The sequence below is a fragment of the Ceratotherium simum genome, chromosome 7 (assembly GCF_057802395.1).
Source record: "Ceratotherium simum simum isolate JZ-2026a chromosome 7, ASM5780239v1, whole genome shotgun sequence".
Taxonomy (NCBI): Eukaryota; Metazoa; Chordata; class Mammalia; order Perissodactyla; family Rhinocerotidae; genus Ceratotherium; species Ceratotherium simum.
In genome coordinates this window covers 50,705,126-50,849,304 of record NC_141906.1, presented here as the reverse complement: position 1 = coordinate 50,849,304, position 144,179 = coordinate 50,705,126, and positions in this window count along the sequence as shown.

Here is a 144,179-nt window from a genome sequence, read left to right as displayed (position 1 = left end):
AAATGAAGAGTGAGTCATTAGGAAATCAATAGTGTTATATTCAAACAAGGCTATTTAGAACAAAACACATTCCATTTTCTCATTAGCCATGGAGCCAAAGGGGAAAGAGGGGAGGATTTGCATTCATTTAAAATTGCACACAGATGGAACTACTGCTTCCCACTGCCTAGCGAAGGCTCCAAAGTGCACACGATTAAATGTATTTTATTAAAACTAACTTTAAAAATGCATGTTGTTTCCTCCCATTTATTCAATAATTGATTAATTACAGCCTGCTTTACTTCACTCAGTGACATTTTCCAGTTATTTTTCCTTTACATTTTTGAAGTTTGGTTGGCTTTGGGAATTGTATTTTAGCTGCATGTTTAGAAGAGTTGAGGATATTTAATTTCATTTAAAAAAAAAAGATACTACATCAATTTTCTAAAGTCATTAGTTGGGATATATGAACTTATTATTTCTCATTTTTAATGCTCTCCAACACAAAGCAGAGGTCGTATACCTGAAAGGCAAGATGGTTGATTTTATTCCTTCCTGACACCTTAGGAATTTCACACTGTAGTTCAGTGTTATGAAATAGAACTATAATTTTAAATTTTCTACTAAACACATATACAAGAAACAGGTGAAATTAATTTTAGTGCTGTATTGTATTTAACCTACTATATCCAAAATGTTATCATTTCAACATGCAATCAATATAAATATCATTAAAGAGATATTTTACATTCTTTTCTTAGTATTAAGTGTTTGAAATCTGATGTGTATTTCACACTTACAGAACATCTAAATTCACACTAGCCTCACTTCAAGTGTTCACGTGGCTACCATAGTGGACATCACCACCCTACTGGATCAAACTATAGCGCTGCAATAATGAATCCCTTTGGAAGTTGCATCACTGCATCTTGCCATGGTCCAAATTTTAAAATCCCTTGAACATTTCTCTCTCCCACCATCACTACCACCATCAAAACAAATCCTACAAAAAGGAATTATTTATTTTATTTCAAAATGTCTGCACATTGTACAGGATGTAGTAGGTTTATGATTAGTGCTCAGAGAGCAATTAGCATTTGAATTAAGCCACATGAAGATAACAACAGGCGATTACCCATTTTAACAGCTGCTAAGTGGTGTTAATTGCTGGCTGTAGACCACAAGCTGAGCAATTTTCTGTGTATTGTACAAATAGAACAAAACAAAATAGAAGTTAAAAGAAAAAGTATTATCCTCATTATAATAATGTACGGTACTTGGTGATATAATGTATCCTTATAACCTATGCCACTTCTGAAATTCACCATGAACAGGTAATATTTATGGGAGAAATGATATATATGTATGACTGCTCATTTTTATTTTCAAATAATAAATGTTTGAAACATTTGTACATACATATAATTAGAAATGTTATAAACATTTCATAAGTTTATAAAAATGTCAATGGATGGAGTTTTTGATATTTAAATTAATTAGGAAGAGATGTGGTTAACGGTGACAGGAAGCTGGAAAATATAAAGCATGGTTAACCAGTTCTATTAAAAACTGTGCAAAAGAAGTAGAATTTATTAGATCATTAGACTACACTGACTAAGCTAAGTTCTATCAATATTTATTGACATTTCATATTTTAATTTTAGTTCCTGAAATGATGGCTAGAAAAGTGTAATTGGTTTCCATTTTCAATCAATGAGACAGTGAAACAATAAACTGATCACATGGAGAAATTAAAAGTGTTCAGATATTTAAAATGGTAAATATGATCATTATAATTTATTGTTATTAATGTGTATTGTTAAAATGAAGATATTGATTTGATATAGACTATTTCATGGTCTAGTTTACGATATAAATTGATATTCATATTTTGGCAAAAGCTACTCACATACAGACTTCTCTTGATTTCTTATTCTATACAACCATCTGTTGGTCAGTTTAGCTTTAGGACATGAGCTTCACAGCCCTGTAATAAATCACATACATTTTGAAGGGAGCTAAATGGTAGCTACATTTGTCACCTGATGCCTGTTGGAACTTTATCTTTTCTACCACGTCTTTTCTCAACTCTAGCCAGTTTATTAACTATTGATCAAGATGACCTCAACATTCCTCTCAGCTTCACTAAATTTTAGCCATGTGTTTTCTGTACTCTAGGTCGCTTAACACCGCCCCCCCCCCCGCCTTTTCTTAGAGCATTTACTTCAGAAAACTTGCAATTATAAATTATTTCTCTGTCCTTTGGAGATGTAAATCTTGTCCCAACCTCTTGCCAGTTTTACAACCCAGAAATGTCTTTCTCAAAGACTTGGGAGACATTTTTTGAAACATAACATCAAGAAAGATAGAGTTTCTATATACCAGTCTCTGGGAGATGATAGATGATAGCCTAACTTTGATAAGTGCCAATTAGCAAACACAGATGGCTTAATCATACTGACCAACCTCTCCTCTAATGTTCTTCAGGGGACACTAACTCATTTCAGTGCTTCAAAATTCTTCTGCTTTTTGTTTCAGTGGAGTTGGAGTTGAGTTCAATCTCTCTCCCTTACTGTAGTAGTCTTAACTCCTAATACAGTAGTCTTGAATAAAATTTTCCTTCCTGTTTAACTCCATCTGGTGCAACTTTTCTTTGTTACTATCAAAAGCCTCACATCTGGGAATAGAGATGGAGGGCCTTGAAAATTTACCTTATCTAATTAAGTTTTACACTCATGGCATTCCAAAATCATTTGTACTTAATCTAGAACTATATAGCTCACAAGGAAGTTTTTGTATGGAGTTATAGCAGCATGGAGAAATGTATGGAAAGAAGTGCCAACTGGTTGCCTTGGTTACATCAGAGAAATGGAGATGCTGAATGTAATGGGAAGAGAAGGTAGAGCTCAACTCCTCTTATGCCCTTCTTTGTATTCTTTTACATCTTAAAATTTGTATTTGTCAATCTTGTAATTAAAACATATATATACTAAGGTAAAAAACAAAAATCTCTCAAAAGTAAGGAAAAAAATGTAGATTTGCAAACAAATATCTCTGTAGCTGGTGATTTCTTAGAAGAAGTTATTGTTATTTATAAATGATAGATTTTAAAATATATTTAGAAAAAAATTTTGAAGGCATGTATTGCTGATCAAATATAATTAAAAGTAAAATGTCTTCCCAACCCAGACATTTCTACAAAGGTAGAAGAGAGAGAAAGCAATTTTATTATTGAATAAACATTAAATCAGAACTTGATATGCGTCATAGGCAATCTACCAAAAGATTGCAAAGACAGAAAGAAATCTCACACTCATATGAGCAAATACAACCCATTATATATGTGTTCTCAAGATAAACAATAACCAGTCCCCAAGTAAGAGGACTTGACACCACAATTTGTCACACATAATTTATCCTACATTAACTTTATAATTTACTTGACCATCTGTGCTAGTCAGTTGGTTTTATACAAAGGAAAAATAAAGTTCTGATATCTTTATAACAGGAGGTAGTTTTGCAAACTAGAGCCAGAAGCCTGCTGAAGTTAGGTTCCTACTTTCCACAGAAACTGGGAAACAGGGGCACTATCTCCCTTGGATGTTTACATCCCAAATAAATAGCTCCCAGGTACTTGAAAAAGACATTCCTGGCAAAAGGGTTTAGCTTTTAGGAGGATTTACATACATTTCAAAGAGACAGAGAAAGAACTTACAATTACAAGTAAACACTCCAAGAAAAGAGAGAGAAGAAAATTCTTTCCCTTATTTTCAACAAGGAGAATTGTGGCTCTTATTTTCAATTCGTATTTGCTTTACAGTACTACTATTTTTCTTAAATGAAACAAACAAGCAAAAAGAAAATATTTTACAAGAAAGCTCGAGAGTCATCTAATTACAAATTGAAGGCATAGTCAATGGAATGATCCTTACTTAGTTGACTCTTAAGTATATATATGAAGGATCAATGTTATAAACTGAATGTTTGTGTTCTCTCCCAAATTCATATCTTGAAGCCCTAACCCCCAATGTGATGGTAATAGGAGGTGGGGCCTTTGGGAATTAATTAGGTCATGAGGGTGGAGCCTTTATTAATAATGTTTGTAGCACTATAAAGACAGACGCAAGAGAGCTTATTTCCAGTGTTTCTCTCCACCATGTGAGGATGCAATGAGAAGATGGCCATCTGCAAACCAGGAAGAGGGCCCTCACCAGGCACCGGATCTGTTGGTACCTTGGTCTTGGACTTCCCAGTCTCCAGAACTGTGAGGAATAAATGTCTGTTGTTTAAGCCACAGAACCTGTGGTTTTTTTGTTATAGCAACCCAAACTGACTAAGACAATCAAGTTGGAGATTTCCAGTTGCCTAAAACACAGCTCAGGAGACATTCCACTAATCTATGCATTTTTGGTTTCAGTAATAAAATTTTCTTGTTTTCATACTTATTCTACAGTATTTGCTGAGGGATCTTCCAGAAAATAAAACATATCTATAAGGAATAAAATAAAAATAATTTATAATCAAACGTTGTTAGCATTTTTTGGAGTATGTTCCAGTAGTATTTTATATTTATACATTTTAATATACCTGAAATTATAGTGTGTATATATATTCTCTTGTTAGACTTTTAAATGCAATGTTATATATGTTTTAATGTCTGCCGTTAACTTTAAAATTCTTCTGTATAAACAATGTATTATACTGTCTTAGCTATGCTCTAGGGGTTGTTGGTTCCTAAGTCAGTAATTCACACTCCAGGAGTAGTCAACTAGCATTTATCAGAAATAACACACTATAGAGGCTGCTACAATGAGTAATCTAGCTATCTCTATGTCCCATCTGCACCAGCTGCTTTATATAATGTATGTTAGAACTGAATTTTTACTGGTGAAATTAGTTAACTAGCAAAATAAATGTTAGAAATAGTACTGAAGATAAATAGATTATCTAGAATATTGTAAAGACACTTCTCCCTCTTTGCATTAGCATGGTATAAAAATTTAGGAAGCACCTTACCCTGTAATGTTTGGAAGACTCTCTGGGCTTGATCTCTAAATGGTCAATATTCTGATCCTTTTTTCTGAGAATTCCTGGTTACACGACCCTGATAGATGGTTAGATGAAAACTGTAGCAGGAATATGGCACCATTTGCCTCAGATAAACCTTTCATAAGGGATGTTTTGAGAAATCTGAAAAAGGCAAAGAGCTTATAGAACATTTTGTGTCATTTTTTTAATTAAATGCTTGCTTAAAAAAAAAGGTCAGTGGGGGCTGGCCAGGTGGTGCGCTGGTTAAGTTTGCATGCTCCGCTTCTGTGGCCCGGGGTTCACGGGTTCGGATCCCAGGCATAGACCTACACACCACTCATCAAGCCATGCTGTGGTGGCATCCCACATACAAAATAGAGGAAGATTGGCACAGAGTTTAGCTCAGGGACAATCTTCCTCAAGCAAAAAGAGGAAGATTGGCAATAGATGTTAGCTTCAAGGACAATCTTCCTCACCAAAAAGGAAAAAAAGGTCAGCATGTGTGGCAGAAAGGGGTCAGGGACTTGCGTTTGTTATAATTTTTCAGTGGGATAATTCTTGAGGAGCAACCACCCCTCACCCAGGGTAACTGGTAGCTGCTAAAAATGCCATAATAAGTTATAGTTGCCCAGGACTAAATTGGCTTAGGCCACTGTGAAATGTAAATATATCTCTTATTACATTTCTTTATAAACACTCTTTTACTGGCTAAATCATTTGTAAAAATATACCACAATTGGGGGCTGGCCCGGTGGCATAGTGGTTAAGTGCACGTACTCCGCTGCAGCGGCCCAGTGTTCAGATCCCAGGAGCGCACCCACACACTGCTTGTCAAGCCATGCTGTGGCGGCATCCCATATAAAGTGGAGGAAGATGGGCACAAATGTTAGCCCAGGGCCAGTCTTCCTCAGCAAAAAGAGGAGAATTAGCAAAAAGAGGAGATGTTAGCTCAGGGTTAATCTTCCTCACACACACACACACACAAAATATGTCACAATTTATCTAATCAGGATCAATTGAGAGGCATATTGGTGAGAAACAATGTAGCAAAGAACATCTTGGTTCATGAGTCCTTCAATTTCTAATTACTTTGTTGTGATATAATGCCAGAAGTGATATTACTTCTTTAAAACATATGATTCTAGCTTTTTACACAGTGGTTAGTTGTTTTACAGAAAATTTATGCTAGTTTATAATCTCCCTATATCTCTGAAAGTTAGAAAGTTACCACAGTTTTCTCCAAATCATCTTATATTTTGAATGTAATGGGAAAGGGAAAAAAAAGTCAAACCTCCTGACATTTTAGGACAGACTATCTTTACTAATCACGTCTTTCTTCTATTTCTGCTCCCTATGCATACTACACACACGCGGATAAGCAGTAACCATGGGGGAGAAAGGGATTATGAGGTATTGTTTTAATCATTAGTGTGATCAAGGAATAAATTCTGATTCTTTCACTCAAGAAAAACCAAAACAAACATCTAGGATACTTTAGCTGTCTGGAAAGGGTAACAGCTAGAAGAAAATACCAAGGAACTAAATTTGTAGAAGCTAAGTTATCAGTCATCCCTGAAGGAAGGGCTGAATAGCACACACCAAAGAGAAACAGACTACACCAAACAGTGGGTACTTAATCTAAGCTGGAAGATGTGGATACAATATCTACGCATGTTTTATGAACAATATTGCAGATTACTCTCTTTAGGACATTTTAAGACATTAGTCAAGGTAATATTAAGAAAATTTATTTGAGGTCATGGCTGATTGGGGTTAGAGGCAAAAATGAGAGGACTCTCCAGAGAAGTTTGTTTCCGTGTGTGTGTGTGTGTGTGTGTGTGTGTTGTTATTTGTGTTGATTTTGCGTTGGACCTTAGACTGAGGAAAATGCGAATTATAGCAGCATTTGGTCATGCTGTCTCCGGCATGAATATTGTGAATGTATTTCTAAATGGTTAATAGTCAAAGAACTGGATATGGGAGCTGAGTAGAAAGGGTAGATCTTAACTCCTTTTTCGTCCTTTATACTTTTTTACATCTTAAAACTTGTATTTGTTAACCTTGTAATTAAAAAAAACATGTAAACCAGAAAATCTTAAGCCAGAATCTACATAATAATTAAAATAATTATATAAATATATAAAAAGTATAAAAGTAAAGTAATTGAACAAATGAAACTTTTTAATAATAAATTTTTAGCTGAGAGTTTATATTTTTGTGATGAATATCTAATATAGGTATTTAGAATCACCATGGTGATCAAAATAAAATCATACCATAAATGTCCAATAATACAATTGGTGACTTCTGGTGAGTTACAGTTGTGCTATTTCTAGAAAATAGTAACTACCAGTCGAAATAGGTAAAATCTGAACCGGTTAAGAATGGTAAAGGACTGAATTATTATTCAATTAATTTAATTAAAAAGTAAAGGGTCAAATTGAATTTTTCAAACTCCCAGCACATGAGTTAATAATCAGTACATAGAAAATTTATCTGTGTGGTATAAGTACTTGAGGTCTTTCTTATTCTTATGTGCAAAATCAGTTTTTTCCCTTTAATTTCATTTTTCTTCTTAGCAGGTATAGTCGCTGACTCTAAAGAAATTCATGGGAAATAAGTAAATAAGTAGTAACATTGCATCAACATTTCACAAAATGCAATATTGCCAATTCTTTTTATTCTTGAACTTAATGTGGGGTCTGAAAGACTTATTCAAATATGCAAATGTTTGCAGAATGAAGACAATAGAGAGGGACAAGAGGAGGAGCTCATTTATATGTAAATGACTTTGTAAAGAAGTAATAGAACATGTATTTCTCCTTGTTATAAAAAATTTCAATATTCTGAAAAATAGCCTTGTTACAAGAAATTAAGTTAAGGAAGGGAAAATACAGTATCTTAATGGGTGAAGCAATTGTCTGGCTATCTGATATGCATGAAAATTTTTCTGAGAACTAAATGTAACCACTCAGACTAACAAAAAGGAATCTGATCAAAGTCTTATCCTCCACAGAATATTCTAAGCTATCATTTTCCCTTCAAGCAACTATCAAAGTAATGTTAAATGAGTATATTTTAAAAGCCATGGCATATATTATCATTATTTATTAGAAAAATATGTCTTCAATGTGGTATAACTCTTTTGCCTTGAAACAGAGTAAAGATGTTGAAGAAACGTTTTTTGTGTGTGTGTGTGAGGAAGATCAGCCCTGAGCTAACATCCGATGCCAATCCTCCTCTTTTTGCTGAGGAAGACCGGCCCTGGGCTAACATCTGTGCCCATCTTCCTCCACTTTATATGGGATGCCACCACAGCATGACTTGACAAGCAGTGCATTGGTGCGCAAACAGGATCTGAACCCTCGAACCCCGAGCTGCCAAAGCAGAGCACGCGCACTTAACTGCTTCACCACTGGGCTGGCCCCATAAAGAAATTTTTTAAAAAACATTTTTATGTACAATAAATAAGTTCCTTAGTTAGAAGATTAGATTAGTTGTAGACCTTTAAACCTTAAGAGGTTTTAAACCTAATGTTAGATAGGATGAATGGCATATCATATATCTACTGTTGGGGAAGAGGGAGAATCACCTTCCACCCTTTCCCTTAAGGTTCTCATGGTTGGCCAAATAATTAAAAGACAGGTTAGCAGGAGAAAATAATACCAAGTTTAATAACATGTATACATGGGAGAAACCTGGGAAACTGAGTTTCTCAACACAATACCGGTGATTCTCATCTTAAATACCATCTTCAGCTAAAGACAAAGGAGGATGTTGGGGGTGGGGGGACTCAGTTATGGGAGATTACCAGAAAAGCACAGTAAACAAGAGTAAGGTTATTATGCAGATTTAAGGCCTTTCCTTCCATACTGATAAGAGTTTCCAGAAATAAGACTATCCCCTCCTCTTCCCAGTAGAGAGAGGGAGATGCCTTTACAAATGTAAGTGTTTGGTAAACAGAACTTGGATAAGAATGGGCTTAGCAAGGACCCTGCCAGTCTGTCCATACCCAGAGTTAAATTCCTTTAGGCAGTTAGTGAGGGAGGTCAAATGTCCGTCAGAGAAAATAATCAGGGTAAAGAGATATATTTTGGGGTGGCCAAATTTTGATCTCCCACATTACATATCTATATATCTAGTATGTATCTGTGAAAATTTTTAACACTTTGAATCTTTTACCTGATGAAATCACAAAGAAAACCTTGAGATACATTTTGGTCATTGTGCTGAAGAAACTAGGTCAGAGAAAGGTAAAGCAAATGGGTTAGTTACATCTTCAGAGAAAGAATCAGAACTGAGTTTTATTGGGAATCGTAATATATTTTAAATAATATTGCTAAAAAGATGAAAGTTTCAAATGTCAAGTGATAAAATCTAGTTAAAAAATACGACATTATTACTCATTTTCAAAAACAAAAAGTTTAGGTCATTCTGCATTCATGTGCATCTCACACACAGACCACAACAACTTGCATGCCTTTGATGTACTTGTAAATTGGTGATATCTATAGGAAATTATTCCCTAGAAGAACACATCCCGTTCCTTGCAAAGACTTATTACCTGGAGAAATTCACAACTTCAAGCATAAATACCTTAATAGCTTCCAAAGGGACAAACATACAAAACATCAGGATACTTAAAAAGGAACAAGAATCAGACTGGTAGTACTTGTCTTATTAGAATCTCAGATACTAAAACAAATGAATTAGTGTCTTTGCAATTATGATAGAAAAAAAAGTGAACCTGTAATTCGATGTTCAAGTTATTCATGAAGTGTAAAAGCCAAATAAAGATACTCTCAATTTTAATACTTGAGCACCTATTAAATTACTCAAGAATGTTCACCAACCACAAAAGTGTTCACAGAAAACGGGCAAAATTGGATACATTTGACACAAATCTTTGGTAGTTAAGATCAAAAGATGAAAGAAGCCAGAAAGAAATTAAAAGTGGAAGCTTTAGATCTTGATAAGCAAGATTCTCTTTTGAGATACTGATTTTAATAGCATAATATTTTATCTTTTCTATTGGTACTACAGTGAGAACATTTACAGAAGCATATTTAATATTTATGTTATTGGTTTCAGTTTCAGACTGAAATCCCCAAATGTTTCTGGAGATTTAGTATTCCTAAGAACTACCTGGGGAAATACAAGTGCAGATCTGTTACAATCTGCTTAATTAGATTCCTGCAGGTAGACCTAGGAATCTGCATTTCAGTGAGCAGACAGGGGGATTCTGATGCAGGTGACCCACCCACCTTAGGTAGAAATTCTACTAACAAAACAGAGAGGAGATTAATTAGCATTACTGAATAAAATATAAATAGTATAAATCTTGATTATATAAAATATTGAAATAACTAACAAAACTTGGGAGACTAAAAAGCCAGGATGTGTGAAAAGAAGGATAAGTAATGGCTTCATTTTCACAGCAGAATGATCAGATTCACTGTCTGAAGGAGATGAATGAAGAAACAGGAATAAACATGTGACCACCAAAAGAAATGAAAAACGTAGTTAGTTCTAGCGGAGGGGGAAGGGTATTGGTGATAAATGAATAAAAGCTTTATTTTCAGTTCATGCCTTTTTGTTACAGTTTGCTTTTTTTAAAAAATGTACATGTAATTACTTTGATTTAAAATTTTTAATATTTTAACATATTGTGCATTTCCTGCTTTCTTGAATTTTCATGAATACAAGCACATCTCTATTTGCTGTAATAGTTCTATCTTTTCTCTAGCCTTTTGCTGGGAGTTACCACTTAGACTATTACTATCAGTTCCTTTTGTCTCTTTGTAATTTGCTCCTTGGACTGCTTTGTTCTGGAGAAATTAGACAAGTCAAGTGTTTGAGGACTTATAAATCGACAGTTAACAATTTTGAAGAAAATATTAGGGTACTTTTCAATAATAAAGTGCAACAATTTTTGTACATAGGCTTTGTGAAAGATATGTCATTATCCTTCTTGTTGTATTTTTATTCACTTGTTTTCTCCCTAACTACTGATAGTGAGAGCCGTTTAGTCCATCTCTGAGAGGAGTTAGCACATCCTTCTACCATGGCAGGAATCCACTGTAGATCCCTCAGTTTTTATTAAAAAATACTAACCCAATTCTCTTTTTATGAAGACAATTCTACTGTATATACTGATAAAATAATTTTCTCTATAAGAGGTATTGAGCAATGAGTTGCAATCTCAGTTCTTTGCCTCTCAGTGAGCTTGAATTCCATGCAGACTATTCATTCTTCCAAGTCTTTCACTGTCTTTTTCCAGTCAGATCAGAAAGGCTGGTGGTGATAACCTTGCTTTAAGAAATTGCCCTGTTGAATCCATCTCTACTTGCATGCTACAATAATCATTTTCTGTTGTTCATTTATTTATTTGTATTGTTGTTTTAGAATGTGTGCATTACCTGACATAGTGTCCTTTTAAAGTAGATAGCCAAGTGAAATTTCTAATTGTCTCATTTTTAGGGATAACTTTAATTCTGGGATTTTTTTAAATACCATGGAACCTATAAAATACGTAACTGAGCAAAGTTTGTAGGGGTTTATAAAGGGTCTAGTATAATTTGTGGCTACTCAATTGAAAAGAATAAATTTTTTTGGTGTACAATTTAGGTTAACTTATGCCTTCATTTTAAACCTATCCCTTATTTTTCTACCTTCACTGTCCCCTGCTTTTCATTTGTTCTTCTTTGCTTTTGAAAGGAAAAATAGTACTGGCTTTGGCATCAGATCTTTTTAGAGCAAATATTGTCTCTGCCCCTTCTGAGCTATAGGACTGTGGAAAAGCTACTTAACCTACCTGAACATTGGTCTCTTCATCTTTACAAAAGTGTTATTAGTAGTGTCCAGCTCATAAGGTTTTTGAGAGGACTAAATGAAATAATGCAAGTATAGCAAATAGCACATGGTCTGGCATGTAGCAATTATCAGCCATCATTGCTATTATAACCTTCCTTAAACTTTTTCTGAATAAGAAATCAGCCTGGCTCGGAAGGAGAAGAGCGAGACAAGGGGTCAGAGAATCTATTTCAAGAAATAATAGATGAAAACTTCCCTAACCTAAGGAAGGAAACAGACATCCAGGTACAGGAAGCACAGAGAGCCCCAAACAAGATAAACCCAAAGAGGCCCACACCAAGACACATCATAATCAAAATGTCCAGAATTAAAGATAAAGAGAGAATCCTAAAAGCCGCAAGAGAATGTCAAGTTAGGTACAAAGGAAACCCCATAAGGCTATCAGCTGACTTCTCTGCAGAAACCTTACAGGCTAGAAGAGAATGGCACGATATATTTAAAGTGCTAAAAGGAAAAAACTTACAGCCAAGAATACTCTACCCAGCAAGGTTATTCAAAATGGAAGGAGAGATCAAAATTTTCCCAGATAAGCAAAAATTAAAGGAGTTTGTCACCAAGAAACCAGTGCTACAAGAAATGTTAAAGGGACTGATTTAAGGGGAAAAGAAAAGACCACAAATAGGAAAAATTATCTATTTCCAAGATTAGAACGTAATGGATACAAATGCACAACAAAGAGGTTAGATATGATATCAAAAACATGAGGGAGGAGAGGAGTTAAAGAGAACAGCTTTCAGACAGAGGTCAAACTAAAGTGACCATCAATTCTGTATAGAAGAAGAAAGGAACAGAGAAGGACTACTAAAACACTGAGAAAAAAAAAGTTAAAAAATGGCAGTAAGTACATACTTATCAATAGCTACTTTAAACGTCAATGGACTAAATGCTCCAATTAAAAGGCATAGGGTGGCTGACTGGATAAAAAAACAAGACCCATATATATGCTGCATACAAGAGACACACTTCAGACCTAAAGACACTCACAAACTGAAAGTGAAGGGATGGAAAAAGATACTCCACGCAAATGGCAATGAAAAGAAAGCTGGGGTAGCAGTACTCATATCAGACAAAATAGACTTTAAAACAAAAACTGTAAAAAGAGACAAAGAAGGGCATTACATAATGATCAAGGGAACAATCCAACAAGAGGTTATAACACTTGTAAATATCTACGCACCCAATGTAGGTGCACCTAAATATATAAAGCAATTATTAACAAACATAAAAACAGAAATAGACAGTAACACAATAATAGTAGGGGACTTTAACACTCCACTTACACCAACGGATAGATCATCCAAACAGAAGATCAATAAGGAAACATTGGCCTTAAACGACACACTAGAACAGATGGACCTAGTAGATATATACAGAGCATTCCATCCAAAAACCGAAGAATACACGTTCTTTTCAAATGCACATGGAACATTCTCCAGGATTGATCACATATTAGGCCACAAAACAAGTCTCCATAAATTTAAGAAGATTGAAATAATACCAAGCATCTTTTCTGACCACAACGGTATGAAACTAGAAATCAACTATAGGAAGAAAATCAGAAAAGCCACAAATACGTGGAGATTAAACAAAATGCTACTGAACAACGACTGGGTTAACGAAGAAATCAAAGAAGAAATCAAAAAATACCTGGAGACAAATGAAAATGAAAATACGACATGCCAGAATTTATGGGATACAGCAAAAGCAGTTCTAAGAGGGAAGTTTATAGCGATAGAGGCCTATCTCAACAAACAAGAAAAATCTCAAATAAATAATCTAACAATGCACCTAAAGGAACTGGAAAAAGAAGAACAAACAAAGCCCAAAATCAGTAGAAGAAGGGAAATAATAAAAATCAGAGCAGAAATAAATGAAATCGAGACCAAAAAAAAATAGAAAAAATTAATAAAACCAAGAGCTGGTTCTTTGAAAAGATCAACAAAATTGACAAACCTTTAGCTAGACTCACCAAGAAAAAAAGAGAGAAGGCACAAATAAGTAAAATCAGAAATGGAGGAGAGGTTACAACAGACACCTCAGAAATACAAAAGATTATAAGAGAATACTATGAAAAGGTATATGCCAACCAATTCGACAATCTGGAAGAAATGGATAAATTCTTAGAATCATACAACCTTCCAAAACTGGATCAAGAAGAAGTAGAGAATTTGAATAGACCAATCACCAGTAAGGAGATCGAAACAGTAATCACAAACCTCCCCAAAAATAAAAGTCCAGGACCAGACGGCTTCCCTGGTGAATTCTACCAAACATTCAAAGAAGACTTAATACCTATCCTTCTCAAACTCTTCCAAAAAATTGAGGAGGGGGGGAAGCTCCCTAACTCATTCTACGAAGCTGACATTACCCTGATACCAAAACCAGACAAGGACAACACAAAAAGAAAATTACGGGCCAATATCACTGATGAACATCGATGCAAAAATCCTCAATAAAATACTAGCAAATCGCATACAACAATACGTTAAAAGATTATACACCATGATCAAGTGGGATTTATTCCAGGGATGCAGGGATGGTTTAACATTCGCAAATCAATCAACGTAATACACCACATTAATAAAATGAAGAATAAAAATCACATGATCATCTCAATAGATGCAGAGAAAGCATTTGACAAGATCCAGCATCCATTTATGATAAAAACTCTGAATAAAATGGGTATAGAAGGAAAGTACCTCAACATAATAAAGACCATATATGAGAAACCCACAGCTAATACCATCCTCAATGGTGAAAAACTGAAAGCCATCCCTCTAAGAACAGGAACCAGACAAGGATGCCCACTGTCACCACTCCTATTTAACATAGTACTGGAAGTCCTAGCCAGAGCAATCAGGCAAGAGAAAGAAATAAAAGGGATCCAAATTGGAAAGGAAGAAGTGAAACTGTCCCTGTTTGCAGATGACATGATTTTATATATAGAAAACCCTAAAGAATCCACCAGAAAACTTTTAGAAGTAATAAACGAATATGGTAAAGTTGCAGGATACAAAATCAACATACAAAAATCAGTTGCATTTCTGTACACTAACAACGAGGTAGCAGAAAGAGAAATTCAGAATACCATCCCATTTACAATTGCAAAAAAAAGAATAAAATACCTAGGAATAAACTTAACCAAAGAGGTGAAAGATCTGTACACCGAAAACTATAAAACATTTCTGAAAGAAATTGAAGAAGACACAAAGAAATGGAAAGATATTCCGTGCTCTTGGATTGGAAGAATTAACATAGTTAAGATGTCCATACTTCCTAAAGCCATCTATAGATTCAATGCAATCCCTATCAAAGTTCCAACAACATTTTTCACAGAAATAGAACAAAGAATCCTAAAATTTATATGGAACAACAAAAGACCTCGAATAGCTAAAGGAATCCTAAGAAAAAAGAACAAAGCTGGAGGTATCACACTCCCTGATTTCAAAATATACTACAAAGCTGTAGTAACCAAAACAGCATGGTACTGGCACAAAAACAGACACACAGATCAATGGAATAGAATCGAAAGCCCAGAAATAAACCCACACATCTATGGACAGCTAATCTTTGACAAAGGAGCCAAGCACATACAATGGGGAAAAGAAAGTCTCTTCAACAAATGGTGTTGGGAAAACTGGATAGCCATATGCAAAAAAAATGAATGTAGACCCTTACCTTACACCATACACAAAAATTAACTCCAAATGGATTAAAGACTTGAATGTAAGACCTGAAACTGTGAAACTTCTAGAAGAAAACATAGGCAGTACGCTCTTAGACATCAGTCTTAGCAACATCTTCTCAAACGCCACGTCTGACCGGGCAAGAGAAACAATAGTAAAAATAAACAAATGGGACTACATCAAACTGAAAAGCTTCTGCACAGCAAAGGAAACCATCAACAAAACGAAAAGACAACCTTACAATTGGGAGAAGATATTTGCAAACCATACTTCTGATAAGGGCTTAATCTCCAAAATATATAAAGAACTCATGCATCTTACCAACAAAAAAACTACCAACCCAATTAAAAAATGGGCAAAGGACCTGAACAGACATTTCTCCAAAGAAGATATACAGATGGCCAACAGACACATGAAAAGATGTTCAAAATCATTAACTATCAGGGAAATGCAAATCAAAACTACAATGAGATATCACCTCATGCCTGTCAGAATGGCTATAATTAACAAGACAGGAAACAACATGTGTTGGAGAGGCTGTGGAGAGAAGGGAACTCTCATACACTGCTGGTGGGAGTGCAAACTGGTGCAGCCACTGTGGAAAACAGTATGGAGATTCCTCAAAAAATCAAGGATAGAACTACCATATGATCCAGCCATCCCACTGCTGGGTATTTACCCAAAGAACTTGAAAACACCAATTTGTAAAGGTAAATGCACCCATGTGTTCATTGCAGCGTTATTCGCAATAGCCAAGACTTGGAAGCAACCTAAGTGCCCATCAAGGGACGAATGGATAAAGAAGCTGTGGTATATATACACAATGGAATACTACTCAGCCATAAGAAACGATGAAATCCAGCCATTTGTGACAACATGGATGGACATTGAGGGTATAACGCAAAGTGAAATAAGTCAGAGGGAGAAGGTCAAATACCGCATGATTTCCTTCATTAAGTAGTAGATAATAACAACAATAAACAAACACATAGGGACAGAGATTGGATTGGTGATTACCAGAGGGGAAGGGGGGAGGGAGGAGGGTGAAAGGGATAATTCGGTACATGTGTGTGGTGATGGGTTGTATTTAGTATTTTGGTGGTGAACATGATGTAATCTACGCAGAAATAGAAGTACAATGATGTACACCTGAACTTTTTACAATGTTATAAACCAATGTTACTGCAATAAACAAAAAATTAAAAAAAAAAAAGGTAACTGATGACTAAACTGAGAACATTTTCAAACAATTTCTAAAATTGTTTCACTAGAAACATGGTCCTTAAATACACGAATCAAGCATTTTTCCTTGATCCAGAGTCATTTGAGAAGGTATTTTTTAATTTAAAAGATGAAGTATTTTTGCAGTTGAAATTATTAGTTTATATCTTTTGTTGAATTGTAATCAGATAGTGTGGCCAGTGAAATTTCTGCCTTTTGAACTTATTACATTTACCTTATGACCTAAAATGTTTGTTAATTCTGACATAATGTAGTAGTTAGATTCCCAAGAAAATGTGCATTACCAACAATCGTGTTATAAAAATCCAATTGTTCCTGTAAGAAGTGGGTTATAAGCTTGAGACATTCAGACTCAAAATAATATAGCTATTTTTTTCTTGAAGCAATTTCAAAAATAAAGTTTGTATTAATCCACCTATGTTTCAAACCTAAAACTTTTCTCCTGTACATGCCAATCTAGTTTCTAATCTACAACCATGTCATGACCAAAACCAGTCAGTATATTGCAAATAAAATTTCTTAATTAAAAAAAAAAAAAGAAAGAAAAAAAAAAAAAGAAAAAGAAATCAGCCTGGCTATTTATGTAAATGTGTATATATATTTATATACATAATATTCATATATATGCATATACATAAACATATATATGCATATTATTTGAATCACAGGCATTTTGACCGTTGCATATAAATTGTCTCTTTACATTTTTATTTTCTATTTTGTTCCAATAAATCCAACATAGCCAGTTTTAAGCAAGAACCTGATAGCTTGGCATCCAGGAGAGAACATATATTCAGGATAATGCTCACAGCTTGCTATAAATGCATGTCTATGAACACAACCTGCTGCAACCATAAAAAGTATTTTGCCGAGAAATATAGGAAATGGAAAGAATAATGGAAAATATAAGTATATTCTAATCGGCTTCTAGGAAAAAGGAAATGTGTGCATGAAATACTATTAAACTGAAGGCTGATACGCGATATGTCAAAATGCATTCCCTGTTCTCATTCTGAGGTTCAAATGGTATTCTATTCTTAGAAATTCCTTTTATTTAAAGTGTTTCCTCTTCCCTCGCAGTTCAGTGAAATCACTTTTCTTTTGTGAAAATAAGATACACTGTCTTGGAAAGTACATTCATATAATCATTTGTTTTAACCTAGTTGGTACTATTCAAATTAAGATGAAAGTCTGCACCAACCAAACTCCTCTTTCTGTCTTATCACTTTCCCATGCATTTCTTTTCTTCCTAGCTGCTTTATTTTCCTCTCTCTCTTCTCAGCTTCATGCATTTTCTAATGCTTACTAGGGGGATATATGTGTGCACAGCTGTGCCTTTTAAACTACTCTCTAATTTTTTTTTTCTTCTGAATTCCTCCTTTAGTCTTTGGAGAAGAGGTAAATAGGCAAAACAAAGAAGGAGGAAGTTGATTTCCAATGTTATTTCCAATCCTGAAACATATCCAGTTTATCAATTATATACTTTTGACCAATATTTGTACTTCCTTTATCAGGAAGAGAAAGGCAATAAGCAAATTGCTTCATCTGCGAATACACATTCCACAATCAGGGTCTCAAATAAACAGGGTGCTCTGGGCTTCACACTTATCCATCCACCACATACCTCATAGAAGTCATTGCACTCTGCATGATGGAGAGAGAGAATCCATTACCCAGTGAAGATACAGGGTTATTAAAAAGCATCAACTCAATTGTATCTATGATGTATCTCTAATTTCTACAGTCTCCTTCCTCATGCCATCAAGTCAATGGCAAAATTCCTAGATGTTACTTTATATTGTCTAGTCCTAAAATGTTTGAGAGAAGTCTGGCACCAACATACTGGCTTGCAGACAAACAGCCAAGAGATCAAATGTGTTGAGAATTTTTCTTTAAAATGCTGTTTTTTGTGCAGCTATCGTTTAGAACTCTAAGCAAGATGGCAAAAAGGCATCATTCTAAAAATTGCTCTTGAAGGCATTTTCCTTCTGAAAACATATGAGAATTACTTCTGTTAAAATTAAGAAAAGACATAATTGCAAACACTGGCAGCAGAGGATTGAATTTTCCATATATTTGGGATTTTGAGAGTACATTCCAGATATAGAACTTCGATTCTGAATGAGATTGTGCATTAATGTTTAATGATTTGTTTCATAGTCAATGAAAAGATAATTTCCATAACAACTTGAGAAAATGATATCTAAACAAGACATTTATTTAGTTTCTTTTTCATTTGAATTTATTTTCATTTAGTATATACTCTACGGCTACTGCTGTAGAATACCTAAACACTCTTCAAATAAAGGACCTAACTAAATTTCAAAAACCCATTTTAATATTTAGTCTCTAATTCAAACTTCACTGGTATTCTTGAATAAAACCCACACATTAACCTTGACATAAAGATTATTTTAAAGTAGAAGAATGTGTGTCATAATAACATCTCATCTATTCCAAAATCGGCTATCTAGGGATCAACCCTCATTTTGGAACTAGATTGTGATAGATGTCAAGAAGGGGTGTAGACACACTGACAGCTCTGCATTTTAGCTTAATAATCAAAAATTATAGCAGGAGACAAATAAAAACTATAGCCTTTATTACAGAGGATCACATAACCCTGTATATTTAAATCAATCATGATAGAGTTCTTAAGATGTGATATAGAGAATCTCTCTCATTTGAAAAGCATTTGTAAATATTTATTATTTTCTTTATATGTTTTTCAAGCTACCACTGATTAGAAAGTTCATGAAGGCAGAATCAGATCTGTCTTATTCTTTCCTGTGTTCCTAATACCTAGCAGAGGACTTAACGTATCTGATTACCAAATATAATACAGGATGCCTAGTTCCTTTGGGGCATATTTACACTAAACTATTATGTGGAGTTTAACAGAAAATTTAAATTTCATTTGGCATTCTGTATTTTATTTGCTAAATTTCTAATCCTTCCTATGTGTGGAGTAAATGAAGAGATAAATGTTCATTTAAAAATATTTTCTAATGCCCAAAAGATTGCATTGAAGAAAAAGGTCCATATAGTTCATATTAGAATGATTTCCCCTTATAGCAATTAATATATGAAGTAATCTGTGTCTGTAAAAATAAACATTAAGCTACACAGTCAGGTGAACACATTTCTCCAAAGACAGAAGCTTAAGTTTTTCCTATTTTCTAAAATATATCTCCACAAGATTTCTAAATTGTTTGCTTTTTTTTTTTAATAGTATGTGAATAGAAACAAGAGGAACTTGAAAGAAGAGAGAGGAAAGAAGCTTCAATATATCCCACATGCTTGTTCTTTTATAGCTTCTTCCTGATAATTAAATATCTCAGGTTATTAGAGACGTAAATCTCTTTATTGTTTCTGTGAACACTCACTCACAGTGGATGGTTTCTTTTTGTGTTTGGGAAATTTTTAGTATAAGTACCTCTTTGCTTGAACATAATCTGCAGTGTCATGGGGCCTGTGCTGAGGTAGCTTTCTTCCTCAGTAAAAGAATTGCCTTTTCTCCCCCAGCGTGCAGGGAGCACTACTAATCTGGAATTATGCTTCCCTCCAAGTTAAGGTCTTTGCATTAATGTGAGAATTTCAGGTTCAAATCCCCTAACTTGCTTGGTTCTCAAGGCTTAGTATCAAGATCACATGTTCTTTTTTGCAGCCAGGACAAGCAGACTTTTGAGTTTTCTTACTGCTTACATCCACTTGACCAGTTTTCAATCTCCCATTTTTTTTTATGTCCAGAAATGTATTAAAATTATGACTGCTGACTACAGCCAGAAGCGTTAGAAGCATTTGGGAATACCATGGATGTTGTAGACTTTATGTTTCTATGTTTAATCATCTCCCATTGTGAAATAGTCCCAGAAATGAGGATTCCAGTTAATGGATTGCTTTATTGGAATGAAAGAGGCAAGGTTTAGTTAGAACTGGAATTAACTACAACCTATGAAGGAGATTAGTTTTCACCATCTTATTATCCTACATAACTTTGAATCAGAAATGTCGTTGGTATATAGCTAAGAATTCCCTCACAAACTTTTCCCTGTTTTCAACTGAAAGGAAACATTGTCATTTGTTACTCTCACCAAGATAAGATTTGTCCCTCTTTAAATTTTCTAAAGCACTTTGTCTGCAGCACATTTAGGATATTTAGTGTCATTACTTACTTAGCATTGTCCCATAACCCCCCCATAAATTCTAAGCTACAGGAAGGCAAGCAGAGTCTCATTCATCTTTTTAATCTCCTGATCAAATACTTATGACAGGTTCAAGTTTTTTTTAATTGTGGCAAAAAAACTCCTATAGTGTAAAATTTACCATCTTAACCATTTTTAAGTGTACAGTTCAGTCGTGTAAAGTATATTCACATTGTTGTGGAACAGATCTCCAGAACTTTTTCATCTTAAAAATCTGAAAATATGTACCCATTAAAGAACTCTCCTTTTCCCCTTTCTTGACAGAGTCAAGTTTATAAATCAACAACAGCTATATACATATATATTATATATAGCATAGATACACATATAATATAGATATGGCCATATAGACATATGTCTACAGCACAGATAAAGGCATATAGATATATGTGTGTAGCATATATCAAGCTATAGACTGAAAACTCAAGCAAAGGACTCCCATGGGTATAATTTTCACCATTTTTGTAGAGGTTGTCTTTTGATCTCTTTTTCTAGTAAGAACTTTGGCAATTCTAATGCTTATTAGACAAAGGATCAAGTGGTACATATTATTAAATTTTTGTTTTTCTAATCCATGAGTGATTATCTTTTATTTTCTTTAGGTCAGTTATTAGATGGCTATTTGCCAAAGCAAAAAGATTGAAATGTTTGCCTTGGAGAGGTAAAGGTATGAAACACTCAGCTGACATCTCTCCTACCTATTTTGCCTATTAATTAACAATTTCTTGAGAGATTCTTGTCATTATCCTCTTGATACTATAAGAAAAAAAAATCACATGCTTTCTGAAAATAAGAATAAGCTCATCCTCCTAAAATGTATCCACAGCCTTGATATGTCATGGTTTTATATAAATTACAGCTGTTGTTGAGACCTCCAGATGTCAGTAATTCTAAATCGTCATTTTAAACTGTTTGTTTGGAGGATTGCAGTCATGAATAAATTAATCGAGCAAGGCTGAATGTCTGAGGGGCCACAAATTCTTGTAGTACTATTATATTTATAACAAAGAAATTGTATTTTCTTTCTTTTTCTATTTTTCCTTCTTACTTTTCTTCCTTTCTTCTCTTCATTCCACTATTCTTTTCCTTTCTTTCAATCATACATATTTTTCAGAAATGCTTAGGGGAGGAAAAAAACAATATTCCCCAAATCCTGACAAAATCAACTGAGGAAACTTACACTAGCTTAGTGGCAATCTTTTCTTCAATTAAATTTGATATTTTAAATGTTCATTTATTGCTTCTGGAAGTTCCCTAGGGATTTACACAGGGAGAATCGTATGAGAGGCAGGACCATATGATGGGCTCAAGTGTAAAATTTCCTACTGTCCACTAAGTCTCCATGAGACATTGGAAAATGCTCCGTGTTTCATTAGTGATAGTAAGAGAAACTCAATGTCTTATTGGACACTCTGTGCCAAAATCAGTAAAGATGGAGACATGAAGATCACTGAAGCCCGCTCTGCCCTCCAGTAGCTTGACATTAACTCAGAAGATATGGAAAGTGTATAGAACCCAATAAAAATATGTCCTAGAGACTGAAAAAGAGGGTCAAAGAACGTGAAATGTAATGTGACTTGGAGGTAGAAGATGAGAGGGGAACATATTTAATATTAAGCGTTGAAGAAAAGATACAGTATTTCTGGGTGAATACTTAGGTAAAGAAATTTCTAGATGGAATAGCACGGAAAAAAAGTTTTAAAGAAAGTTCCATGATAAGTAAAAGCGGAGTTATTTAAGCAATGTAGTATGTATTTAGTCAAATATTTAACTTATCTTCACTCTCCGCATCTGTAGACTAAATTTTAATAGCATCTACCCAACAGGATTTTATGAGAATTAAGTGAGGTGATGAATGGAAGGAGTGTGGCATTTAATTTCCACATACTTGTGAGTTCCACTTATTTGCCTTTCTATGGCAAAATCACAGACTTATTATTAAATGCCAAAATAGCCATAAAATCAGAACTAATTGTGTAATTGTCATCAGACAAATACTGGTCATTGTTAAGTGTGTAAATAAGCTTTAATATTTAGAAGAATAAGGCTAAATAATTCCGTAAAACTTTACTTGGGGAATGTTGTAGGAATACTAACTTTACCTTAATTTAGTCTCCAAAGACCTTTCAAAATTCATATTTGCTCAAAAACAAATGTTCTTTAAAAGTTGTACTTAATTTATTTTATGGCAATTTCTTTCATACTTTATATTAGAAATTGACATCATTTTCCCCCCTGCTGTCATGCATTAAATGTTGTCCACTTATGGACACAGACCCACATATAGAGGCTATGGAATTCCCAGCATGCTATTGAAAATCATATCCACTTCTCTCCCACTCAATAAATTATATGAAAAGACAAGTAAATATATAGGATTATTTGAAGGAAAACTTTGAGGCCATGACTTCTTTATCTTATCCTTATTTAGCATCTGGCACAAGAAAATTGTCATTTGAAGAACAGTGGAGCTAAATAGAGAACTTTAGTATGGAGAAAAAGATTTAAGGCAGACATGAAATTTTATTTCAATATTTGAAGGACAGATGAGAAGAGAGAGAAAATTTAGTTTTCCTAACTCCACACGGCAGATGTATGACCAATAGGTAGAAATTGCAAAGATATAGTTTCTTCTTATACTAAAGTAAAGTTTAGTAACAATGAGTGGCCTCAAAAGTGGCATAATCACTTTAGAACCTAAAGAATATGAGTCTCTGTCATTTTCTACCTTTGTCTATTTCTTAGTCTCAGAAATTGCTACTCTTATTTCAATAAAAAACAATTACTATACTATAAATTAACTAGGTCTAACAGATATCTATAGAACAGTACACCATGCACTAGCAGAATAAACATTCTTACCAAGTGTACACAGTACATTCATCAGAATAGACCATATAATAGACCATAAAACAAACCTCAATAAATTTTAAAAGAATTGCAATAATGCAAAGTATGTTCTCTGACCATAATGGAATGAAATTAGAAATCAATAACAGAAAGACATTTGTGAAACTCACGAATATGTGGAAATTAAATGATGCTTTCCTAAATAATCGAAGAGTCAAAGAAGAAGTCAAAAGGGAAATTAGTATATATTTTGAGACAAATGAAAATGAAGACACAACATACCAAAACTTATAGGATGTGGGTAAGGCAGTGCTTAGAGGAAAATTTATATCTGGACACATTTATATTTTAAAAAACCTCAAATCAACAAAATCACCTTCTAAAGCATTGGAAAAAGAAGAGCAAACTAAACCTAAAAGAATCAGAAGAAAAGAAATAAAAAAGACTAGAGTATAAATTAATGAAATAAGGAATAGAAAAAATAGAGAAAAACAATGAAACCAAAAGTTGTTTAATCGAAAAAGTCAACAAAATTTGCAAACTTTTATCTAGTCTGACCAAGAAGAAAGGAGAGAAAACTCAAATTATTGAAAACTGGAATGAAAGAGGAAATATCCCTATTGACTTTACAGAAATAAAAAGGATTATAAAAGACTACTATACACAACTGTATGTCAACAGATTACATACAATAGATTAAGTGAATAAATTCCTAGAAAAACATGAACTACCAAAACTGACTCAAGAAAAATTAGAAAGTTTTAATAGACAAAATTTTTACTAGGACAAGTAAATAAATTGAGTTAGTCTTCAAAAAACCTTTCCACAAAGAAATGCTTGGATGCAAATAGCTTTAGTCTGGAATTCTACCAAATATTAAACAAAAAGATTAATGCAAAGTTTTTCACAAATTCTTCCAAAATACAGAAGAGGAGGGAATACTTCTGAATTCATTCTATAAGGCCAGTATTAGCCTAATACCAAAACAAAACAAAGACATCATATGAAAAGAAAAAGAGAGACAAATATCTCTTATGAATACAGTCACAAAAATCCTCAACTAAATACTAGCAAAGCTAATCCAGCAACATATAAAAAAGATACACTCTATCACTAAGTGGAGTTTATTGCTGGAATGTAAGGTCTAAAATATAAAAATTCATTAATATATCAATAGAAGAAAGGACAAAATCACATGGTTTAATGTGAATCATATCATGTTTATATCATTATATCAATCAATAATGTGAATATCATGTTTAATAGAAACAGAGAAAGCATTTAACAAAAGCCAGTACCACTTCATGATAAAAACACACTTCAGACTAGAAACACAAGGAAACTTTCACAATCTGCTAAAGGGCTTGCACAAAACCCCCACAGCTGACTTTACACTTAATGGGTAAAGATTTAACGCTTTTCTCTCAAGATCAGGAAGAAGATGAGGATGTCCTCTCTCACCACTTCTATCCAACACGGAACTGGAAGTTCCAGGCAGAGAAATTATATGAAAACATGAAATAAAATACATCATGTTGAAATGGAAGAATTAAAACTATCTCTTTTTGCAGATAAATAGACTTGCATATAGACTATCCTAAGGAATCCACTAAAAAATGTTAAAACTAATAAAGGAATTCAGGTTGCAGAATCCAAGATCAATATACATTATGCTCTGAAATCTATAAAACATTGTTGACAGAAATTAAAGAAAACCTAAATAAACAGAAAGTTATCCCATATTCACAGATAGGAAAACAATATTGTTAAAGGTGGGGCAACCCTCCTCAAATATTTCTACAGATTCAGTGCCATCTCTTTCAATCCAAGCTGGCTTCTTTGGACAAATTACAAATTGGTGGTAAAATTCATGTGGAATTTCAAGGAACTTAGAATAGCTAAAACTTAAAAAAGAAAAAAATTATGGGAGTCATACTTCTCAATTTCAAAACTTACTACAAATATATGGTAACCAAGACAGAACAGTACTGGAAAAACGATGACATGTATAGATCAGTGGAATAGAACTGAAAGTCCAGAAATAAACCCTCATATTAACAGTGATTTGATTTTTTTAAATTCAATGTATTTAAACTAAAAATACAAAAACAGTTTGCTCATTTCTCCCACACCCCACCCCCTACATCTGGCAACAACCAATGTGTTCTCTGTATCGATCAGCTATACATATGTATGTATTTTAGATTCCACATATAAGAGAGATCATACAGTATTTGTCTTTCTCTCTCTTTTTTTGCTTAGCATAATTCCCTCAATGTCCATTCTTGTCGTGAATGGCAAGATTTCATTCTTTTTTATGGATGGATAATATTCCATTGTATATATACCATAATTTCTTTATCCATTCATTCATTGATGGACACTTAGGTTGTTTCCATATCTTGGCTATTGTAAATAATGCTGCAATAAATATGTGGGTGCATGTATCTTTTTGAGTTAGTGTTTTCATTTTCTTCAGATAAATACGCAGAAGTGGAATTGCTGGATTATATGGTGGTTCTATTTTTAATATTTTGAGGAACCTCCATACTGTTTTCCAAAGATTTAACGCTTTTCTCTCAAGATCAGGAAGAAGATGAGGATGTCCTCATCAAATTGGCTGCACCAATTTGTATTCCCACCAACAGTGCACAGGGTTGCCTTTCTCCACATCCTTGCCAACACTTGTTATTTCTAGTCTTTTTTGATAATAGCCATTTTAACGGGTGTGGGGTAATATCTGACTGTGGTTTTGATTTGCATTTCCCTGATGATTAGTGGTGTAGAGTATCTTTTCATGTACCTGTTGGCCATCTGTATGTCTTCTCTGGAAAAAGGTTTATTCAGATCCTCTGCCAATTTTTTAATTGCGTTGTTTGTTTTTTTGATATTGAGTTGGATGTGTTCTTTATATATTTTGGATATTAGCCCCTTATCAGATACATAATTTGCACATATTTTCCACCATTCAGTAGGTTGCCTTTTTATTTGCTGGATGGTTTCTTTTGCTGTGCAGAGCTTTTTGGTTTGATGTAGTTCCACCTGTTTATTTTTGCTTTCGTTGCTTTTGCTTCTGGTGTCAGATTCAAAAAATCATTATAACACCTATGTCCAGGAGCTTACTGCCTATTTTTTCTTCTAGGACATTTATGGTTTCAAGTCTTGCACTCAAGTCTTTAATCTATTTTGACTTAATTTTTGTGTATAGTGTAAGATATTGGTCCAGCAATTTGATTTTTGATGAAATTGTATCAAGGCAATTTAATGGAGGAGAAAAAATGATCTTTTCAACAAATGATTTTAGCACAACTGGGTATCTACATGTAAAAAGAATGAAGTTGGACCCTTACCTCAGGCTGTACATAAAAATGAACTCAAATGAATCTAAATATAACAGCAAAAATTATAAAAATCATAGAAGAAAATATATGAGAAAAATCCTTGTGACCTTGGGTTAGGCAAAATCTTCTTAAGTATGACGTCAAAACCACAAGTGGCAAAGAAAAAAATAGATAATTTAGGCTTGATAAATTAAAAACTTTTATACTTTTATGGATACCATCAAGAAAGTGAAGAAAAACAGCTCACAGAGTGGGAGAAATTATTTTCAAATCTTATATGTGACAAAGAATTTATACCTAATATATAAAAAAACCTTACAACTCAATAATAAAAAGATTAATAACCCAATTTATAAATGAACAAAATATCTGAATAGATATTTATGTAAAGAAGACATACAAATGACTAGTGAACACATTAAAAGATGCTCAACATCATTAATTAGAGGGGAAATGCAGGTCAAAACCACAATGTGATACTACTTCACACCCACTAGGATAACTACAATAAAAAAATCAAATAACAGGTTTTGACAAGGAGGTGGAGATAGAAAAATTCTTATACATTGCTGTTAGGAATGGAAAAATGGTGCATCCACTTTGGAAAATAGTCTAACAGTTCTTCAAAATGTTAAATATAGTGTCACCAAATGATCCAGCAATCCCACTTCTAGGTGTATCTACAAGAAATTAAAAAAATATGTCCATACAAAACCTTGTATATGGATAGTCATTGCAGCATTATTTATAATAAGCAGAAATGAAAACAGTCCAAATGTCTATCAAGTGATGAATGGCTAACTGCAATACGGTATATTCATACAATGAAATATGATTTGGCAATGAAAAGAAATGAAGTACTCTCATATGCTACAACATGAATTAATCTTGAAAATATTATGCTAAGTAGAAGTAATGAGTCACAAATATCATGCATTGTATGATTCCACTTATATCAAATGACCAAAATAGGCATGTTTATATATAGAGAAAGTAGGTTAGTAATTTCCTAGGGCTATTGCGGGGGCAGGTGGAGAGTGGTTGGAGAGAAATGGGAAGTGGCTGCTAATAGGTACATATTTTCTTTTTGAGATGATGAAGTGGTTCTAAAATTGATCATGGTGATGGCTGCATAAGCCCGTGAATATACTAAATCTATTGAATGTTATACTTTATGTGAATTGTATGATAAGTGAATTATATCTCGATAATGTTATACTAAAAAACAATTACTTCTATCTTTTTCAACATATTTTGCTTTTTTACCTTGCATGTTTTAATGTTTTCTATTCCTTAAACCTATTCATTGATTAATTCAATAAATATTTATTGAATGCATACCATGTGTCAGACATTGATACAGCTATTTTGGCTACAGGAATGAACAACTGAGGCAAAAATTACAACCTTAAAATTACATTTTATGAGACAAATAGACCATAAACAAGATAAGTAATATAAATGTCATGTAAAATAGAGAAATTATCTTAAAAAGAAACAAATTAGAGAAGGGGGAATTGTCCAGGCACAAAATTTTAGATAGTATAGCCAGGGAACTTCTCATTGAGAAGATGGCCTTTGATTGAAGACCAGAAGGAAATGAGAGAGTCCTTGATTTATCAGGGAGAAGGAAAAAATAGAGGAAACATCAAGTGTGAAATCTGTGAATCTTCTAGTAGCTATTAAGAGAACATTGAAACTGTAGCACGGTGATCGAGGGAAAAGAAATAGTCACTGAATTTAGGAAGGAAATCTTGACAAAACCACATAGAGCTTTGTGGATTATGATAAATATTTACACATTTTTTCTGGTTGAAATGAGAAAATATTGGTAGACATTTATTATAAAAATGATTCCATGTGAATTATATTTTTAAAAAATTGATCTTTTTATTTTAAGCATCCTCTGTAGCAGGGTAAAGGAGTAAGCAAAAGACCAGTTATGAAGTTTTTGCAGTAATAGTGGCGAAAGATGATAGTAGCTCAGGTGGAGGTTATGCTAGTGAACACACCACATGGAATATAGTATGAATGGTGCCCCCTGGAATTGTGCCACATGAGGCCCTTGGTTAATGCAGTTGGTGTGATGGAGTCAAATTCAAGATATATTTTGAAGGTAAAACCAGCAAGATTTTTCGATAGATTACCTGTGGAGGGGTTTGCGAGAGAAAGAAAAGCATAAAATATGATTTTAGGTCTTCAGTCAGAGCTCCCACAGGAATGGAGTCATTTCTGAAATAGGGAAGATGGCAGGAGAACTACATGTGTGTGTAGAATATCATGAGCTCAGATCTGTGCAAGCCACGTTTAAGACATCTCTTAGATATCTAAACGGAGCTGTCTTTGCAACTGATAGATGAAGTTGAGGGCAGAAGTCTGATCTGGAGAGAGAAATTTTAGAAATATCAGAGTGATGTTATTTAAAGCCAGGAACTGGAAGAGAACATATTGCCTTTTTTACTTCTCACCCAACTCATTACTTCACCTATTAGACTTTCTCTTAAGTCTCCAAACTGTGTTAGATGCCCCTCCCATACACTTTCTTAGTGAGCAGTGCAGTACATTCCAATGTCATAGTATTTTAATATGCTAAATGTTATGTGTGGTGGGAATCATCACCACAGTCTAATACTTCAGAATAGGTTTTATTTCTGTACTGCTTTTCATAGAGTAAGGTATTTATAAAAATGTATATAACTGATGAATAAAAGAATTTTGAAGTAATATACAAGGGTGGATTAAAAGGGTGACTCTAAGAAATAAGTTTGTAATTAGCATAATGGTTTTCTTTTTGAGATTTTTGAAAATCTCATCACTGAGTGTATCCAAATAAAATGTAAAATATTTAATTTCCATCAAGGATCTTGTGGAGGGAAATTCTGTGCATGATGATCAGGACCTCTGAGAACTCTATCACCTCTAAAATCTTAACTTCTATGAATCAAATGAACTCATTAATGGGGAAAGGAAATAAATTAATACAAATGTAGGAAGATCCATTAAACAAATTGATGATGTTAAGGTGTCACCTGCATATCTAGCTGTCTTTCTACGAAAAGATATCAATAAAATGTTATTACCTTGGAATTTTATCAAATTCCAGGTTCAATTTCTCAGTCAATTCCTCAAGGATTTAAAGATGCTTATTTATGCCAGAAAGTTCACAAAGACTTGATATTGTAATAATTTATAGTGAGAAATAAAAACTGTCAAAGGCACAAGATATTCAAATAAGTCAAACCGTTTTCTATGTAGGCAAGCGTGTGGAGAATGAATTTAGCAAAATGATACTTTGTTGAGTAGGAACAGGAAGTCATCACAAGAGGAGATATAGGTTTATCATTTGAATGTGTCAAGGCTTCTTCAGGCTTGGATGTTCTCATAACCAGTCTTCTTGATAGGACGACCCTTCTCTCAGCACTCTCTTCTGTAGAGTTGTTATAAACTTTGCCTCTTTGGCTGTTGATTTTCTGTCCTCCATTTCTTGCTAACTCTACACTGATTATCTTGTTTTTTTTTAATAGATATATAATAACTTCATTTGAGTCTTGTTCTTCTTATGAAACATTCCTTTTGCAGGGTCTTTATCTGTCTCTTCTTGATAAATGGTGAGCTGACTTGACAGTTTAACTTTCAGGGAGGAATGGGTTAAAGCAGCAGATCTGCTGTCCTCTCACCTTTTTTTTTTTTTTTTCTTTACCAAGAAGACACTTCTGGAAGCAAGAAAACAAGGGAGAGAACCATGTCCAGTCTCTTTTTCCTCTGGAACTCTGCATGAAGAGGAGGGAGAGACATCACCTATGAAATGTCCTCAGCAGCTGTATTAGCTAAAGATACACTATAATAAATAGAGCCTGGGGTCTATGAGTCACAACTGCCTGGAGAATGTCACCAAAGCTATATAACTCTCTGAAATAGAAAATGGAGATGTTTTATAAGTTAAATGTTCCTCATTATGTGAGAATACCTACAAACCTCACCCAGAGTCCTCATCTATCTGGGCCAGAGGTGTCTGCCATACATGGGAATAAACAACCCCCAGAGCCATCCTCAATGTCACAGATATATTTCTGCTTTTATTGAGCTTCTGATTTCCTTTATCCTTGAAATTATTTACTAAAGCTTATAACTGGGTAAGATCTCTGATTTGTGTGAGGCTGATTTGACAATCCAATCCAGCTATCCAAATGATAGAAGAGAAATCTTATTCCTTCATTTGTAAGACCTAGGGGAGAGGAAAAGGGGATCACTTCATTATCACTGTTATGTAACATCTGCAAGAGTCATCTACACGTGTACAGAGTTTTCAAATATATATATATGTAATTCAAATAATGGAATGAGACCATTAATCCTATGACTAATGCAAAGAAGTTCAAATAAATCTAAATAGTCCTACCTGGTAATGTGATGTAGAAAGTATTTTGATGCTTATAGAACTAACCACACTGTTTCCAGTAATATCCATTCTTTGAAATCCTGTATGCTTTGAGTGCAGTTCAATAATATTTATAAGAATATGATCTTATTTATCTATAAGGGAATGCATTACAAAACTATATAGCATTTTAATTTCTTTATGGAACACAAAGTTCATCTTGCTTCCTTAATTTACAGCACAGAAATCAAGACCCTTGCAAGTTATGTACATTACCCAGTATCACACAAGTATTAGCACCAGAGACAGAATTATATCCCAGATTTCTGACTTTTATATTATCTCCACTATACCAAAGTAAGAAGCACTAAATTCATATTTTAAAATCTCATACTTGTAAAAAGTGGGTCTATAAGAAAAAATATAAAATACATAATAGACTTTTCTAGTGTTGTTTATTTTTTCTTTCTTTCTTTCTCTCTCTTTTTTCTTTCCTTTGAGAAAGTGTTTTATTGATGCTCTCACCCCTCTAGATATGTTACTGTGTAATTGGTATCTAGAAACCATAATAAATTTTGTCAGTTTTCTATATCTAAGCAATTTTCTTGAACAGTGTAATTAATTTGTAAGAAGACATTGCCAACTGTGAAGTTTACAATTCAAAATTGCAATTCAGAAACTTGTTAAAATACAAGATTTGCCATAAAAGTAGAAATGATAACAGTGGCAACAAAAGCAATTGAAATCTAACATATAAATAAATTACAGCTATGTTATCAGTAAAATTATAATTAATGTTGTGTCAAGAACTTTCAATGTAAGATCCATTTTTCAGTGTGTTCTTAAGTTAAACATAAAATGATTAATTCTGACATAGATAGTTGTTTATAATAAGAAGACATAGACATTTTCCATGGACATACAAAATAGAATTGTCTCTAAAAAGTAGTTTCTTTTTCCATTAGCAAGAAGGTGGCTTCTTGAATATATACAGTAAACTATTATATATTTAGGAGGTCTAGATATGTTAGTGAATTAAATTTTAACCTAATTTTATATTTATTCTCCCAATTAGCTGCTCATTTCTGTGTTTAATATAAAATATAGGATAATACAAAGTTACATTTGAACAAAACCATACAGTGTAACCTTAGTACACGTACAAGCCTAGCCCATTTTAAAATCTTCATAGACAATATCTATATACCTTTGAAGTAAAAACCACCCCCCCCAAAAAAATCTAACATATATTTGGCAAATTATTTGTATTCAGAAAACAAGCCCTAACATTCCAAAATAAAAAGACAAACAACCCCTTTAAAAATGTGCAAAAGGCTCAAAAATCACCTCACAAAAGAAGATATAGGAAAGGCCAGCACATAAAAACAGTGATCAATGTCATTGGTCACCATAGAAATAAACATTTAAACCACATTTTTTTGTTTGTTTGTTTATTGCAGGAACATTGGTTTATAACATTGTGTAAATTTCAGGTGTACATCATTATACTTCTATTTCTGCATAGATTACATCATGTTCACCACCCAAATACTAATTACAACCCATCACCACACAGGTGCCGAATTATCCCTTTCTGCCTCCTCCCTCCCCTCTTCCCCTCTGGTAACTACCAATCCAATCTCTGTCTCTATGTGTTTGTTTGTTGTTATTATCTACTACTTAATGAGGGAGATCATACTGTATTTGACCTTCTCCCTCTGACTTATTTCACTTTGCATAATACCCTCAATGTCCATCCATGTTGTCACAAATGGCTGGATTTCATCCTATCTTATGGCTGAGTAGTGTTCCATTGTGTATATATACCACATCTTCTTTATCCATTCGTCCCTTGATGGGCACTTAGGTTGCTTGCAAGTCTTGGCTATTGTGAATAATGCTGCAATGAACACAAGGGTGCATGTATCTTTATGCATTCATGTTTTCATGTTCTTTCGATAAATATCCAGCAGTGGAATAGCTGGATCATATGATAGTTCTATTCTTAATTTTTTGAGATATGTCCGTACTGTTTTCCATAGTGGCTGCACCAGTTTGCACTCCCACCAGCAGTGTATGAGAGTTCCCTTCTCTCCACATCCTCTCCAACACATGCTGTTTCCTGTCCTGTTAATTATAGCCATTCTGACGGGCGTGAGGTGATATCTCGTTGTAGTTTTGATTTGCATTTCCCTGATAGTTAATGATTTTGAACATCTTTTCGTGTGTCTGTTGGCCATCTGTATATCTTCTTTGCAGAAATGTCTGTTCAGGTCTTTTGCCCATTTTTAAATTGGGTTGTTAGTTTTTTTGTTGTTGAGATGCATGAGTTCTTTATATATTTTGGAGATTAAGCCCTTATCAGATGTATGATTTGCAAATGTCTTCTCCCAATTGTTGGGTTGTCTTTTCGCTTTGTTGATGGTTTCCTTTGCTGTGTAGAAGCTTTTTAGTTGGATGTAGTCCTATTTGTTTATTTTTTCTATTGTTCCTCTTGCCCTAAACCACATTTTAATACCATTTCAAATCAACTATAATGAATATAATTAGAAAGACTGGCAACATCACACATCAGTGAGGATGTAGAGCACACATTACTGGCAGGAATGTAAATGAAATGCCTATGTCGTAGAACTGTTTTGCAGCTTTCAATAATCCCTAGAGATATTTAGCCAAGAGAAATGAATATAAATATGTCCAGAGAAAGACTTGTATTTCTATTATTTATGAAAAAAATAATCCAAATATCCATTAATGGAAGAACAAATTCTCATTGTGTCATATATTTTATGCTAGTCAACAACAAAAAAATGATTTTATATACACAAAAACATGAGTGAATCTCACAGACATTAAACTAAACAAAAAAAACTGACACAAAAATGTACATACTGTGTAATTCCATTTATACAAAGCTTAGGAATAGGAAAAATTAACCTTTGTGCTAGAAATTAAAAGAGTAGTTGTCTTTTCAGGGAATGAGGGTGAGAATTTGACTAGAAAGTATACAAAGAGGTTTTCTTGGGTAATAGAAACATTATAACTTAATGTTATAATGTATACTTTTGGCAAAACTCGTTGAATTTTACACTTTAGATCTATACTTAATTAGATATAGATTATACTTCACACTTAGGAATACTTGTTCATTTTTTTGTCTTCCAAACTAGATTGTACTTTTATGAAGGTCAGACTTGTACCCCCATTGCCTCGTACAACACCTCATGTATAGTGGTCAAATGGTTGAATCTATGGGTGAAAGAAAAGAAATGGATGAGCCTGATAGACTGAATTTGACGAATGGAGACGGTGAGCAGTTGACAATGACATACACTTTTGGTCTGAAAAAATGGATGGATGTTAGGATCATTCAAATGCATTTGACTTGGGAAATATTGGAAGAAAACCCACTTATTTTGAAGAGATAAATTCAGTTTTGAATATGTTGAGTTTGGGATAATTGTATGGGATTTATAAGATTTTACAAAAAATAAGTAAGTTAATTTTCATTACTCCTTCCATGATAATCCAGGGAGCCAGGAGATATTTTAATCCAGCTCAATCATTCAGAGTTGCATCCTGTTAGCAAAGGTATTTGCTGAGATTTGACATAGGAAGTATATGCCAAACACTAGGCCTAAGTGTAACATTACTTTCCTTACCCCACTGGAATTTGGGCAGAGAATTACTAAAAATATAAACAGGTGAGCCTAGAGTATTATGATGGAGTTGAAAAATGGGTACTAATTAAAAGATTTAAAAGATTTCTCTTTTAAAATAAAAAAAAATGTACAAAATTTGCAATAAGTAAAGTAATTCCTCTAGTATAAGTTCATTAAAAATAATCAACATGAATATTCACTAATCTTTCAATAAATGTTACTTATTGGCTAAATAGTTCACAGAAATGGTACTATGTGCTGAATAATATATAATCCTTGCTTCTAGTGATGGGATTAACTCCATTATCCATTCCACTCAGATAATGGACAGACCTAAAAAAATGAGAAAAGTAAGTCTCATTCAAAGCTTTTGGCAAAGAGAAGCCATTCTCTTTCTGGACGAGAACAAAGAACGCTTTTCCTAAGTTGCTACTGGCAGCTAACTTATGACTCTAAAGGAAATTAATATTATTACAAAGCTAACCTGCCAAAAGGGCCAGAAAAAGAGTACCAGATAGAATACAGCTTTCTGATGCTCCTGCTGATCCACAGAAGCAACCAACTTTTGAGTGTATCTTACCTGTGGAATTGTAATTCTGTGAGGTTGTATTTTCCTTAGTGATTAGCAAACATGTCAGAGTTTATGCTGCATGCAGCCAATAATAGCCTAACTGATCAGTTAATATGTTGTTCATCTTACTAAAAAGAAAATAGGTATTCACTCTTAATGACAATAACATAATGTTACTGTGGGAGAGACCAAGTACCCCTGAGATGTTTGCATCTACTAGGGATCTTGTTGAGATAACCCCTCCTAAGGTGTCAGGGCTCAGTTAGCCTCCTTAAAGACCTTTCCCTCAAAAAGACTCTTGCCTAATCATTAGGCAAAGACACAATCTTAAATTGAAAGACTGAATGTATGCCTGTGACTCCATATCTTCCAGCTAAATTTTCTGAATTTTGACTTCAACTGATTACTCACATCCTCTCTAAGACCAACAGGTAAAATCCAACTTTGATTTAATATCCTAGTTAAACCCAGTCACATCAGAAGTCTAAGCCTCCTTGACCACTCATTTTCACATGGGTGCTTAACCTTATATTACTTTGTACATCTCCCAAATATGACCACATCAACTCCATTCTTGCCCATACCAAACATTTCCTCTGGGTCCTCAGTCAACCACATTTCTCACCAAAAAACTCTATATCTGTATACATTTCTATAAAATTCCCCTCATATTCCTTAATTGGAACGCATTTGTCCCCTTAAAATAAAAACAACAGATATTTCAAATACTAGATCTAGAAATGACCTTAAAGATCATTTATTTTAATATCTAGTGAATTATCGTCCATAGATATTAATATTTTTTAGGCCAAAAGTGGGTTAATGTATTTGCATATTTTTAAATATAAACACACATTTTTTTTTAAACTGTCAATTTAAACAAAGTTAAATGGGTTTCTTTAATCTTATGATTTAATGTTTAATGTCCCCTCAGAAATACCACAATGTAAACACTATGGACAGCGTTTGTCAAAATTATTTGACTGAAGAATTCTTAATTTTCAGAGAACCTCAGAAGAATAGTGTTCCACTGAACAATTGAACATTCATTGGCAGATTCTGATCTAGTCTAATCCCTTCATATAAAAATATGCATGGTGAAGCCCAGAAGGTGAGGTTCCTTGGGGAACTTTTAAGTTACAATATATAAAATGATTAAATAAATGTTAGATCTGATATATCTTTGAATTTGTTTGGTATTTTATAATACACAAAAGAATATTCCATAGTTTCCCATGAAATCTACAGAAAAGTCATAAAATATATTATTATTAGTTCTAAAATCGTTTCAAAAAAGTCAAATGACCTATCCAAAGTGCTAGTTCTAACAAATAGGAAAAGTTCCAGGACTTGAAATGATGCTGTCTAACTCATTCTATTACAATGCACAGTTTTTTCTCAGATACAAAGAGAGACAGAGATTTCTATAAGAAAAAAAAAGATTTCTGTAAACTAAAATGATCTGAGAAGGCTTCATTGCAAAGGTGCGAGTTGGGTTCAATTGGGTGAGTTGCATTTGGACAGGTAGAGAGCAGTGTGTTTTATGCAGAGGGCATGGTACAAACGATGAATGAAAATAAAAACAGAATGGCAAAAGTGGAGGAAAGTGAGGTGGCCAACCCTCCTAGAGTGCAATAGGCTCGATGGCAGATAAGTTTGGATAGACCATGAGGAGCTATGTTAAAAGGTACACAAAATAGTGCTAAAATATTGTTTTCATAAGCACAGAACATATAAGGAGGGTAGCGTCTCTTTTTTTAACATTAATATTGAAAGCAAGGTTAAAAATAACACATTTAAAATTATAAATATAGTAATTAGACTAAAGATTATATTGCAAATTTAATTCCTTAGCAATACTTCATAAATTTTATCCTCACCACTGCTTGTGGGCAGAACTTGGTCTGTGCTCAAAGCCCTCTTATTTCTTTAAAAATACACTAATGCAGGATTCATTCATGTGGTGTTGAATAATGAGAGTGTGAATAGGAAACTTTCCTCCATTTGGAAGAAAAAACACTTAAACTCTTTTTTTCTTTGGTATAATTAAAAAAACAGCTGAAGCTATATAGCTCCAAAGTTGGCAAGATTGCAATTTTTATCGAGGAAGGAAAATTATGCCATATTTGAAGAAAATTGGTTCACTATTTTTGAAATGTGGAGGATTTAAATTATGCATTAGAATATGTATAAGGAAAATTTTCTTATTTGTGTTCAATGGCTACCTCAGCTAGGGCCATTTGAGCCAAGAAGTTATCAGCTCAAAGTTTTTCAGTTAAAATAGTTTTCCTGGAATACGTCCAAACCATGGGGGCTAAAGTAAAAATGGATTCTGAATATGTAAATTTGCAGCATCAAAGGGAGCAATTATCACCTAATGGCCTAGAGATTCTTTTTTTTTTTTTTAGGAAGATCGGCCCTGAGCTAACGTCTGCCAATCCTCCTCTTTTTTGCTGAAGAAGACTGGCCCTGGGCTAACATCCATGCCCATCTTCCTCTACTTTATATGGGACACTGCCACAGTATGGATTGACAAGCGGTGCATCAGTGCGCGCCCGGGATCCAAACCAGCGGACCCCGGGCTGCCGAAGAGGAGCTTGCACACTTAACCGCTTGTGCCACCGGGCCAGCCCCTAGAGATTCTTCTTTTTTTCCTTATAAGTTACCAATGAAATATAATACATTTATGTAGGATATTTCCACTCCAAAACTTTCAGTATGCTTCAACTTCATTGAGATAATATTTACATGATGCTATTGTTTGAAGGAGGGATTTGTGGATGTATAAACGGAATTCGGCTGTTGTTTTCATATGGGACCAGGGTTATCCTTACCAAATATTTCTTTGAGATATTTTTGTGTGATTTATTCTTCAGAAAAGAGATTTCAAAAGCCTCTCATTCATTTAGCCATTCTGAGCTTAGTAATGCTCATATTTATTCAGCACCCTTAAAGCCAGTCACTTTGTGGTTAAAGAATGCAAGGCTTATCGAGCATAAGTAACTAGGTCAAGGTAATGAAAGTAGAAATAAGACCAAGGTGCAAATCCTTTTCTATTTGATCATAAAGTCCAGGCTCTTCTCATGACCACAAACGCACTGCATGAAAAAGAAACGTAATGTGCCTTTGTCATTTTTTAACATTATAATATATTTAGGTGTAAAAAAGGTGTAAAAAGTGAACACTACAAGTTAGAATATATTTAAATACTAAATTGGGTGATACAAATATTAAATGCTATAAATGTCTTAATGAGGAACATAAGTGAGGGCTGTTATATTCTAGCAAGTCTAATGGAGAGGGCGAGACTTGTTCCATTGTATACAATTTGAGTAAAATTTAATAGAGTAGAGGAAATATCATTGCTAACATTTATATTTTTCCCAAGAATGTCCTTGATAGATAATTATCATCTCCCTTCCTTCCTAGATCAACTGCTTAATCTGAACTTATCACATGGCCAAAATTATCCCTTTTAATCTATCCCCCTAACTATGGCCAAAGTGGCCCCATAATAGTAAAGTCTATGCCCTTGTTGTGGCCCTATTGTTCTGAAAGTGACTTTACCACAGCAACTGTATGTTTGTGTATATTTAAGTATGATGCCTCCACAGGACTAAATCTTTTTGAGGACAAAGCCCATATCTTCTTCAGAACACCTCTGTATACTCAAGGACTAGCATAGTTTGTTATACTTAGCCAACAGGAGCCCCAATAAATGTGTGTAATGGGTTAAAAATATATCACTGGAGTTCTGACTTCTGCTCTAAGATGCAGAGAACAGGAAATAGGGTTGCTCCAAAACTTAAGCAAAAAATATCAAGACTAAAATCAACGTTATAATTTATTTGAACCTATCAAAAAATTGAAGTCACATGGCCTTCATCTGGCTCAAAATCTAGAGAGACAGGTGACTGCAACGGGACCAGATCGACAGGTACTCACTTACCTGAAGTAGATACAACCAGATGTAAAAGAATTCAACTAGAATAGTTTACTAGTTGGTGAAGGCCAAGTGCAGGCTGGCAGGGTTATGTGAAGTAATAATCACAACAGGTATGTGAAGACTTCAATGCATTGAGGGCAATCAGAGCAACTCAGTCTTAGCTCAAATCCTAACTAGAGTAATTCATAACTTCTCACTTAAGGCCTAGTAGAAGAGAAAGATTTACCTATTTCCAGACATAAAAACTACATACCTCAGTTTCTATTGACTTGTTTGAATTGTCCATCTTTCAATAAAATATTATGAAATACATGAAAAAGAAAGAAACAACACACTCCCAAGAGATAAGGCAATCATCAGAATGAAACTAAGAGGTGACACAGATGTTGGAATTATCTGATAAAAAATTTAGAATAATGATGATTAATGTGTTAAAGGTCACAGTGAAAAAGATGGCAGCATGTAAGTTCAGATGGGTAATCTCAGCAAAGATATGAACCAAATAAGAAACAATCAAATTGGAATGTTAGAAATTAAAAAAAAACTAAAAACTTAGTAAAAAAGGATTGCAATGGTTCCATCAAAGACTTAACATAGATGATAAAAGAACCAGTGAACATGAGAATATGTAAATATAGATTAGCCAAAATGAAACAAAAAAAGAATAAACAGTGAAATAAACAAAACAGAACATCTAAGAGCAGTAGGATAATATTAAATGGTCTAAAACGTGTATAACTAGAATCCCAGAAGGATAAGAAATAGAGAAAAGAGGTAAAAATAGAAAAAATAATATCTAAGAATTTTCCAAAATTAATGGCTCACACCAAACCGCAAACCCCAAAATCTCTGAGAGCACCAAAAAGGATGAATAAAAAAAATGAAACAAAAGTCTAACTATTGAAAATCAAAGATAAGCAGAAAATTTTGAAGGCAGCTAGGAGAAAAAAAAAGAAACATTATGTTCATAGGATAAAAGATAAGAATTACAATCGACTTCTCATTAGAAACCATGCAAGCCAAAGACAATGGAGCAACATCTTTAAGGTGCTGAGAAAAACAGCAGCAACAACTATTTTCTACCCAGAATTCTATACTCACTTTCATAAGTGAGGGGAGAAAAAAAATTTTCTTATACAAATAAAAACCGAGAGAATCATTACTAGCAGACCTAATCTATAAGAATAGGAATTTAATTCAGTAAATTAGTTACTCAGATAACAAAACTACTGATACGTCAATGAGGGAAGCAGCCCAGAGGTTAGCAATAACACTGCTACCATTTCAGGGCTGAAGAGACAACAGGAGCGGGTCACAGAACAAGAGTAAAGCAGCTCTGCTGTCCAGCAGGAGCTAGAACTCAGGATAGAAAGGTGTCCAGCAGCATCTGGAATCTCAGAGAAGCTGCAACCACCCATGGAGAAGCTTCCTGAAATAGCAACTCCCTCTAGGAACTCAGTTGGCCAAATCAAACTGGAAGAGAGTCAGCTTGGCAAACTAGGGCAAATTAGCCTAAGAAATATGAGCTGCAGTGGCCAGCCTCTCCGAGATACAGAATAAAGAAAAAGTGAGCAATGTATCTGAGAGAAAAAGAGACAAATGATCCGTTCAGTTCACATTTAAAATATTTTTCTGCATCCATTTCACCACTGTACTCTATTTAACTCCCAAACAAAACATCATGTCACTGCCTAATATGATGCAACTACATTTCATAAAACACAACACTCTTCTTGTCTCCCCAAGTCTCATCAGTTATTGCATTCATTTCAATAATCCAGGATCTCCAGGTCATACGAATGCTTCCCCATCAAATCCACATGTAGCTTCTCGTGGTCTTGTGACATATGGACTAAATTGTAAATTTAAACATCACTTATACTCTTCATACAAAATAACAGGACAAAGGGAAGGGAGAGGAATATAATTAGTTACTATACACAGGTTAATGTATACACGTATATATAATCTCTTTCTCTCTCTTTCACACTCATACACACACACACTCACTCACACGCACATGTAAAACTGCTGCATTCCTCATTTCCTCATTTGTATACGTGGCTTCAAGGCTATAGTTATTTATCATTCCTTTTCCTAACGCTCATTACAGGTCTCCTTTGCCCTAAGCCAGCACCTAGATGATCACTGTTTTTTTTTAAACTCAGAGTTAAATTAATTCCTAAAGGTCTACATATTTAGTTGTCCTGGATTTATTGAATAGATGTACTTTTTACTTAATTCTTGCTATTGGACATGACAGTAATCAGGAGAGCCCCAATGAATCCTCTCGGTTACACCTATAGACCCCCAATTGCATTAGAGTAACAGCAACCCAAATTCTCCCTGATAATTGGAATCAATCATCCCAGCCAGCACAGACCTTGTTTTTGGCCTGTTGAACACCAGAGAAGTAGCGTAAAGACCTGAGAAATGAAGGCTTGCAATAAGAATTTATACAATCATTCACACAACAGTAAAAGTTTCCAGCAATATGTGGGAGACCTTTGTTAGAAATACTGTTGCCTAAGTGTGCATAGTGACTCTTACTTTTAGAATATTAACCTTGGTGTTTCCTGACTTTGAATTCCTTGTTATTAAACCTTTAGCGTTGGTCTAGTATATCCTTCATTTTGGAGGCAGTTAAAGCAGATAAAAATTGTGTAAAATAATAAATATTTTTCTTCCAAAAAAAGTGATGAATATCTGTAAAGATTTAGGAGAACTCGGTTAGCTGTGAAAAGCGTGGCTTGTGGAAACCTTAATTCGTCCCTCTTATTGACAGCCGTACTAATTGCGTTAGCTTTAACTGCTGGCATTAGCTTCAATTCTTGTAATTATGTCTGCTTAAAAGTCACAGAGAGGAACATACTGGACTCCATCAGAAACAAGACACTTATAAATAATGACCAAACAAATGTCATGATTCAATACACAGAACCCACCCAAACTGTCAAGGTATGATGATTTTTAATTCCAAAAATGTTAGAAGTTCGTTTAAAAAGAATAAAATTCAGTATGATTGCATTTAGTAAAAATGGCCACTTCTCTTTTTTTTTTTAGTAAAAAGAAAAAAAGCAGAATTTGGGAAAACAAGGATATTGAGATTGATATGCTTCCTATAATTTTTGAGGAAAATGGATTTTTCATTAGGTGAATTAGATTTTAAATGCCTCAGGGTGAGAGAATTACAGTTAAATGCTAAATCAAAGAAAATCTCTGTAATATAAATAACAATTTCTTAATTTTTTGTAAACTTTTTTTGCACGAAGTTTTCTTGAACTGAGAAATACTAGTAATCTATATATTCTAATTGATATGTGATTTATTATTACATGTCAGCCTTCCTGTTGCTTTTCTATTCCTCTTCAATATTCCTATGTGTCTAGTGAACTCAAATGAGACTGAAAGAATGACCTTTAATTAAGAGATAAGAGGGTGCATTTCCTAAAACAAAAGCACGTGGCAGGATTATTGACTCGTTTGCCACCAGCTCAGCACATTGGCTGATGGTATTGATTACAGAGATGCTAACAAATTATGGGGCCACAAAAAAAATTCTATTGTCTCTTGCTATGATAACATTATCAAGAGATGCTAAATACAGACAAGCTGCCTTCAGATCATTTGAAAATTACAACAATCAAATATATTCCATCAGCGATCTATAGTATAGCTAGGTTTTGTTTCTGGGTTTTTTCTTACTTTGTTCTTCAATTTAAAAACATATTTCAAATTAGGATGGTTGCAATTTGTGTGAAACATAAGGCTTTAAGTACCAACTACTTAGAATTTTGCTGCTGCTCCCAGAAAGAATGAAAATATTAATTCGAAATATCACTGCTTGATTTCTTAATGATCTATTGTTCTCTGCTGCTAATTATAGATTCCAGTAGGGGAAAAAGCTATAAAATGCAAACTTCTCCCCACTGCTCTCAGATATTCATGAGTTTCATTTTACTTCATAAATTTTATAAAGTAGATGAGAATGGTGCTGTAAAATTAGATCTTGCAAAACCAACAACATTATACTGAAATGCAAAACAACAACAACAGCAAATTTTGGACTGAGTATGGAGAACATAGACCCATTCCTATACCTATACTTGTCTTATGTGAAGTCTTATTCAGGGACTTAATCTGTCATGCCTCAGCTTTCTCACTGTAAAATGAAACGTGTGACTTTAAAAGACTTCTCAGGAGATTGCATGTTCTAGTCATTAGTGAAAAGAAAATGAACTTTGGATTTAAATAAATGTAGTTGCGAGTCCTCCTCTGTCACTTACCAGCTTTTATTTTCTTCTGTTTAATCTTCAGAAAGTTACATTTTTCTAAGCCTCAGTTTACTGTATCTGTAATAAAGAGATTTAATTATTTTATCTATTTATTATATTAATAAGAAATAAAAGTGCTTTGTACGTTCTAGGCATTCAATTATTATTTTTTCTTGTATGATCCTCCTTCGCCTTTAAAGTTTCTTCTAGATCATCCTATGATATCATCCTATGATTCTAATAAATTCAAGGAGTATTAAATCCTTCTAGTCCACTTTGTTCACTTACTTCAGCAATATTTGCGTGGATATAAGCATCCTATTTGTTCATTTGAGATATTCCAGATAAATACTCTGCAAATTATGCCCTAAAAGTAACCGTCACAGTAAAAAATTCTGTGGTTGAAGGTTTCTAAAATAAGCTGTTTTTTAAAAAAGAACCATATCACAAGTAGTATAATCTTCTCTAACAAAAAGATGTCATTAAATATGTAGAACTTACTGTACTTCCTCAGAGTGCTATAAAATAATTCTTTATTCTAAGGACTGTTAAGGTTACCAATTACACAGCTGCATGCTGACTGTCCACTAAAAAACATTTTTTTTGTGTAGTGAAAAGGTTAGTTTGTTTACTCCCAAGCCTGATTTAAGAAAAGAAAAAAATCACAGCTTCGAGTTTATTTTGTTTGCCCTTCTTGACAGTAAAAAACACAATCCCAAACCCTCACATACCTTCATGTTCTGTGACCAATGAGGCCTGAGGCTTGAGGCTTTGATGATAAAATACTCCGTCTTGGGGAATGAGGTAAAGCTGACTTTTGATCAAGGGGCAGAGTTAAGAAAACAGGCCGAAGGGAGACCAAGAGGCGAGAGTAAGCTCAGAATACCTTCCTTCTATTTTTCAAAATAGATATTTAAAGATTTAATCTACAATGCCCTCAACAATTATTATTGCTTAGGAAACCCTTTTACTTTTTCAAGTGAGTATTTATTCACTGCCTATAAGCTAATCACCATTTCACATCCTATGTATTTTATGACAAATCATTTAAAATGCTACCATTATTTTTATTTTTTCAATAACATAGCAACCTTAATATGTGTGGGCGTGTATAAATGGGTTTAAGATGAAGTAATGCAAGATATTAAAAAATACCACATGTGTATATTTGGGGGGAAATGAACAAATAATGACACCTCAAGTAAACTTAGAAGAAAAAAAAAGGTTTGACAAAATTATAGAATGGCTATCTAGTGTTTCTGTTCAAATATAGATTTTGTTCCTCTTATTGAATGATTGCTACTTAATTTTTCCCAATAAGGGCAGGATTATGTTTATCTTAAGACTTAAGTTAGAGTTTAGGTCAAGGAGAAAAGCAAAGTTTTCCTGGTTCCCTGCAATTCTTGAGGAACTATAAAGTTTCAGTCCACAACAAATGGAGAGACAGTATATTGCAGAGAGTTCTTAGTTCAATCCCAGCTCTGCCTTGGAGAGTTATTTTTGAATCCTAATTTTAAGGGTCCTTATTGCTGAAATTGGGATACTAATAACACTACATTTATCACAGACTTACTTTAAAAATTAAATGAGGGCCGGCCCCGTGGCATAGTGGTTAAGTGCGCACGCTCTGCTACTGGTAGCCCGGGTTCAGATCCCGGGCGCACTCCGATGCCCCGATTCTCTGGCCATGCTGAGGCCACGTCCCACATACAGCAACTAGAAGGATGTGCAGCTATGATGTACAACTATCTACTGGGGCTTTGGGGGAAACAAACAAACAAACAAACAAACAAATAAATAAATAAATAAATAAATAAATAAAAATTTAAAAATTAAATGAGATGTTATACATAAAATGGCTATTGCCGAGTCTGGCACAAGTGTTTATTAACTGGAATAAAATAAAACAAACAAAAAAAGCATGGAGTAATTGAGAAAAGCTAACTTTGCTGTAGTGTGGCTAGATCCAGCTAGATTCTCATATTTTAACTAAAATTCTCATAAATCGGTCTCAGTCTCTCCCCCTCCTTCCTTTTTCTCCTCTCCTCTTGCCCCTGCTTCCCCCACTCCCTACCTTATTTACACATACATTTATATTATGAAATATAATACTAAGAGCTTATTATTTTTATCTAAAAGTGAAGAAATATCGGAGTTGCAATCCATTTTAGTAGGATTTTTATTGTTAATATTTTCCAATTCTTGTAGATAAATCTATATAAATGTACAGCTCTGTACGTGTTGTCTGCTGGTTTGAAGCTCTCCTACGTTACAGCATTTCTACTTCTGTTTGTCCTGAGTTCTCTTCCCATAGAGTCTCTAGTGATTATATACCTAGTTGGGCAGCATATCTGGTATGCGGCCAATAAGTTTAAAAATACATCAGTGTAAGCAAAGGCGTTCATGTGCAGAACATATAAGAGTTTTGAAACATTTTTAAAGCTATACAAAGCATTTGCAACATCTGTCCTCATCTTTTATGTAGATAAAAAGATGAAGTTTCTAAAGGCAGAATTTGATCTAAAATTGTAGCAAATGAGGGAAAAAAACACTTGGGAAACATAAGATGTTATTTTAATCTGTTCAAGAGTTAAACTCACTTATAAGCAGAAAACATTGTTTAAATTGCAAATGTCCAAAATTAGTGAAAACATTTAGAAATAGCCACATATTTTTCAGCACATTCAAGCTAATATTAATTGTGACTAAAGACTTAAGTCGGAACTTTCCATCTTATAAATAAATGAATAGATGAACTTATCCTGATCCAAGGAGATCTATCATACCCAGCCAGGATCCATAAATAAGTTTACATATGGAAATATCAAGGAAGAATGATCGGGTATTGACTCAGAGCAGAGAGCTCTTACTTGTGCAAAGCAGTCAGGTTATTTCTTATTTTTCTAGGTGTGTTCCAAAAACATTGTGATTTTACACTCAAAGCTGTTAGTAATAAAAGTATTTTTGAAAGACAAGATACAATAATTTTGCTCATCTGCTAATTTGTCTTTTAGCTTTCAAAAAGTTGGTGTCTCTTGGGGTCTGATGTCGAGCCCAGTATTATTTCATTACTTTAACAGGGTAAAAATCAAACATTTTATAAACTCTTTCCTCACTATAACACTGCTTGGGGGCTCTATACTATTAAGACCCTAAATGATGACATTATGTTATGAAAATATCCTGATTTTCTAAAACTAAATAGTGTAGAATATTGAATTAGATTGAATTATGTTAAATTCTAGGGCTACGCTGTAGCCAATACCTATATATTGTGATTTCCTCCCCTTTTCTGTATCATCTCTGTTTGTAAACTCACCAGACAGTTGATTCTCTGGTCTCTGCTTGAAAGATATTGCCTTGCTTGGTTGCTGTTTGGAGATTTATCAAGCAAATAATTTTTGCTTTCTACCACTGTGCTTCTAAAACTGAATCTCTGCCTTTTTCTCGTTGCAAGGGGAACACAATTTTCTAGGGGTTTACGTTTCAAAATGCTAAGGAAGCAATAAACAAAGCCCCCTCATTTTTAACCTTTTGCTTTTTTTTTTTATCCTTCCTTATGAAGTTCTTTAATGAAAAACGCAGATTCATTCCCATGTCCTCTGTGGTAATATTCATTGCAAACATCATTACGGATGTGAGGTCTCTCCCTTAATTAAGAACTAAAAGGCTTCATTTCCTAAAACAAAAGCATGTGGCAGGTTTTATTGATCTGGTCTTTGTCGCCAGCTGAACACATTAGTAGAGGTTATTGATTACTCTAGCGGTAATGAGCTTGGGTTCCTTGTCAGGTGAAGTCCACATTCCTTGGGAACATTTCTTGAAACGGACTAATATGGAAGTCATGTTCACTATGATATACGATCGAGCAGACTTTTAAAGCTTTATTGCCAATGAATCATTCTTTAAAAATATAACAGCAGTCATTAAAAAGGTTATTTTCCAGTCATTATCTTTTTATAATTTCTTCTGAATGCTAATGATGCACTTATGAATAGATGCTAAGCCAAAACAAGTGTAGCATTAAAGAAATGTGATCACATATGGCTCATACTGCTTTTAATAAGTTCTCAAGTAACCATCATCATTATCTTCTGACGACCAAGCTGGGCAACTTAACCAGTTAAGCTTCATTATTATCAATAGTCATGATCTCCATCCAGTGTTTGGATAAGAATTGATGAAAACAGCTTTGTGGATTGATAACCAATAAGAAATGGTAATCTGGATAGTAAATGTTTGCAACATTTCTTAAGAAAAATTATAGAAACTTCTTCATTAGGGGAACTACTTTAGATGAATATTGCTAAAATATGTCTCACCCCAAGATTTCTATTCAGATAAAAGAGCCAGTACTCTACTTATTAGTTCATTTGGGTGGAACATTGTCAAATGGGATGGATGAAAGCAATGAGGAGACTTGTTCTCCTTTTGACCAGACTACAAAAAGGTGATATTTGTACTTCTCAGATTATAGACATGTATGTGTTCAGCCAAAAGAAACTGAGTAATCTTAAAAAAATTTTTCGAAAATGACTTTGGAAAATCATTAGAATATTTGCGTTTTAAATATACTATTTCCACTATAGATAAATTCAAAATGATCTGTGTGGGAAAATTCTATCCTGCTAAATGGAAGGAAGAGATCCCCATGAAAATAATGTGCAATTGCTCACTAACAAGTACAGCTGATGAGAACATAAGACATGTTATTCAGAGCCTGGGATTTTCATGTTGATTTTGGAATATGAGGAAAATTGATTATTTTATTTGAAATCTTCAGCCTTTTATAGTCTGCTGAGAAGTTTCTGTCTAGTTATTGAAATATGTTACAAGGCCCTCTGGACCCACTGTCAGACAAAGAAAATATCTACCTCTTTCCCTCTGACCATTTCAGCTTCTGATTGAAGGAGCAAAACTGTTTCTGAATTTCAGTATTAAATTTTTAGACAGATAAAAAGTAGTTCCTTTGAAACTTTGCTTACTTGGCTTATTTATATGGCATTTTATATTAATTAGATTGCCGTGTTAATTGAAAAATTTTCACCCAGAATATTTTTTTCTTGAATGACTTAGTATTTGTTAGGCAGTGTCAAGTAAAACCATCTTGCATGCTTTGACAAATAGGTCCACCTCATGCCAAAAGTACTGTATCTTCAGCATTGCTAAGTGTGACAGGCTATACGTTACATCCATTTTAATTTTCTAATAGCATGATTTTTAGTGGAGATGACCCAGTTCTTGAAAATAAAAATCTAAAAGTTTAAAACGAATTCAATGAAGCTTAATACTTCACTACAACCCTGCCTCACCTTTGAGAAAGGAAAAGCAAAGTTGTGGGAATTCCAGCTGTTTATAAAATCATCATATAAAAATTGCTATATATTATTGAGGACCCTAATAGTACATATCATCCTCTCAGCAATGAACAAAGCCTGTTTGGGATGCTAACGTGACATATGAATAGCTGACTTAGGGAAGAGTAACAAAAACAAATACAAGATTTGTAAAATAAGGTATAGAAGGAAAATGTAAATGAACTGCCATTATTTAGGTCAGAATGAAAATGAAAGAAATTTAATAAATGTATTGTAGTCTCTGAAGGAAATCATATAGTGTGAAATAAGGGATATTTGTTCATCAATAGAGAGAGAGCAAAGGAGCCAGTTATTTACTCCTCCAGGATGTATAGAATAAAGTGTAAATTCCTCATCACAAAATCTCAATACCTCCACAATCTTGCCCTATTATTTTTTCCAGATTGGTGCATTTGCAATCACACACACATACACACGCACACACACACACACACACACATCCAGTATAATAGCAGGGGAGTAACATTTTTCTTCTCTAAACATGTTTTTCTTTTTTCCAGTTCTGTTGATCCTGTTCTTTCTTCTTGGAATGTCTTCTATTTCATCTCTACTTGTCAAAATTGCTCCCATGGTTAAATGGCCCAAATCCAAGAAAGCATCCCTGACTTATGTATGGAATAATAATAAAGCTTTCTGTACTCTGCTATCCTCACTAGTCTTTTTGTACCCTATCACATTATATCTCACATCATAATTTATACACAGTATCTGTCACCTTCTCAAGTCTGAATATTCTGCCAGTACAAGTTTTGAAACATACACTTCTGTTTCTCTCTAAATATCTGGAACAATTCCTTGCATGTAGAAAATATTTATTTTGAATAAAATTGAAATGATACCTTAGAATGTTTTTCTATCCAAATATGGTGCCACTTAAACACTATAAGAGTATTTCACTTCCTACATATGAAAGGGGTTAGTTGCTAGAGGTTCTTTCATCCACTATAGCCCCTAATATATGCAGTGGTACTTTCCAACATATGAAATTGGGGAGAAGCTGCAATGTGCCACCATCCCCTCTTTCTTTTCCTTATTCAGGCTCTGGATTTTATTTTTCTTTGTTGTCAGACCCTATACTGCTTCTTCCTAATACCACCATCTTCTTCCTTCTGCAGTATGGCTTTTCAGTAAAGACTAAGGAAGATGGGGGTTCAAATATTACTTTTTAATACTTAAATTTCTGTATTACTTTTGTGGACTATTTACCAAGTTTTAGTTTCCTTATCTGCCTCATAGGTTTTCTGTGAGCATTAAATAAATAATGCATGTAAAACTTTTAGCAGAGTGCTTGGTACATAGTAAAAATTTGATAACTGGAAGTTTTTATTATTAATAATAATTGTGATGAAATTATTCAGACTTTTCTTCAAATTATTATTTGGAAACAAACTTAGGTAGTAAAGCATTGCAGTTTTAGGCTATATTAACCATACAATTGTAAGGCAGCTTAAACTCAGTTGCAGTTAAAAAGTATTAATTTCTGCCAAGGAAGTAATTTGATAAAATGAGATAATGGGCAAAGTATCATTTTTAAAATTCAAGAGGTCATCCTAGTTAAAACCTTTTACAATAGAATTACCTTCTCATGCTAGTCATAAAAGTCCATAGAATAGTAACATTTTAGATCCAGAAGAGATTATTTAATTTTAAAGATGAGAAAACTACTAATAAGAGAGGTGATGTTGAGAATGGTATGGGCTTTGAAATATGATTAACCTGTATTTACATCTTTATTCTACTATCTACTAATCTACAGCCATCTACCTCTTTAAGCCTCAGTTTCCTTATCTTTAAATGGGCATAATAACACCTGTCTAATAGAAATGCTGGTGAAAAAAAGAATTATATTAAAAGAGCCTATTTCTGTACATGAATTATACTACTTGATCAACAAGTGTCAATATTCTCCCTGTCTATCAAATACACAAACACACCCACACACATAGATATTGAGTTATTTGATGCCCACATCAGAACTGTCTCTTGTTCTTTGTTTTCTAGAATTAATCCGTTTAATAGTGCATAAATGATGTCTTGAATAAGGTCTAATGCATATGTGGACTTTTAAAAATAAATATTTCATTTTTCTGAAAGTATGTACTGGTTTTGGGAGGGTAGTCTCTACAGATTTAATACTCTGGGAAAGATAAATTGTAGCATTCTATCTTATAATCATCTTTCCGTATCAATTTAAACAAAAGATATAGTATATATTATCTAATGATATACCTTCGAGTTACTGTATTCTGCTTACCTGTTTTACCTTCTTCTTATTGTCAGCCATTCATACTTCCCTCCACATGTTTCCCTACCCATTTGATTCTATTCAAATTTGTCATACCCATCAACTTTTTACATTGTAATGTAGCTAATCCTAAACTGTTCAAAATTCTCTTGGAAGTCAATAGCTATGTGATAATATTTCTCTTAAATTAATTCATATAGTCTCATTATATCAAGAGTACTGATTGTCCAATGTATAAACATCTTCAGACTGCAGCAGATAACTAAGCTGTAATAATGTCTGTCTAAGCGGGTGATGCAGTCTTCTGTCCATTCTCTTGGAAGATGTTTACTCAGATCACACGGAAGTGATGGCTTTGCACTCTACTGCATGAACATTCTTGAACAGGCCTCTTGTGTGAAGATGAGAGAATGAGAGTCTATATGCTGGTTAGGCAGCCACAGGGGAAAGAGAAGAAAGAGACCTCTACATCTATAGCGAGGACTCTTCCTCCTTTCCTTGTATATAATAAATTTAAATATTACATGTTTAAATTCTATCACTGGCATGCTTTAGTCATGACATTCCTCATGACCATTTCACAGACAACTATTGTGCTCTGTTTTAAAAAATAAATACGAATACAGATTTTTAAAAAACCACATGATATAGAGGGGAATTTTAAGCTATTCAATTCTACTGACAGAGAAACGGGATAATACAGGTTAATGCTTATTCAAATGCTTATTTTGCTTATTTTGAATTTTAATGCTTATTCAATTGAATTTTATTTAATTTATTTTATAGTGAATTTTAATGCTTATTCAAATGCTTCAAATGCTTATCTTGAATTTTGAGGGCAAGAGATAACTGAAAGAATAAAACATCTCATTTTTTTCTGATATTACTTTCGAAGGAATAATATAATAACAGAATGGATGACTTTTTTATTTAAAAACATGTGCTGGTTTATCTCATGTAAGTGTTAGCTATAACTCCCCTTGGGTGTTTTTCATTTGATATTCTTATATATTGAAAAAGTTCTCATTTGACTCAAATGATTCAGCAAAATATGATTTGATTTTCAATATATGTCATACACTAACTCACAGATTCTTATAGTCACATAAAAAATATTAGTTAATCAAAATTCTTGAACTATATATAGTAACATGTAATAATGTGAATTAACCTGGCAGTATGATAACAGGGGAAAATACTACCAAATGCTTACATATATTGTTATATCTTTCAAACAAAAAAAACAATCATTTTAAGAATACATATAGATCAAATAAAATACATATAAAAAGAACAGAAGAGAATGAGGAAAACAGGATTCAAGATGGTGGTTACATTGGTGAAAGGCAGGAGGATGGATTGGTGGGAGGCACTGCAGGATTAGATATAGGTATTATTGATCTTATATTTTAAGATGAGTGCTGGAGTTTTGGGTGCTCCCAATAGCCAAAGCTAAAATAATTTGAGTATCAAAATAAATAATCTAGTAATAAATTATAACCCAAAGTAGAATATAGGTCCATACAGATCTAAATGAACAATTATATAATTAAATAAATGGGAGAGAATAGATATAGCTCCTTTACAGAAGAGTTCCAAATAATTTATGTAGCTACTCCTTCCTCCAGGAGGGGAACTGACCCCCCTCCCCGATCTTGAGTGTGGAGTGTACTTAGTGACTTGCTGCCAAAGATTAGAGTATGGGTAGAGAGAGGAGGGAAAGAAGTAACTTTAAATGAAGACACCTGGCAAATACTACCTCAGCCAGGTGATCAAGGTTAACATAATCAGTTATAAGTCATCTCGATAGTATGTACCTTTGATATGATGTGATGTAAATGGCACGTTACTTCTGTAGTTTTCCTCTCAAAAACGAATGAGCTCAATCTCATCAAGAGAAAAACAGCAGACAAACCCAAAGTGAGTGTATTAGTCTGCTCAGGCCGCCATAACAAAATACCACAGGCTGGGTGACTTAAACAATAGACATTTATTTTCTAACAGTTCTGGAGGCTGGAAGTCTAAGACCTAGGTGCCTGCAGCGTTGGTTTCTGGTGAGACTTCCCTTCCTGGCTTGCAGATGGTCTCCTTCTCTCTGTGTCCTCACATGGCCTTTCCCCTGTGCTAGCACAAAGGGAGTGAGCAAACTCTGGTGTTTCATTCTCTTCTTAGAAGGATACAAGTACTATCTGATTAGGGCCCTACCCTTATGACCTCATTTAGCCTTACTATCTAATTCAAGGCCCTATCCTCACATACAGTCACACTGGAGATTAAAACTTCCACACGTGAATTTGGGGGGGCATAATTAATCCATAATATTGAGGAATGTTATTGAAATATTGGCCTATATTCTTCAAAATAGTCAAGGTCGTCAAGGATAAAAGAAGTCTGAGAAAGTGTCACAGATCTGAGGAAGTTAGGGAAATGTAATGGTTAAATGTAATGTGGCATTCTGGATGTGATTCTGGAAAAGAAAAGGAACATTGGGGGAAAACTTGTGAATTCTGAATAAAATGTTCAGTTTAGTTAATAGTAACGCACTAAGATTGTTTTCTTATTGTGACAAACATACAATGATGATGTAGGACGTTAACAATAGGGAAAAGTGATTGAGGGTATACTGGATTTCTATGTATTATCTTTGCAACATTTCTCTAAACCTAAAATCATTATAAATAAAAAATTTTATTAAAAAATAAAAAAAATTACTAATGGAGGACCAAAATAAAAAAGAAACAAAGAAACAAATAAAATTAGGCCATGCATGGGCTAATGAGCAAGCTTTACTAAAAAAGGATTATAATTGTGTTGGGGCTCCCCAAGACCACCCTCAAGCTCAAAGATTTGCTGACAGAGCTCAGAAAATTCATTATATTCATGGTTATGGTTATAGACATATAGATATATAGGATATAGTTAAAATTAGCAAAGGGAAAAGCCACATGGACAAAGTCCAGGAGAAATCAGGCACAAGCTTTCAGGTGTCCCCTTCCAGTAGGATTGCACGGACGTGCACATATTTTCTCTCGACAACAACCTGTGATAACTCCTGCAAAGTATTGCCAATCAGGAAAGCTGACCTAGCCCTTTACATCCAGAATTTTTACTGGGGATCAGTCCCATAGGCAGGCAGTGCCCACTTGACTGAATTTAACTACTCAGTTTCTAGCACCTCAGAGGTCAAGCTAATACCACATGGCCCAGGCAACCCAAAACTTTCTCATCAGGCAAAAATTCCACAGCTCAGAGGTGATATCTCAGGAGCTGGTTAAGGGCTAGACCTCCTGAAGACAGGCCTGTCTTTGGAAAGTGCAGGACTTGGGCATCCCAAGCCCGCTGAGTTAACTCTTTATTGAACAATAATGAATCTGATGTTGTGTACTTGAAGCTCTCGAGAATATAACATAATGAATAAAAATTAAGTGCGATGGCTTTTTGACTTGACTAAGGAGTATAAAACTATAGGCAAGATATTCATGTAAAGGAGAAACTTGCAAAAGAAAATAATTAGTGATTTAATAAAGGAAATGAAATTGCTACATGAACCCAGAAGGAAAGAAATTATTATATTTGAGAAGTGAGGTTGATATAATCATCTCTTTTTTTTAATCTGCCTGGTATAGCACCACCCTCTTCTTTTCTGAAATGCCCTTTTCTTTGAGGTTTGAATGGGAGTTTTCATGCAGAGCCCAACTAGCTGAACATAGGTGCTCGTAAGTAGACACCTGATTGAGATAGGCTCATTAACCTGCATCTTTAGAATGTTTTTTTTCACTTGGAACCACTGAGAGGGAATTTAAATCCCTTGCTTATTTGCAAATGGGACATATGAGTTGTGGGTGTTGTGAGACTTGATGTATCAAGCTGTGTAGAGGAAGCCACGCAAAGGACTGAAGTTGACAGGAAGACAGAAGTAGAGGCACAAGATGCAGAGTCATAGGTACATACAAACCCTTGATCCACTCCTGCTTGAAATTCATATGTCCTCCTGTACTACTTATTGTTTGGTTTCTCTTTTGATCTGAGTTATATCAAGCTATCTTTCTGCTCATTGTTACCAAAGGAATCCTTCCTAATAGAACTCAGTTGAAGATTTATGGAGGAAATGGTATTTGACTGAAGTTTTAAAGGATAATCATCACCAATATTTATTAAATATGTTCTGTGTTTTAAATACATGCTATATGCCGGGAACCCTTAGATTGATAAAATATGAATGCTACTCACAATGAGCTGACAGTAAAGTGGACCTTAACACGTAAACAGATTCAAGCAATTGAGCATGCTTAACACTATAAAGAATCGTGGTAAAAATGTTGAGGCATGAATCTGATTTTCCTCGTTGAAAAGGGAAGGAAATATATTCTAGGCATAAAGAATTCCAAATGATTTAGATTTAACTAGTTGAAGTGTTGTAAGTAGCTGAGATTACTCAGAAAGAGTAAGAAATTAATATAAATATTATGCGACCTAGGAAAACATTATAGAATAAGTTCTAGAAAAATAAAACAAAAAAACATAAACAAACATCAAGAAAGAGAAAATGCAGGTCTAATGTTTGCTACAGAGATTTCATTGTTAGAATGAATTAATGCTTTAAAAATAATGATTTATTTTGAATCATCCCTAAACATTGGTAGTATTTTCATTAAACTAAATCCAATTCCTTAAAACTAGTTCTAATTCTTATGCCTTTACTATGAAAAAAATTATATGAGACCCTGAAAAACTTAGCCCCCAAACTGCTCCTCCCCACCCATACTGATAAACCCAAATTTCCCAACTCGTGGCTACTAAATCTCAAAAACTGTTTCTTCCTTTTCAGAATACATTTTTTAACCCTCTATTTCTGAAACAAGCTGAATTTTCAACTAACTTTTCTGGATAAAGCCTTTTTTTCCCTCCAAATCAAGACATTCCCTCAGGATCTTCTCATGTCCGGGGTTTTAAATAAAGATTTATGCTTAGTGATGCTCTAGTTGACTTTCCACAATTTTTGGTGCCGTGCCTTGAACCAGGACTGGGCCTCTGCTGCTTAGCTCAGGTCACACTAAGAGGACAGATTGTGTCGAATAGTCCTTGATGCCTCCCTTCCTCAGAGTCCCAGTGACTAGAGACCTGAGTAAGTTCTGCTCCTGACAAAGCAACGCTCCACTCCTTTTGCATTGAAGCACCACATAAGCCTTTATTCTTCTGTCTTAAGTGTCCTCAGCATAATCTTTGATTTAATTTGTTTCACTACTCAGGGGTCTGATGGATGAGGTAGGAGCATAGTGACAAGACTCTCTGTATGTGATTATTTGTCTGTTCATTCTTGTCATTTGAATGAGCAATCATCTGTCATTCAGCATGTCTCCAGTTTGTTGCCTATCTTTTTACATGTGCAAAAGTTACAGTACCAATCACACTAAATATTTGAAGCTCTGTAGAATTTTACCAAAGACAATTTAGAATTTCAATGGCCACTCTGAGGAACTTGGCATATGAATAAACTTGGCACATGGCATTTTTTGATCAATATGAAGAGATCGCAAAAATACATTAAAACTCTAAAATTATTTCCATTAAGAATTTCTTAGAAAAGGCTAATAATAAAAACATGGAATTTGTTTCCTCTCCTTCTCTCCACCCAACTGGAAATTGGTTTTCCTCCTGGACTCTTGTATTTTGACTTCCTCTTCCCTCTTATTCTGCTCCTCCTTCTCCTGTACCTTTTCCAAGCCTTTTTACCCTTTCCTTGACCACCCTCTCTCCGGGCAATATCCCCTCCTAATGTCTATCTTAAGTAGAAAATATTACCAGCCCCATTAGTCCTGTAGTTTACAAACTTGGTGAAGATCAGATTTGCAAAATCAAGCTGAGGACTTTTCAAACCTTCATAAGGAAAGACAAACGTTCACTAAAGATTAGGATTGTTCTAAGAAATTATAGTTGGGAATTCTCTTATCTATATGAATTTGTTATATCCTCATGAGACCCAGAATTACTAAAACTTGTTTAGAAAAATCGGGATGATTTGATTACTAAATTTGAAATGAATGCATCAACAGTTGAATATGGATGGATATGATAGGAGTATAAAATAGGACAAGACCTCTTAGCAGTTATCCTCAAGCATTTTCTGTTAAAATTGCCTTTTAAAATTCAGATGTGTAAACAGAGAAAGGATAAATCCTTCCTTGATTTCAAAGTTCACTTAACTACTCTCTTGTGGGAATACTCTGGTCTTAATAGGGGTGAAGATATCATAACTATCTAATTTATTTTTGTTATTGTTGTTGTTGTTATTGAGTGGCCCCTAGCTGGGCCATTCACTGGGTAGTACTCAAGTCCGTGGCCTTTATGTTTATGATCTGAAATCATGTCAATCTAACAAGAACTCAGGTGGGTGGACAAGAATTAAGTTTAAATCCTTAATCTCCCTTTAATCTGGCTGCCGCTCAGAGTGTATACAAGCCCAGCCTGCCTGGAATTTCCACTAGGGAAAAGAAAGAAGCCCGAAGACCTAGAATGGTCAGGGTGGAATCTTGACTATTCAGAATAAGTCTATGTGCACATCCCTTGCTGCCCCTCTTTGTCCATCTCACTATTTAAGAAGTAGACATGAGGTCCCTTTCTGGGAACAGTTGCATTTAATGACCAAACTGCCTTATTTAGGTGTGTGGACCAGGAGGAGATGAGAGAAGCAGAGTTAGACTATCAGCTCATTGAGTAGTTTCTGCCATAAATCACAGATTGACAAACTGCCGTCAGTCTGGGAAGCCAAACACATGAAACATATTAATTACAATGGCCCTATGAGTATGGCTGAAATTAACGGATCAGAGAAACAGGAGATAAATCAACAATGGAAATGCCCCAGATAGCATCAATGCTTGTCAATAGCCAGATGTAGTCACTCTGCCAGAAATGGGCAGGAGGCCATGTTCCGTGAGATATTGTCTCCCCCATCTTGCAGCTTTTGGTAGGAATCACATATTTAGCATGCAATTATATCCTCTGCGTCAGAAACAAAGTTTCTTTTTTTAGTGCCTAGTCTATGATTATGGATATGTTACCATGTCTGATGTGGTAAATTTAGGTAGATTGGGCAGTGCAGGCACTGTCAAGAGCCTGATGCCAGTTGGTCTTATCAGTGAAGAGGCGCTTTCTGTGGGAGTCTATATGAGTCACCCAAACAGTTCAATCAGCAGCCACAATTTGATTCCACTGTTCATATCCCCAAAGATTTGTGTTCCTAATCTGCAGCAGTCCTCGGGTTTCAGTTCCATCCACTGAGTGGAGCAACCACGCCCACTTTTAGTTCACGAATTTAATCCAACTTACATTTCTTCTCAAACTATATGTGTGGATTCTTTCTAGTAGGAGACGTTATATATTGAATATTATGTTTGCCTATGGATATGTGAAATTCACAGTATTTTCTAAGGAGACCATAGTTGATACATCACTTCCACAATTTTTTCCATGAATGTCCATATTCAAATGTTTATCAAAATATTCATATTTTTAAGAAAACTTTTTCAGTGTGACAGGTTAATAGTTGCCAATTACCCATCTGTTATGGCAGAAGCTCTAAGTTTACTTATTAGGCATAGGCAACTTACCTACTAATCAAGTTCATAGTTCTATGTCCCTGAAGGTCATGGCCTGAGCTGTTGTAATTTCACAAGTGTCTAAACCAGTAATGAGGAATGAAAAAGAAAAAAAATTCCCACTTTGTGAGGTTGAAAGCCTAAAAGCCTTGCACATGCTAAGTTAATCATGTAAATTTCCACTTTAAAAAAATGTAGCTTCAAAAAGAAAAAAGAAAGCAAACATATTGTTTTTAAAAAGGATCTGTCTAGCAGAAATGGCAATTCTTTATAAAAATAAAGATATGTATTTTCTTTCACTGATAATTTTCTTAGAATCCTAGAAGAGCAAAACAAGGTAAGGGCATAGAATTAGACTGATTTTTGGAAATTTCAGTAGAATAAATATGTTGATTAGGCAATTGAGTAAAAATTCCGTACAGGTCAGATATGCAAATTAGGAGTTTTTCAAAATTTAATCAGAGATATCTGGGTAGGAAGTTGTAGTGAATAGAATCCAAAGATGGGAGAAAAAGGCAGAGGGAATTTTTTTCTAACTATGCTACTACTTCATATATATTTATGTTGTATACTTACAGTGTAAGTTTAGTATACATATAATTTGTTACAACAGGACTATTCAGGCATATTGTATACAGAAAACTATGTAATTTTTATAATTACATGTAAGATGGTCAATTCTAAGCTTTCTATTATAAGTATTATATGTTGGTTAACAACATGTTTATATTTCATCTTTTCTATTTCATAGATATCATATTTATAGAAGAGAAAAATATCAATATTTTTATATAATTGCAATCTTAAAAGCATAAATAACTTGTCAAAAGAATTGCCACCAAGATGTTTATTAACTATAGTTTTCGTGTTTGTGTAAAATTGTTCTCTTATTCTTTAAGCAAGGGCCACTAGAAGTTTCATATGTTATTTTGAAAAGCAAAAGAATAAAATCATCACTTGGAGTGTATGAGGTTGTTTTTATTCACTATGTACTATTTTACCATCTCCAACTCTACACATCAGATACAAAAAGATAGACAAAAAGACAGAAATCATCAATTGAGACATTTTGAATTTTTTCATGGGGTCACCTTTTAAATAAAACCTATTAGTATTCTGTGAATACATAGAGCACTGTGCCTTCAAAATAGAAGACATGCCAAAGGGACCGAATTCTCAAAGGAGAAGGGTTATCTGCACACGTATTCATCATCAAAATAGCCAGCTACAGAAAATAGGGCTGCAAACATTGCATGTAACCCTGGACAGCTGTAACTCTGAGTGAGTCCTGCGAGGAATGGGATCCACACAGCCATCTGTTCTCAGATATTCCTGACATTCTAGAATCGATTTGCTACTAACACAAGTCAATTAAGGACATTTGTTTTAAACAAGGCATACAAAAATAGGAGGCAAAATTAACACTGAGCTGCCAACTTTTGCTTTGATGGCTCGTCCTGGGAATAGGAATGAATGAAAAAGGGAACTGTGAATATGTCTTTTTTCTTTTGTAAAGTTACGTGAACAACACTAACATCTCACAAGTGATTCCTCTCTCAGAGAAAGATGCAGACACACATATTTGAGAAACCACAGGACCATTGTTCCATTTTCATAGCTGATTGAACATCAGGAATATTGTTATATATCAAATCTGTATTAACACTGACCATTAAGGAAATCATTTTCTTAGATTCTATAAAGCTGTGTTTATAATTAAAATAAATTTGGGGCACAGATGTATGGTATGCTACTCTCATCTGGGGATCTCAAAATGCTTGCAACGTGTTAACATTTCTAAAGGAGGACTACAACTGAATTCACATAAAAAGATAATTATGCTGGAAAGATCCATTACAAAAATTAGACATATTCATCAGTATATTAATTATAGCAGTACATGTAAGGTGATGAAATTGAAATTATCACTAGTATAGAACAATCCAGATTTTATAACTCATATTTGAACCCTGCTTTCATGGAACCTTGTGTTCTTGCCGTAAGAGATAGGTAATTGTATTTTAGCACATGAAAATGCAAATAGTAATTTTTCTTTTTAAACTACATAATATCATAGTTCATTGGTTATTGAGATGACATTAGTATTGGTAACAGTGTGCTGTAGATGGGCAGCAAGTTTTTTTAGGGATAATCTGGGCATGGCGTTACCACATCTAACCCATCTCTCCAGCGTTTTATGAGCACCACTTAACAGCATGTGGCTAGCAATTTTCAATAATTTACAAGTTGCAGAATATTCCTGGAATATATAATCACATTTAATCTTCACAACGATCTTACAAGGCAGGTTTGGGGCAAAGTGTGAAGCAATCAGGAAGGTATGAAATATAGATAGTAGATGCTGTTATTAGATTGTTAATGCAAGGCTGTTACTGGCTACATTTAAAAAATAAGGCAGCTAGTAGATATTCTTAGTTTAATTCATTTTTGTTAAGTTGAAGTTACAGAATTTTAGATGTACACTTAAGAGCAATAATATTATGAGTGAGACTGTGACCCTCAGGGGCTGATGTCTCTGGAGTTTCACACTAGGTATTTTTACCTTAAAAAATGTGAGTAGAGTGAAGCTTGGCAGAGGCAAGACAACTCACTAGAAGAAACAGTTGAGTAATTTTCCTGCAGAGGAAAGTCTACATATGAGAAATCAATAAAGTTTTGTAAGTAACATAACGCTGTGTTGAGTTAGGGCATGAGAATGAATAATATGTGTATACTTTGTGTGTGAGTTGGTGTATGTAGAGACAGAAATACACAAAAGAAGAGGCAAAATAACTCAAATATCAATTTATAGCCATAAAAGAGGGTTACAAAATACAACCCTTCTAACATATATTTTCTATTTTAGAAACAAAATGACACAAAGAAAATTGTCACAAATTTTTGGATCTCTGATGCAAAAAGGTTTATACAATTAAGATGTTCCTGAATCTCCAGAAAGTTTAGCTCTACTGATATTGTAACAAATGATTAACTACCATTTTCTAAGAATTCTGCTATTCCCAATCCTGGAATGTTTGACACCAATTAACAGTTAAAACTATGTTTATGAAGATTCAAGTAATAATGTGTTACTCCGAGAATAACATAATTTTTGTATATCATCAGTTCAAGTACTCAGTTCTAGGAAGTGTGTACAGAAATGCCTCTACATTTCTAAGTAGCAACTGGAAATGTGGAGGGACAATGTTCTTGTATTGCCCTGGGGGGATAGAGGAAGGTAGGGAGCCCTTGGAGTCTGAGAAGGACATGACAACTCCTCTTGTGCAGCCTTTCTCGCTTTCTGACTGTAATTTCCTTTGGAAGCTGGCAAGGACGATTCTCCCCTGAGGGAAATGCATTGACTTTAACAGACAAGGGGTGCAAGCACCTATGGGTTTATTATTAGATGTGGTTTTCAGAAGTGAAGTTTTTAAAAGTTTCAGAAAGTGGTGTTTAAATTACCATAGCTTCGGGGCACCTGTGGTTTATGTGCTAATCATGTACGTATGTTTTATGAAGCTATTTAATCTGCAATTCACTTTTTTTTAAAAAGGCAATTGCCATAGCAACTGACATCAGAAAGTTTTATGCTGGCTTTGACACACAGAATACATGGCAGACAAGGCCGTATATATCCTATGTAGCCTGCTTAAGCTAGAAATGCCTGGTTTCAGGAAAGTGCGAGTTAACTCATTATTTTAGTCATTTTCTTCTCATCACCTAGGGCAAATAATGAGGACAGTGAAGTATAAGCAAAGTAAAAACTACTGAATATTAGCTGCAGCACTGCTATTGGCTGAGAGGGAGGCCCTTTCTTAAAGTGGCCTTAGCAATTTTGAAAGAAAGTCTCATATAAGAAGTCAGAATTCTCCTTTCAATCATAAGGTGTTCTCTGTAAAGAAAATAATTATTTTCCCCCAATAAGCACCTACAATGTGATTGTCACATAAAAAATTCACAGGAACTATGGAGACTAATTGGCTTTTTTGGTAGCATGGTAAATCTATGTTCATGAGAAACCATTTTCATCTCAGATCAGCACAAAAAAACAGTGGAAAAATTTTTAAATAATGTAATTTTATCAAGCAAAAATTCTGAACATTATTATATTTTGATGATATCAGAATATATATTTTTTCCTGCTTGTAACAGAATTAATAGTAGTCACACTTTGCTATGAAATCTGATTTAAAACACAAATACAATTCAATAAATATTTCCATATTTTGAAGCTTTACAAAACCATTTTTTAAATTTTTATTTTGAAAGTATATTTTAATGTTGGATTTTCCTTCTTACACCCTGCTTATTTAAATTTGTTTCTGAAAGTATTTCAAACAAATCATCAATATGTAAAATAATGACAATCTGGATCATAGTTAATTCATAACTTAATAATTTACTTTCATATTCAATTAGGTTAATCATACAATATTTATTGACCACGTTTTATTATATGTACATGACTCATGTAGGTACTATAGGGATAATGTAAAAAATTCTTTATGTGATCCCTGCCTTTAAGAAGCATATATTATAAACTAGGATAATGAATAAAAGACAGCTTAAATAAGAGCTAAATTATGTGATTCATGCCGTTAAGTAGTCATCTGATCATCTTCAGATCTACTTTGTGTAATCTCAAAGAAAACCTGCTGTAATCTTTTGTTCTTGCCTTTACATTATATATGAAAGGAGATAATCTCATTTGTATTATCTCCCAAGAACCAAGATATACCTATGGAAGATTACATTTTAAAATCACATATATGTTGGGTCTTTGGGGGTAAAATTTAATCTTGGCTTAATTTCCTCTGCGCTGGAGCACTGCTTGTCTTCCTTGCCTCTGGAAGTCAGCATGTGAATTCTGCTGTTGTAAAAGATCTCGTCTAAAAAGACTTGATCTCCCCAGCAAATTCCATCTCAGGCCCGGGTCAGGTACATGACGTCCGCTTTTACTTGTCTGGTTGCACACTTGGTTCTGAGTTACTCACAGCCCCTCCTAAAGCTCAAGATGTGGTTTCTCTTATTGTTGTGAATCTTTGCCTGATATCAACCAACTGCCTTACTTGATCCCTGACTATCTTCGTTTTATTTCTCAGGATCTGAATATTGAGATTTTTAACGTTTGTTTATTTATTTGTACATATATTTGACATTCCATTTCTATGTTTTGTTTCTTCTGATCCTCATTTGTAGCCTCGTGTTCACACCCTGCTTCGACCCATTTCTTGCAGGGGTGATATTTTTTCCAGTTGTTACTCTTAACCCTACTCACTCCTGTTTTCTTGGGGATCTTACTCTATCACATTTACTCAGCTCTTTCTAGAACAGAAACATGTAATCTGTGATTCAATGACCCTTCATTGATGACAGAATTTATAGAAGTTAGTGGATGCATAGAATTTATGTACATGCTTTTCATGTGTAAACATTTACACATTTCTTTCTTGGGGAAAGCTTCATGGCTTTTATCAGTTTCCTTAAGGGGCCACTGACTCTCTAAAAGTTTGAGGATCATTGCACATACTTCCAATTTATGTATCCATTTATTCCATATTCAAGTAGACACTGCATCTTATACTGACTTCTTTTCCTTCCTTCTTCTCTGTTGCTGAGTATTACATTGCACTCAGTTCTTAACTCTAAGCTACACTGTCTGCATTGGAGACCTACTGCATTTCACTACTTTGGCTACATGTGAAAAATATAAGACCTCAAAATTTCTGGCCCAGACCTCAAATATTACCATCTACCTAAAAGGCACTCTCATCAAATTCACATTAACTAAAATTGAACTCTTTATGTTTCCTCCAAAATTAGATCTCTCACATTTATCAGTGGCACTATAATTCTTGCAATCCACTAGGTGCAAAGCTTCGGAAATTTATCTTCCTTATCACTCTTTCTCAATTCCCAGGTGGAATCTGCCTTCAACTCTATTGCGTTACACAATATAAACTTTCTACTGTCACCCTCCATTCCTCCCAGGCCAAAATATTGAAGTAGCTTGTTTTACTTTTTCCTAATTTACAATTTATCTCTAAACACTGCTACCAGAATAAAGTTTCTTAAACAATGTGTTATTATTTGTTTTCCATTTACAAAAAATTTCTACTAGATACTAATTGTCCCAATACTAAATTTCACAACTTTAAGTCTATTACTAAGAGTCTCCACAATTTGGTTCATAATATTATCCCCAAATTCATCTCTGCAGAGATTTACAACCTAAACTCTCTTTCCAAAAAAAAAAAAAACCTACAAATATACCACATGCAATATTCCTGTAATAATATTGTAGCTAAAAACACCACTGTCATCTTTATCAAATTATGTTCAGTATTTTAAAACTCATTTTCAAGTCCTGTGCTATCCAAGAAGTGTTCCCTGATTTTTCTACACATTTATGGTATTCACATTAAAAATAAAAGTCACATTAAAAATAAAACCAGAATCTTTATTTTCTTTGCAAGGTATTTAGGACATTTAGAAGGCATGAAATATTTGAGTTACCTTACCATGTTGTGAACATTCCTAACTAGCATATGAGGTCTTTAAAGGAAAAGATTGGGCTTTTAGCATATGTTTTCTAGCCCAGAGATTTCTTAGTTATGCAGGCTATAGATTCAGATATATATATATATATTTTTGTGTGTGTGTGTGCGTGTGAGGAACATTAGCCCTGAGCTAACATCTGATGCCAATCCTCCTCTTTTTGCTGAGGAAGATTGGCCCTGGGCTAACATCCATGCCATCTTCCTCTACTTTATATGGGATGCCGCTACAGCATGGCTTGACTGGCGGTGCGTCAGTGCGCACCCGGGATCCGAACCTGCGAACCCCGGGCCACCGCAGCAAAGAGAGCACACTTAACTGCTAAGCCACTGGGCCAGGCCCTAGATTCAGATATTTTTATTTAAAAAATAAATTTTATAGAAGCATATAAATTTTAAAAGAGTGTTTATAATAAGACTGCCAGATAAAATATAGAACACTTGGCTAAGTTGGAATTTCATAAAAAGAATAATTTGTTTATGAAATAACTATTTATGATTATTAATGAATAAATTTTTGGCACAGTATATCCCATGTAATACTTGGGATATACTTATAGTAAAAATCTATCTGTTGTTTATCTGAATTCAAACTTAACTTAGTGTCCTGTATTTGTATTTATTAAATCTGACAACTTTAGTTTATAAGACTGGTTTTCTTTTCAAGGGATAATCGATCATATAGAAATTAAAACTAAACATTAATGATATGAAAGTTGAACATTAGATTCAATGTTTTCTTCCTTTCACGTTTAGAATGCAGTCGAATGTATTGTGAAAAATATCTAGAAATAGATATCTTGAATTTTGTGGCCTGAGCTCCAACCCAACTGGCTTCATCTCATTGCAACATACTACAATCCCCTAGGTGAGTTGTTGGGTTATTTCTCTCTTTTTAAAATCAGTGTTTATTTAGTTTTTCAATCTGTAACAAGTTATAAAAGCTTGATATGTGCCAGGCACTCTTTTAGGTGCTGGTGATACAGCAGCAAATAAGACCAACAAAGTACCTGCTTTAAAGTGACGAATATGAAATATAAAAAGAATATAAAAAATATAATTTCAGAGAACAATAAATGCTATAAAGCAGGTAGAGTGGTAGGAGTTGGATGGTCAGGGAGGCTTTGTGAAGGAGGCCACAGTGGAGTAGAAGTTTGAGTGATAAACTCAAATGGCTGTCCATGAGAAACTGTGAGGCAGGAGCATTCCAGGCTAAGGGAATAGCTGAAGGAAAACCCTAATGGAAGAACAAGATTGACATGCCTGACAAACCAAGACAGCTTGCTGTGAGTAGACCTCACAGGGCTAGGGAAAGGGGAGTGGTTACAGATGAGGAGGGAGAGGTGAGTACAGGACATATCATGTTGGTCTTATTGGCCACGTTAAGGATATTGGGTTCACTATTAAATATTTTAAAAATCTATTTAAAAAAAAGATTACTATGAACGTCATGTGGAAAATTGATTGTTGAGGGTGGGGGACAAGAGCAAAATAGACCAGCCAGTCAGGTAGCTCTTCTGATAGCCCAGAAATGACACACTGGTGGTGTCTACCGAGATTTGAGAACTGGAGATGGTGACTCAGAGATGAACTCAGGATTCATTTTGTGGTCAGAGCTAACAAATTTTGTAAATAAAGTACTGAGGGCAAGAAAGGAATCCAGGATAACTTTTGGGTTTTGAAGTGGGTATCTTGGTGAATGGGAAGACAAGAGGAAGGAACATGATTAGTAGGACTGAAATGAATCACAAATTCAGGCTTGGGACGGAATACCCATTTCTTTGGCTAGATGTCTAGGTACAGTCTCATTATACTAGGGCAAGGGAAAAAACCCTTGCTAATGATTATGAACACTTTCTAATCTGTTTCCGAGAGTATTTAATGATTGACATTATTCACCCAGGTACATTAGTACATGTATTATCAGTGGGAAATGTTTTAGGAACATTAACTTCAATTTAATACACTCAAAGCTAAAGGCCAGTCTTATTATTTAAATTTCTCAAAGCTAGAGGCCAGTCTTATTCATCTTTAGCGTGAGTGTCTTATACCCTTGATGACAAGTGCCTGGTAGATACTGATTAATACGCTGTAGTTTCATTCACAGGCTCCTTTCTGGGTATACCATATTATACCATTCTGGATGTATCATATTAACTGAGCTTCCGTTATTTTCTCAAACAATCCTCCACTATTTCTTTAATCTACACTCTTCTTCTCTAAACTCTTGGCTTTGAGACCAAAAAACTAGTTAAAATACTTTTTATATTAAAAAATTTTCCCTGCACACTATTGAGTAGATAAAACATTCTCATAAACACATGTTAAATGAAAAACATTCATACCTTGGGGAAAGAAATCAAATTTGAAAATAATTGTAAAGTCACTTTTTTTTTTTGGATCAGGTAGATAATAGCTAAGATCATAATACAAAAGTCAGCTTTTGAGACTGTATCTCATACTGATATCAGCATGTGAAATTCAGCAGGGACACTAAATTTCGAGCACTATCCAGGTTAATCTGCAGAGCAAACACCTCAGCTCTCACATCTAAGGCAGCATTTCAATGCTTCATGTCATCTCTCTCTATAAACCATATAGGTCACCTAAGGATTCTGTTCTTTCTGATTAAGAGAGGAAGGAAATTCTGTCAGCGAAATCAATATCTTACTAGTGGAAAAAATAGAAATTGTAAATAACAGCAGCAATTTTCCAAGATTGGTGATATGCCATGGAAAAGCAAGCTTGATTCTCTCCAGAGCTAGGAAATTCAAGTTTCATCCTAGACATCACATTCTGATAATTTCAAGGTTTATAAGAGGAAGAAAAAACAAAAATATGTTTTTATAGCATTTCTCTGCAATGAAAGTTTAAGTTCCATGAGTAAAACTAACCACAAAAAATTGCTAATATTTGATACTTCTATCCATATTACCTATTTTATAGGATCTCATGAGCTAATATATGGGAAGTACTTAGAACACTGCATGGCACATAGTAAGCTTTATATTCAAGTTTTATAAATACATACACACATACGTATATACCATTACATACTAAGTGTGGGAACATTTTTTCTGGGATGTTTCCTTGCACTGAATAACAGGTGTCATTGTGCCCATTCACATCAGTGAACCACAAAATCAGGGGTGTGCTGGCAAATGTTTAACAACCCACGCTCCAAAGAAAACAAAAGGCCTAATTTGTTGTAACATGTGACAATTTCTGTGGTATAAACATTCCAACTGTGGATGATTTCAAGCTATTGATGTGATGTCATTGAATGGTGTAGTGTGGAGGAAATGGGAATAATCAGTTTTTGTGAGCTAGTATGAGTTGTACTATGTATTAGTATGAGTTGTACTATGTATACAAGTTGTATCCATGATCGTCACCATTGTTTTAAAAAATAACAACCTAAAATATCGTTATCATTATGTATTTTCCAAGCATTTTATCCAAATCTGGATCGTCCTTTTTTATGTATTCTACACTTGCTCAATTCTACTCATTAGCCTTTATTCTAGGCTTTTGTCAGCACTGGCTTATAACTAGATGGGCAAATATATGGTACACTCACCATTACTGCTCCTCAAAACATCTTTGTATGCATCATATATATAATTTTAATCTTTCGTGCTCACACTTAAAATAAATCCATATCCTTCTCAACACAGCACTCCAGGAAGCCACTTCCGACTAATTGTTGTTTGACAAATGATTACAACTGCTTTACCAATCTCTTCACTTCTAATTCTCATCATCTACTGTTAGTCAATATTAACAATGACTAACATTTATGGAATTCCACACGCAAAGCAGTAGTCTAAATACTTTACATGTAATAATTCTCTTAATCCTCCTAATACTATTAAATAAGGTATATTTTTAAATCTATTTATGTAGATAATGAAAAGAAGAAACAGAGAGGTTAAATAAATTTCTCTAGGTTGATAATGTCTCATAAATGTAGAGGCTAGAATCAAAACTAGATATTTTGACTCTCTTCTTTCACTTTCAAGTCAAGATTCCCACCTTCTTTAAAATATTTTTCTAGAAGACTTTAACATCCCGATTTCCCCACTTCTCCTGAAGTCCCTGCCTTCATTGGCCTTTGTCAAGCACATCTATTCGTATTATTATCACACTGTTTTTTGTCACAACTTTGGGCAAAATTCAAAGCTATATCACACTTTTATATTGTCCAACTCAAGACCATAAAATCATTTGTCCTCATCATTTACTCAGATTTTGAATTCTAAGCACCAAATTGATATTTTTTCTGAAATAATCACAGGAAACCTGGACTGGCTGCTGCTTCTTTTGATGCCCCATCTGATTGTGTCACTCTTATATTCTTTAGGAATGATATTAATTAAGTAATCATTTTCTAACCCTGAATTGGTGTTATTCTGTATTTCAAAGTGGTATACATGATTTCATTCCTATATTTTTGACTTTCATTAGTTGTATTTCCTTTATAAGAATTTAAATGGATATAATTATACACCTAGCTAGATATTTATGTGCAAATATATAACACATAATTTATTTTCTTAAAGAATTTATGATCTATATGCAGGGAAGAAAAACAGAAAAATTAGAGAGCAATGGTGAATTCAAAGGTGTTATATTGTTGACACAATAGTTTTAGATAATGTTGAGTAATTTATAGAGCATCTATTTCAAATCTTCCCTACTATTCATGATGCTAAAATTTAAGAATGTTTTAAGCCCACAAGGCACCTAAAAGAAAACAAATCTTTTTGAGTGTAATATATACAAAAAGAAACAATAGAAATTACCTGTCTCCTCCTCCAGCCTCACCCTTGAATTCTTTCTGATCTGTGGTCTAAAGCTTACTTACCATCTATGGGATTTTTTTCTCTCTGTATTGGTACTACTGGCATTAGGTGTGATATTAATAAGCTATCTTAGAAAATAAATTTTTTGTAGTGGGCCCTGTTTCTTGGTTATCTGCTTGTTCCTTTTGAGGAAATTATCAGCATTCCAATGAGTCCTAAAGTATGATCTTAACAAGCAAGATGTCCACCACCCAGATATCTGCCCCATTACAGGGCTCTCGTCCCATTGCTGTTTTTGTCCCTCAGAAAGATTGGCTCCTGACTACTCAGTTTACTCCTAGGTGGTTATAGCCTAAGTGTAAGTGATTGGCTTATTTCACTGATGGGTTTATTTCCTCCAAAGAGCGTAAAAATTATTAATCTAAATGCTATTAACTTAAACACAATATTTTGTTCAAAGATACACATAATTGACTACTAGAGGAAAACTGACTTTTACTCTAGCCAGGGTAGAAGAGTTGAAGGTACAAATCTATCTTTAAGTCATGATGAATTTTAAAATAAAATATATACTATATCTTAACTAAATATACTAAGAATGCTATTTATTTCTTTTATCCAGTGTATGAGGAGAAAATTATTACATATTGTGTAGGAAAATTTTAAGAAATAAAATATCTACTTTTTCTTGCTTCATTCTCTAAGCATACAGTAGCATTATTATACGTGCAATGGAACTTTGGTGCAACTATACTGATGATGAATTATTTCCGCTTTTGTGTTTCTGAAAAATTATTTATTTTGCCTTCCCTTAAAATATGTATTTTTTTGCTGGGAAGAGAATTCTAGGTTCCTAGGTGTTTTTTGCCCTCCAATACTTTAAATATGTTGTTTCACTTTCTTTGGCTTGCACCATTTTGACAAGACATCTGCTGCTATTCTTGTTTTTGTTCTTTTACACATAACACATCTTTTTTGTTTAGCTGCTTTTAATTTTCTCCTTATTGTTGGTTTTAAACAATTTGATTACGATGTACTTCAATGTAATATTCTTTTTTGTGTGTGTGTGAGGAAGATCAGCCCTGAGCTAACATCCATGCTAATCTTCCTCTTTTTGTTGAGGAAGACTGGCTCTGAGCTAAGATCTATTGCCAGTCCTCCTCATTTTTTTTTCCCCCAAAGCCCCAGTAGATAGTTGTATGTCACAGTTGCACATCCTTCTGGTTGCTGCATGTGGGACGCAGCCTCAGCATGGCCGGAGAAGCGGTGTGTCAGTGTGCGCCCGGGATCCGAACCCGGGCCGCCAGTGGCGGAGTGTGTGCACTTAACAGCTAAGCCACGGGGCCGGCCCGCAGTGTAATATTCTTAATGTCTCTTTTTCTTAGGGCTTATTGAGCTTTTTGGGCTTGGACGTTTATATTTTTCATTAAACTTTAAATATTTTCTGATAATATTTCTTAAGATAACTTTTCTATCCCTTCATCCCTTTCCAATATTTCATGTACTCCAGAACTAACCGACACTGTATTCAATTTTGTTGATTCCTTTTATTCCTCTCTGTTACGTTTTAAGTAATTTCTACTTTTTTTTTTTTGTCTGTTGCCAATCCTCCTCTTTTTGCTGAGGAAGACCAGCCCTGGACTAACATCCATGCCCATATTCCTCTACTTTATATGGAACGCCGCCACAGCATGGCTTGACAGGCAGTGTGTCGGTGCGCACCCGGGATCTGAACCTGCGAACGCCTGGCTGCAGCAGTGGAGCGTGCACACTTAACCATATGCCACTGGGCTGGCCCCAGTAATTTCTACTTTTATATTTTGAAGTTCGTTAATCTTTTCTTCTGCTGTGTCTAATCTGATTTTTTTAATCCCAGCCAATGATTTTTAAAATTTGAGATATTTTTTTAAAAAATCTGTAGAATTCTGAATTGAGTTTTGACAAATATCTTTCATATCTCCATTTAATATGCTCTAGTTTTCCTACTCTCTTAAATACCTAGAACACAATTACAATAAATTTTAATGTCTTCGTATACTCATTCTATCATCTGAATTATTTCTGGGTCTATTTCAATTGATTTTTCTCTTTTGTTTGACAAGTTGTAATTACCTCCTTCTTTGCATGAATGGTAATTTTTTTTCCATGCTAACCATCGTAAATTTTATATTTTTGGATGCTGGATATTCTTGGATTATTTTATATATTCTTGAGGTCTTTTTTTTTCTTGGATCTAGTTAAGTTACTTGAAAAGAGTTTGATCTTTTTGAGGCATTTTCTTAGGCTTTCTTTGGACCAGAGCAACATTTGGTCTAGGGCTAATTTTTATCCACTACTGACACAGTAACCTTCATTATACTCTGATAAGCTGTGCATTATAAGACTTCCTCACTTTGATTGTTAGGAACAAGAATTCTTCTTGACCCTATTTGATCCTCAGGGATGGTTCTATCCACTTCTTTCAGATCTTTTTTTATATAGCCCAGGATAGTTTCTTTATATACATGTGCTTCTCATTGTGGAGCTGAAGACTTGAAAGACACTCTCTATAGATCTCCAAAGTTGTTTGTTTCTCTCTCTCTCTTTCTCTCTCCTCTCGTCTCCTCTCCAGGTCTCTCCCCTCTTGTGCTCTGTCATGCCATGCAAACTCTAGATGTTTTGTCTTCTCTAAATCCCAACTCCGTTTCCTCAAATCAGGAAGATGATCAAGCTCTGCCTGATGATTTACTCTCTGCACTGCAATCTAGAAATTCTCTTCAAGTTCTAAACTAGGGCAATCATAGAATATTCCTTAATTGTTTCCCTCTCTCAGAGATCACTGTCTTGTGTTGCCTATTGTCCAAACTCTGAAAGCAGTTGTTCTATGTATTGGTCCATTTTTTGAGCTGTTACATAAAGACTGGCCTGAATTGGAAGTGCTGAAATAGTTTCTATAAAAGAGCTTGAGATTTATTTAGTCCTGTATATTCCAAGTTAATTAACCAGTATACACACACACACACACACATATAAAAGGAATCAGCATATACATACATTATAATATGGAACTATTTTAGCTTCTTTAAAAAAGCAATGGTTAATATGAAAGATAGATTTGGAAAGATTCATTTTACAGAAATATGTAAGGTAATCAAAGAGGATAAGTGAGCGAAGTGAGCAGAATTTTGAAGTTTTCTTTTATATAGTGGTACAAAGTAATTAGATCATTAACCAGAACATTTGACAATTGGAAAGTCATGAAAGGGTGAGAATCAAAGAAAATTTCCAAGCAAAGGCACATAGAGCTTGGTGATAAATAAGAAACATGGGATAAATAGTAGAGAGAATTTCAAAATAACTGCAAAGTCAACTTAATCAAAATCCTCCTGGAAAACAGGGACCATGTATACATAGGACTCTTCGAACAAACTTAAAAAATTAGAAGATTAAATGGAGTTTTATGAGTGATAAAAGTAATGATGTTATACATTTTGCCTCAAAGGCATAGGAATAGACGAACAAAGGAACAAAAGGAGAAAAGTGTGTCATGGGAGAAATGAGTTTGCTTTTTCATAGTAGAACATAATGCCTCAGAACATTTAAGGATTCTGTATTAGTAGTTTTTAATATGTTTCTGGTATACTCTTGCCATGTATTTGTTTCAAACTATAAAATCATTTAAACTGAACAAAATTAGGAGTGAAAGCGCTGTATGTGACTAACTAGTCACAGGAGTATTTAAAGAGAGGTGGAAATGTCAAGACCATAAATTAGCTTTTACTTTAGTGGAAGTCTAGACAAATGCAAGAACATAACTTCCGAACATGGGGGAAAATTCCTATCAGCTAACATTAACAACTCATCAGTGCCCTATCCTTAAACCTGAGAGTGGTTTATCTGAATACAAAGTGTAAGTATATTAGTATTAACTGAAATATTTTTATGCTGTTCACAACTATCAAACACCACACACACAGAAATGTGCAAAAATACATTTGTACATAATCATGTAAACCTATCCTTGAAAATATTAGTTTTTGATTAGCAGTTCCTCTAGTAATCTACTTGTAAATAACAGCTGCCATTTTATTGAATGTGGCTTCACGCTCACCTCTGTAAATGTGTTTTACATATAGGCTTTCCTTTCATTTAATTAGCACAACTTATTTTATTTGACCACTGAGTTGAGTGACATTTTGATGAAGATTAGGAAAAGTGTTTTGCTGCTGAAACATTAAGCATTAATTTTTGAATATGAATTAGACCAATTTTCTCAGAGTAGGTGAGGAAGACTTAAAGGAGACAGGAGAAGACTGACGTATCTATTGTTTCCAAACAGGGCAGTTTTTCTAATAGAAATAACTTAACTGAGAATATATTCTTTTCCCTAAACACAAGTTAAGTAAATCTTTCCTCTAGTTGAGAGAGAAACAGAGAGAATAACATAGACCCACGCTTTTGAGTGGAGGAACAAGATATGATACTGAGATTATTATTGGTCTTGAAGACTTATTTCACTTACCCCTATCACTATTGCTCAGTACAGCTAACAAGGCAAGCAAAACTGTAAGACAGAATCACCAGTGAGGTCTTTGGTCCTATGACTAACTGGCTAATTCTAAGAATTATCAATGAACCAGGTGATTTTAGAGCTGTCATGAGATATTCATGACCAAGGAGAAATAAAGAGCTTTGAAAAATGGTTGCAAAAGGGAAGATATAAGAAAGTTTATGACAGCAAAGTTTACTGCTTATTGTAGCATTGAGGAAACTAATCCCCAATAATATGAGTGTACTATGTACAATGTTTCCAAGAGGAAAAGTATACAGATTTTCTAAATTAATAGAGACAAATGTGCAAAATATAAAGAGAGAAGAAAAGCATAACAGCAAACATATGGACAGTAGCAATAAGAACAATAATTACAGCTTTGCATACTGACATTTAGATTTTCTGAAGAACTTCTTTTTTTATACAATTCTCCTGGAGAAATCTTCATATAGAAAAGATAGCTATCTGGATGAGAATAAATACAGGGCTGAATATAAATGATTTCAGTCCAAAAGTTAGAAGTATGACCAAGACCAGGGGTGAAGTTTATCCCCAGTTCAGATGAGAAAATTTTAGTCATTCCTCTAATGGGAAGATTAGTAATTGTCTAAGAATCACATCTGGGTAATGTGTCTTATGATGAGTTTCATATGTACCTTTGTTAATATGCTCAAACACCACACACACACACACACACACACACACACACACACACACACTCATTCATTTGTATTGTCATCAGTTATTGAGGCACCGCTAATTGTTAGGTACTGAGCTAAAATTTAAAGCAGGGATATAAGGATAAACAACATATGAACCCCATTCCTGAAGATTAATAGTATTAATAGTATTATCTTCTCTACACCTTAGTGCCTGGGCAGTGATACTCTAGGATACATCTTTAAAACAACTGATTTCAAAGTCTCGCTTTATAGAGGTCTTGTCAGAACAGATCTCCGATATCTATTGGTCGGCCTATCTCATGAATCTGAATGTGGCCTGTGAAGAAATTCCTGTATAACCTACTTTATTGAAACACACAAATTGAAGCCTTAAGAAAATATCGTTCTGTCTGAATGTGATTCTATACAGAAGAGTTATTATTCTATGATTTAAAATATATAAAGATTCATAAAAACCTGTCTCCAGCTAATACAATGACAATGAAATTGTCTAATTATATTTTATGTGTATTTTGAAAGTATATAAATAAGATGATACTTAATTATCTTAAGATATTCAAGCATCAGGCATGATTATTATAATACTATTATAGGGTATATTGGAGATAATACATAAAAATAAAATTATCTAAATTATGTCAATACTGTAGACCATTTATTTCAAAGGGTGATAGACTAAAGTACTAAATATTTATTTCTGATTATATGAGCATCCTTCATTTATATGCAAAATGAATACTTCCAGCTCTTCAGAAAACAATGCTCAATGGCAATGTAAGATTTGATAATAATATCATAAAAGATCGAAGTTTGAAATAACAGGAAAATATTGGTAAAAAATATATTGCAAACCTCATTCCAAGAAAAAAATGTCTCCTTTTTAATCAGGAAAGACATAAGGATAATTTTAGAGCAGAAAAAGAAGTTTTTCTAACAATTATTAGTCCACTAGCATTTTCTTTTTGCTCTATATGAAAGCACTTAGTGTGCAGGACTTGTCAAGATGGAAGGAGACACAGAATATCAGTGAAATCAAAAATTCTACTATAGAACTTTTTGTGATACTGCATAGTTTCAGAGACGGTGGAACTGAAAATGAATTTCAGTCATTTGAGTTAAAATTTGGTTAAATATGTTCCAAACACTGATCTGAGCATAGGAACGATTTTCACAGTTCCAGACAGATTGTTTCTCAGATGGAAGACTTATAGGTTCTTGAGTTTTCCAGTTAATGCCTGGTGTTAGTGATTTCTACTTAACCCGAATAGTGAAAAGTTGCTTAGCTTAATTTTATCCTATTAAACTACATAACTTTTTGGAAGCACTGAACAACAGTTCTCTAACTTACTTTTATTTTTTTCTAATAAACTTCTTTGTGAAAGTCTCCGACAGATCTAAACTCGTGATAGAAATACTATAAATGATGGCCAGCTTAAAAATGAGGAAAATGTCAAGTGTTCTTCGTATTAGAAATTGTTCGATGAGATTTTCTCACCTGTTCAGAAGTGAAGGTAAAGAAACTAAGATTTGTACATTCTGCCCTTTCTAGCACAGTAATAGGTGTTCCTGTAAAAAGATAACAGCAGGGAATCTTTCCTGTTGAGCAATATCAGTCAGAAAGCGAGATGAGGAGGAATGCTATATGGCATCCAGGATGATGAAAATGCGTCAGGTGTAAGGGCAGAGTTAGGAAACATATAAAATGGGAGTTGATCAATCATATGGAAGATGAAATGCTTCAGGCTGATTTCTGGTAGTCTTCTTGTCCAAATACAGACCAAATAAAGAAATTGTGTTATTTCACCGAGGGGCAAAAAAGGCTTCTGTTTTGCTTTGTTTTTGAGTTTCAGAAGATTGAGTAATTGATGCTTGTCAGAATAGGCTATTGGCTTAGAAATGAAATTATTGATTTTACTTATTTATATATGCCTAATTATGTACAATTTTGTTTGCAATTAATTGAATAATTAAACCTCACAATTCAGAATATACTGGGTGAATAAAGGAATGACTGACGATCAGAAGAAAACTGATTGGCAGCATTGGTAGTTTGTATAACATTGCAGAGAAGCTTTCTTCCACAGTATTCATTGTTTCTTTTTTTCCACAATGATAAGAAGGTTTAACCTGGATATGGTCAGGGTGAGTAAAGACTATATTTGCCAACCTACACTACATTTACATGAGGCCACATGACTATGTGCTGGCCAATGGAATGTTCTCAGAAATATGAAATATCAGCTTCTGGGAAATTTACTTAAGAGACATTTGCTACATGCTCTTTGCCCACTTTTTGACCCTGTTTCTTACATCTTGCTGCTTGGATCATGGATGTGATGAGAAGGTATCCTTAATTGTTGGTGAGGACCAGGATTAAATTATTCCTAAAAAACTGCATGAAGTCTGGATTCTTGAGGACTCCATGGATTTGAGTCCCCATCTTTGCCTTGGTCACTTACCTTTAGAATCTGTTTAATGAAAGAGAGAAAAAATATATTGGATCCTGTTTCAAACACTTTTTTTTCCTTTTTTCCATTATTTTCATTTAATATGATTCTAACTGAAGCAGAATTGAGCACCTGGAAATGACGATTTTTTTTTTTTCTTTTAACAATGTCCTACAGAGAAAACCTCAGGCTAGAATCAATTCATCTGAAAACAGAGGTGGAAGGGAATATAGCTTTGCCAAGGAAGAATCTCTATCTGCTGCCTGAAATTTAAGCTGATGGAGAGTACAACTAATTTGAAATCTTGGAGGATTGAAAAGGTTCATTGCATCTGGATTCTGAAGTGAAACAAACATAAAAACAATGACAATAAAGAAGAATCCTTAGCAGGAGATGGCTATTGCCTCAAACTTTTTTTTCAAGAAGTTTTTACTAGTATCTCTCTGCAGAGAGAGATGAGTTCAGTAGCAAAGATCAGGTTAAAGCTATTACCTTACCACTGATGCCAAAAGGAAAAAGATAAGATATATAAAGCTTAAAACTAGGTCTATGCAAGGTCTTTGGCTGTGGTTACTCGACAGTATGGCTTCTAAGATTTGAGGGGAATTATATTGTCAAAGATACCATAGGCCTGGTTGATAAAAGTCTACATTTAAACTTCTAATGCAACTCTTGGAGCCTCATTTTTGCACCAGCAGAAAGTAGATGATTAAAGCTGTCAAGATGGCAAAGTGGATACTCGTCAATGATAACTTCAGTTTTGCCTATAGAGGTAAAAGAAATGGAGGAATTATCCGAGAAAGAGAGCCAGAAATCATGGCATGCAATGAACAAGATTATTTTTCCCACAGGGTAAGACCAGAAGCTTCTGAATGAATTCACAAAATAAATTGTACTATTACAAAAGTAGTTATTTCTATTTCTGCTCAACAAGGTGTGATAATTTTTGTAGACAGTGAATGACAATGGCTTATCCTCTTTTCCAGGTGGAAGTTTTTATTGCAGTTATCTTATTCTTATCCTACCATCTCGCATCATATACTGGGTAGGATGAGTGTGGTGGAAAGCAGACTTCTTTTCCTTTAGTTTAGAGGTCTCTGGACCAGGAGAAACCACATTCACACCTAACAGAAAGAAATGTATGGTTCCCAAAAACTCTGAGCTTTGAGCTGGAGGCAGAAACTGGATGAAATTTTATTGGTATTTCTTTTCTCCTAAAGTACTAAGTATACTCTGTATGTGCAAAGAATGCTGCATATAAATATTGGAGTAGCCAAAGTGTGAGATTCTGGAAAACAGTTGTACTGCCATACCTGTTCCTCACATCTTCCATATTAATAGAAAGTTCATCTGTTTACAGAACAGAAGTTCATCTGTTTACATGTGACTATAGCCATGTGACTGTCTCGGCTAAGTGTCAGGTTTTATATTATGAAAAGATATCTATGTGACAGGGTAAAGGTAATATGACAGTTTTTTTCAGGTTTAGTTAAAGATCAACTGATGTTTGCCTTTTGAAACTTCTTCTCCTCTTTTTTCTTCTTGATTCTTGGAATATAATCATAATGGTAGGGGCTCCATCTTGGACCATGAAGATTAAGGCACACCCTAGAGATGGTGGAAAGCTTGAATGAGCCTGGGTCCTTGAACACAAGGTAGAACAGAGCCAGAATTCTACCCTGGATTGACAACTTCTAGACTTGTACATAAGAGGTAAACAAACTCATATGTTATTGAAGCCACCAATACTTTGGATTGCTCTTAAATCGTAGCCAAACGTAATTTTAATACATATAAGAAAAGCAATCAAATTAAATGATAATTTAATTATCATTCAATTACAAATGATAAGACTAAATGATAGACTTTGTGCAAATTGTAGATACCCTTCCATATTCTGATGTTACTCTACGCTTGTATTTATTTTTAGACATGTTGTCTTGACCAGAATTTCTACTCTAATTCTTTGTTCATAATCTGAGAATTTGTTAGAAAGATAGTCTATATTGTATCTCCTTCAAGGTATTATATATATGTGAAATTTGGCTTATCATTTTGTGGTTACTTATTATGTATAGCACCTTTATAAAAGTACATTATAATTCTTAACCTGTAAAAGTCAAACCTCAAACTAGCAACTCTACGAAGAGAGAGAGATCAAGGATGGCCAATGTTTAACTAGGAAACTGACAGAGCTTGAAACTTATATCTCTCGATGACAAGTTTAATAGTCTCTCCCAATACCTTGTTCCTTTACAACAATACTCACAATCTATTAAGTTTTCTCAAAGTTTTTAGTCACAAATAGCATTTACATAATTCTAAAGTAATATAAATATATTATTAGCACCATAGTTCTTGGATCTCTTAGAGAACCATTCAATTTATTTTAATTCATTACAAAACATAAAGTAAGTGCCAGATGTCAAAAATACAAATATGATTAAATATGGATTTTTCATAAGATTTCATATAGTGTAGTGGGAAACTAAATATAAGTAGATAATTTCAATGTGATATTTTAAGTGCAGAGATAGAGGTGCATGCAATGGATTCTGAAAATGGAGATGGCAGGCCCATCCTGGAAAAGTTTAACTGCTCTCTTGACCTCAGCCTCTAAATTAATTGATAACCAAGTCCTGGTAACTCTGCCACCTTAACATATCAATTATCTGTCCTTTCCTCCCATACTCACCAATAATGCCTTAGTTTCAGCCTAGATCACCAGAGACTGACATATTTCTGAGCAGTTGTCTCCTTACTTGTCATTCTCCACAATATTTCCTTTACCCTGTAACAAACTTAATAGATAATTCATTATTTTTAAGATATACTCAATATTTTACTAATCAGCAGGTTTATTTTTTCCACCTATGGGGAGCAAATAGCTAACTATTGAAAGAGAAAAGTCTGGATAGTATCATTTACTTTTAATGGTTCCTTGTTTTAAAATGATGTACTCATAATTCTAGAAAAATATGGAATGTAAATAATTCTGGAAAATTACCATTTTAATTCCTCTATGCCATATTAACTTAGCAGAATTTGCTTACATAGTTGTAGTTTGAGATTCAGAAACGTATTGCAGATTTTGTTCAAAATATAGCTAATATTCCTAGTTCTACAGATACAGTGACAATAAGGTAAAAAACTAACTTTGGAATTCATATTGAGATTAACTCCTTATTAAGTGGAAATTCATATAATTATTTTGAAGGGCACTTTGATAATGTATACAAAATTTTTAACTTTTGAACAGAAACTTTTACCTCAACATTATTCTTTTATCATTGTATACTTGGAAAATAAAGAAAAAATTACAAAGATTAAGTTAAAGTTCATTCAGAGAAGCATTTTTATTGGAATAAGAAATTGAAATATCAAAAGCATCCATCCCCAGAAGATTGTTAAATAATTTAGGGTGCATTCATACATTTAAATACTGGGAAGACACTAAAAGTTATGATAAGTAATGAAATTTGTTATACTATGCTCTGTATATTCACGTTATTCAAAAAGATCTACAATATATTGTTAAATAAAAACAGGTCATAAAAAGTATATATAGAATGACTCCATTTTTATAAAATATGTAGATATATGTATGTAGAGATTAATGACAAATAATAGATACTTAGGACTAACTTTGCAACAGATATTGAATTAAGGGCTTTGTAAGCATTATCTCATTTATTTATGGTATTAATGTTATCACCAATTTGAAGATAGGCACAATGACTCTCACGACTAAGTTTTGTATACAAAATCACAACATTGTCCAGTTAGTGGCAAAGTCAATACTGAAACTAAAATCGATTTAATGAGAAAGTCCCTGCTTTTTACAACCTGACTACGTGTCTATGTGCATTATAAGCATGGAAATATAAAAAGTAATCTTCAGAGGATATGTAGCAAAATGTTTATTTGTGGAATAATTTATCCACTAAAATTAGTATAAATCAGTTCAAGATCCACAATTATAGCATTAAATACAATTTACGATATCTCACACCCACTTCAACCCCATTTCTCCAGAAAGTGAATAGTGGCAAGAAGTGCTACACACAGGCATAGAAAAACCCGGATCGGGTGAAGGAAGGGCAAGGGTTATGCAAGTGAATTTAGATTATATCTGACAAAATAGTTTATTTACTATCTCTGCTACATATAAATATATCTATAATCTTGCTTTAGAATCATTAAAAAGAAGAATCGCTCAAAAGAAAGTGGCTATAGATGATAAAACAAATATTTGATTTGGTTTAAAACAGTGACTCTGGTTAATTAGGTTCTCCTATTTTAATTTTTCTGCTGGTAAGGTTTTGTCCACTCCCACCTTTTGTTTAAAAAAATTAAAGTGAGAAAGAGCACCAGGTGTTCATCAGGACTTCAGTATGTTCCTGGCTCGTTGCATTTACTATTCCACAGCAATGAAAGCTCAGGCAGTCCAGCCCCATTTTGAAGAAATTAAACAGGAAGGGCTGACTTTAACTGCTTTGCAAATCTGCTCCTATTGAGTGACTTGCATAGATGGGTTTGAAATTTATTGGCAAGCAGCTTGATTGTCAGAGCTTAATCTCCAGTTAACAGTTCCCTCTGACTATGCTCTGCATTCAACGGGGCTCCCTTTGCTCAGATGAAAATACACAGACACTCCCGTTCTCTCAGTGTTTTCTAAGCAAAGAATGTCCCCAGTGCCAAGCCTATTTTGATATAACAGAAATGGCATTAAAAATCACTAAACTCATTTAACCCAGCACATTGTGTGCTTGTCTGTTCAGAATGATTTTTCAGTCACTTTTTACTCTATTTGATATAAGAAAAGAGCATGGAAGCCCATATGTTCACACAGTTGCACACAGAGATGAGGCCGAAAAAAAGTAACCAGCAGGGAAATGTTTCAGAGCAGACCCTGATGCAGCTCTGGATATAGTCCACAGAAATGACACACCCAAGGATGAAAACCTGCACCCAGCACACCCCAGTCCAGCTAAACGCTCTACCTCTGCATTGCTAAGTCATTCTGGTAAGAAATTTAAAAAAAGAAGTTCTGTAAAGAAAGTGAACACAAAGCATAGCTAGGAAATTAGAAGGACAAAGAAAAGTGATATAACTTCAATTAGAAAAATGAAAAACAACATCAGAAAATTCCTCCACCTAGTAAGAGCCATTATGCTGTGAATGAAATGAACAAATTATGAAGGAAAAGACCAGTAGTCCCTGTCGGTCTCTTGGGAAGCCCCTCTCCTTCAAATTGATGCTGGTACTCAGCCATCTTATTTTAAATATTTCTTTCAAGGTTTCAAAGTGAGAAGCAAATGTTATATTTTTCATAACCTACCTACCTCATGTGATGAAAAGGACAAAGAATTCCTGAAGTCTGCCATGGAAAATTTGGGTAGCGCCAGAGTGTTAGGCTATCTGGTCCAGTGTAAATGACATCAAGAAAGCAAAAACACAAAAATATTTTTAAACATCACAATGTGAAAAAGAGATTGAGAAGGAGGTAGCTGGATCTTTAATTATTCAGTCCACTGTTCAAAATATTCTGCATACCACTGGTTATGTAAATAGGGCTTTTATCCTCGTGACTCTCTTCTTTCTTCCCAAATATCCTTTTCTTATATGGCTCCTTCTTTCTTGCTCACAACTCTTCTAATTCTGTCTTTTCATTTCATATCTTAGCAACTCTTTCCCTCTCTCGCCCCCTGGTAATTACCACTTAGGCAGGTAATTACCTCTTACACTAGCAGCTTGCTAGTACTGACAATATGACTTTTAAGTTAAAACACTTAATTATTTAACTTTAACAATCTATCAGTACTCAAGACCAAAGATGGGTACCTCAAAGTAGGCACTTTTAGAGAGCTAACGTTGTTTTAGATTATATTTTAAGAAACTAGTAATGACTTCTGACATTTGATATTACTGAGGCTATGAGAAGAAAAAGAAAAAGAAAGAAAGAGAGAGAGGGGCAGGGAGGCATGGAAGGACAGAGAGAAGGAGAGAAGGAAAGAGAGAGGAAAAACAGAAAGACAAAAAAGAAAGAAAAAGGAGAAAAGAAGGAAGGAAATGACATAGGCACATGGCTATCCACTGCAGTATTATTTGTAATTTTAAAGATTTTGTTGTTAGTGCTGTGGAGTCAATTCCAACTCCTAAAGACCCTGCGTACGCCAGAGCTGAACTCTGCCCCATCTTTTTTCACCATCCTCTCACCTTCCAGCACTACATCAGACAATGTTCCACTGCTATTCATAGGATTTTATTGGCCTATTTTTTTGGACGTGGGTGAACAGGTCCTTCTTCTTAGTCTGTTTTAATCTGGAAGCTCTGCTGAAACCTGTCCATCATGGGTGACCCTGTTGGTATTTGAAATTTTGGTGGCATAGCTTTCAGCATCATAGCGACACACAGCTGCCACCATAAGACAACTGACAGATGGGTGGTGTGGTTCCCTGACTGGGAAACAAACCCAGGCCACAGCAGTGAGAGCCCTGAATCTTAACCATTAGACCACCAGGGCTGACTAATATTAAAGACTATTACAACCCGTATATACATAAATAGGATACTGGTTGAAGATGTTACAGTACAGCTAACATAGTAATATAGAGTTATAATAAGAAATAAAAACATTCTTTTTTAAATTTTTTTACAATGAGTGATCTCCGTATATTAAGTAAAATAAGCTATGTTCAAAGAGTATTTGTGCCATGTTTTATTATATGATATAAAGGAGGAAAGAATATGAACATGTATGCATACATTTAAGTCCAAGCTAAAAGATTTGTTTATGAGTAAAGAGGGATTAGCAAAGAGGGCTCAGGATGGAAATAATGTGAATGTGGACTTTTATATAGTTATAATTTTCTGATTTTGTATATATTTTGCATAATTAAAGATCAAAAATTAAATTATAAAGAATAATAAAATAGTCAACTCTAAAACCTAAAAGAAAAACAATCATAAAGTGAAATAAACTTAACTGCACATCAAGTTGAAGACCTGACCTCACAAAGAAAACAATTACTTCAAGATTTTTAAAGAACTGTATTTTGACTATACATCTATGGTCTGATAACTAAAAAATAGAAAAAAATGTTGCAAATGTATAATAAACTGTATCTAGTAATTTTATTGTTAGCTGTAACACTGATATTTCTATTCTGTAACTATAAGAGGTATATTGAAGGAAAAAATAAGTATTTAATTATGTTAAATATTGTTAGAACCCAAACACTATCAGAGATCAACTTTACGCCTGACAGTACCAGTTCTGTCGACTTGCTCCCCAGTGAAATTGGTGAAAATTATGAAGAAAAAATTCAAAACCTCGGGCCAGCCCCGTGGCCTAGCAGTTAAGTTCACGTGCTCTGCTTCTACAGCCCAGGGTTCGCAGGTTCGGAACTCAGGTGCAGACTGATGCACGGCTTGTCAAGCCATGCTGTGGTGGTGTCCCATGTAAAGTAGAGGAAGATGGGCACAGATGTTAGCCCAGGGCCAATCTTCCTCGGCAAAAGGAGGAGGATTGGCAATGGATGTTAGCTCAGGGCTGATCTTCCTCCCCCCGCAAAAAAAAAAAAAAAAAATTCAAAGCCTCTGAATATGGTCCTAAGGGCAAACAGCAAATAAAGGAATATCTGTGCCAGAAAATCTATGAAAATTCAGTAAGAAAGGCAAGAGTCTATGGTATTGAACCAATACTGTTCCCTCCTTACACTCTCAGCTCATTGAGGTGGAGACTTCACTTCAGATTACTGCAGCAAAGAACACATCCGATCCTCTCCCCTCAGTTCCCAGCCGGGGACTGTCTTCAGAATTTCTCATTACGCCTCCATTGGCTTATTGCTGACGTTATGTTCCTGACAAGACAATTGAGAGATCGGGGCTTCCTTCTTTTTTTTTTTTTTTTTTTTTTTTTTTTTAAAGATTTTATTTATTTATTTTTCCCCCGAAGCCCCAGTACATAGTTGTGTGTCATAGCTGCACATCCTTCTAGTTGTTGTCGGGGCTTCCTTCTAATTAACTCATTCTTGCAACAGTGGCTCTACCTTGGACATGATATGCTGAGAATACTGGGATCCCACTAGCCCTTGCCTGACTCATGAGGTGGTGGTTTGATGCCAGGAGAGGCAAGGTGAGAAGATTTTAGGCTACTACCCTCCTCCACCAATTGTTTGGCCCCAAGAGTGGGAGTGTCACTCAGGAGAAGTTTGCATTTTCCTCATCCTCAGCTCCTGAGCCCTGGCTCAGATATTTTGCCTGGGGGATGGGTTGGGGTTGGGGGAAGAAGCAGGCCATAAAACAGATAGCTCCTAATCTCTTCCCAATGGAACTGATTTCATTTGCAAGAGAGTTTGGGCATATTTAAGCCTAAGGGTGCCCTCAAGAACATTGGGGGTTGTGGTGAAAGTCAACTGGGAGAAGATTTGTGGATCTAATAAAGATGCATCTTAGATTATAGGCTGGCTAGTTTGCAGGAGAGGACTAGAGAATCAAATAGCTGGGAAACAACCTTCTGGGGTCAGAACAAACATCAAACACTGACCTCAGAAACTATGCCTTCAAAGGAGCCACAAATTTGATTGGATTGGTTTGTAGAGGAATTTATGTCCCAAGATGTGGTTGAAAACAGTGGAACAGTCTGCTGGTAATTAGTGAAATTTTATAGAGAGCCTTACCAGTATCATAGTCTTGCCAGGGTAATTGTGGCATACTTAAAGCTGCTCTGCCCAGAAGAGCAACATCAGTGATTTAGCGCTAATGAGGATGGGAAATAGACTTCATTAACATAATCCAGCCACGCATTAAACAAATAAACAAAAATAATAATAATAACAGCCCTAAGGTATGGAGGATCAGACCAAGAGTTACAACAACATATTATCTAAAATATCCAGTTTCAAATAACAAAATTATGTCACAGTCAAAAAAGCAGGAAAGTGTGATTCAGAATTTAGAGGAAAAAAGGGAGACAACAGGAACAGTTTCTAAGAGAGACAAGACATCAGATTTAACAGGAAACGATTTCAAAATAGCCACTATAAATATGTTCCGAGAGCAAAGGGAAAGCGTGATTAAAAAGTAAAAGAATGTATGATTGCAATGAGACATCAAACAGAGAATAGCAATAAAGAGATAGAAGTTATATAAAAAAAGATTGAAATGGAAATTGTGGAGTTGAAAAGAAAACTGAAATAAAAATTCATAAGAAATTCTCAACAGTAGATTTGAACAGGCAGATGAAAGAATTAGCCAACTTGAAGACACATTATTTCAAAAAAAAAAAAAAAGAAGACATTGATAGAGATTATGCAAATCAAAGAACAAAGGGAAAGAAAGAATGAAGAAAAATAAACAGAGCCTCAGGGAAATGTGCGTCACCATTAAAAAGACCAACATATATGTAATGGGAGTAATAGATGGAAAAGAGAGAAAGGAGAAAAAAATATTCAAACAAATAATGGCGGAAAACTTCTCACATTTATTGAAATATATTGAAAAGAAATAACCTACACATATAGGAACTTCAACAAACTCCAAGTAGGATAAATGCAGAGACCCACAAACAGACACATTATAGTAAAAGTGCTGAGAAGTAAAGATAAGGAAAAAACTTTTGAAAGCAGCAGGGTAAAACCAATGCATCGTTTACAAGGGGAAACCCAATAAAATTAGCAGCTGACTTCTCAGCAGAAAAAATAAAAAATAAATGCCAGAAGACAGTGGGATAACATATTCAGAGTGCTCAGAGGACAACTAATAAAACGAGTCAACCAAGATTCCTACATCCCACAAAGCTATCTATCAAAAATGAAGGGTAAATAAAGACTTTTCTAGGTAAAAAAACACTAAGAGAAATTGTTGCTAGCAGACATGCCATAAAAGAAAAACTGAAAGAATTTCTTCCATATGAAAGAGAGTCCCAAATATTAATTTGAATCTGCACAAAGAAACAAGGTAATTGCAAAAATACATCAAGGTAATTATGTAATTATAAAACAGACAAAAATGTATATATTTCCTTTTCTTTGTTTAACTGATTTAAAAAATAATTGTATAAAATAACATGTATAGAATATATTTTTGAGCCTATTACACATTGAAGTGTAACTTATAGGTAATATATTTTCCAATAACAATGCGAGGAAGGTGGGTGAGTGCAAAGCTTTAAAGGACAAAGGAAACCACTACAAAAGGTAAAGTAATAATTATAAAAATGTATTTTCAGGTTTGTAACAGGCCACAAAAAAAAAAAAAGAGAGAGTTGAGAAAATAGAGCTATATAGGAGTAACAAGGGAATAGAGATATAAAGAAGAATTCCTTTATATATGTGGTATTATTGTTATTCATATTAAGTCTGTTAATGTAAATATATACAGAATTATACAAGTATAAATCTTAAGTTGATTCTGATGAGATGTATATAGTAAATCCTAGACCAACCGCTAAAAAACAACTAAAAAATACAGTGAAAAGAGCACAAAAAAAATAAAATGGAATATTAGAAAATATTCAATGCAAAAGAAAGCAGTAAAGGAGAAACAGAGGAACCAAAAAGTCGTGAGACATATAGAAAACAATAAGTAAAATATCAGACACTAAATCCAACTATATCTATAATAACATTATATGTGAATGAATTAAATGATCCAATCAAAAGTCAGAGATTATCAGACTTGATAAAAATAAAAGCATGATCAAACTACGTGTTGTCTAAAGGAGATACATTTTAGATTCAAAGATACAGATAGATGGAAAGTAAAAGGATAAAAAAACATATGGAAACAGCAAGCGTGCAAAAGTTAGAGTGACTATATAATATCAGACAAAATAAATTTTCAAACCACAAAAATGTTACTGGAGAAAAGGAGCATTTTATAATAATAAAAGGATTAATCCATCAGGAAAACATAGTAGTTATAAATATATGTGCCACTAATAACAAAGCTCCAAAATAAATGAAGCAAAAACTGGCAGCAGTGAAGAGAGAAACAGGCAATTCAGCAATACTAGTTGGAAACGTCAATAGTGTCGGTTTAATACTGGATACAGCAACTAGACAGAAAACCAACAAAGAAACAGAAGACTTGAATATTACTATAAACCAACTTAACAGACATCTATAGAACACTCCACCCAACAACAACAGAATATACATTCCTATCAAATGCATATGAAATATTATTCTACAATATATAGTATATGCTATGCCATTAAATAAAACTCAGTAAATGTTTTAAAAATAGAAATAACATGCAGAATGTTCTCTGACTACAATGGAACATAATTTAAAATCAACAGCAGGAAAAATTTTAGGAAATTTACAAATCCGTGGAAATTAAGCAAGATACTCCTAAAGAACCAATGCATCAAAGAAGAAATCAAAAGGGAAATTAGAAAATATTTTGAGATGAAAATGAAGTCACAACATACCAAAAGTTATAAGATGCAGTGAAGTCAGTGCTTAGAGGAAAGTTTATAACTGTGAATGCATAATACAAAAGAAGAAACTTCTCAAATCAATAACCAAACTATCTACCTAAACTATATAGATTAAGCAAGACAAATTAAATCCATAGAAAGCAGGAGGAAGGACCTAATAAAGATTAGAACAGAAATGAATGAAATACAGAATAGAAAAACAATAGAGAAAAATCAATGAAACTAAAAGCTGTTTTGTTTGAAAAGATAAACAAAGTTAACAAGCATTTAGCTAGATTTACTAAGAAAAAAAAAAAGACAAATTACTTGAATCAGTAATGAAAGAGGTAGACATTTTTGCCAACCGTACAGAGATAAAAAGGATTATAAAGGCATACTCAGAAAAATTGTATGCCAACAAATTAGATAACTTATGTGAAATATACAAATCCATAGAAAGAAACAAACTGAAAGTGACTCAAGAAGAAATAGAAAACCTAAAAGTGAAGAGATTGTATTAGTAAGCAAAAATCTAGCCCCAAGAAAAGCCCAGGCCTAGATGACTTCACCACTGAATTCTATCAGATATTTAAAGAAGAATTAATACCAATTCTTCACAAACTCTCCACAAAAATAGAAGAGAAAGAATACTTCCCAATTTATTTTATGAGACCCGTATTAACTGATACCATAATCAGACAAAGACATCACAAGAAAACAACAGACCAATATTTCATATGAATACGGATGCAAAATTCCTCAACAAAATATTAGCAAATGAAATCCAGCAACATATAAAAAGAATTATGTACTATAACTAAGTGTGATTTATCCTAAAATACAGATTGTCTTGACATTCAGAACTCAATTAATATAATACATTGTATCAATAGAGTGAAACCAAAAAATCACATAATAATCTCTATAAATGCATAAACAGAATTTGACAAAATCTAACATGCTTTCATAATAAAAATACTCAACAAACTAGGAATAGATGGAAACTTCCTCATCCTGATAAAAGACACCTATGAAGATCTCACAGCTAACAACATACTTAGTGGTAAAAGACTGGACGCTTTCCCTCTAATATTAGGAACAAGACGAAGATATCTGCTCTCACCACTTCTGTTCCATGTTGTTCTGGACGTTATAGCCAAGGCAATTAGAGAAGGAAAATAAATAAGAAACATCCATATTGGGAAGGAAAAACTTAAACTGTTACTATTCACAAATGACATGATCATCTTGCATACAGAAAAATCCTGAGGAATCTAGTAAAAAAATTATTAGAACGAATGAGTTCAGCAAGATTGCAGGATACAAGATCAATATACAGAAATCAATTGTATTCCTATTCCAGAACAATTAATAATCCAAAAATGAAATTAAGAAAACAATTTGATTCACAGTAGCATCAAAAATAACAAAATACTTAGGAATAAATTTAACAAAGAGGCACAAAACTTATAGTCTGAAAAGAAATTAAAAAGGATCTAAATAAGTAGATAAATATCCCACGTTCATGGATTAGAAAACTTAACATTGTTAATATGGCAGTACTTCCCCAAATGATCTACAGATTCAACACAATCCTGATCAGAATTCCAGCCGACTTCTTTGTAGAGACTGACAACTGGATTCTAAAATTCGTATGGAATTGCAAGAGACCCAGAATAGTCAAAACAATTCTGAAAAAGAAGAACAAAGTCGGAGGACTCACAGTTCCTGATTTCAAAACTTACTACAAAGCTACGGTAATCAAGATAGAATATTACAGGTAAGGATAGATATCAGTGGAATAGAACTAACAGTTCAGAATTAAACCCTTACATTGATGGTCAATTGATTTCAACAGGAGTTCAAAGACAATTCAAGAGGGAGAGTACAGCCTTTTCAACAAATTGTGCTGGAACAACTAGATGTTTACACAAAAAAGAGTCGAATTAGAATAAATATTTTTCCAAAGGATAGGTACAAATGACCAATAAGCACTTGAAAAGAATGCTCAGCATTAGGGAAATACAAATCAAGACCACAATTAGAAGCCGATTCACACGCAACAGGATGGCTATAATCAAAAAGGAAAGACACAATAACAAATGTTGGCAAGGATGTGGAGAAATTGGAACCCTCATACATTTCTGTTGGGAATGTAAAATGACACAGCCACTTTCGAAACCAGCATGGCAGTATCTCAAAATGTTAAATATAGAGTTCCCATATGACCCATCAATTTCTCCCCTAGACTATTGTTCGTTTTTTTTGGCTATTATCAATAATGTTGCTATAAACATTCAAATGCAAGTTATTGTGTGGATGTATGTTTTCATTTCTCTTTTAATAAATCTAGGAGTAGAATTTCTGGGTTCTATTTATTATTTTATTATTATTATTATTATTAATATTATTTTTGGTGAGGAAGATTGGCCCTGAGCTAACATCCGTTGCCAATCCTCCTCTTTTTGTTTGAGGAAGATTGTAGTTGAGCTAACATCTGTGCCAATCTTCCTCTATTTTTTGTATGTGGGATGCCACCACAGCATGGCTTGATGAGTGGTGTGTAGGTTCACGCCAGGGATCTTAACCTGCAAACCCCAGGCCACTGAAGCAGGGCATGCAAACTTAACCACTATGCTACCAAGCTGGCCTCTAGGTTCTATTTTTTCAAATTTTTATTTTATTTTTCAAGAACATTTGCAGTGTTCATGATTTTCTTTGCTTTTTCTTATTATTTTAAAAGTTATGTTAAGTGAAGAAGCCATTCACAAATGACCACATATTGTATGGTTCCATTTGTATGAACATTCTAGAATATATATTATTCTATTTATATGATATGAATATAGCATTTATATAAAATGTCCAGAATTCAAAGAAACAGTATGTAGGGGTAGGGAATGAGGAATAGCTACTAATGCATGTGGGGTTTCTTTTGGGGGAGTATTGAAAAATATTCTAAAATCAGATGTAGTCATACTTGCACAACCTTGTGAATATACCAAGTATATTGAACTGGACACTTTAACTAGAAAAAATATTTTATGTGAATTATATCTAAAAAAATGTTATAAAAAATAAAATTGACTGTTTAAACAATAATTGACTATTAATGCATTGTGGGTTTATAACATGTATAAAAGTGAAAGATGTGAAACAATAAAATCTGGAATATGAGAAATGGAAATATACTATTGCACAATTCTTATTCTATATCTAAAGTTGTATAATATCATTTGAGAGTAGATTCTGAAAATTTAATTTTTATACTATAAAACCTAAAGCAACCACTAAAGTAGTAAATCAAAGTGTTAAAACTAATATGCTAATAGAATTGATAATATGCAATTATTTAAAAATTACTTAATAAATTCAAAAGAAGGAAAAAAAAGGATAAAGGGAACAAAGAACAGATGGGACAAATAGAAAACAAATAGCTAAATGATAGATTTATATCTAACAATATTAATTATCACTTTAAATGCATATCATTTAAACACTGCAATTTAAAGACAGATTTTTGACTGGATGAAAAGCAAGGCCTAACTCTATGCTGCTACAAGAAATAGATTTTAAAGACACAAATTGGTTAAAAATGAAAAGATGGGATAATATATACCATGTTAACACTAGTAAAAAGAAATGTGAATAACAATATTAATGTACCTTCTAATAGAGCTACAAAACGCATGAAGCAAAAATTGATAGGACTGCAAGGAGAAATAAAGATTTTTCCAATTATATTTAGAGATTTCAATCTTTCTCTTTCTGTCTCAATCATTTGTACGGCAGGTAGACAAATTCAGCAAGTTATGGGTGTTTTGAACAACACATCAGCTAACTTGACCTGGCTGGCGTTTACAGACCCCTGCACCTAATAATAGCAACATGTGCATTCTTCTCAGGTGCGTATACAACATTTACAGAGCATATTCTCGGTCATAAAATATGACTCAATAAATTTAAACACTTTCAAGTCAAACTGAGTATATTCCCAGAACACAATGGAATTAAATTAGAATCAACAACAGAAAGCACTCTAGACGATCCCCAAATATTCAGAAACTAAATAAAATACTTCAAAATAAGCCATGGACCAAAGAAGAAATAAAAAAGGAAAATAGAAAGATTTTTTTTGTTTTTTTACTGAATGTAGATGAATACACAGAAACAAGAATCTCAAGAGGTACTAAGTCAAATACGGAATTAACTTAAAGGTATAGCAGAAAAAATTAGGATGCACAACAGTTGTGTATAATAAGCTCCTACACATGAATATACATTTATATACACATGAGCTATTGCTGGGAGGATATATAGGAAATAGGTATTTTCGTTTTGAGAGTGAAAATATGGCTCCTATTGTATGGAAGTGCATGTTACTTCAGTGTTTCATAGTATGTAGAAGTTTATTTCAGTACTTAACAGTTTACATGTAATTGGGTACTCTAACTCTCATTTGATTTCTTGAGTTCATCCTTTTTGTGTGTGTGTGTGTGTGAGGAGATCAGCCCTGTGCTAACGTTTGCCAATCCTCCTCTTTTTTTGCTGAGGAAGACTGGCCCTGGGCTAACATCCATGCCCATCTTCCTCCACTTTATATGGGACCCTGCCACCGCATGGCTTGCCAAGCAGTGGGTCAGTGCACGCCTGGGATCCGAACGGGTGAACCCCAGGCCGCCACAGCAGAGAGCGCACACTTAATCACTTGCGCCACCGGGCTGGCCCCCTTGAGTTCATCTTTTGATACATTTATCTTTGCATGTATTTTTGTTTTAGGAAAAAAGGTAAAATATAAGCTATTTATCTTAAAGTTGTAAGAATTAAAAATGACATATCATTTGGCATTATAAATCAATATAAACATCAGTGTAAAATTTCCTTTTCAAAAGAAAGATGTCACCAAATGATTTTAGATATGAGCTCTGTCCAAATTTGGGTTTTTCAAATGTCATTCGCAATGACCGTGCACTTAAAACTCTATGGTCTATAAATCAAAGTTTTGTCTGATCTTGTACAATAGGTGTTGTTTTCTGCAGTAGTGCATATGAATCACAAGATTTTTTAAAAATTTGCAAATGATATAATAAAAATTGCAGTTCTTCTATTGAAATATATGAGAGTAGGCAGAGAGAGTGTTGTAACATCTGACATGCACATCATCTCGCTAAATTATAGGTTTTAACTTTATAGCGTATGTTTAATATAGTGAAAAAATGAAGCTAAAGACAGAGGGTACGCTTAAAATATTAGTTCATCAACCCCTCTCATTTTACCAGCTTTCCATATTCTTTAAAAATTTATTGCTTCCCAGGACTAATTAATGACCCTCTTAACAATGCTCTAGATTAGAATGTTCTCTCCCAAACTACTTGAATTCTCTTTCCACTCAACTAGAAAGCCTAATGCAAATGCCTTTGGGTGAGCTGCTGGGACCTGCTAAGCCTTGGCTTAGTGTGTGTTACACTGTACTGTATTTTGTTCCTGTAATGAGTATTAATATGTTCTCGGAACTCTTTTAATTTATAAAAAAAGTGATTAATTATTAAAAAAAAATGTTAACGATTTTATGTTAAACATAATCTGAAATATATAGCTAGATAAATTTTTTACAGTGACCACACCCATCTAATCAATATTCTGGCTGTCATGTATTTTTTTTTTTGTAGGAAGATTGGCCCTGAGCTAACATCTATCGCCAATCTTCTTCTTTTTCTTTTTTCTCCCCAAAGCCCTAGTACATAGATATATACCCTACTTGTAGGACCTTCTAGTTCTTCTACACAGGACGCCACCTCAGCACAGCTTGATGAGCGCTGAGTATGTCTGTGCCCAGGATCCAAACTGATGAACCCCAGGCAGCTGAAGCAGAGTGTGTGAACTTAACCACTGCGCCACCGGGCCGGCCCCAGTGTTCCGACTTTTTAAAAAAAGAATATTACCAAGACCCTAGAAGTCCCTTCTCATGCTCCATCCCAGATATTACTTCCCCAAAAGTAATCATTATACTGACTTCTATGATGAGAGATTAGTTTGTTTTCAAATTTTGTATAAATTGATTCATATAGAATATACTCTTTACTAGTTAAGATATGTTTCCCATCCACAGGTACTGACATAAATCAACACACGTCATTGTCTTTCTCAAATTTTCTTGTGTCAGAGACAGCTGGCCGACCATCAAAGATTTGGGATTACCTTTTACACTATAGAGTTGTTACTTAGAAGCAGCTGTCTGGCTAAGGACTATATTACCCAATTCCCTTTTCTTCTGAGCGGGCCCATATGAGTTTCACAAATGGTATGTGAACAAAAGTGCTGTACATCATTCTTTTGGCTGAGGTAGTTAAAAAAACGTTAAGTCTTCTGCATGCTTTCTTCTCTTATCTTCTAACTAGATGCTGGCACCTAAGGCAACTATGAGAACCGCTAGTTGGTGCAATCATAATATGGAAGCAGGCTAGGTCCCTGAATCACCTCTTAGAAAGTAGCTTCCCATTGATATGGAACATCTTTTTGGACTTTAACAGAGTGAAGAATAAACACCTATATATTTTAATCATTGCATATTTTTTGGCACTGTTTGGTAGAGCAGCTAGGGTTATCTTAACCAATACACATCTCTTTCTCCTTCAATCAAAAACATGTTTTAACTATTCTTTGAGCAAAAAAAATGGCCCCTGTTTGTTGGTAAATGCAAATAGTTGTGTGGAGAAAGCTAGGGAGGGACATTATTTAAAAATTATAATTAGAAGTATGTTAAGGTCTGTTCTTACCAGCAGAGACAGGACAGAAAGATTTAGACAATTAAATAATTTCCTAAGGCCACTGTCTCCTAGAGTGGAAAGTGAGGATTCAGCCAGTTCAAATGCACATGCGCTAAACCACCAAAATGTGTTGCCTGATTTATGTCATTTCTTTGCAACTTCTGGGGAAGAATTGCTTTATAAAGGGGCACAAAGACATGAAAAACAATCTATTGATTTAAATTAAACATCTTAGATGATAAGATGTTTTTACTTTATTTATTTCACTTTTAATTTAACCACAGACATAAAAGGCTTGGATTATCTTGATCAGCATTCTTTGCTTCCAGAGTACAGCTTTGTTTTATCATTTGAAAGATGTTTGGGGGAATAAGTAACCAAATATAATATGTTTCAAATCATTATAATTGTTATTCAAGTTGGCAGTGCAGGATATGAGCACTCACAGATTTCCTGCAGTGTCTTACCACTTGGAAAGCTTTGACTAACTCGCATTGAGGATGGAAAAATGCAGTGCTCTGTTTGGGATATAAGGTAGTACGAATTATCTTGAGTTAAATTCTATCCATGGTTCATACACAGGAAGTAGTGGAAGGAAGGAGAAGTATCTGAGATAGGACAGGGGTAAGTGGGGTCATAATATATGTGTTGAATAGTGTTAGTTTCTTGACATTTGAAAGGTTATTACAAAACTATAAGTGCAACTAAAAATATTGCAATTTTACAATATTACATGTATGCAAAGACTGGTTAACTAATAACAAAACACTTTCACCTTTTATCCAGAGCTGACTAGGTTTTATCCCTCTTCCCCATTAATATATGAAGGATATATGAAGGATAACTATATATAAGGTAGCTGCTATTTAATGTAAAAAAAGTGGTTACATATATGATTATTGTACTTTTAAAAATAGTTACAAAGAGAGACAGATACGATCTGATGAGATTTATGAGGACCATTCCCCACTCTTGACCCATAATTCCATGGTAGGTATTTGAATTTGACTCATGCTATCAAAACTAGAAAAGTTCTATAAAAACTCTTTGAAATTGACATTGGAACTAATAGCGTGTTCATTTAAAAATATTTTATTATGGAAAATTTTTAAACATAGCCAAGAGCAGGGAGATGTTATAATGAGCTTTCTTGTACTCATTGCCCAACTTCAAATATTATTAATACTTACCAATCATGTTTCGTCTGTTCTCTCCCCAAATTTGTATATGTGCACATACACAATTGCATATATATAAATATATGCATATTTATATCTATCTATATCTATCCAGACTTTGTTATATAAAACGGGTACATCTAGATAGATATGTTTTATATAATGATGACTCCATAACTCCTAACAAAAGTAACAAATATTCCTCAATATCACTTAATTCCTATTCAAATTTCCCTGTTTACCTTGAAATTGTCTCTTTTCTGTTACTTTACTGTTGTTTGTATCAGGATGCAAAGAACTCTTCAAGTTGTATTTACTAGTAATGTCCCTTTTATCCTCTAACACTCCCACTTGACTTTTTTATTCTAGGCCTTTTTAGTGGGCAGAGGTAGAAAATATATAGTATTTAGAGAAAACGAAGTCCATATTAAAATATAAGATTGAAGGTTGTAGATTTTTTGCTAATTTCTTTAATTTAATAGTACCACCCCTTTTCGTTTATGCTGAAAATATTGGTTTCTATCTACCTACTTGTTTGGTGAAGACACATTTATCTATTGTTAAGCAAGGTATTTTATAACCATGGGGCTTCCTTTCTTTTCCTGTTTTACACATATTTCTGTTAAGAGTGAAGCTTGGTGTTATAAGTGGAGTATATGGCCTTTGCAGGGAAACTCTGGATTCAGCATAGCTGAACAGTATATGTTAGGGAAAATGATTCTTTTATTTTTAACAGCTTTATTGAGATATAATTCACATACCATAGAATTGACACATCTAAAGTCTATAATTCAAAGGTTCTAGAAGACTAATAGATATGTGTAACCATCATCACAGTCAATTTCAGAACATTTTCATCACCTCAGAAAGAAACTCCATACTTTTTAGTTCTCACCACCCCATCCCCTCATTCCACTCCCCAGCCTTAAGCAAGCACTAATCTACTGTCTGTTTATAAAGATTTCTCTCTTCTGAAATTTATATGAATGGAATCATTTAAAATGAAGTCTTTCATGTCTGGCTTCTTTCAGTTAGCATAATTTTTCAAGGTTTATTCATGCTGTAGTGTATATCAGTACTCCATTCCTTTTTATGGTGGAATAATAGTCAATTGCATGGATACACCATATTTTCTTTATCCATTCATCCTTTGAGGACATTTGGGTTTGTTCTACCTTTGGCTACTATGAATCATACTGCTATAAATATTAATGTACACATTTCTGTGAGTACATAAGTTCATTTGTCTTGGATCTATGCCCAGGAGTGGAATTGCTGGGTCATATGTTAACTCTATGTTTAATAGTTTGAGGAACTGCCCAACTGTTTTCCAAAGCAACTGCACCATTTTACATTCCTACTAGCAACGTATGAGTGTTTCAGTGTCTCTACATTCTCATCAATACTTGTTATCTGACATTTTGATTTTTCAAATCCCGTTGGGTGTGAAGTGGTATCCCAGTATAGTTTTGATTTATATTTCCCTGATGACTAATGATGTCAAGCATCTTTTTTTTTTTTTGCTGAGGAAGATTCACCCTGAGCTAATGTCTATGCTAATCTTCCTCTATTTTGTGTATGGGTTGCCGCCACAGCATGGCCATCAACAAGTGGTGTAGGTCTGTGCTTGGGAACTGAACCCAGGCTGCTGAAGCGAAGAGCACTGAACTTAGCCACTAGGCCATGGGGCTGGCCCCTCAAGCATTTTTTCATGTGTTTATTGCCCTTTGGTACATCATCCTTGGACAAATGTCTATTCAGATCATTTGCTAATGTTTTAATGGAGTTTTTTGTCTTTTATTATTGTTTTGAAAGAATTATTTATATATTCTAGATATGTCTCTTACCAGTTGTATGATTTACCAATAGTTTTTCCAATTCTATCAGTGTCTTTTCATATCTTGATGGCATATGTTTTTAAATTTCCACATTTGTAAATTTTCCAATTTTCTTCTATTACCAGTATGTAATTTTATTTCATTGTGGTCAAAGGATGTATGTTATATGATTTCACTCCTTTTATATTTAGTGAGGCTTATTCTTATGGTCTAGCATATAGTCTATTTTTGAGAGTGTTTCTTGTGCACTAGAGAAGAATGTGTATTCTTCGGTTGTTGAGAGAAGTATTCTATAGATGTCTAGTAGGTCTAGTTTATTTGCACTGTTATGCAAGTTTTTTATTTTCTTGATGATCTTCTGCCTAGTTGTTTTTTTCAGTCTTAAGAGTAGGGTGTTGAAGTTTCCAGCTACTAATGCTAAAGTGTGTAATTTTTCCTTTAATTCTGTCACTTTTGTTTCATGTATTTTAGGTCTTTGTGGTTAGGTGCATATATGTTTATAATTGCTATATTTGTCTCAGCTGACCTTTTTATCATTATAAAATTTTGCTCTTTATTTTTTCAACATCTATTCACTTTAAAATCTATTTGTGTGGCTATTTTTACTATACCTATTGCAGCTCATTTATGGTCATTGTTTGCAAGGTATATATTTTTCCAACTTTTACTTTCTCTGTTCTTCAGTTTTGATGTCATATTTAAAGAGTATATATTAACATAATCTTTTTTCATGCTCTTACTCTTTAATTTACTTATATGTTTAGTATTAAGAAAAATGTTTCTCTGTTATTATTTTTGTTGTTCTTTTACTTTATAAAAGTTTAAGATGGAATTTGTATTCTTCTGGGACTTACGTATTCATTCATATTATTGCCAGGATTATCATTTACATTGTTGTTTGTAGCTGCAGTTTATTACTTTTGTGGAATATTCCAATGTGTGACTATACTACTATTTCTCCATTATACTTTCAATGTATTTAGGTTGTTTTCAAGTTTTTGCCAATCCAAACAGTGCTGCTGTGAATATATGTATGTATATCTTCAGATGTATGTGTCACAAAGATTTGTTTGATTCATACACACTAAGAATGAAGTTTCTGCGCCAATGTTGTGTGATGGTCAACATCAACATAATGCTAAACTTGTTTTCCAGAGTGATTGCACCAATGTATACTCATATCAACAACCTATAAGAGCTCCTACTGATAACATTTGGATATTGTCAGATTTATCAATTTTTGCTATCCAATCGGTGTAAAGTTCTATTTTATTTTGGTCCTGTGAAGGACTCCAACGTCCTAAGATCAAAAATTACCTTGCTTCCTTCCTTTCTTATTATCATTTCACACTGTGCTTGGCGACTAACTGGGACCCCAGTCTTGCTGTATCTCTCTATCTTCCAGGTTGAGTTGGCCTTGCCTTCCTGCAGAGCCTCCATAAATTTCATATCCAAGTAAATAGATAATATTATCCAAGGACAAACATTTCACAAAATAATGGCAAAGGAAGTACTACAATGGGCTTTTGAGCACACAGTTCACATAACTCTACCATGTCGCCAATCACAGAGAGGCATATAGTCTTCAGGTAAAGCGCTGATTCAGAGACAGCATTTCACTGGTTTCAGATACTATTATTCAGGATGCGGTATTTGCGTTGAAGAAAAAATAGGTTTTTAAAGTAACTTTTTGAAACAGAAGTGAGTATGGGATTTTCTTTTCTCTGTTGTCTTTAACAAAAAGTTGAGAAAATATTTTTCTATATCAAAATATAAGCACAGAGAATGCTAACTAAATCTTGGCATCTAAGAGACAAATAGAATTCAAAAACATGGACTAAAAATGCATTAATTAATTTTAACAATACATATTTACCAAACACCTAATATGCATAGCAAACTTGGTCTTCTTCTGGGAGTATAAATTTAAAAATAGTTCTGTTATAAGTTCAATAATAGGAAGGGATCACTGAAGTGTGTCTTATGAGTGTAGCCTACTATAGAGAAAAGGGGATATTCACTGGAAGTACCAACAACTTTTATCTAAGCTGGATCATGTGGTTTTTTCCTTTCCATATGCCAAAAAAGAATCAAGTGAGATCATCTTTATTTTCAGTATTAATAATCCCACCTTTAATTAACAGAAAAATTTGTAAACACAATTTCACCTTCTCATGAGACTTCTTGTTTGCCCAGAATGTTTCTTAGGCTAGGAGCTATTTGCATTACATATTTTTACTTAGGAGGCTACAAATAGTCATCAGATATAGGCAGTTGTGTTTGTATCCCTTTTATTCTAGTCCATGTAAAAAACTTGTATTCCAAGTTGCACACCTAGGATCAGCACCAATCAAAGAAAGATATTTCTCTGTAATGTATCTTTGTTATTAATCAAGCTATTGTTTCATTTGGACTTCCTAATATTTTCTGCATAGATTTACAAAGACACACACACATATAGATTAAGGTCAATATTGTTGGAATCAAAATGAAATAACTTCATCTTGCATCATCCATATGAAGGTGATATCATCCTGAATAATAGTGGGAGTTGTGGAGAAAAGGAAGGTTGTGATTCAGCTACCAAAGTTCTTAAAAGTAAGGACAAAGACAGGGAAAAGTTTCTCTATTCATACTTCATGAGGATGAAGACAAATGCCCTGAAGCCCAGTGAGGAAGATTTGGAAGAATGTTAATTTCACTAAGATACTAGCAACAAGGAGAATGAAGTTCAAGGAACAATCAAGGCAGTGTATTTGAGGGGAGACAGGCAATAATTTCTTGTCACATGTTTACCGTCAAGTCTGATCATTGTGCACAGTGGGTGGGAATGTAAACCAGTGTAGCCATTAAGGAAAACAGTATGATGATTCCTTAAAATATTAAAACCAGAATTACATACAATCCAGCAGCTTCACTTTTGAGTATATATCAAAAATATTTGAAAGTAGGGTCTCAAAAAGATATCTGCACACTCATGTTCAAAGCAACTTTATTCATTATAGCCCAAAGGTAGAAACAACCCATGTATCCATCAATGGATGAATGGATAAACAAAACGTGGTCTATATGTGCAATGAAATATTATTCAGTCTTAAATGGAAGGATGTACTGACACATGCTGCAACATGAATGACTCTTGAGAACATTATGTTAAGTAAACTAAACCATTCACAAAAAGACAAATATTGTTTATTCCACTTATATGAGGCATCTAGAATAGTCAAATTCATAAAAAAAAAAAAAAAATTGGAATAGTAATTGCCAGGAGTTGGGATAGGAGAAAATGGTAATTTATGCTTAATGGATATAGAGTTTCAGTTTTGCTAGATGAAAAATTTCAAGAGATTGGTTGGACAACAATGTGAAAATACTTAACAATACTGAGCTGTACAATTAGAAAATATTAAACTGTACACGTAAGATACTAATTTTATGTAATATGTACCACAATTAAAATATTTTTTAAATACCAGATCAAAAAAAAAGTGTGATCAGTAGGACATATTGGAAAGAATAAGAAGAGAGGTGATATGTGTTGAGGATGAGAGACAGGAAGGAACAATATTGGTGTGAAAATAGGAAAGCTATTGGTAACAAAGATTCTTGAGTTGTGGGCGGTACCTGTGAGGCCCAGGAAGAAGAGGCAGGAATGGATTCTGGCCTCAAAATTTCTGAGCAGTACTTGGTGAAAATTTCTGGGTTGGTCTTGGGATAACTCTCTAAATAGCTTTGAGATTCTGATTTACTTTAGCACCTGTTATGTGAGACTGGCACTGATGTGTGAGCTCAAAACATTTAGGCTATGATTTTTCAGTCTACAGCAAAATTTCCTGATTGGATTAGATGTATCCAATTAAGTACAAATTTGAGGCCTAAATTGTTAACAACATTAAGAGCAAAAAATAAAAGTTTGTGTGAAATAATCAAAAAAGTTTTTCTTTATTATCATAATTTATATTTTTCTTTACCCTTTGTTCTTATGAGTTTGTACATCCTTACCCTGTTTTTGTATATTTTGAATGTAGTGACACTTTTCACAATTTTTTATACTACCATTATAACATTCTGTTATATCTTTTTTGACATAATGACATTCATTCTGCTGTATTCTTTTAGGGTATGTTTCTATTCTTACGCCTTATTTCCCGGACTGAAACAATGTAATCTAAGTATTTCAATTCCTTTCAATGTTCAAATAAAACATGATGTATGGAGTATATGTCTGAGAAGAAAAATAAATGGATAAATTACACAAGTCTCAGAGAAAGAAATGCTGTATTAAAGTCTCAGTTTCACAATAAACTTGCTCATTGAATACATACTACTATATTCAATCCTCTGGGCCTAAATTCTTCACATTAAAATAAAAATAACAATACTTAACTCTGAAGTTAGTTGTAATATGTAAATAATATATATACAAAACAGTAGATTTAGGGAAGATTCAAAACAGTTATGAGGATGATGAAAAAATAGACTTTGGAGGTATTTTTTTGTAGAGTAAAGAGCCCAGTCTATAATACAATTTTAGAACATATGAAACACACAGAGAATTGCATAAAATTAGTGTACAGCTTGTTGTTCCAAAGCAAATATTGCTAGAACCCAACAACTTTGCTGAATTCTTCTTTCCAATTACAAATTCCTCTATCTTTGCTGAGAGGTAACAATTATCCCGGCTTTTGCTTTTCACTCACATAGACTGGGAGAAACTATTTGCAAAAGATACATCTGATAAAAGACTGTTATCCAAGAAATACATAGAACTCTGAAAACTCAACAATAAGAAAACAAACAACCAGATTAAAAAATAGACCAAAGACCTTAACAGACACCTCACCAAAGAAGATATGTAGATGACAAATAAATGAAAAGATGCTCCACATCATATGTCATCAGGGAAATGCAAATTAAAACAACATTGAGATATCTCTCCATACTGCAACACCGACAACACCCGATGATTGAGAGGATGTGAAGAAATAGGAATCCTTGTTTACTGCTGGTGATAATGCAAAATGGTACAATCACTTTGGAAGACAGCTTGGTGGTTTATTACAAAACTAAACATATTCTTTCCATACAATCCAGCAAACAGTTTCCATGGTATTTACCCAAAAGAATTGAAAACTTGATGTCCACACAAAAACCTGCACATGGATGTTTATAGCAGTTTTATTTATAGTTACCTAACCTGGAAGCAACCAAGATGTCCTTCACTAGGTGAATGGATAAATAAACTGATACATCCAGACAATCAGCACTAAAAGGAAATGAGCTCTAAGAAAAATAAAGTCTTAAAAAAATTTTGTTAGAAATTTTAAGAAGTGATTGAACCCAATACACATTCTCACAATAATGTCTGTGATTTACCACTTCTGCATGCACAAACCAAAAATTGGTTTTTAAAACTTTTAAATTTAGACAATTAGGAGAGTTTTTTTTTTGGTTATGTCATTTGGTTTTAAATCATATTTTCACAATTATTATTGATTATAAATATCCTTTTAAATGTTTCTTGTTTTTTTAAATTCTCTTGTTTACGAAGTTTCTTTTCAACTCTTTTGCCAAGTTTTTCTATTGTGTTGTCTCTCTTATTGATTTGTAGGAATTCAACATATATTCAGAATATACATCTTTCGTCAGTTATATGTATAGGAAATATTTTTTCTCTTTCTTTGCTAATATTCTTGCTGTCTTAATGGTGTCTTTGGGTGAAAGATCTCATGAATGGGATTAGCCTTGTAAAAGAGCCTCCAGAGAGTTTTCTTATACCTTCTGCCATATGATGACACAATGATTACAGCCATCTGTGAACCAGAAAGAGGGCCCTCACCAGACAATCAATCTGTCGTCACCTTGAACTTCCCAACCTCCAGAAATGTGAGAAATAAATGTTGTTTAAACCACGGAGTCTATGTTTTTGTTTGTTTGTTTTGTTTATAGCAGTCCGAGTGGACTAAAATGGAGATTAAAAAAAAAAAAAACCAAACAAGATTAGAGGCCGGCCTGGTGGTGCAGTGGTTAAGTGCTCGAGCTCCGCTTTGGCGGCCCAGGGTTTTCAGGTTCAGATCCCAGGCACGCACCAGCACACTGCTTGTCAAGCCATGCTGTGGCGGTGTCCCATATAAAGTAGAGGAAGATGGGCACGGATGTTAGCCCAGGGCCAGTCTTCCTCAGCAAAAACGAAAGAGGAGGATTGGCATCAGATGTTAGCTCAGGGCAGATCTTTCTCACACACACACAAAAAAAGAAGATTAGTGGTTTCCAGGGATTGAAAGTAGGGGAGTGGTTGATTACAAATGGACCTACAGAAAAAACTTTTAGAGTGAAGGAATTGTTTTGTTTGGTGCTGGAGATGTAGATACATGAGTCTACACATTTTCCAAAACCTATAAAACTTTATATCAAAAAGAGTGAACTTTAATGCTTACTAACTAAAACAAAACAAACAATAATAACAAGAAAACAAGACATCAGGGGATCCCAATATGAAATATAGACTGTGACAAACAAATGGAACTCTATTATAAATGATGACATATCTTTACTACAGAGGATGAAGGGAAAAAAGGAACTGACCTAAGTAACTTTGGAAAATTGTGTTTTGACTGGCTAACTATACATTGGAACTACTAAAAGGAGCTACACGTTGTCTATAAACACTGTACTCTATCTGATAGATTTGTTTCTAATGGGGTACAGATTTAAACTTCCGATCTGCTTTATGGGTTTACTAACTGGGTTGGAAAAATAAATAAATGGATAGTGTTTTCAGACTTTTAAATTTTAGCCTTTCTAGTGTTTGCGTAATGATATTGAATTGTGATTTTAATTTACTTTTTTTTCTAATTACTAATGGTGTTGAGCAAAATTGTATGTGATTATTCACCGCTCATATTTTTTTTTAGTGAAGTATCTATTTAAAACTTTTTTTCCTGATTGTTTGAATTATTATTATTGTATTGTAAGTGTTGTTTGCATATTCTGGAGACAAGTTCTTCATCAGATAAGACTTTGCAAATTTTACCTCCCAGTCTGTAACTTGCCTTTTTAAACTTTCTTAATAGTGTATTTTGAATAACAAAAGTTTTTAATGTTGATGAAGGCCAATTATTCAAATTTCTTGTTCTCTTTCTGTTCTATTTAATAAGTGATTGATTAATCTAGACTAAGATTTTCTCAATCTTTTTTCTTTCTTTTCTTATAGTGTTACCTTTTACATAGAAGCCCATGATAGATTTCAAATTAATTTTATATGACGTAATACGTCAAATTATTATTTTTCCACATGAATACTCAATTGTTTCAGTACCATTTGTTGAAAATATTATGCTTTTGTCATTGATTGCTTTGGTCCATTTGTTAAACATCAGTTGACTATATGTGTTTTCTTTATTTGTACTGTATATTGTCTTCTCTAAGTAGATATAACTATATTTACAACAATGACTAACTGCACTGGTTACTGTAGATCTGTAGTTAAGTGCTGGAAGTGGGTACCATAAGCTCTCAACTTTATTTTTCTCTTTCAAAATTATTTTGGCTCTTATAGGTCCTTTGTACTTCCAGATAAACTTTAGAGTCAACTTGGCACTTTCTACCAAAACCTGCTGGGATTTGATTGGAATTTTGTTGAATCTATAGCTTAATTTGAGGACTATTAACATCTTAACAATGAGTAAATTCATGAGCAGAATCTATACCTTATTTAAATCTTTAATTTTTCTCAGCTATGTTTTATAGTTTTCAGTATATAGGTTTTGCCTATATTATTTTAAAAAGTCTCTCTAAATATTTTAAATATTTTTTCTATAATAGGAGGTACTATTTAGTTTAAATTACTATCTTATTGTTTCTGGTACATAGAAATATCACTCATTTTTGTGTGTCGATCTCATATCCTGCAACCTTGCTAAACTCACTTATCAGTTTCAGTAGCTTTTTGTAAATTAAATAGATTGGTATATATAAATGATCATGTATTTGTGAAGAGAGGCAGTTTTACTTTCTATGAAGTCTTTTATTTCTTTTACTTGCCTTACCGCATTGGCTAGGTACCCGTACAATGTTGAATAGAAATGGTGAGACTGTAAGTGATCACAGAAATATATGGAGTTGCATTGCTCTAAAGTTCTTAGATTGTCTAGGAGAAAAATATAGGTATCTATTAATATTATACTTTGATAATTTTAAGACAGTATATTGTAATTTCTGAACAAACCATTAAAATAAAAGAAAATTTGATGTATATAACTATGAATTATTAGGAATAAAATAAAATAAAAAATACTCAATAAAAAACACATGGAAAGTATAGAAAAAGAAATAGAACAGTTGGGATAACTGGAAAGCACATAATAAGGTGATACATTCAAGTAAAAATTAAATAAATATAAATACACATACATCATAGAAGAAATAAATGCTCTATTTAACAGACAAAAATTGACAGACATAAAAGCTATAGAAAAATCTTTCATGAATATAGATGCACAGTTTCTAAACAAAATGTTAGCAATAAAAATTCAACAAAATAAGAGTATTGGGCGGCCGGCCTGGTGGCACAGAGATTAAGTGTGCGTGCTCTGCTTCGGTGGCCTGGGGTTCGCAGGTTCGGATCTCAGGTGTTCATCCATGCACTGCCTGTCAAGCCATGCTGTGGCGGCATCCCATGTAAAGTAGAGGAAGATGGGCATGGATGTTAGCCCAGGGCCAGTCTTCCTCAGCAAAAAAAAAAAAAAGAGGAGGATTGGCATCAGATGTTAGCTCAGGGCTGATATTCCTTATCAAAAAAAATAAATAAATGAGAGTATTAGTCATCAATTTGATTTTATAACAAGAATACAAGTTTGCCTGTTTTAAAAAAATAAATTTTAATCATATGCATACACTAAATATGTGAGTAACTTAATAGATACAGAAACTGTATTTGATAAAAAATCACCGACCTTAAATGATGAAAGCCCACAGAAAACTCAGAATAAAATAGAACTCCCTTATTTGATTTTTAAAAAGTGCCTACTGAAAAAAACCTTTATAAATTTTGCATACCGAATAATAAAACGGTGGAAGCCAATTTTGAAGACTAATGAACTCAGTTATCTTGCTTGGTTCACTTCTGTTGTAACTAGACTGAATTGCTTAGCCCGTGTAGTAAAGAACAAAAATGAAATGAAAACCATAGCTATTAGAAAGGAAGACAAACTAACCATTCACTGATAGTATGTCAGATACATAGAAAATTCAAATGGGTTTTCAGAAGAATTGTTATAATTAATAATCTAAATATATTTCTGGATAAAATTTAATATACAGAAATCAATTTCATGTTTACATGCAGCAACCACATTAGAAAGGAAAAAATAAAGTGTAATAAAAGCATTATATGCCTAGGAATAATTCTGACCATAACAACAAAAATACAAGACCTCTCATTCAAACAATAAATCATAAATAATATTGAGATAAGGAAAATATACATACATAAAGATAAATACAATGTATATAGTTTTGAGGACTCAATATTTTAAAGAGGACAATTCTCCTCCAATAGATCTTTAGATTCAAATTAATTCTAGTAGAAATCGTGTAACATTGTAGAGATCTTGAAACTCATAAAGTGTATATGGAATTCAAAAGAAGAATAACCAGAACCACTTTAAGAAGAACTAGATGGGGACACCTCTCCACTAAATATCAAAATTTTTGTAATTCTGTATCATAATTAAGTTACAGTGGTATTAATATAATTAGTACAAGAGATGCCAGATATAGACCCAGATTCATCCATAGGTGGCTGCCTTAGTCCCTTCCATCTGCTATAACAAAAATATCATAGACTGGGTGGCTTAAACAACAAACATTTATTTCTCACTGTCTTCTCACTGTGTCCTCATATGGTGGAAGGGGCTGGGGAGCTCTCTGAGGTGTGTTGTATAAGGGCACTAATCCCATTAATGAGTACTCTTCCCTTATGGCTTAATCATCTCCCAAAGACTCTACTTTGAAGTGCCCTCACCTTGGGGATTAAGTTTCAACATATGAGTTTGGGGGGGACCCAGACATTCAGTCTATAGCAATCCCTATAGTCTTGCCTTTCCCAGAATGTATAAGAATGCATTCATATTGTATGTAGTTTTTTGGTCTGTCTTCTTTCACTTAAAAATGCATTTAAGATTTATCCAATTTATTGCAAGTAGAATTAGCTCACACATTTTTACTGCAGAACCATATTCCTTTGGAATTACTGATATGTGCAAACTTGTTCATTTGAGAGGGGTCTTAGAATGGAACAGGAGTAAAATTCCAAACTTTTAAAGGTCTGGACTTTTTATTTTCATGAGGAAGTTTCCAAACAAAAGCCAGATTCCAATATTGCTCTCCCAAAATATTATTGACCAAGGCAAATGAAAAATAAGTAAGCCTTAAAATGATCTCTATGTTTTAGATGCACACATATCAAAAGTTGGACTTAATGGTTTTTATCCTACTGTTCTTCTCCTATCCTTTGCTCCACTGTTACTTGTGCCCCTAGCACTCTGTCTGATCCACTACCGTACCCTTCTGCCAGTCATAACCTCCAAAGCTTAACTGTCTCTTAAGGTTAAACCATCTTCAGGATAGAATCCCTAATATTTTTATACAACATTAAGGAGTATATGCTAATGCGATGTGACCCCAGCTCTCCACCTTTTGTTATTGACCTTAAGCCAGAAAGAGGAAATGTACTATGAAGTAAAAAAAATTGAAATTTTGAATGGAATATAGCCTTCTGTCAGATTCCCAACTTCTTGCTGCACATTTAGAAAGAGTATTGGAACAAAAACATAAGTTCATATTTTTGGTAGCTATTGCTCCTGCTTCAGTTATCAAGCATCAGTGGAGGAAGTCTCTTGATGAGGACACAGGAAAATGCTGTAAGCAGAACAATCAGAAAAACAGATGTTCTGTGCTAGCTAAGAAGCTGAGGGAGAAAAAATAACAGGTGATAATGAAGCTGCCTTGAGTGGAAAACAATTATTGAATTTCTCTTTTTACTATTAAACTTATAAGGAGAATGTTCTCTGAATGCTAAAGGAAATCTTGTAGATTTGTATTGATACCAGCTACATGATATCCATCATAAACCCTGAAAACTTCACACAACCTCTTCCTCAGTGTTAATTTTGCAGGTAGTAGGTATTTCTAATAATCCACAAACTATTCTCCATTCTCAGGTCATAACTGTCACACTTGTATTCTTAACTAAGGAACATTCTTTTTTCCTTTATGACATCACATCCACTAACTTCATAAGTAGGAATCTACTAGGTAAATGAAATTGTCAAATTAAATATTCTCCCAAATGTCCTTTTTCTTGAAATCTTCAGGATTCTCTTATTCGTAATCAGATTGTAGCCAATTTGGACATTGACTGACATAACTTTATGTCCAAATCAAGACCAAATTCAAGATCTCCATGAAATGCCAGACTCTCTGTGGGCAAAATTTCCATTGAGTGTGACAGAATTAGTGGGGGTGAATGCAACAAGCTTTGGATCAACCCATAAATTCTATCTTTTAAAACTAGCAGCTAAAAAAGTCTAAAATCAATAGTTGAAAATATAACAGAGAAACAATTAATCATACTTTGTACCAACCATAGTGAACTCTTATTCTTCCTGTCAAGGAACCCCACAGACAAAGATATTGATTTGTTCAGGACTTTAGAGTCATAAATAATATAATTATTCTCCATTTCCCAAATAATATAATTATTCTCCATTTCCCTATGGTATTCAACCTTATGGTATTTTATCTTTAGTACTACCTGAGGCCACATATTCTATTATTACAGATCTGTGTTCTGTTTTCTTTAGTGAGTCATTGGATTGAGACAGTCAATACTCATCTTTTCCTAGGAAAATCAGCAATATGCCTGAATAGCTATGCTCCAAATGTTCTGAAGCACCTTCCTACTCTTCACATGTCCACAATCATAGACATAAGGTTAAATTTCCTCGTGAATCTATCCTTATCCAATAAATAGGTGGATGACTTTGGCTATGTTATAAAGATGAGATGAGTCTTCAGTATGATTCCATCTATCTGTTTAATGTTCTAGCTCAGAAAGGACATAACATTTCCAAAGAAGAGTTATAATTTAAGCAAAACTAAATGCATTAATTATAATAATTTATCCAAAAGAAATAAATTCTTCATTTGGAGAGATATACAGTCATTTACAACTCTCCTGAATTGCTTGTAAGAAACAATTGAATTTCCTAATCTCTCTGGCTACTGCAAACAATGGGTTTCCTACTTTTATGAAATAGTTACACTTGAATATGACTTAACTAAGTCACGGTAACCAACAGACTTACCTGTGAACCAAAACATCAATGGGAATGTTGTGATTTAACATTAGTTTTTCAAAACTCCCTCCTCTGGGACTTCCTAATTAATATAAACATTAAGGGTTCATTTTGACCTCTAGTTTCCCCATCTAAGAAAAAGTGATTAGTAGATAATTTGACTCCAGGAGGGAAAAAAACAAGCCGTAAATTGAGATTTGAAATAATAAAAACTTAAGATGAATTCTAGATGGCCTATTTCTGTTCTCAACTCTTTTTATATTTTGCTTTCCAGGAGGCATGGAGAGTGGGAAAAATCAAGCATATTATGATTCAAAGATTGATAGGGTAGATAGACAATGTCATTAAACTCATAGAAATTCTCACTCAAGAGATTTGTGAGACCAAGAGAGCAATATTTCAGAACAGAGCAGCCCTAGACATAATACTAGCCTCTCAAGGTCATTTATTTCAGGGGAAGAATGTTGTATTTATATCCCTGCTTACAGTTGAGATTTTTAATATTAACAATAATATCCAAAAACAAACAAAAAAATCATGAAATTTGGATATTAAGAAACTGTTCCTATATGGGATTCTGTTAGCGTTTTAGATTGGGAATAGGATCTATTTTCTTGATTTTATTGGGGAAATCTTGGCTTCTCATTGAAGTAGACTAAAAACTCTTATCACAATCCTTTTCTTAGTGTTGATCTGCTTTTCAGTGTTCAAATGTGTAATCTTTAGAGTTTTAAATGCAATTTATCACCTATTGTCCAATTAAATATTCCAACATAGAATTATCCAGCAAAAACAAAATCTGATTTATAGAGTGGTTGAAACAACCACCACTGGAACCCTGATGTGCATTCATGACTTTTCAAACCATGGTGTGAATTGGACTGATCACTTTTCCAGTCTAATTCGAGCTTGGGCTGAAGAATGACTATAAATTGGAACTAAGAATTAAGGTGATATATTAACATGATTTACAAAGAATGTAGATTATCTATATCAACATGATTTAGTTGCCTTTTCCAGGACACCTCTTGTTGACCTTAAACAAATAGACAGCCAGTTATTTATACAGCAGAAATGGGTTTATTTGGGATCAGCACAGAATTGCATTTTGGGGTCTGCAACTGTGGCAAGCCACATGCAAGTCCGCCAGCAGTGAGGGAGGAGAAACTCGCTTATAGAGGGGAAGAAGTTGGGAGGGCTATTGCAAACAAAGAGTCCATTGGAGAAACTGACGGTTCAGTGTGCAGTGGCTTTCATTGGCTGAGTTGTAACGGTCTCTCACTGGCTGAGCTTCTTGCCAGTGAAGAAGAGGAAATCTTTCTTCTACCTCTTGGGATCTGCTATCAGCATAGGACATGAGAGCTCCCCCTTTTGGTCTCTTGACTCCAATTTAATGAGGTTTCTGTTTATTAATTTTCACACTCTGTATGAGAAAGATAAGACTGTAAATTAATAAATAACTTCACTTTTTGTTCAGGAAATTCTCACAGATAGCTTTATCAGATATAGTAATTTACTCACTTGGACAACTTGTCAGCTACTAGATAAGCCATCTACAGCTTGCTCATCAGGACTCACCTTAAGATGGTGGCTTCACTGTTTCCACGAATCCTAAACAACTTCTTTTTAATATATCACAAACTTTGCCCAATCCTAGTAAGTTCCCCATCTTGAAAGACCTGCTTTAACCCATGTGGGCCCAAGTAGAAAAGCTCTGTAAATATCCCACCTCTTTTTTCCCATTTTGAGACACTGTCAAGATGTCAAGATAGTGTGCTCCCCTACTGCAGTAAGTCCTAATAAATTTAGCTTTACTTTATTAACGGGTCTTCTGGCGATATTTTGGGTGAGTTCAACAGCTTTCAGTCATATGAAATGCCAGGGGACAACATGGAATAGGAAATCATGAAACATAAATTCTAATACTAACTTTTTATGTCTATTAACTTTCTAGACCTCAATTTTCTCATTTCTAAAGAGAGAGTCAGTGCAGATATTTTATAAATTTCTTTTCACTAAATTTCATTAAATCTATGACAAAAGACAAGAAATTTGCATGATCATTTACATGATCATGATGCATTTATTTAATTGATTTTATGAGTAATTTCTAACACTTAATATTTTTCTTCTTATATCAATCATTTCAGTCCCAAGATGCTGTGCATATATTCTCTACATACCCTGTGTGCCTGTAGATCCAGTACATTTATTATTTTTGCTGGCTCACCTTACATTTTCACTTCATCTTGAAATGGTTTTTATTTTTTTTTAATTTTTTGGTCCACAGTTTAGCTCTTAACCATGATATTTACAGGGCTTATGTATTGTTTTCCGCATTCTTGGTATGAGTATAAAGGAAGGCTCCTATGGTAAACAAATATGCACAATTCATTTCCTTAACTACTCCTTCCCCAAGGGAAAAATCTTTTGCTTTAAAAAAAGAATTCAAACTTTTTAAAAAAAATAACAAAATTTGACCTCACCTACAGGCAACAATAATGGTTGGTGTAACTTACTTTTGAGTTGCCCCAGGCAAAGTCAAACCTCGAAGAATGCTCTGAGACTCCTGATGTCTCCTCATCTCTGGGGGATTAGGGACATCTCAAGAGTGCAGATAAAGTCTGTTTTGCTAGAAGCACTCTGTGAAAAGTCTTAAGTGTCTTTCCCTATAGACTTAGACTTCATTATTCTTTTCTTCAGGCAATAAGAAATTTGAATATGCAATTTTTTATCACTTTATATTTGGGAATAATTTTCTTAAATATGTAAATATTGGCAAAAATATGGTCATTATCCTATCCAAATTATAATTACTTTGTTAATCAATCAACTAAGCAAGCAATTCCTATTGTTCATTGTGTAGATACAGATATTATTGGTGATCTTGTGGGGAGACAAAGAAATAAATTAAATAGGCACCCACCTCAAAGAGGTAATCACCAAGTTAGAAACAATAGATATATATATTTTTTTTTTAAATAATAATTATAGAAATAAAAACAGCAACATAATATGACATTTTAAGATATATAATAGGCAGAATGAAAGGTAGCGAGGAAGTTCCAAGGACAATTTTGGATTAAATAGGTCAATGAGGCTTCGTAAAAATTGTATAGTGACAGAAAAGCTCAGGACCAGATGATTTCATTTGTGGATTCTACTAAATATTTAAAGAAGACTTAACATCAATGCTTCTCAAACTGTTCCAAAAAACTGAAGAGGAGGGAACAATCCCAAACTCATTTTATGAGGTCAGCATTATCCTGATACCAAAGCCAGATAAAGACAGTACAAAAAAAGAAAATTACTGACTAATATCCCTGATGAATATAGATACAAAAATTCTCAGTAAAATATTAGCAAACAGAATTCAACAGCATATTAAAAGGATTATTCACCACGATCAATTGGCATATATCCCTGAGATGCAAGGATGATTCGGCATATGCAAATCAACAAATGTAATATACCACATTAATAGAATGGAAGATAAAAAGCACATGATCATTTCAATAGATGAAGAAAAAAGCATTCAACAAAATACAACATCCTTTCACGATAAAAACATTCAAAAAATTGGGTATAGAAGAAATGTTCCTTAGCATAATAAAGGCCATATACAACAAGCCCACAGCTATCATATTGAATGATGAAAAGTTAAAATCCTTTCCTCTAAGATCAGGAACAATATAGAGATGTCCACTCTCACCATTTCTGTTTAATATAGAGTGGAAGTCCTAGCCAGAGCAATTAGGTGAGAAAAAGAAAAAAGAAAGGCATCCATATTGGAAAGGAACAAAGAAAATTATCTCTTTTTGCAGATGACATGTTCTTATATTTAGAGAACCCTAAAGACTTCACTAAAAAAATGTTAGAACTAATAAATGAATTAAATTGAATGAAAAGTTGCAGGATACAAAATCAGCATACAGAAACTAGTTGCATTTCTACATACTAACAAAAAATTATTCAAAAGAGAAATTAATAAAACAATCCCATTTACAATAGCATTGAAAACAATAAAATATTAGAAATAAATTTAACCAAGGAAGTGAAAGACCTGTATGCTGAAAACTGTAAGACATTGAAAAAGAGATTGAAAAAGACACAAATAAATGGGAAGATATCCCATATTTCTAGATTGGAAGAATTAATATTGCAAAAATGTCCATACTACCCAGAGTGATCTACAGATTCAATGCAATCCCAATCAAAATTTCAATAACATTTTTCACAGAAATAGAAAAAAATATCCTAAAATTTGTTGGGCATCACTAAAGACCCCCAATAGCCAAAGCAATTCTGAGAAAGAAGAACAAAGCTGGAGGCATCACAATACCTGATTTCAGGCTGTATTACAAAGCTACAGTGATCAAAATAATATGGTACTGGCATAAAACAGGCACATAGATCAGTGGAATAGAGATCCCAGATATAAACCCCCACATATATTAGTCAAATAATTTTTGACAAGGGTGCCAGCAACACATAATGGGGAAAAGACAGTCTCTTCAATAAACGGTGCTGAGAAAACTGGATATCCACATGCAAAAGAATAAAACTGAACCCCTACCATACACCACTCACAAAAATTAACTTAAAATGGAGCAAAGATTTAAAAGTAAGACCTGAAATCATAAAACTCCTAGAAGAAACCATAGAGAAAAAGATCCTTGACATTGATCTAAGCAATGATTTCTTGGATAAGTCACCAAAAGCACAAGCAACAGGGCCACCCTGGTGGCCTACTTGGCATGCTGTGCTTCAGCGTCCCAGGGTTTGGTTTCTAGGCGTGGACCTACATCACCTGTCTCTCAGTGGCCATGCTGTGGTGGTGGCTCACATACAAATAGAGGAAGGTTGGCAGCTTGTGTTAGCTCAGAGTGAATTTTCCTCAGGGGAAAAAAAAAAAAGAAAAGCAAAAGCACAAGCAACAAACAGTAAAATAAACAAGCAGGACTACATTAAACTAAAGAGCTTCTGCACAGCAAAGGAAACAATCAATAAATTGACAAAACAACCTACAGAATTGGAGAAAATATTCACAAACCACATGTCTGATAAGGGAGTAATATCCAAAATATATAAAGGACTTACACAACTCAATAGCAAAAAAGAAAATAACCCAATTTAAAAAAGGATGGGCAAAGGAGCTGAACAGACATTTTTCCAAAGAAGGCATCTAAATGGCCAACAGGTGTATGATAAGATGCTCAGTGTCACTAATCATCAGGAAAATGCAAATGAAAACCACAATGAGATGTCACCTCACAGCTGTTAGGACGGCTTTTATCAAAAAAAAAAAAGAGATAATAAATGTTGGAGAGGAAGTGGGGCAAAGGGAACACTTATACACTGTTGGTAGAAATGTAAATTGGTAAAGACATTATGGAAAACAGTATGGTGGTTCCTCAAAAAATTAAAAATTGAACTATCATATCATCCAGCAATCCCGCTCTTGGGTATACATCCAAAGCAATTGAAATCAATCTCGAAGGGATATCTACACACCCATGTTCATTGCAGCATTATTCACAGTAGCCAAGATATGGAAACAACTTAAGTGTTCATCAACAGATGAATGGATAAAGAATGTGTGGTATATAAATACAATTGAATGTTATTCAACCATGAGAAAGAAGGAAATCCTGCCATTTGCGACAACATGAATGGACCTTGAAGGTATTATGCCAAGTGAGATAAGTCAGACAGAGAAAGACAAATACTGTATAATATCACTTACATATGCAATCTAAAGAAAACTGAACTCGTAAAAACAAAAGAGTAGAATGGTGGTTACCAGGGGTTGGCAAATGGGGGAATTCAGAAGATATCGTTTAAGGGTACAAACTTACAACTAGGAGATAAATAAGTTCTGGATATCTAATGCACAACATAGTGATTATAGTCAACAACTGTATTATAAACTTTAAAGTTGCTAAGAGACTAAATCTTAACTTTTCTCAACACACACAAAAAATGACTTATGACATGATAAAAGTGTTAGCTAATGCTATTATAGTAATTATATTGCAATATGTAAATGTATCAACCCAATACATTGTACACCTTAAACTTACACAGTATTATACGTCAATTATATCTCAACAAAAGTAAAAGAATGTGTGGTGAAAATATTGGACAGATGTGAAATAGACAAAGATGAAAAGTGCAGGCAAGCGTAACAGCATACACAAAGCCACAATTGTGGGTATAGTGAAGGTAATTTTGGAATCAGTGGATAGGTTAACTTCAATGTAATTGATGATATAGGCAAAGGTAAGATATAAAAATGAACATAATTTTTTTCATTAGAGTAGTGTAGTGATTTTGTTAAGACCCAAAACTGTTGTTTTCACATTAATCATCCTTTTTATGTAGACTTTTTTTAATATCAAATTTTATTCTTATTACGAAAGTAATAGAAAAGTTCAAATAATACAGGCATATATAGGATAGAAAACAGCTTCTTGCATCTCACTGACCAGAGATACCTACTGTTAACTCTTTGGAATATGACATGCTTCTCTAATAGACACTTTTCTATACAGACTCTACATATGTAAGGGTTTTGTTATTGTTGTTAACATTAAATAGTGTTTTGAAATACCTTTTTTCACCACACTTTGGTATGAATTCCTCCAGTTTTTACATTTAAACACACACGTATTTACTGAATGGGATCATACTGTTCTGTATTTTTCCTCATTCACAATATATGTAGACTTTGTCTTTTTTTTTTTTTTTTTTTTTAAAGATTTTATTTATTTATTTTTCCCCCAAAGCCCCAGTACATAGCTGTCTGTCATAGCTGCACATCCTTCTAGTTGCTGTATGTGGGACGCGGCCTCAGCATGGCTGGAGGAGCGGTGCCTCGGTGCGCACCCGGGATCCGAACCCGGGCCGCCGGCAGCGGAGAGCACGCACTTAACCGCTAAGCCACGGGGCCGGCCCTCTCTTTGTCTTTTTTGCATCAACTGCAAGTTATTTAACCACAGGATTGTCAACATTTTAAAATGATTTTCTATTGTGGAAATTTAGTTGTTTTTCAATATTTCCATATTATCAGTAATACGACTTTAGGCATGTATCTATGTGTACTTGCGTGAACAGTTCTACGAGATAAACTAGAAGTAGGACTGCTCACTGAAAGGTTACACACATTTTAAAATTTGATTCCTGGAAATCGTATATGAGAGCACCTGTTTCTACTCTCTGAAGAGTACTGGGTAGCATTATTGTCTTTGAAACATGCTGGCTAATCAATTGCTTGTGTTTACTAGGTGTTTATTAGAGAACAGGCACTATTTTAAATGTTTAACATGAATTAACTCACATAATACTCATAAAACCCCTAAGAGGGAGGTCATCTTTTTTCAGATGAAGAAAATAAGGCACAGGGATAATAATTATCGCCAGTCATACAGGTGGTATATGGCAGAACATGGATTCCAGCCCAGTCTCTCTCCACAGCCTTCCTCTTAAAAGCAATTCTACTATGCTGCTAACATGCATTCTCATTTCAAAGACAAATGAAAAGAACATTGCAAAATTTAATAATATATCTAAATTCATGCAGTAGATGTAGAACCTGAAATTTACCTCTCCAGTAAGAAATAGATTAGTTAAAATATAATTTACTATGGCTTATTTAAAAAATATAATTATATGGTATATACAGCAACACCATCAATCAAGACTATTAAAGAGAACCCTACCCTAAAAGTCATCAATAATGAACAAACCTAGTAGATTGGTGATGGTAGGCACAATCTTTAATGTTACAGTTATCTTATAATTTTAACATAAAAAAATTCCACAACACTAGAAATTTATAAGTGCAGGTATACTACTTATGAATACATTAAATTATATTCTTATAGTTTGGGCCAGCTCAGTTACCTCAATTATTCATAGAACTATTTCTGTAATCATGCTTTAAGAAGTGTGATACCAACATATCACCACAGACTCGTGCCCCAGGAAAATGTGCAAATGTGATTTTAAAAAATGCAAATGAGGCTCCACAATCCGTGCCCATCCATAGAGGAAGCTTGACTGTGCCTCTTATGTAACACTTTTGCTTGTTTTCCCTGTAACATTAGACAATATTTAAGTAGCTGAGAATTGGTACTTAGGCTTCTGAGGAAGTGAACATGTTAAAGAGCAGAAGTTGATATAAAAAAATAAGGCTGAGAAATTTGCTTCTCAAATAAGCATATGGCTGTGTGTGAATATATGTATATTTTATATATAGATATGTTATATATATTATATATGGGGGAGAGAGAGAGATCATATATGTATAATATACATATATATGTGAACATTTATAAAGAGGTAAGAATAATTTCTTGCTTTGCCTTTTAATTTTGAAAATATTGATATATTGAGTACGCATTTCTAGATGTTATTTTTTATAATATATTCAATATATAGTGATATGTGTGCCAATATATAAATATTTACGTATAAACACATATAAATGTATAAAACTATAAATTGTGAAGTTGTTAGTATAGTGAGGATGCTTGAAAATGAAATACTGGTCTTTCATTTTTGGAGATCATTGTGCTGTCAGTATGATACTTACACATTTGTAGAAACATAGCAGGAAAATACCAAGAAACTTTAAAATTTAAAATGATAACATTGATTTCCTAGTGTCTCATTATGCAGTTTGATATCTTTGAGCATTTTCATGCAGCAAATCCATAAATTTAAAATATTGTGAAAGTGAAAAATGAAAACAGTACAATGTGAGGATTTATGGTTGCTAAAATTCTTGGCAAGTTTCTCACTGCAGTACGTTATATAACAGTGAGTATAAACATTTAGGTCAAACAATTATAGCACGATTAGTAGCAAGCACTTGGAAATAAGGCTTTGATGAGCCTTCTACATAACTTATTTATAATATATTTTTTATATTAAATTACATATATTTCTGCAACATATATGTTTTTCTATACTCATACCTGATTTCTGTCTTTGGCACAAAGCCAGAGTCACAGGGATTGTTGTCCCAATGTGTCCATTGAGTCACAGGGATTGTTGACTGTTTTGCTCAGTAATCTGACTTAAGTATCAGGGAAATGTAGTTAACACATTACACTACTCTGGTACTGTTTGGGTATAAAATTATGATGACTAAACTCATGGAGGCCTTTATTTTCATTATGTTTATCTATTTAGTTATTCAGTCTCTATATCTAGACAGCCTTTCCAATTATCAAATATTTTACCCCAATGACTACATAGGTAGCTGAGAATACTATGCATTGTTTTATAAGTTTTATTCTGCTATGATTAAAATTTATTAAAAATTACAATATGAGAACTGAAGCCAACACATTTCCCTATCCCACTGTTAATATTGGGATTAAGCAACAATGTCTTAGCTGCTTCTCTAGGAAATATCTACTTCAGGGAGGTAGTAAGACTGAACCAGTGAAACAGATTACTTATCAAGACTAGTAGCTTCCTCATGAAGAACCATGCTAAAACTTTCTTGCTGTGCTCACCATCCAAAGGCATTTCATTTTCAACTCTTCCAAATCCTAATCAATTTCCCATCTTGCAAGATCTGTCTTATTATCCTCCTTATTCATTCATTTTGCGACTCTAAAGACCTAGTCACAGTGGAGTTATCTGTTACTGCGGGAGATCTAATAATTTAGCTATGTGTGATCAATAGGCTTTTTGGTTCATCTTTTGGGGAGTTCCCTTATATCCTTCACTTTGTTTCACCAGTTGTGAACATTTACTACATTTACCTTACAAATCTCTTTCTTTTGAAATTTTTTGTCTGAAACACTTGACATAAATTCCAAACATCATTCCCCTTTACTCCTTAATGCTTCAGTGTATATTTTCTAAGAACCAGGACAGTCTCTTACATAATCACAGCACATTTTTAAAAATCAGAAAACTTAGCATTATAAAATACTATGATTTAATGTATACTCCATATTATAAATCTGCCTAAAACAAATTTTAAACCTATATCCATATTATAGACAATGTAACCAAGATCTATTAAATTAGAAAGCTCCGAGTTTTCATCCTATTTATGAGCCAAGTTAGCCTGCTGCCATGTATGTGTATATCTATACCGGATATATAAATATATATTATATGTGTACGTGGTGTGTGTATGTATGGGTATGTGTGTATGTGTGTGTGTGTATATATATATACACACACACACACACACATATAAAGAGTGCCTGCCTCTGAGTCAGAGACAAAGACATTTAATTACTCTTTGCAAAATCAGTAGCTATAACAACAGCTTGCATGAGTTCCCCAAGCCCCAATCTCGATAGCATAACATGGTATGGGACAGATTGTACCTGCACAGAAGTGAGATGCACTATAGGATAGTGACCCTGAAATTAGGAAACCTTCTGGCTATATCCTCCCCTCCTGAGAGAGAGAAGCTTTATCATTATTCTGGAATCTCCTTGGAGAAGGAGAGGTCTATATCTTTACTTCCTAAGTAAGTGAAGGTCTAAGTTAGTTGTTCACAGAAAAAAAGTAGCTTTTTAAAGTGAATATATCACATCTTTTTCTGGATATTTCCAAATGAATGCCCTACCTTCAGAAAAATTATGAATAACAGCAGTGGAGACCTTAGAATTTCTGTATCCAAGAAACGTAGAAATGGTAATGTTGTTAGAAAGAGACTAGAAGTCTTGTCTTGAAGCATTTTTCTGGAACACTACTATTTTTACTTAGTGAGGCCTTGAAGTTTGATAAAATTTATAGAGGGGATGCCTTTTCTTCTGCCTTGAACCACCTCTGAATGAGAGCAAACGAAATGCTTAGTTTAAATTTCAGCAAAAGGGATTATTAAACTATTACAAAATTTATAGGTCTGAATGCCAAATACAAGAGCAAGTTATTTTAATCAACTTTCTCAGTTCTCTAAACATTGCTATAATTAACTGAAATGAATAATGTGGCAGTTTATTAACATTCATTTTTAAACATCTCAGGTAAAAAAAAATGAAGACTTCAAATGTAAATAACAAGTTAATCCAAAACATAATTCATCGAGTAAGCTCAGTACTGACTCCTAGGAAGCTGTAAGAGGATTTTCTCTTAATATGTAAAAAAAGAGTCCTTTTCATAATAAACATACTAGAATCTCCCATATCCTTTTTAACTTTATGTTTATATTTTTCTTTTTTGTTAGAAGGAGGCTGAAATAATCAAAATGTAAATATGAGTTATTTTAGAATGTTGATTTAATAAACGTTTAAATAAAGTTAGAATAGACTTTTAGGAAATGAAAAAAAGATATCCAAAAGTGAGAGATGATTAAATATGAAGAGATTCAATAAAGAGATCAATAACAGAAAGGTATTGGGATCTTTTTCAGAGAATTAGAAAATATAAAGAGAGCTTGATGCCCTAGAAATAAACGTCAGAAAAAAACAAAAAGCAAAACCGGAGATTTTGAAGCAAGTTGAGCTTCTATATGAGCAGTGCCCTAGGGGGCCAGGTCAGCTCAAAGACTGAAATAGGAAGGATTTATTTGAATTAGTAATACAGACAGAAAAGTATCCAAGGAAGGAAAAATAAATAGAGGGGAGGTAAACTCTTGGAGAGAGTCAGGTAGGAATTGTGTGTGTGTGTGTATGCGTACTTACGTACAGGAGTACGTGTGTGCAAGTGTGTGGTTTGTATGGTGTATTAGCTTCCTAGGGCAACCATAACAAACTACCACAAACTACATGTCTTAAAACAACAGAAACTTATTGTCTCACAGTTCTGGAGGCTAGAGGTCCAAAATTAAGATGTCAACAGGGCCATGCTCTCTCTGAAACCAATATAAGAGAATCCTTCCTTGCCTCTTCATAGTTTTTGATAGTTTGCCTGCAATCCTTGGCATTCCTTGGCTTGTAGCTACAGAATTTCAATCAATAGCTCCATCGTTACATCACATTCTCCCCTCATGCGTTTGTTTCTCTACCTCTCTGCTTATAAGGACACCAGTCATTTTGGGTGAAGCACCCACCCTACTCCAGTACAACCTCAACTTAACTTTTTATATCTTCAGCAACCCTATTTCCAGAAAATACCACATTTTGAGATACTGCTAGGGATTGGGGTCTTTTTTGGGGACACTGTTGAACTCACAACATATGGAAAAGTAATATCCATTGATAAGGGATCCCATGTGCTTCCAGTTGCCATCATCAAAGCACACTCATGAAAAGATCTTGATAGTATTAATTAGATATATGGATTTGGGGAAGTGTGTATCAATTATCATTTTGAAAATGAGCTCATTCCATTGCTTATAATTTTGTCCTATGAAGTATTCCAAGATATGTTAATATACAAAGACATTCAATGCAGCGTTAATGTGGTATCCAAAAATAAATGTACAACATTAAATAAAATTGTTAAATATATTACAGTATTACCAATATGATGAAATACTTTGTAATCACTAAAATGACCCTTACCAAAAAGTTGTCATAAAGACAATTTCTTATGGTATAGTATTGAGTGAACAAAAGGATAAAAATGATGTACACAGTATAATCCTACAGTTAAAGTTTAAACAATGAATGGAAGGAAAAATGCCAAAATTTTAACAGTGGCTATTTTGCGGGGGAATACAATACTGGATAAATTTTTTGCACTTTTCTCCATTTTATTAAATTTTTTTTTGTGTGTGTGAGGAAGACCAGCCCTGAGCTAACATCCATTGCCAGTAATCCTCCTTTTTTTTTTTTGTCCCTTTTTCTCCCCAAGGCCCCAGTAGGTAGTTATATGTCATAGTTGCACATCCTGCTAGTTGCGGTATGTGGGACGCGGCCTCAGCATGGCTGGACAAGTGGTGCGTCAGTGTGTGCTGGGATCGGAACCGGGCTGCCAGTAGCGGAACGTGTGCACTTAACTGCCAAGCCACGGGGCCGGCTCTTCCATTTTATTAATTTTTAATGAAAAGTCTAAGTGTTGATAAGAGAGAGAAAATATAAATAAATCTTTGGTAATTAAAATAAATAGCTCATTTATTTTGGTTTGGCCAATGAATCTGTTGATTAAATCTTACCTACCTGGGCAACTCTGCATTGAATCTGGATGCTACAGCTCATCTTTTTCTACACTTCTGATGAAGACTTATCACTTACCATAGAGCAAAAAGCCAACCATAGTCTACTATGCTTGAATGGGGTGAAAGGGTTTGTTTAATAACCAGTCACCTGGAACATTTCAGAAAACTAACACCTTCCTAAGTGAAAAACTGTCTGAGGAATAATCATGACTAAATTTGTCTGGATATGATCTTTACCAAAAGAATAAAAAATGAGTTGTATTCCCACTTACAAAATATATATTCCTTATGGTTCTATCCTTTAAACCAGTAGATAGACACATTAAATTGGGGTTATATGTATATACTGCAAGCATATTTATCCTATAACTAAATTAAATAAGAAATAAATATAAATCTAGTCTATCATGTCATATATATCTGGATATAGTTTATTCATTTAAAAATTTGGCAAAGATATTCATGAACATAAAATAAAATAGTGCTAATATGAAAAGTAGCTGTCTTTTGTATCACTCTTGCCTAGTCTGTACATTTGTTCCCTGGGCACAACTGTTTTTAATTCTCTGGATATATCTTCAGGTACTCACTTCCATTTTTCCAAGTTATTTGCTTACATGTTTACATCATAATTTAGATTTTAGACATGGTCATTGACTTTCTATTATATATGGTAATTGATGGTTTTGGCTGACTATAACGTCCTCTACACACACGTACACACACACACATTTTACCCCACATACATACTTTGTTCCCTACAACATAAGTTATGCCTTACTTTTGGTAAATTGATAATCAACATTTATATCATTATGACTATGTCAATAACATTATCTACTCAAAGAGTGTATTATGATAATTTCTTTTGTGTAACTTTTCCCCAAGACTTAATAACTCTGACTTTTTTATTTTCCTAATTTTCTTTGTACAAATTACCAATTTTACAAATGCTTCAATGTCCGTTAATTTTTTCTTTCAAAACACTTGCACATATCAGATATGTGGTCCATATGTTTTCACAAAGGCCTTCCTGCTTTAGCCACTCATTGTCCTGCCTGAAATGGATGAGTTATCTCCAGGTCTGGTACTGGCTACATCCTGGATTCTTCCTTCATAGGTATCCCAAGCAATAGCCTCTGATTGCTGAATCTCCTATCTTTTTCTTTGAAGATTTCTTTCCTTTTTACTTTGGTAAAAATTTGAGAAAAGTTGCACGCCAATTTTTTTTTCTTCTGAGACTAGTTCTTCTCCAAGAGAAATGTTTATTGTCTCTGAGTGCTTTTGGTTCTTTATTTTCAGTTTTATGAAATGTTATGATAGCATGACTTGAGAAGGATCTTTTTCATATATGGATTTGGCTTCTAGCAGGCCATTTTTATTATTATCACTATTATTGTTACTATTATTATCATAATCATCATTCTTATTATTTTGATGATTCCTTCTCTATTCTTCTCTTTCCTTATCTAGGAACTCCTATTAGTTAGATTTTAGATCTCTTGTTTTGATTCTCCAATTGTTTTTTTTTGCTCATATTTTCCATCTCTTTGTCTTTTTGTTGTAATTTCTGAGAATTTTAATCTACTTTGTTTCACAATTCTTCTATAATAGCCAGAATGAACATAGATGTGGAAACGAGTGATTCAAATTTCAGTGGCTTAACATAATAAAGGTTTATTTTTTATACAAGCTAGGATGGTCCTTGTTGAGTGGTTTCCTTGGGTTATAAGCAGGAAAATAGAGATTTTGTGTCTCTGCTGATTTCCAGGATCTCAAAGACCTATACATACTAAGAAGATAATGACATATAGTATATCATATGACCAAGGTTGGACGTTTCCACTCTTGTCCGGAACATAGCCATGCTTCCAGCTTGAAGCAAAAGGATTCGTGAAATGTAGTTTAGCTGAGTGCCTAAGAAGGTGAGAGCTGGATGTTGATAATACGAACAATCTCTGCATCACAGCAATTGTTATCTGTGTTGATACGCGTTTCTTAGCCAACGTAACTTGGAAGTCAAAGTACTTTCACCAATCTGGATGCATTTACAACAATACCATTTATGAAATTAGCAGTTCTTTTTCTCTGTGTCTCCTTAATACTATGGGACTTCCAGCCTGTATTCAAATACACTAAAAAATGAATTGTTCTCCAAATTCACAGGAGCTTTTTCAAATGTGCTCACAAGCATGGTCTTCTCGGCCACCACATCGTGTCTAATATAGTCTTCTATTCCTGTTCTTACTCCCTTCAGTGATGTCTGATTTTTTGAGTCATTCTTAAGTTCCTTGTGCCAATATTTGGTTTGCTAGGTCTATAAAACTACTAAAGAAACTATCATATTTATGATCATAAGCATAATTCCCATTTCCAGGGGTTTAAACTAAGACAGAGGAGATAAGTTTAATTTTCAAAAATTACATAACTTATGAGTTGAGAGGCAATAATAACAGGTCAGTCATTTTGAATCCAAAGTTCCTGTGCCTTCTATCAAATAATACTGTATTGAGAAATATCTGATGTTCAGAAAATTCTTAGAACATCTAAGATGAAGGAGGTACAGACAATCTATTATAAATTAACATGAGTATATGTATGAGTATTTAGGCAAAATTTGAATATCTGAAGATTAATGTATATTTCTTTTGATTAAACCATACAAAATGGAACAGCAATGCCTGCGAGGAATGTCTTTAACTGTATATTACATTAAAAAATAACAAATTGTACTCCTCTGATAGTTAAGTATTTTAGAAGTTTGCCCAAGAATATTTGTCATCTTTGTTAAACTTTGAGACTAGAGACAGCTGATTTTTAAAGAATTTAACACATTAACAATAGGATGTCATAACACATCTTTTTAAAACATGTCATAGACAAGAATAATTATTTTTTCATCATGAAATAATCCACAGTAAAATGAATATTATTTTAAGAAAATATGTAGATGGAGAAACACAATCAAGATTAATTATGAATATGTAGAAAATGTTTTGTTTATGATACAGTAATTATTTCTTTAGAAGATATCTGATGAAAGATAAGAAACAGGGAGGCCAATCTGACATCACCAAATGTTGCAAAGTATCTTTAGCCAAAGTCAAAATTTGGTATCCAAATTTGGGCGACAAATATCCTTATGCTTGTTTCTCTCAAGTTTATATTTAAGAGTATTTTTTAGTCCAAAAGGATAGGCAGATAAAAATCACTAAGTAAATGGCATGGTTCTGTTCTTTTATCTGCACAAAGCATGATTACAATCCTTTATGGAGAGAGAAGAGGTAAAGATAAAAGTAGAAGGAACTCTATTTAAGAGACTTCGGACATTGCCATCCACTAAAGTGAAAAATTATGACACAGTTCTGGCATGAAATTGTTTATTTACTGATAAATGATAAGTGAGTTTTTCAGTTTTAGGGAACTGTAGGAAAAAAGTACAGTTTTCTTAGAAGGCATCAGCAAAAATTGATGCTACACTCTTAAGTGGGTTTTGGACCACAGTACTTGAACAAGTGTGAGACATAATGAGGATTCTAATAAATAATTGGAAAAAATGTAAGAAAGTACCTGATGTCCTAGCTCCCTCGGTAATACATGAAGAGATAATATAAGTATTGATATGATTTTTAGTAAATCCTCAAACTTTACACATCTGGAGACATTTGGGATATAAGATGAAACTGAAGCAGAAGACAACCATTTATTAGATTTAGTCACTTTTAAAATCCTATCTAAAAACTTAATTTCCTGGCAACATGTTAAACTAAGTACCTGCATTGACATTTTCCCCTCTCTCGATCTTCTCACTTAAAACAATGAAATACGCTGACAAAAATATTTTTTAATATAACATTGTCTTAAATATATCCATGAGTTGGTACTAAAGTACTAAAGTCAGACTCAGTTAAGCAGGCACCGAGGGCATTTGCCAAAACTCACGAATTTGAACATAAGAACATTATGTTCTTATGTGTGGTTTGGGAAAGATAAAACAAAATCCAGCAAGCTTATGTAAGGCCTAAAGTTTAATAAGCAACTCCTTATAAAACTAAATCTCAAATGGAATAGAAAAAAGAAGTATCAATGCAAAGATACTTCTCCACATCGAGCTCATATTCTAATGGGGGGACATCAACATTAAATAAAATAATATAGTTGATGTGGTGGTGATAAATGCTATGGAGGAAACAAGGGAGCAAGAGGGAGAGGAAGTATTATGAAGTTGGCATGTTAAATAGCTTGGTCAGAGAGAGGTGGCATAAATGATGACATTTGAGAAAAGATCTGAAGTAGATAAAGGAATGACACATGTCGATATCTTAAAGACATGTGTTTCAGGCAAAGAGAACAGCCAGTGCAAATGTGCAAGTCTCCCTAACTCTTTGGAGAAAATGCAAGGAGACCAATATAGTTGTAGCAAAGTGATTAAAAGGGTTAATAGAAGGAGATGAGGTTAAAAAAGTAACAGAGGACCAGATTGCAGATGACCTTTGAAGTAGGGTGACCATATGGCTAGGTTTGTCAGAGACAATTTTAGTTCAACCTGTTGGCTAGTGTAATTATGACTAGAACCCCTTTTCATTTTCAAAAATTCTCCATTTGGAAGATAAGCTATATGGTCACCTTATTTGTGAGGCATTATAAGGAATTTGGTTTTTCTTCTGAATCATATGTAAAGCTATTGAAGGATTTCATGTGATAAATCACCTGATTTGGCATATATTTTAATTGGCCACTCTCATTTTTTTTAAAGAAATAGGGTGAAGTAGGTGAAGGGTCGACTTTGTTAGACCATTGCAATTATCTCGGCTAATACCAATGGGAGCTCAGATTAGATTGGTTTTGGCATAGATGACAAAAATTGGCCAGATTCAGATATGTTTTGAAGATAGAAACAATGAAATTTAGTGATATATTGGATGTACAATTTGAAAGAAAGAATGAAGTCAAGATTACTCCAAGATTTTACCTGGTAAAGAGAATAAGTGGTATTGCCGTTAACTGAGGTTGGGAATAGTGGAAGGAGCAAAATTTGGAGGAGTGGATCACAAGTTCAGTTTTTAACAGGTAAGTTTTTGATGACTACAAATAGGCTGTTGGATATATAAGTGTGGAGTTCAGGAGAGAGGACTAAGCTAGAAAAATAAATTGTGAGATATCATACTCTGGTTAGCATTTGAAGCCGTGAGATTGGATGAGATTTCCAAATGAGAGTAGATAGAGAATATAAGTGGACCAGAGACTGAGACCTGGAGCAGGCCAAAATTTATGATAGATATGAAGAAGATTCTGTAGAAAAGAAATGTTTGATGTTTCAAAAGAAAGTGAGGATAGGTATTGCTGGAACTGTATTCTTGAATAGGCATAACTAGAAGAGATCAGAGGGAAAGGGAAGGAACCACCTAGCATTCATTCATTTTAACAGGAGATAAGTCAGGGTAAAACACTTGACAACAAATACATAGATCTTCAATCTTCTAGTCATATTAATTTACTTAGTAATTGATGTGTGGCTAATTACTTTTTTTGTGTTTCCACACTATAAACCAGTTCAGGAAAAATACTGATGACCTGACACTCAAGGTTGAGTAAAAATGGCGACTCAGGGATAAAAATATGAGATCAGGAATATACTACATTGATTGAAGTAGACAAGAAATCTAATTAGGACTATGTATAGAAAAGAAGTGATCTAATTTTTAGATGTTTGAATTAGCTCGGTTGGTGAATCTTTTTCTCTATTTTAATTTTCATCTCAAATCATGCAAATAAATTTTGTTGGACAAATTTTTAAATAAACTTATCCATACAGTTCTGTAGTATGTCTTTAATTGCAGTTTTTCACTGTAAAAATATTGTATCTATAATTTTAGAAATGACCTAAATATGCTGTTGTTTTTCTCTAGGAATCTTTATTTATTTATTTTTTCCTTCATGGCATTCAATAATCTTCTGAATTTTTTCCTTTTGACTTTTTCTTTTTGGTGAAGAGGAGAAAGTATCAAACATTATCTCATTTACCAATTCACACTTGACAGATATCAATTTAAAGAGCATTTATTCTAGCATTTTTGATCTAAAAAAAAACAAAGCAAAACAAAACTAGATGGTCACGTGAATGACAAGCAAGACCCAAGATACCAAAATCAGTCTCTTTAGCCCTATCATCAAGACATGAAATGATGGCATTCCCTAAAGTGCATTATCTGATTAATTATGCTGAAGGCATCAGTTAAATTAGATCTAGTCATATAAGCCAGACATAGAGTCATCCAATTTAGCTATTAAAAGATTGTTAAGTACATTTACAAATGTTATTTTGTTTGAGGAGCCAGCTCTCTGTTAAGATGTTTTAAAGTCCAGAAATTTTTTCCATTCAATCCTCAAAATGACAGAATGACCAATAACAGTCAAGAAAACAGAAGCTTACAAAAGCAGAAACCATTTAAACAGAAGCAATGCCCTTTGAAATTAAGGAACCATCAAATGTGATTACAGGTTGCCTTCCTTCTCAGCAGCCTAGATAAGACAAGTTCCTTCACATTGGTGTATTGATGTCAATTTGCTGAACTTTTTAATATTTTATTCCATTTTAATGTTTATTTTATTATGTTTAACTATAGTGTATTTTTAATGTGAGACTCAAAAGGGGGTCTTTTATAAATTTAATTATTAATTGTGGTAAAGTCATAAGGAGATATTCCACAATGAAAAGATAAATTAAGAATTTATAATAGGAAATAATGTACAGAAGTCTATTGATTTTATGAAAAGACAAAGCACGCTATTTAAAAAGAAATGGAGACTTCAATAGGACAAGAGGCCAAGAAGATAACTTTTAAGAATTGAAGTATCAAGGATATCAAGAATAGCTCCTATAGGTAGCATTTCTAAAACCAAAAGTTAGATATAAAACTCTTGCCTTATAAAGCAAAACAAATAAGTCAAAATTAAGTATTCATTGTTAGCATTATTTTCCACATATATCTTTTTTTTTACCCCAATGTAATTTTTAAAATATATAACAGATACTCTCTGTCTTCCCATTTGGCCTAATCTCTACTTTAGAGTCATAAACAAATTATAATGTTAGAATAGCTAAAGTGATCAAAGAATGACAACTGAGTTAACTAACCATTCTCTCATCTAGAAATGATATGCTTTTGTTTATTGTTATTATTATTTAACTTCCAAAATTATTGAAATATTTTGTATCTAGATAGGGAGAACTATGAGGGATGTCTTTAGTTGTGAGTGACAACAGGCAGACTAGAGACAGCTAAATCAAGTTTAAGGGTCAGTAAAGACAAAAGAAGCCCTGATGGGGCCGGCCCCGTGGCTTAGCGGCTAAGTGCGCCCGCTCTGCTACTGGCAGCCGGGGTTCGCATTCTGGGCGCACACCGAAACACCGCTTCTCCAGCCATGCTGAGGCGGCGTCCCACATACAGCAACTAGAAGGATGTGCAACTATGACATACAACTATCTACTGGGGCTTTGGGGGAAAAAAAAAAAGGAGGAGGATTGGCAATACCTGTTAGCTCAGAGCTGGTCTTCCTCAGCAAAAAGAGGATTAGCACGGATGTTAGCTCAGGGCTGATCTTCCTCACAAAAACAACAAAAAAAAGAAGCCCTGAGGAATGAGTGTTTGAGTGCAGGTGAATAGTGAAGATCAAAGCAAGAAGTGCAACAGACATTAGGCAGAGTGGTAAAAACAGACTTAGAGGAATTTGTGAGTGCAATACAGGCAGTATGTCCAAATGGGAAGAAAAGAGAATATGAGGATTTGGAAGAACTAAAGGCCCGTGCAAGGGGACAGGGCAGTAGTTAAAACATACAAGGAATAAGAAAGTATTTTACACTAAGCTAACATTTTTTTTTTTCATCCCAATATCAGTTAAGATGCTTTTGAGGCCAGATATCAGAAAACCCCCAAATCAAAGTGGTTTAAAAATGTACCCCTTTAACCAAGCATCTAAACTGTCTCCTCTCAGATATATATATGATATATCCAGTACCCTTGAAGCAGAATATTTCAATGAATGCTGCCAATGGCAAATGCTAGTGAATCAAGTGTCCCCAGGATAAAGTAGGAGGACATGCTGAATATCCTCACTTGTGCTAGTGCTGAAGGCTCCTATAAAATGAAGCCAACCGGAGTTTGAAATTTTCATTGCCTGACAATTGTCACAGGTGTCCATTAGTTATCTTTTGCTGGGAGGGACCAAAAAACTGTTAATTGGTTTAATCATTTTGAAACTTCACTGAAAAATGATTTTGGAGCTACAGGCTTATCTGAGGCTAAAAGCTATTAGGTAAGTTAGGGCTCCACCTGGGAAAATAAGGTTCATATCCTAGCTTATTTTTATCATCTTCCTACAGACAACCTTACCTCATTCAGCCTACAAAATAGGGTGCTGTTCCAAATAAAAAATACTATTTTGTGAGAAATTTTTATCCACCATGAAGGAATTTTATTGGGTGTTCAATTTTATTATTCTATCAAATATGCTATTTTTAACACTGTCTCAGAATTCTGCTAAAAAGAAAATATTTAGGAGAGATTGATGAAAAAAAATGAAAGGGAAGAAAAACGGGTAGAGTGGGCTCCAGGCTTGTTACTATTAAGAGGGCCAAGATCGTCATCAGGGCCAAGTTCTCTCTTTCTCTTTGTTCTGCAGTTGTCTGTGTTGGCTTCATCCTTTTGCTTTTGGTTTCTGTTGTAGTCAAAAAAATGGCTGCCTATGGCAATTGGAAGGCATATTTCCATTTCTCATGTTCTTTAGGAGGGAGAGAAAAACAGCATTCTCTTAAATATGCAACAAAACAAAACAGCAGCAACAAAAATTCTTGCCTTCTGCATGATTGGCCCAATTTAGTTCAGAGGACTAAATCTAGAACTAGTAACTTGCCTGGAGAATGTCATGCTTTCATTGGCTTGAACTTATTAGAATCCCCTTCAAATATGGAGATGAGGTGATAACTGAGGAAAATTGAGGCTTTAGGAATAAAGAGGAAGAGAGGAAATGGTGGTCTAGTCTGTTAAATATGAATAATTGACTTATTTAATTGAGAGTAGGAGCAAGTTCCTCCCTAAAACTTATAGCAGAATATGATATGAATGAGAGGAGGCATTTTGGCTATTTGGTTAATAACATTTTTGGGGAATGTGGTCAACCTGGGTACAAATTATAGCTCTGCCATTTTTCATTATTGAGTCCTTGAGAAATCATTTAGCCTCTCTATAGCCTTTTCTCCCTCATTCCCCATTAGGCGTACTAACAGTGCCTATGTCTTGGGGATTAAGCCATATAATGCACATAAAACACTGATATAAATCTATGCCTGGCCCATAGTAAATGAAAGATACTATTTTTATTGTTGTTGTTATTAACCTTGCCATCCTTTATGATATTTTTTTAAATTATTCTTTTGTTTTTAGATAAGCCTCCTGCAAAAAAGGAAATCTGATTAGGTAGGGAAGGGGAGGTTCCAATACTTAGATGCAGAGATAAAGAAGGAACTTCGAAGAACAAATCACAATGAAGAATAGTTCCTAAACATTTATTATTAGGGGTAGTATTTGAGATTAGCATTATGAAAAAAGGACTTCTCACAAGTGAGTTTGATAAAGAGATCAAACACTAATCAGGACAGAGATGTGCTATGGAAGATCATTAGCACATACCTGCTCCTTGTTATTGGGCACATGTAAGGTGCACTTGCCAAAACACTACATCATGTTCACTATATATCTAATATCACATTTAATGTATGAAACTATTTCTCATAATTTAATTCAGATTCCTAATACCTACAATTGTTTTTATTTAGCTTTGTGATTGTTTCACTTGAAAAAAAATCATTGACAAGTAGAGATTTGAACATTAATAAGAATTTCTCTATCAGGAAAATAGTGTATTTAGAAATACCGATCTATTTGATCAGTGAGGATTCCTATTATATGAGGAAAACAGTACTTATTTCATAACCACTAATGGTTTCACGCAGTAGCACGAGCAGAATATGTGCTTCATTTATGTGATGTAACCTGTTCTTAACTCATTGACTAGTCCTCAGAGGCAGGAAGTCATGCCACAGTAAAGGAACCAGAGGATACAGCCTGGTTAGAAAGCTTAAATGCTATAGCTAATGTTTCTCAGGCCAAAGTAATCAGAACACACTGGAAATAAGAGAACAACAGCAATCCCATTACAGTGAGAATTCCTGTGACAATAAATGATACATGCCTAGAGATGAGCCTGAAGCCCAAGCAGAGTTTACTTTGTAATCATTTTATGAAATGGAGAAAACCTGAAATGAAAGGACTCAATAAACTCCAAGATAATTACAGATATCTATCCTCATCACAATCTCTGCTTTTCTTTCTTTCTAGTAACTGCTAATTAGTAAAATTCAACAATTTATAAGGATAGAAAAAAGTTTAAACAATATGTGTAGTTTATATTCATAGATAATATATTTAATTGTACTCCTGTGTTAAAAGCTATGTATAGCTTTACCATTTAATCAAAAAAGCTTCCGAATGATTCAAATATGAAATATATCATACAGGTTTCAACCTCCTGCTTTCGGTGAGTCTGTATTTTACTATATTCCAGTTTCTAAGCCATTTTATGTACACAATGTCCACAAGTCTAGAGAATGCAAAGGATGTTCTAAGAAAAGCCACAGTAGAGGAATCATTTCATTTCTCCCATTTTAATGTACAGAAGACTGCAGTGCTCCAATAGACCATCAAAAGTTCTCCTAGGAGCCAGGACCCAGAGTGTATCACAGCTTGTCAAGGCCTCTGAAGGCAATTGCTTCTGCCGGTGCAATAGCAGAAAGCCTCTATTACAATAGCAGAAAGCCTCTGCAAGGTCTCATGATCAAAAACATTGATTTATTCTTGTCACAGGCCTTCAGTCTTCCTCTAGCTTCTAATTAAATCCCACTTACATTCTTCTCTGCTGTGTACCCCTTCTGTTATACACACAATAAAGCCAGTGCTGAACCTAATCACCCTCCATGGCTACATGGCTATGGCTCTACTGTAGGACAGGAGGGGTGGGGAGTACTGGGCTACTGTAAATTTACACCACAACTTATTGTTAAATATCTAAGTTAAAATTACTTACCATGTGAATACCTGCAACAAGTTTTTGTTCATAATATGATTTTAACTCTGCTTATTATATTTCAACTCTATGTAGACTTATTTATATAGTTCTTCAAAGTAGAACATACACATGTGTGTTAATTTTATCACTTATTGCCTTGAGCCACAGATGTGCCTACAACACTAAGCTTTAAGAAGATATAGTTTTATTTAAATACAAAAAATAAAAGACTGTATGGTAGAAAAGTGTCGTGGTTGAATACGGATTCTGGAGTCAGGACTTTTATCCTGGTTTGCCATTCACTATCTCTGTAACCTGAGGCTATTTATGTAACATTTCTAAGCCTTTCTTATGTGTGAATGGACACAACAATAATATGTATCTTGTAAAGTTGCTGTAAAAATAAGACAATTCATGCAATGTGCTTAGCATTCAGTAAATAATCAGCATCAATTAATTATTACTATTATTAAACTTATAGCCATAAGGTTTTCAATTTCATGGATTTATTTTCAGCAAATATTTAGTTTCAGACTTGCTTTCTTTTGCCAACTTATTTAGAGTTCATTTCTCCTTGTCACAATTTGGCCATGATCTAATTCTATAATCAACTTAATAAATAATATCCTCACACAAATATCAGTAAAATATAGATGCAATACAAAGTATTTTATATAATCAATTTAAAATCAAAATAGATATTATTTGGTTATCTGTCTCTCAATTATCATAGATACTTGGAGGTACCTATGTATTTATCAACAAGACAACACATTTTATGTCTCAAATATATTTGAATAAGCATAAATAACAGTTTAGCATGAATACTATACTAGACTTTTTATAATATTAGTATGATTAAATATATATTAAATAAATTCATAGTCAAAAGATACCATGTAAGCTATGAAGACTGACTAGCTCATCTGGGAGCCTAAAGCATTGATTCTCAGAAAGACTCTAATACATTTTTTCCCTTTTCTGCTTATGATGCGACTATCTCAAGGCTTCAGCAATTAAAAAGTAAATAATTCTATAAAATTTTTAAACATCATAGACCAAATTGTATTTCCAAAGATAAAAGCTTATAGATTTAAAGACTGAAATATTTTAATTTATAGATCATAGGATATACATATTTCTTGAGATCTTTACTTAACCAACACAGTCAACAACAAAGGAAATCTTGTTCATTCAGCATTATTCCTAATTTTGGCTTTATTATGAGGCCTTATCATATTACAAATACTCAGTGCATTCAGAATGCTGCCCCTGAGTTTAATTCTAAACCTGTTCCCTAAATTACTCCTTTTCTAGATGACTGCAGCATTTATGAAATGAAAAGTTACAGGAAACTAAAAGTAATGTTGAGGCTATACAGTCAGAAGTGGGAATCTGAACACTCTTCTCAGTCCTATTAGTCCATCAAATTCTTCCACAGAAGAGTAGGGCCACCAATTTGCAATGTGGTTAATTATCATATCAGCTGTTGACCATGCTCCTTTCCAGTGGTCATACCAAAGGTGACTCAATAAAATAAAATTTTATATAATGAAATCATTTGTAAATGTTGCCATTGCCTTTGAAGTCAAAAGAGATGGATTCTTGTCCCAGACTCTCTCACTTATTTCTTTATTCATGCATTCAGAATTATGAATGTTGCATTTGAGACATAAGCCCATCACTTCTTACTCCAAGGACAAGACAAACATTTGTTTAGGATATTGTAGCTTATAAAATACAGCACCTAATAATTGTATGGCTAAATATTCTAAGATTTAGTTTCCTTCCTATAAATAAAGTTAGTAATACTTCTTAGAAGTTAATTTGATAATTTGCAGAGGTAATATATGAAAAGAGCAGTCATTAAATACACACTAAAGTTCTATACACATGAAAAGTGTCATTTTTTTCTAGGAATCATTTATACAATGACATTTTTTTATTGGTAAACATAAAACACACTCTGATATAAAATCTTAAGTACCAAGGAAGGAAGTGCCAAAGAAACAGTAGAAACAATTTGAAATAGAATTAATTTATTCTTCTCAAGTTCTTAAAATGATATCCTCTGCTTTTTATATGAGTATATATCTGACATTCTGCTAGGCTTCTTCATGCAATTTCTTTGAAGTCAGATTATGTATTCCTTATTTGAAACCCCTATGCTTGTGTTAAGATGAAACAGTTGCTCTGAGAATAAAAAAATATATATAAAGGGAATACAGTGCTAAATATTTTATTGTTATTAAAGTTCTTTTCTCCTCAAAGGGAAGTCTATTGTAACTGTCACACAAACTCACAATGTGCAGCTATAAATATTGTGATAGACATGGACAAAGACAGAAATGTCAATAAGATGGTCCATTTCAAATTCAATGATTCTGTGTTATTTAAAGAGACAGCAGGAACTGTGACATGAACACATGGCTCATTACACAGGAATTTCAGTCTAGCCTGTCACTGATCCATGAACAGGCTAAAATCTCTCTTCTGCCTTCAGTTATCCTCATACTTTCCCTGTGATAATAAAAAATTCAAAACAACGTAAAAGGAATGTCATTATAAAGTACATATCAAGTGCATCCAATTAAGTATATGCACAAATTCTAATAACGAGGAATGAAATTCGTAACAAAAACTTCTGTGTTCCTTGGAAAATATAACAGCTGCCATCTAGCAAACTCAAATCTAACAGATACTTCGCATTTTTCCACATTATACCAAAAGCCAATATATTTTTTAAAAAAATAAACTAAAAGTCACGAACACTAAGGATGAAATACAAAATTGTTTTTGTCATTCCAATCAGGGTTGTTTTATATATTTAGTAAGCTGTAATAAAATATCCCTGTTATGTTCATGCCTACAGCTTTTTTTGCTTTTATTCTATATCATTAAATGATGTTTGGCTTAAGGAAGTCTTCTACTATTGTACGCACTCTCCTGAAATCCAAGCACAAACCAGGATTTGAACTGTGACTATCATGCTTTCTCTCTACTGAATTGGCATGACAGCCATTCCTTAACAGTCACCTTACACTGGCTTTTGTCTCTGAGCACGTTCTCACATGACAGAATAGAAGAGTTAAGCTTCTCTCTGTAACCCACCTGACTACTTGAATTCACTCAATTAAGCAACTGAAAGCAGACAGAAATGATCATTCTTAATGATCTCTTCCTTCCCCTTAAGTCAATAACGTCCATGTCTTTGCTAAGACAACTGAATAAATTTTTAATTCATTGTCTGTGTGTGTGTTTGTAGGATCCACAGCCAGGATTTGTCAAAATGTGGGGTGTTAGGAGGTGTTGAGTTAAATAAGGACGATGTTCTTGTCAAAAAAGTTGGGGAAAATACTGGAATTATTGGAAAAAAGTAAAAACATTTAAAATGGTTCAGAGCATACGCTCTGGAATCATCCTGCTAGAATTCTGGGACCAAGTTCTGAGTTAGCGACCTTATAAAAGCTATCTGAACTTCACTTGGCTCACTTATAAAATTGGTAAATTGCTTTTTATTGAAATAGTATCAGGATTACACAAATTAATATTTATAAAACACTTTGAACACTGTCTGAAACATGGTAAGCTGTCATTAATTGTTAGTTTATATCATGGCTTGAAAAATTACTAACTGAAAACTTTAAATGAGTTGTTCTCATGGCTCCATTTTCTTAGACAGTATTCTTAAAGGAACAGTGAGCCCCACCTCAGTTGAGGATAGAAAATACTTTATTAGGACATATTGATCTGAATAATTTTGGAGTCATAGTTCCCTTTGAGAATCTAATACAAATACTGGATCACATCCTGTGGAAAAAAAATATATTAAAAACTTGACAAATGTTAAAGGGAGAAAATCTTCTGACTTATTTTAGTAAATAACTCTTAGACAGGGCATAAAAGTTAAAAATGATAATTTGGACTTGATGAAAATTAAAAACATCTGCCCTAAAAAGTACTTTGTTGTGGGGTTGGCCTGGTGGTGCAAGCAGTTAAGTGTGTGCGCGCCGCTGCGTCGGCCCGGGGTTAGCAGGTTCGGATCTCGGGCGTGCACCGACGCACCGCTTGTCGAACCATGCTGTGGCAGCATCCCATATAAAGTAGAGGAAGATGGGCATGGATGTTAGCCCAGGGCCAGTCTTCCTCAGCAAAAAAAAAAAAAAAAAAGAGGAGGATTGGCAGATGTTAGCTCAGGGTGGATCTTCCTCACAAAAAGAAAAAAAAAGTACTCTGTTGTTACAAAGTTTAATAAGTTAACTCATATATTGGGAGACTATATTTGCACATATATACGACAAAGGGCTTTTTCCAGCACATATAAAGAATCCTTACACTCCTACATCTCCATAATAAAAAACAATACCAAATGTTGCCCAAGATGTAGTGTTATTAGAACTTTCATGCATTTTCATGAGATTGTAAAATAGTACAATCATCTTGGAAAAGAGTATGACAGTTTCCTAAAAACTTAAATCTATGCTTTCTATGTGACCCAGCAATTCTGTTCCCAGGTACTACCGAAGAGAAATAAGAACTTACATCCATAAAATGATTTCTTGCATAAATATTCATAGTAGCTTTATTTATAATACCCCCCAAACTGAAAAAATTCTCAAAAGACCATATACTACAAACTGTTTATCCATTCACCTTCCATAAATTAATCAACTACTCAACAACATAAAGGAATGAACTACCGATCCATCCAAGAGCATAGATGTATCTCAAAAAATATGCTTAATGAAAGAAGCCAGGCATAAAAAGGGTATATATTGTATAATTCCATTTATATTAACCTCTTATAACAGAAATTAGATGACTGGTTACCTTGGACAGTGTGTGTATAGAGAGGTATGGTTGCAAAAAGAACAAAGTGAGGGGATGGCCCGGTGGTGTAGTGGTTAAGTTTGCGTGCTTTGCTTCAGTGGCCCAGGATTTGCAGTTCGGATCCTGGGCGTGGACCTATGTACCACTCATCAAGCCATGTTGTGGCGGCATCCCACGTACAAAATAGAGGAAGATGGGCACAGATATCTCACGGCTAATCTTCCTCACCACAAAAAAAAAAGAAAAGAAAAAAGGGAACTATTTGGTGTGACAGAACTGTCTACTGCTGGATAGAGGTAGTAGTTACAGGGTATACCTATTTGCCAAAATTCTTCGAACTGTAAGCTTAAAATTTATGCAATTAGTTGCATATAATTATACTTCAATAAAGTTGAGAAAGACAAAACAAAAATAAAAAGCCGAATATTTTAAAAAGTAACTTGAAGTTAAAATATTAGTATTAAACACTGGAATTAAAATTTGAAGAAATAAAATTAGTTTATATATTTAAATTAATATTTTGAAAATAACATGTACATTATTAGTATATAAAACATAAATATACATTGTAAACAACAATTATAAAGAATTATAACACCTCTTTAATTTGGAAAGGATCTTTTTGCTCTATTTTTTAGAGTTGAATAATACAGTTTAGTTTTGCCAGACTTTGAGAATGTACATAAATTAAATCATACCATATGTTCTCTTTTGTGGCTTCCTGAGTAGTATTTTATTGTATTAATATACCACAATTTCTTTATCCCTTCCATTGCTTCCAGTGGATGTTTGGGTTGTTTCCAATATTTTCTTGTTACTGAATGATATATTTTATGGTCCTGTTAACATGTATTGAGTGGGCAAAGTGTAAATAGGTTTACCCACAAGATATATAGGAGTAGAGAGAATAAGAGTTATTGTTTTGTTTCCTTTTGCCTAAAGGAAGTAAACTATCATCTATTATAAATACAACATTCCAAAATAAAACCTTGTTAACTTAAATCAGTGTTCTGACATGGGTTATGATATTTTATAATCCTTACATGCAGTGCCATGTTTTATTGTAAGAATTGAGGGGGGAGATCATCACTTCAAAGTCTCTGTTCCAAAATCAGAAAGAAAACTTTTGATTTTTCATCTGATAGATTTCAAAATTTAAAGGAACAGAGAATCTGGTTTTTGAACAGGAACAACCATAATAGTGTTTCTATTGATGGCTACAGCAGAATAGAGTCAAACTCACCCGAAGCCGTGTTACTGTGAAAGTCAAACATCTTAATTATGAAGGTTCTTCTTAAGGAAATTTAACCAGGGTGCATCAGTCAAGGTCTACTCCAGAAAATTAAAAGTCACAATAGATATTTTAACAAGTAAAACATAAAAAAATTTTAAACGTGTATTAGCTGCAAAAAGGGAGCAGTGAGGTATCAAAGAGACGGTAACTGCATGAAGCAGTCATCATCCCTAGACTGGGGAAACAAAGGATTTTGGATCAGGGGCCCCAAAGTGTTGGCACCTGGATCTCTGAAGAATAAGTCCTCACTTTCTGGAATAATACCTTGGTAGATTGGAGGAAAAACCAATTGGAACCAGGGCATGCATGGATGTCTGAGGAGGCTGCACTGCTTCTCTGAGGCTTCTCGGCTTCTCTGGCAACCTAAGGGGGCACAATGAGGCTGGTTCTGGTAGTCTGAAAAAAAGAAACCTGGAAATTGAAATCGACTGCTGTTACTGGAATGAATAACCAGTGCCTCGGTGCACAGTCATTGCTTCTGTGAAGGTTTCATGAACAGAAAGCAAACAGAAAGGAACAGGTCTGTTTTCCCTCCTCAAGCCTACTAATCTCCTTTCCCAGCGCACCCCAACTGGCAGAGTACAACAGGGAGCCAGCCAGCAAAGGAGAAATGTGGTTTGCCAAGTCCCTGCCCTAGCATCACAAAACACCTTATAGAGTGTGGGTTTGAAGCTAAAAGACAATAGCTTAAAAATAGGCACACGTGGAATTTTATAAAATCCCTCATCCCTTAACTAATAAAAAAAAGCATAGCAACCATCACCTGATGAATGCACTTCAATTTTCCGAAGGATAAAAAGATTATGGTTTTTGTGTGTGTTTGCTACTGGCTCTAAGAGTATTGCTTCTCCTGAATGATTAAAGTGCACTCTTCCACTAAAAAGAAGCAATGAGTTAGATACAGAATTCAACATATTTCAGAGTGATCTAAAAGAAAACATTTTTATTTTACATACGTACATGCAGTCCCTGTAAGTCAGCTATATGTTTAATCAGAAATGTAGGTGGTTAAATAATGGAACATAAGAGAGGAAAAAAGATAACACAGAAGTGTTTAGTTTTTAAAATAAAATAAGTTTCTTAAATTTGTGATATAAAGGTTGTTTCTATATTTATATCATGACTATATTGAGATTATTTTATTACTAGAACAATTAATTATAATTCAAATAGTAAAAGAGAAGTGACTCGTGCTACATTGTTTAAAGCATCATCAAGTTGCCAGTTGTGTTTAAATCGATAAATTCTATCTGCCAAAAGTTGTTTTATTTGAAGTATAAAACCCTGCAAAATGAAACTATTATTTATGTATGGAAAAATTATTTTTAAAGAGTATGGGATAAAAACAAAATTCAGTACAATTTTGTCTTTAGGGAAGGCTTGCAATTAGTAATTGGCACATTGTGATGCTCATAGTTATTGGTAATGTTCTATTTCTTAAGCTTGGTAATAGATACATGGATTTTTATGTTATTATTTTTATGTTATTACCATTATTATTCAATACATTCACTTATTCATGATTTTCTATGTATGTATAATACAGTTATAATAAGAATTTTTTATTATTTTGTATATTTACTTATTTATTCCCAAATTAAATGTGTCTTCAGAAAACAAAGACAATTATGTTCATTGCTTGGAATGAAAATATTAAAGCAGTGGCATGATTTAGGCAAGTTTAATATTAATGACACAAAGTAAATAAAAGAATTGCTGACACAGAATTTATTTTTAGAATTAATTATTTAGAATTAATAGTTGATTTCAGGCATGTTGGATGGCATGGTAAATTTTGAGGAATGGGACCATTGAAGGAAACTTACAAAATTATCCTAGAAATATTAAAAAAAGATGAGTCCTAACCACTGGCTCATAATGCACCACTAAAGTAGGATATTTAGGCAATGGTTCTTTGTAAAATATTGCTAGATTTTCCTTCATCACCTTGCAAAAAACACCTAAATTTCAAATATAAGATGCCAGTGCTACAAATCCTTGTTA